Below are 144,179 nucleotides of genomic sequence, written 5' to 3'. Positions count from 1 at the left end.
CGTCAGTGTAGGGCTCATGAAAACCCTGAGGCCAAATACCAAAGAAAATAGCACTCCACAGCCTCAATCACTCTAATCTCTAAGTGAGAAAGCCTAGAGTTACACTATCCACTATGGTGGCCACGTGCTACATAGGGCTATTAAACACTTGAGATGCGGTTAGGAAGACTGAGGAACTGAACTTTTAATTTTGATTTTAGTTAATTTAATTATAAACCTAAACATTGAATCAATGTAAAATATTTTTTCCATTAAATGTAACTTCATTGTTTTGGTACAATAACATTTTTCTTCAACTGCTAAAAATTTAGCACCCAAATTGAAATGTACTGTAAGTATAAAATGCACACTGAATTTTGAAGACTTAGTAGAAAAAGAATATAAAATACCTCATTAATAAAATGTTGCATTAAACACAGGTTGAAATGATAATGTCATGGATATAATAGTTACATAAAATATATTAAACATAATTGCTCTTCTTTTTACTTTTTAAATTTACATTTAAACTTACATGTCTGGCTCTCATTCTCTTTCTGTTGGCAGCGCTAGTTGAGAGGAAAGGAAAACAAGCACTATATCCTAGCAGCCTGAGTGATGTGAATGCTCTCATCTTCATAAGCCCTTCCAGGCCATCACTTCCGGAAGAGCGCCTGCCCTACCTGCTTCCAGACACCTGCTTTGAGGTTCAGAAATAGTTCATCTCCCTGTAGATCACAAATGGTTAGGAGAGCCCAGGGAAAAAAAATACTTTGAAGATTTGGGCGTGAATCTTTCCCGGGTTAGAGACATGTCACTGGACAAAGTCAAGAACTGGGTCTAAAATGATCATCAGTAAGTTATTTTAATGAGCCTATTAGGATCTAAACTGCTCAACTTGAAACATTTCAGTTGCAGATAACTTCATTAAAAGAAAGAGCATCCTACCCTACTTGCTCCTGCCATCACGAAATATCCCCTTAAGAGAGACTTGAATCCACTTCTATATACTTGCTCATCAAAAACATGGTTTGGATAGAAGAGGATAAAGACAGGATGGGTCATGAGAAGCAGTGGGGGACGCTCTCCTAAACCATTCATAGAAAGATAGAATGTTGCAACAAAGTGAAAAAAATTTCAGATCACTGACCTGCCCCTGCCTGAATCCTTCCTTCTTGCTCTCCCACATCTAGGGGTGGTTTCCCTTTTATTAATTGAAGTGAAACACCACTGTCCTCCAATTGTCCCATCTAATATAAGGTGGAAACAGAAGTGATAGCAGCACCATAGACACTTTAACAATCTTTCTCACCTTTGTTAGTGAGTTTCCAAAAATAAAACCATTCAATTATATATGTACTCCTTCCCACAAACCCTCACCCTGACACCCTGCTTTTTAGGCTTATGAGCCAAGATTTATCTATTCTGCTCCTGCACTTAGGGCCAACCTGTGGGATTTTCTTCAACTCCTCCTTGAGACCAAGTAGATTAGATAAGCCAAAAAGTTTCCATCACTACTCTTGGGGGTCTTACCCTGAAGTCAGGCCCATTATGATTCCTTGATAGTGGATAAAATGCTCCAAGCTGCATCCACCTTCTGCAGAGTTCTTCTGCGACATCTTCTCTATAACCACAGATGTTGGCACCTACCTGGAGAGTTAGCACACATACAAGCACAGTGGCCGGTGAGAGAGGAGAAAGCATTGACTGTGTACCCACATGATAAGGGAAAAAAAGAATCTCTTATTCCCATTATTCCATGGTTAAAGAAGTGCCAGGCTTTCAGGGCAAGTCCCTAGCCAAATGGAAGAAGGAAGCCAGTGTGCATGATGGGTTGACAAATGAGAGGAAAAGTGATTGTTTTATCAAGGGCTCCTCCTCAATATTCAGTTCCCAATTTCATACTTCGCTATCCACTGATGCTCTGCTGATGGAATTTTTCTGTGATACCAATACATTTTACTCATGGTGTCTCCTTCCTAACTTCAGAGAGTCCATGGATGACAACCCAATGGTAAAGTTTTCCCATCCTATCTTCACAAGGCAGCTCATGCTACACATAAAAATTGATTTTTCCAATACCCATCACAGTGAGATATATGCTCCTTGGATTTCAGATACCCTCAAAGACTGGTGATAGAAAGAATGTCAAAAGACAAAGAGTAAAAGTCCCTTGGTTGAGAGTGAAACTCACCAGGGGGATGCCAAATAGGTTGAACTCAAGGATACTGGGGATGGACCATCGGAGATCATCCCATGTGGCTGCATTGTCCCCCAACCAATGAGCAACAAATTTGCCAGATCCAGCAAAAGTAGAACGGGATAAAATGAAGTTCCTTTCATTGGGGAAGACATTCTCCATGGCCCTGAAAAGGAATACAGTCAATTGATTGTGACTTGAGCTGTGAATGTCTAGGATTCACTATAACAAGGACAGCGATGGGCTTTCCAATCAAACTCAGAAAAAACATCAAGGTATCATGAAGCAGGGGGACAAACTAGTTTAGCATTCTTAAGAGTTTCTTTCTCATTTCTGTATCAAGTTTCAGACCTCACATGAGACACTACAAACTTCTACAGTTCAGCCCCCCAAGGAATTTCTTTAGGCCCCCATCCTCTTGATTATGTTTTCTCCATCTTGTTGGATCTGGTTGTGCTCAGGCCCTTTTAGGTCGACAAAACATTGGAATCATGCTTGGGGTTCTTGGACCCATCTTCTCCCTTAGACAAACTTTTTCCAGTATCCCTTGGTTCCTTGCCTGGCTATCTATTCATAATCCTGTTTAGCACAACACCAACTCAGGTTAGAACCCAATGTCCACTGCTCGCCTAAGAGGAGAGTTTGTACACCAGCTGGGATCCATGCACCTGGGCTCCTCTGAACCTTCAGAACCTATTATTAGCAATTCCCAATGTTAGGAAATCTTAATCTATACAAAATAATATTAATTGAAATGCATTAGCCTCAAAATGGGACATACGAAACTCTTTGTAAAGTTAAAAATAGCTAAAATATTATTTTCCCGTGTTACATATAAAGTAGTACATATCAAATAAAACTATGTAGAAACAAAAGCAAAGGAACTAAAAGCACAGAATTCAGAATGATAATTACTTCAGCATGAGGAGGCATGGGATAGGATAACATATAGTTAGACGTAGGCTATTTCTAGCTTTTACTCTGAACACTCTTTTGCATAGGCACTTCACTGAAATGCCTCTTCCTCCTTCTCCTTCCATGCTAAACAGTTCACTACTTCTTTTAGTGTTCCAAAATCAAACAATAAAACAGCTACAGCATGGTAATACCTGAGCCGCAATTGCTGCTAGCTCTTTGCAAGCAAGGTCTTCTGTCTTTCCTTCCAATACAGAGCCTGGGACAAGTGTACCACTGGGCACCAAGCAATTCCTCACACACACTATCACAACCACCAGTGCTTCCCACTTCATATTCCTAAGAATATACGGAGTCTATAAACACAGAATGACTTATAATGGCAAAAGGGAAATAGAAGACTGGTTTAAGAAAGTCAAGGGCTCCCTTATGATGATTTAATGACCAAAAAGCAGGGGTAGGCTGGAGGAGAGGACTAACTCTTCAACTCCTATCCTCATTTCTCCTTTGATAGAGACTAGTTAATACTTTACCTCTATAACCACTGGCTAGAGGCTTTATTGCATGCACCCTGCACTCATCAGTCATGAAAGAAACATGTTCAGGTTATACAGAGAGAAACTGAAAGAGCGATAAAGTTATCTGAGCTTACAGTTTATCTAGAAGCAGGCCATTTAGGTAATACAGATTAGATAACAGTCTGCTTTTTTCTGTCTTAGAGGTAACATCTTATTCAGAAATCCTTTAGTTTCTCTTTCCATTTCTCAGGTTGGTCCTATTTATGGTCAGGTCCTGATCTCTGAGAGGATCTAGTCTCCTGCTTTCAGCCTAGAGGGAGGTGAATTTCATTTTCTGAGTAGACCACTAACAACTGTCCCCAAACCATACTTCCAGCTAAGGTTGAGCCAAATATTCATAAGACCTATGACTTAAGTTTTCTTGATGCCCAGATCCCACTGAAAGAAAATCTTATCTGTTTTTTAACCAACTCTACCTCATGCCCAAAGACGAAGTTCCACTTATCTCCACTGTTCTCCGGGAACATAGGCCATTCTGCCTGACCCAGAGAAGTTAGAAAGACACCTACTACTTTCTCAGTCAAGGGAACCTTTTAACTATTAATCATAACTATTAGAATATATTAACCAACCCCATGATGATTTTATAGCACTTTTATCACATGGATACACTAGCAATAAAGCAATTTGAAATTCTCTTTCCATCTCTCTGCCCTTCCTTACACTTTCATTCTCACCCTGGCCACTTATGTACTCTCCCTCCGACCTTCCATTCTTAGACTGAAGCATCCAGGAGTCTAAATAGATCAGAACAGGAAGGAACCATAGGAAACATCAATCCACTTCTCTCATTTCAAAGATGAGGAAATTGATTCTTATTCATCTAGTTTATTTCCTAGGAAAGATACAGTGAGAAAGAAGTCAGAGAGGAGAAGATAAAATCAGAAATATAATACAGTCTTCTTCTTGAAGATTTTCTTTTATTGAAATAAAAACTTTGGTGTTCACTGGACAAGGACTCTCTCTCACCTGGAAAATCCAGAATAATGCAAAGTCAGGAGGACAAAATGGTGCTGGAGAACAAAGTAGGCACAGCCTCTGCCTCTACTCCATCAGGTCCCCTATGGGCCTGGCCCGCCTTTCTTCTGTTTCTCAGGCCAGGCACTTATTCAACAAACATGTCTTTAGTACACACGCTATTCCTCAGGCTAAGGATACAGTGGTGACTTTGCCCTCAAGGAACTTATGGTCTAGCAAGAAAAAAATATTAATATCTAAAAATTACAATACAAGATGTCTGCATATTAAGCATACTGCAATATGAACAAAGGTAGCCCAGAAAAAGAGGAAATAATCTTTTCTTAGAACTGTCAGGAAGTTTTCCAGAATTAACATCTGAGGTGAGGTTTTAAAGATAAGTGTATGTTTGCAGCATGGACAAGGCACGGAAGACCATTTAATGCAGGAAGAACAGCACAGGCAAAGATGTGAAAGAATGAGGTAGCATTTTGATTTGGGGACAATGAGCAGTCATGCATTACCAGAGCATAAAATATGAAGAGTGGAAAAGATAAAAGAAAAATACTAAGAAAGGGTTAGGTTATGAAGTACCTTATAGGTTTTGCTAAGGTGATTGGATTTTATTCTATAGAAAATACCAGGCCATAAATAATTTTACACTGGGGAGAGAAATGAGCAGACCTGTGATTCAGAAAGATCACTTTGACAACAGTATAGAGCAGTGCTCTTTGAAATTTAACATACATTCAATATCCCTGGGGATCTTGTTAAAATGCCAATTTTGAGTCCCAAGATCTGGGGTTAGGCCCAAGATGATGCATTTCTGATACATTTCTGGGTGCAGCTAATATTGCTGGTATTTGGACCACACTTTGAGTAGCAAGGGTAGAGGATAGGTTAGTGGGAGACAAAGCTAAAATCAGAGAGAATGGAATAGGACTAGAGTAATGCTGTATGTGAGCGATGATGATGACATTAATTAAGAAGTGTCAACGAGAGAAGAAAAGAGATAGTTATAGAAATATTTTAGAATCAAAAGGATTGAAGACTGATTGCGTGTGGGAGTATGACAGACAGAAAGAACTCAGGGGCCAGCCCTGTGGCCAAGTGGTTAAGTCCACACTCTGCATCGGCGGCCCAGAGTTTTGCTGGTTCAGATCCTGGGCACAGACATGGCACCACTCATCAGGCCATGCTGAGGCAGTGAGCTACATAGCACAGCCAGAAGGCCCTACAATTAGAATATACAGCTGTGTACTGGGGGGCTTTGGGGAGAAGAAGAAGAAGAAAAAAAAGAAGATTGGCAACAGATGTTAGCTCAGGTGCCAATCTTTAAAAAAAAAGAAAGAAAGAACTCAAGGAAGATAGCAAGTTTCTCACCTGGGAGTCTGGGAGATAGGGATGGTGTTGCTACCAACCAAGATGGGGAATTTAACGGTTTCCAAGATGATTAGCCAGAGTGTGGAGGCTGGGCAGAAACAGGCAACAGAGTAAGGTAAATGGAATTGGAGGTGCAATAAGACATCCAAGTCAAGAAGGTCAGATGGTAGTTTTGGATATCCGGGTCTGAAAATCAGGGAAAACCTAAGATAGAATTAAAGATTTTAAAAATCATCTGAACAAGCTACATTAAAACCATGAGAAAGGATAAATTACCTACGTGTTGACATAGAATGAAAAGAGAAGGATCCTGAAGATTGACTCCACAACTGATCACTAGTGAGAGAGTAGATGAAAAAGATCCAGATACAGAGGTTGAGAAAGGACAGCTGGACAGAGAGCAGGACAGAGGGGTATCTTGAGAACCAAGAGCCGAGTTTCAGAGGACTGGGCAATGACATCAAGTACGTTGAGAAGCCAGGTAAGAGAAGGATTGAAAAACACCCCGTAAGCACATCAAAGCCTCTCTGCCCCTGATCCCCATAACAGAGTTCTCGAAACACCAAAACAAAAGGAAATACACAGAGAAGACTAGGACATTCCTTTCTGAGCCACTGGAGGAACTCTGACAACTCTTTGAATACTTTAGTTTCCCCATCAGTTTTGCAAATCTAGAACTAAAATCTTCTTAAGCTTAGCCCCGAATTTCTTGCTCTCTTAGGGATAATGATTGTACTTTGCCACCTTCCAAGGAAGGAACTTGGCAAGGGGAGTTTGCAGGGAGCTAGTTCTTAATTTACAAAGTCATCAGCAAATTCCATGTGACAAGGTATGAAAAGGACTGAATACTTCGCAAGAGGCATCTGTGCCTTTGTCAGACTTTCACAATAAGTGGTAGTGATGGTGGTGTGTGTGTGTCTCAGGGCAAAGGGGAAAATTGAGAGGGAGACTGGAGCAGGCAGTGGGGAGGGAAGCCAAGAGGGTGTGGTGTAGCATTGCCAGGTAAATACAGGACACTCAGGTAAATTTAAATTTCATATAAACAGTGAATAATTTTTAGTAGAAATACAACCAGCTCAGATTTAACTGGGCGTCTTGTATTTTTATTTGCTAAATCAAGTAACCCTAGTGTGGTGACCCTGACATAGTCGGTAATAGGACCCAAACAAGGGCCAGCTTGGGGGTTCTAAATACCTTGGACATTATTGCCTACTAGCATCCTTGAAATAATGAAGTCCCTTGGTCACAACACAATCAAAAATAATTATGCACAGAAACCAAGGGGTTATATGAGAAGGCCTCTTAAACAGCCCATAAAGTCTGAGCTTCTATATCCCTATAAACACAAAAAATATTCGAAAAACATACTTATGGAAGACAAGAGAAACCCTCCACTTCCCACCTCCCCAATCTGGGATTGGAGGAAAACCAGGCTTACGAGTCTGTGGCTCTTGCCATGGAGTAGCCATACAAGCTGTGGACATCATAGTGAAGGCCCGAGTGAAACACCGTGTCCATGCAGAGGGTTCTTGCAAAAAGGAAGTGGTCCAGGACTCCTGTGGGGAAATATCCATCAGTGAGGCACTTCCCTGTCAACCAACTCTAACAAAATAACCACCCAATCGTTTGCTTCCTGGTTACCACACTGTCCCCACCAATCTCTACCTGATAAAATCCTTTCCAGATTTTAAATTATTTCTTAAATGCTACTTCCTACCTGGGGCCTACACTAAGCCCCTCTCTGAGATAGATCATTAAAATTAATTTGCATTCCCTTGAGCTCCCAAAGAGTGGCACTGAGTGGAAGCAAGTGAGAAATAAGCTCAGAGCAATGGAGAGTTGATCTGAGACTAAACATAAAGTACACACATTTATCTACATACATTTAATCAAGAGGAATGAGTTGTATAAGGAACAGATATGAGGGCAGTGAAAAGGGAACATTTTCACTCATCTTACAGGCATTCACACCCCAGTCACACTTTTTTTAAAAAATGAGATATGACATTTGGATGGTTTCGTGAATAAGAACTCAGATCGTGCCTCTAGACATCACCCTAGTTACTGTATTTTCCCATTCGCATGCCCAAAATACTCAATATTTTCCACTTTGTGGCCTGCAATCTTGTTCTTCTCCTTATAGACCAACAACCGGGGGGCCATACCTGCCCTCTTTCATGAAGCCTTGCTGGTACGTAGGATCTCAGTATGAGGCACAACTCCAGACAGCGGTGAAACCAGGAAACATTGAGGTTGAGTTTTTCCCACCAACCCAACAGAATCAGGGTTTGGTATCAGAAATTAAGTTGAATTATAAAACATAAAGAAAATTACATTTCTGGCACAGCTCACTTTGTGGAATGAGGTTCACAGCCACTTCAATGATAAGAAAGGACACTAATATTTTCCCAGGGTCAAAAGTAATATATCTAAATCTTTATTATGCTAACATGTACTGTCCAATCCTGAAAAAGTGAGAAGTAGACCAGCTATGAGGCACAGCGGCTGATCACAAATAAGTAAATGCAATGCTGGGAGGTAGGGAGTAGGGTGCTTGCCAGAAGCAGACCGAAGGTGATAGGATTGCTGTTTTCTGTAGAAAAAAAACCTTACATTTGGCTAAGAAGAAGATTAAGAGATTAAAAGGGAAATGTGATAATCTGATCTACAGTGAAAATAACTGAGAGAACACAGACTGAGCAGAGAAGGATGAAGAATAAGCAAGGGAAGCAAATGGTCGATTTGGCAGGAAGTTAAATTGTTTGAAGTCAAGATTCCTCCTAAAAACGTTCTCCGCTCCTTCGGTGAACAAAAGGGGCTAAGGAAACAACCAAATCTTGGTCCAAGGGTGCAAGTAAAGTAGACAAACCAGAGTAAACTGGCCAAGGCTGGCCAGATGCCCACCAAGCCTGTGTTCTCTTCCTGGGAGTATAAGATTATATTTCACACTTTTGCATGAAGTTAAACTGAGATGATGTGATTGGATTCTGGCCAAAGGAATGCGAGCAAACCGAATACACCTCATTTCCAGGCCTATCCATAAAACTCTCTCTATTCTCTCTCTCCTTCACTTAAGAAGCTGCAAACAAAAGACTCTGAGGTGGGAGAACCAGGCAATGGAAATAACTAGATCTTTGAGTTACTGTTTGGATGAGAGCCACACATGCCACACTAGAGTATTATACAAACAAAAATAAACTTTTATTGTGTTAATCCATTGAGATGTTGGGGTTCTTTTGCTTCTACAGCATAATCTATTCTATACTGTTTCACACACACACACACTCACACACACACCCACACACACATTCTTTCAAAATTAGGGATTAGAGACATGAGTTTGACTAGATATAGGACATAAAAACAGATAGGACCTAAAAGGAACCGTTGATGCTTTAAAATGTTGCTAATGAGCTAAAAAAAAAAAATAAATACAAGTTAACAAAGTTATAGATTTACTTCAATGGAAGGAAGTTTATATCTAAAGTATTCTGATATTCTCACAAAGTTTAAAATTGAACCACTTGTATGAGGGGTCTGGAGGTAGAGAACAGGATGGAAGAATGTAGAACTCTACAGAGTGGCACAGTCATGGAAGGCATACTTTTACCACCTGCTTGCCCTTAGGTCATGGCAGCAAAAACGGTAATCAGAGACCAAACAATGCAGCAAGGTCTCCAGTAGAAGAGTGGTCAGGGTGTTTTGGGGGGTCCTTTGAACTGGGAAGTGAACTTCTTCTTGGCCACGCTGAGTACTACTGAGGTTGTTTTAGACATGTCCATTGCCCACATCATTAGCAAACAGGTGAAAACTTACGAGGAGTGAAAGGAGGAAAGTTCAAGTTGTTTGATTCACACTCATGATCAGAACCTTGGAGAAAACTAGATACTTCATCCATTTCCTTCAAAGACACAAAATACACAAAATGGAAAATGTTACTGACCTACAGTTGGTTGTTGAGGAATATTTACTGAACAAGAAGCCTGATATCTGGGGTCTCTTATTAACTGATTTTGGGATCTTGAGTAATCTTCCTAAATTTTCCTGACCTCCGTTTCATCTTTTGGAATAGGTTGTATCTGAGATGCCTCCCAACTCCGAATGATATCAGGCACATTTTACCTTCTATACATTGATTTCAATCAGTTAACTAAGAAATACCATTCCAGAGGCTTATTCTTACCTTGTATAAATATTGTCATTTTTATTGTTGCTGTTATTATTTCAGTATTGTCTTAAAGAACCTAAGATAGGGTAATATTTCAATTTTATGATTTTTCCCACCTTCTATTCCACTCAGTGCAGGACAAGGAGATATAATTGAGATCAAATCCATTTATTTAAAATGCATTAAAAATATGCGATGTCTAATCCTGCTAACAAACAGAGATAATCTTTCAAATTTCAAAGAAATATTCTACCTAAAAAATAAAAAAGCTCATTAAATTATTCTCTAATGATTAACTTTAAATTTTAATGAATCAGTGCAACAAATAACAGCAATTATATCTTTTAAGAAAACAGTATTTTTAAGTTGAAAGACAGTTAATGGAGGTAAAAGCTGAGGCCATGAGAAAGTAAAGGACTTTCTCAAAAAGAAATAACCAGCTGCTGGCAGATCCAGAGTTAAAATCCAAGGTTTTAAAGGGTGTAATTTACTGCATATAAGCTCAGCATGACATAAAAGGGGTTAATACCACGATGTCAAGCAAACCATTTTATTATAGATCAGGGTCAAAGTTTATCTCAAAACTTGGAATATCTGTTTCCAAAAGAATTTTGATCCTGGAATAACAACTTACAATCCAGACTCCATCAAACTCCAGAGTTTTATGAAATTCACTGAACTCCTCTGTCCACCACTCAGTACAAATGGGATTACTATAATCGGGAAAGACTGTCCATCCGGGATATCCCTGGAGAACAAAGGAGAAGGCTGTGAGTTTGTTCGTTTGATGGGTCACTTATGCATTTATTGCTGGCTACTATTTCTTCTACTAGAAGCCCCATGCATCTATGCATCTTATCATTTTTTAATCAAAATTTGTGACTCTCCCCAAAAACTAAATTGTAAAATGGATGCAAGGAAACAAAGGATGAAAAAAGAAAAGGAAAACAACTGATCGAATAGATGAGAAGCCATCGAATATCTTTTTCCTGTTTAAACAAAGAAAGTAAAATTACATTATTTCAGGCCAATTGGGACAAGAACTATTTAAAATACTGGGAGTTCTAACCAGGAAATATTTTAGGAGAAAATGATCGAATTCATTTAATGGGCTGTTAATTAAAAGTCATCTAAAATCTGCTTTGAATAATGATGTTTATAAATAATATGTTGTTTTTGCTTATAAATAATCTTTTCTAAAGGGTTAAATGAATTTTGTGCTTATTATTCAGTGGAAAGTACTCTTGTAAAAGCTCAGCTGCCCTGAAAATAGGGCAGTCCAGTCCAATGCCTAAAACTGCTGCATTAGACTAAAGGTTGGGCTCTATCTATCAGTTTCAAGTAAACTAAATATATATTAGCTGAGGTAGGTTTAACATTAGCCTATGAGCATCTTGCTATATTATCATAGTTGAATTTATTGTCTTGGGAAAAATTAAAAAGTTCGAGGCAGTAGGACTTTAAGAAAAATGAATTTTCTTCTAATAATATATTGCTTCTCAATTATCTGTATCATTAAAGGGTGAGGGGCTAGCTTTTTAGAGACTAAATCTTAATTATTCCCACCACAAAAATAAATGATAATTATGTGATGTGATAGAGGTGCTAACTATTGCTACAATGGCAGTCGTATTACAATACATAAATGGATCAAATCAACATGTTGCACACCCTAAATTTACACAATGTTACATGTCAAATGTATTTCAATTAAGAAATAAATCCTTCAGAATTTTAATCATTCTACTATTATATCTCCTGGTTTGAAAATAATAACAAAAGAAACCTCTACAGCCATGAAAGCAGTAATGATGCCATAACTTGCCATCCACCCATCTTCATACCAGAAGTATAAACTTCCCAAAATGTAATTTACTCTAATTTTCTTGAGAAATTACCTGCCCAGTGACAAAGCCATTGTCATCCAAGATCCATACTCTCTTTTTTGTCCCATTCACATAGGGCAGGTAGTCAGAGTTATTTGAGATGCCAGGATTCTAATAAATAAATACAATAATAAATATTGCTTTTGTAAATTTCTTTTGCACTTTGAAAAGAAAAATGAGGCAAGGGAATTAAGTGTTTAAACATACCATAGCAATTACATATTTCATTCCATTGCTATGTAAGTCTTTGATAAAATTTGAGAGACCAGGGAACGCCTTTTCATCAATAGTGAAATCCTTCTTTCCATCCATGTAGTCTATGTCAGAATACTGGACATCCTGAAACAATAGCAAGGGCCAGTCAGAACCTAGGGAACATCACCGTGCTGATGGAAAGTATTACAGCTCTGCTTCTTGATCATAAAAGCTGAAGCCATATTTCTTAATGATCCCAGAACTTCAAGCACTTGGCTACCTCCTAGGAGTAAATAAGTCCTTGTTGAAAGACGCAGTGCTCTTAGGTTGCAGTTTTATATTTCTTGGTCCTGAAAGTTGAATGTTATAAGGTATCAGGAAGAACTTGAGAGTAGGGACTGTGTCTTATTCATTTCTGTAACTTGAGAGCTTGGACACTTGACGCAGAACAGGTGCTCTTTAAATATTTGTTTGAATGAGTATATTAATAATGTTATAATCGTGAACTAACTTGGACTCTAAACATCAAGCTAGAATATATCACAAGAAGAGAAAACAGCCTTCCTGCCCCCATAAAACTGCTGGAGTAATAATTGACAGAGAAAAATGACAAAGGGATAGAGCTTCAATTAACCAAACTCTCATACATACATCATTTTTGTGTTTCCATACCAACTTGTGAGGAGCAGATGTTATACTTAGTGAGAAGATTGACATGTGAAGCGGTTAAGTGACGTTTCCCAAGGTTACGTGCATGGGTGAGTGGGGATCAACTGGGGCTTTGGTGATAGGCCCTTTGACTCCAGATGCTCTTTCTTCTCTTTTTTTTTTTCTCAATCTGACACATACCTCAAAGATGTAAGAAAATCTTTTAAGTAAGTGTCCCCCATGTAGTCATGCATTAGAAGGCTCTAGCTTACAGACCTGAAGGAGAATGTGGCTTATAGCCTGTTGCCAACGAAGCATCATTTGTTCTACTACTGGGCAGTCATTTAGGACCCAGGTGTGCTCCACGGTCACATGGCAGGAAAGATCCAATCAATGGAATGAAGCTCATTTGTTTTGGAATCAGTAACACCTCAAAAAAGCCCCTCCCATCAGAGGCATGGGGATAGACTGAGACCAAAACCCCTTTTGAATCCTGGTCCAGCTATTTAGCTAGCTGCAGTGACCTTAGAAAAGTCATTAACCATGCAGTGTCTCCATTTTCTCATTGACAAAATATCAGTAAGTTAGGGTTAACCATGAATGTGAAAGCCCTTTGTAAAACAATGATATGGCAAGATTGGACCTGATTCCTCCTGGAATTGGGTATTTGCAAATGGCAGATAAGGGAGGAGTAAATGAAACACATAATCAATTTCCCCTTAACACCAAAACAACATAGTGGACATGTTTTCTCACAGGAAAAATTCATCTCCCTACCTGCCCTCATTGCTACTCCAAGAAGGGATTGAAAAATCTTGAGATCAGGCCAGAGTCATTTCCACGTGTACAATCTTCCCTCCAATGCTAACCAAATACATGCTTGCACCCCAGTTCCAAAGACCTAACCCAAAATAAGCTGTTTTTATAACTTCGTTAACTACATGCTATGCATCTCTGGAGGAACTTACCAAACATTATACACTTAATAATTATCTTTTTATTTACTAGTGGACATTGAACATCATAAATACTTTGTAACCATAGAACTTTCAAAATTAGTCTGCTAGTTCAGAAAGGAGTACAAAGGACACTGCAAGAAACTCGCTTCCTGTCAGTCATCATTAAAATCTTCAGCCCTCATTAACCATATCTCCCCATATGCTGCTTTCTCTTATAAAATAACAGCTAACTTTGGCGGTGGTCATCCTCCATGCTACATGCTTTAAATGCTTAGTATAAGGCATCCCTAACTACCAGTCAACCAAAGTAAGTCTTACATTCTCATTTTATAAAGGAGGAAGCTAAGACACAGAGATATTAATTAACTAGCCCAACATTGATAGAGCTAGGAAGAAATAAAGCTAAAATTCAAGACCGTATCCATCTGAACATAAACTGTGCTCTTTCCATAATGAAACAGGTAATTCAGCAGGCAAATTTCTGACAGTAGGTGTATCTGTCTATCTGTCTACCTATCTATCTATCTGTATTTTTTCCTAATAAACTGAATTAAACGCAAAAAATAAAAGATTAAAAATGTTGCTTGATGCATGATAAGAGAAGTTCCAGCTTACATATGGGATCCCAGCTGCACGATTTCGATCTACAACCTCTTTCAATCCGTTGATGCCACCATAATTTCTGCGACTAAGCTGGAACCCAAGACTCCAGTATGAAGGCAAGAATGGTCGACCAACAAGCTGAAAACATAAATATAGAAGTGTCTAAGAATTTAGAATCAACACTGTTTGTAACACCAGGTCTGACATGGAAAACATTGTCTCCATTTCATTTTCTATAAAGTCCCCAGATCTAAAAATGTCAGAGCCAAGAGTAATTTCTTATGATAATTTGCAAAATTCTATAACTCCCATCTTTCTTTACTAAGTACCTAAATGTATTCTCAACAACTTCAACATCAGAAAATAATGATTTGCAGAAAACGCTTGAATAATGGTGTCATTTTGGGAGGAAAGAAGTAACATTCATTCACTCAATAAATATTTTCTGAGTGTTTACATGGTGGTGAGGCCTGAGGTAGCGACTTGTGATATAGTGACATAAAGCAAACTTAAATTTTTGCTCTCACAGAGCCTAAAAGCAATAAATAAATTTCTAATTTCAGACAGCAGTATGTGCTAAGGATAAAGGAATAAGGACTGATAGGATTAAGAGCGGGATGAGTGAAGAAACACTGCATTATATTTGAAATCCAAGTCTACAAGTGCTCGAGCCAACATTGAGAAGACTTCACACACAGAGCCCTCTCTTACATTATTCCTCAGAGTGCTTGGCCTCCAATATGAGAATCCCCTCAGCACGGTGCTTTCTCTCATGCCTCTGAACTCCCAGATAGTTTATTTGCACCTCATTAATGGCATTTATTATAAAGTGTTTCCTATTACAACTATTTCAGGCTGTGTCATATTTCTCCTAATTGATTATCAATTCGCTGGTGTCTGGGACTACAGTTCACATGCCATTAAGTGTCATCCTGAACACATCACCTCATCTTTCTGTACCTGAGTTTTTTCTTCTATAAAGTAGGAAGTGTGTCTAAAGTTTTTCTTCCATAAAGTAGGAAGTGTGTCTACAGTCTAAATGGTGGCTAAAGTTCCTTCTTGTCCTACAGTTTGAATCAAAAATAAATATCACTGTTCCTTTTACGTGGTTTCTTTTCACTTAATTTTAATTTATTGAATAAATGAATAAACTGTTGATTTGTAACCTTAGATCTTTGGAATGAGTGATCGCACAAGGTTGAGCTATTAGTTCCTTGAAGATAGGCTAGTGTCTGACTTATTTTTGCATTTCTCAAGTCTTGCACAGTGCCTGTCTTCCATGCAGAAAGCACCCAATAAATGTGCATCAAAATAAACATACATGAATAAACATGAATGAAAGACCCACAATCCCAGCACTTATAATCCACAGTTTACTCATAAGTTTTAATTTCCCCTTGTTAATTTATGACGAATGTATGAGATAACAGCAATACATAATGATCACCTAAACACAAAGCCATACCTCCAGGTATTCCTGCACCACTTGTTCTGGAGTGTTTCCCAGGAACACATAAAAGTCAAGAATGCCCCCAGTGGTGCGGTAAGTGATTGCAGGGGCGGGCTGAAGGGTGACCTCTGAAAGGATTAAAAGGAGAGTTAGAATTTTGTGGCTGAAATATACTCTTCTCCAGAATATGAGTACCCGAGGTATCCAAAAGACTCTCAGTCTTATTTTGAAAGACATGAAAATCCTCCGTATTCCTGTTTTTAGATAATTGTTGAAGTTTATAAAATGTCATACGAGCAAATCACCAATGGAGAACTGACATTTTAAGAGCAAAAACAAATTCTATTTTAATCTGGCCATATAAAAATACAAACATCTGGGATTTGTGAGAGATTTAACCCAAAGGAAAAGTTTTTAAAACCTTAAGAGATGAATTTAATGACAACGAAAAATAAAAAATAAAAATAAACCCTTATTAGAGTATCATTAATCCAGAAGCTGGAGGAGGAAGATTCTAGAGTGGGGAAGGGATGGGCTATGACCAATAGCCTACAAAACACAGCCTCTTGCCTACAGACAGACAGTATGGTTTATGTACTGAAATCTAAAGGTATCTCTGAAACGTGTCTATCAATGAATCCTACTATCTACAGATATTCTGGGACACATTACATCTCAAAAGAACCCTGAAGCATTTTTCAATGAACATAGCTTTCGGCACGAACTGGATTTGTAGACAGGTTAACCTACTTTCAGGTTCCAGTTTCTACAGAAGCATTGTAGGTCCAAAATGCCTTCTGTTAAACAGTGATCTCACCACAAAAGTCATTTTTATAGAAGCAGCATCCTAAAACATATTCTTGCTGAGATAAAAAGATGCTTCCTACCCATAGCATTGCTGTTCAACAGAAAAACCCCAAAAGAGGAGCCGCTGGTGTCTTCAAGGCACAAGAAGAATGTATGAGCTCCATACAGATTATTCATGCCCTGTCAACAAAAATGAAAAAAAAATAATAGTAGTACACGTTAAAAGTGTTTTATTCACCCTAAAATAAAATCAAAAACCATGCACAATACGTACTTGGTCAACACCTGACGTAGTTTAGTATTGTATCAAAAAGGTATCGAAATGATGGCATCAACTGACAAATGGATAGACAAAACACACATGGTACATCCACATAATGGAATACTATTAGCAATAATAAGAAATGGAATGCTGATGCATGCTGCAACATGAATAAGCCTCATAAATGTTATGCCAAGTGAAAGAACCAGACACAAAGGCTATATACATATTGTATGATTCCATTTATATGTAATGTCTTTAAAGTTAAATCTCCAGAGACAGAAAGTAGATTAGTAGATTGCTTGCATCTGGGGTGGGCAGTGAGGTAGGAAGTAGGTTAAATCTCAGAGGCTGTAAGAGATCATATTGGGCTGATGAAAATATTCTAACACTGGATTATGATGGTTTTACAACTCAGTAAGTGTGCTAAAAATCATTGAACTGCACACGTAAAACAGATAATGCTTATGGTATATAAATTATATCTCAATCAAGTTATTTTTAAAAAATTAAAAAAATTTGCAATGATATATAACAAAATGTTAGCAGATCTTGATATTATGAGCAACTTTGAATTTCTTCTTTATGCTTAACTGTGCTTTCTAACTTTTCTATAATTGACATATGATACTTACGTAGTAAAAAAGTTTAAAAAGAAAAAGATATTGAAACTGTCACAGGGCATTGATGAGCACTGATACAAACAGAGATCATGTGTGTACCTGTAAGGTGCTGTAAGACTAGAAGATCTTGAGATTATAATACACAGAAAGCTACAAGGAAGCTCCCTGGGTGATGTCACAAACCTAGCCCTGGGTGTAGGACAAAGGTACTGATAATGGTAAATTCCAGGAAATGAGGAAGAAGAGATATGTTACATATCAGCATGATACATAAAATAGAGAAGACCAGGAGGGCTGTGCAAAATAAGCTAGATTTAAAATTATAGCCAGGAAGACTCTTGGCATCAACTCTTGAATAGAGTAGAATGCAGATTAAATAAAAATATTAAAAAGAAGGAAGGAGAGGTATAGGGGGAGGAAAAAAAGGAAAAGAAAAGAAAAAATTTTAGTCTAATCTGTGACTATATAACTCAAGAATTTCAGCTGTAGAAAGCCAAACTTAGTATGATGCTTAGTATTCCATATTTGTCAGGGTCCTTCACCAAGCATTTTAGAGAATGTGCTGGCCATTGTTTCTTTTTTTCTTCATTTGGTTCAAAAAATATGCTCTCTCCACTGCATTAGATATTGGTGGGTGGGCCAGTTAATATGCTACTTGATTTGTTCTTCCCCTGTGGAATTTTAATTGCAAAACTTCAGCTCCATCCCTCCTTTGCAACATACATCAGCCTGCAGCTCTTGCACAGATCTGAGAAACATCATCAGCACAGTGGAGGCTTCAAGACATGCTCTATAAAACCATGCTACATGTTGTCCATGGCCTGGGACCTCCCCAAACCCTTTGCTGTAAGTCAGCAACAAGGTAAGTATAAAAATCAAGAGAAAGAGTTTAGAAACTCTCTTATAGCAATTTACAAGAGTTTTCATGTCTGTTTAATTTAAAATTTGGGCTTGTATTTTGTATGTCTTTGAATATTTTAGTTTTATTTTCCCAGTGATATATTTTAATGTATTTGACAAAAGTACTGCCCATCCTGTACTGAAAGAGAGAGAGAAGGAATAAGGAGAGAAAGAGAGAGACAGAGAGAGAGAGAGGGAGAGGAGGAGAGAAGGAAAGGCAGATAGGGAGAGAGGGAGAGGAGGAGAGAGGGAGGAAGAAGGAGAGGGAGAGAGGGAGAGGGGGAGAGAAAGAGAGAAAGGAAGGAAAGAAAGAAGGAAGGAAGGAAGAAAGAGAGAGAGAAGGAAGGAAGGAAAGAAAGAGAGAAAGAGAGAGAGAAAAAGAAAGAAAGAGAGAGAGAGAGAGAGAGAGAGAGAGAGAGAGAGAAAGAAAGAAAGAAAGAAAGAAAGAAAGAAAGAAAGAAAGAAAGAAAGAAAGAAAGAAAGAAAAAGAAAGGAAGGAAGAAAGAGAGAGAGAGAGAAAGAAAGAAAGAGAGAAAGAAAGAAAGGGAGAAAAACTTATCTTTTACCACAGATAAGCTCTTCTCCCACTTTAACACGCAAGTGATTCATTTGTGGATCTTGTTAAAATGCAGATTCTGATTCAGTAAGCCTGGGCCATGGCCTGAAATTCTGCATTTCTAACAACCTCCCAGGTGATGCCAACTCTGCTCTCTCTGGAACACACTTTGACTAGTAGAGAACTAGAACAAGACTAAAGATGCCAAAAGAGGCATTTTTAGGGAGCCAGACCCATGGTGGTTGTTTGGCCTAGTAGTAATGTTCCCCACACTCTGCTTCAGTCACCTGGATTGGGTTCCCAGGCACAGACCTACACCACTTGTTGGCCATGCTATGGTGGTGACCCACATACAAAATAGAGGAAGATTGGCACCGATGTTAGCTCAGGACAAATCTTCAAACAAAAGAGGAAGATTGGCACAGATGTTAGCTCAGGATGAATCTTCCTCAGGGGGAAAACAAAAGAGGCATTTTTTGGTCTACAAAGTTCTACTGAGAATGGCTCCTGCTGAAGCTCTCCCCTAGATAACTACTCAATTGTAAAAGACAGACATAGTTATTTTGTATAAGTGTTTTATAATATATATTAGGCTATAGCATAGTCATTAAATTTAAATTTAAATTTCTTTTAAAAGTGAGATTTTTTAAAAATTGATATATTACTAATTGTGAGTTTATAAACCTCAAGAACAAGTACATATTCTCCAATACAAACAGATCTAAATTGGGCAAAATAATATATAGATATAACTCTGTAGGTTACTTTCTGGAAAGGAGGGACGATATTCCTTACTGTGAGCAATCAGCAGGAGGAAGGGCACCTCACCTCAGTGGGGGTGGCATCCCGGGTGAAGATGGGCCAGGTCTCCCAGGTCATGTTGTGACGGTACTGCTGGTGCACATGTTCCCCCAGCCCATACACGTTGGCGCTGGGCAGTCGGAAAGACAGCTGCAGGTACTGCTGGGCAAACAGGAGGGGCCCAATGCTCGTGTCCAACCTGGGCATGGAGTAAGAGCGAGAGTCACCCAACAGCCCTCTCTGCCAGGAAACTGCTCCTTTTCCTGTACACTTTGAGAAGAGTCATTTCAGTGTTATCATCCACTTTCACGCTGCCTTTAAAGGCCTTTCTAGGGCGTCCCTGGTTCTTTATCTCTAGAGGAGCATAGCACCAGAGATATGATACCAGAAACCCATGTTGGATGATTGAGGGAAGAGAAGAATGTGGCCTTACATTTGCTGTGCATCTGCTTCATGTCAAGTACTATTCTGGGTGCTTTATAAATATTATCTCAGTACATGTAACAACAGCGGACTTTTGATTCCCTTCCTATGGACAAGGAAACAGAGGCCAATGAGGCGAGGTACTTTGCCCAATATCACACAGCTGCCTGGTGATTTGCTGGTGCCAGAACCTGAATACAGATTTTACTGACATTAATCCTTGTATCTTCTCCAGTATAATTTATGATTAAGCTCAAGCTGTTGTTAAGCGATTGATGGTAGGTCTCTCAGGAAGTAATAACTTAGAATAATAAACAGTGAAGTTGAGTTCCAAAATAATAGAATTCCCTATTTCATAATATCCATGAACCACAAGTGTATTTATACAACTTAGCACACCCAGCACATGACATTTCACTATTCTTTGCTCTGCAGTCATGACAAATTAATGGTGTTAATGATTTACAGTAAAAGCTTTGACATTTTTCTGAATTTCAAACATTTTCCCAAGTCATACTTATCTCATTGCCCACCCACAGTAAGTCAGAATGAATGTCATGGGGATTGTATATTCAGATATACAAATGGTATTAAAAAACTCACAAGACTCTTTTGTTGCTCGTCCTCATTATTTTGATGCTGAAGGGTATATGAGTGACCTCTATGTGATAGCTCAAATTGGAGGTATCAACAGTCTCATTAAACAGCTGAATATTTTCATGGGGGACTTCATAGCGCATGTTATTGAAATCAGTGATCTGTCAGAAGGAAAACAGACAGGACAACTCTAGATAAGACACTTCCTTGTAGAGCTTACAAGAGATTTTTGCTCTCAAATACCCCCCAATGAGAATAGCTTCTAAGTCTTGACCCTGTGTTTCCTGATTGGTGAGAAGAAAGCACTCAATCATGTGTCCCCTATCGAATAAAAATCAGCCTGCCCATCCCATCAGGAGATTCCTGCAGAGAGGAACAGAAGCACCTCTGCCTCCACACCTCTATGCAGTGCACACAGAAGAATGATCTGAACCCAGTGTAGGGGCACTGTCTTCAGAGATGTATTCAATAACTACCAAACCAACCTTGAAATGAAAACGATTGGCTGTCTGATATTCAGCTGTGAAGAGGGTGTCGACGATATCATATCCAAACAGAGATGGGGATGACAACCTTTTCAACTGGGCAGTAAACCCTAGGGGTGTGTGGAAGAGAGAGAGAGAGAAGCTTATTGCCTTTATTTTGCAGTTAACTTATCCAGACCATAAAAAATTGTTCCCTGGGGCAACATTAAGCCAGTGCTCACCTGCGCTTGTATTTTTATAGTCATTGCTGACATTATAGCCCCAGTTCCTGGGGAAGAAGCATGTAGGGACATCAGCATCTGACCCAGGCTTCCAGCAGCATTTATGTTGCCATCTGCAGACAGCCTGTGGCATAGAGTTAGCATTATAGGAAACGAAGGAGGTATTGTCTACTGATCTATAAACAATTTTATTCCAAGAAGAATTTGTTAGGTCATAATTACATTCAGTCATTTATTCATTCTTCTTTTATTCATATATTTATCCAGGCATCCAATATGCATTTATGACCTACTAGACAAGGAACTAATAATACAGATAAATAAGGCGCAATTCTTGCCTTCAGCAAACTTACAGATAATTACTGTATGATGAAATGAATGCCCCAATAGTGTGCCCAGGGGCAAAGAGAAAACACACACCAGCCATTGTACCCAGCCTAGAAGACTGCAAGTGGTATGGGGTGGGCTTCTAGGTAGGTAAAAGGTAAATCCAGTCCTAATGCACCAGGATGGGTTAGACAGGTGAACAGCAGAGCAGTATTCCAAGCTGAGAAAGCAGCAAGCATGACAGACTCAGAAAAATCACCAGTTCATTGTGCCAAGAACACAGAGTAAGAGAGATGAAGCTGGAGGCACACAATATCCATGAGTGAGTGGGATGCAAGACCAAGCAGTTGTGACATGCTCGTAAAGAAGAGTCATAGAAATGGCTAACAATATGGCATGAAGAAATGCCTTTCTAAAAAGTAAGGAAAGTAAAGCAAGGGAAAACAGAGAAAATTAAAATAGAACTAGGACAGATGGTGACATAAAAAAATCCAGTGTCCACAAGGCAAAAATAAATGGCATGTGGTTTCTCAGCGTGGTTTGATTATGGATTTTTAAAATTATTATTATTTGCTGAGATGTAATTTCGAAAAGTCTTACAACTTTCAGATTAATTTATGCAAAAAAATGTTTTGTTATAATAAATAAAATAGGTGGCAAATTGAATCAAAATGTTAAAATAAACACAGACAGCCACCTTTTTACCCAACTAAATTTACATGAAGTGACAGAAGTGTCACGAAGGAAAATATTCCAAATCCACTAGAAAACAGCAGAATATAATGCAATATGGCAGACTAGAAATATTACAAAACTCCTCAAACATAGAAAATAGATTTATCAACACTAGGGAAAAATATATTCATAGCTTAAAACACAAGAGGAGAAAAAACATTTCTTCAAGCCAAGTCAGTGTGGAGAAGTGGAAGAGAACGTGGAATATAGTTTTGGATGATTAATTGGGAAGCTGTAGTATGAATGCTTAGCTGCCCAATCCAACATTCCTTATGGCTATTGGTTAGCTCTCGCTAACTGGTGGGCATCCCAAATTATTTGTTCAGAGGCTAAGGGAGTTGGGAGAGACATTGAGAGCCAGAAGGCATGCAATGCACCAGCTAATAAACTGCCCCCTCTACACCATCAGGAAAGTCCCCATATTTCTCCCACAGTCCTTTCCTTCCCTCCTAAATACTCAGTGTAAGCCAAGGTAAATAGGACAGGCATCATAGACAATTAAATCAAAGATGACAGTCAAGAGCCACCAAACATTTGAGAGAAACCAACACCATGAGAGAAAGGCATCAAACTTAACAACAGAAGAAACAAATTAGAGGAAACAGTTAACAGAAAAAACAGCACAAGTCTTCAAAATAAATGGAATTATTATCTTCAGAGACAGGTACATAACTGTTGCCTCCATTTAAAAAAAGTGTTGAAAGTTAGGGTATCGCACAACAAGATTTAAAACTCCTTAATATTTGGACTGAATAACAAAAAGGAAACAGTAAAAGAGAAAAGTGTCAAGACAAAAAAAGAATTTTTAAAAAGCAAGTTTAGGATTATCCCAGAACATAATACACAAAGATAAAGAAACGGAAAGTATGCAAGGAAGGATAAGTGAAGAGACCAATGGACCCAGACAACAACACTCAAGTAGGAGATTCCAAAGGAGTGAAAAGACAGCACAGGTGAGGGAAGGGAGGATCATGACAGAGAGAAAGTGAGGTCGTATATAGTGAAAAACTCAATATGCAACCCAAGAAACTATAAAAGAGCAAAATAAACCCACAAAATCTACATGAAAATTTAATGAGAGTAAAAGGAATAATCAATGAAAGAGGAAAGAAGCAAGCATCTGCGGTCATCAATTCAAAATATGAAATGAGCGCCTGCCCTGTTGCAATCGTTCACCTAAGTCCACATGACAGTGCTGTCAGCGAGTGAGACAAACACCATTAATTAAACAGACCTTGTTTCCACTACTGATTTGAAAGGCCATTTTTATTTTAAACTAAATTTAAGTGCACGTTTGTGAGAATAAGAATATGTGTTTGAGGGCTTCCTATTATACTCCAATGGCGTGTGTATCAATTCCTGCTATGATTTCACGTTGATGATTACTATAGTGTGAGGATATGTTTTCATATTAGTTTGGCAGATCGTGAAATCTAAAGGAGACTCTTTGAAAAGATCAAATAAATATGAATATCTTATCAAGTCCTATTTTGACAAAAAAAAGAGGGAGACAAGATTCAAAACAAAAATGGAGAATAACAGATAAATAGGATTTTTTGATACAAATAAGAATTATGAGAAAACTGTACAAATTTTTCCCAATGAATGTGAAACTGTAATTCGGATGTTTAAATAGTAAAATATCGAATAATCAAAATTAGATAAGAAGAGTTAGAAAATCTGAAATGTCTAGTAGCCACGGGGAATTGTAAGCAGTAGTCAAAGAACTTTCCCTAAAAAAATGATACCTTGCCTAGACGATTTCAGAAGTAGAATATTCTCATTTCACGTATTTTTTTTCAGAACATAAAAAACGATGCAAAGTTTCTTGATTCATTTTATTAAACTAGAATAATTCTGGCAACAAACTGGACAAAGAAAGTCAAAAAAACAAACAAAAATACATAAGCCAATTTCACTTAAACAATGTAGGCATATAAAACTTTAACAAAATGTTAGCAATTTAAATTCATTAGCATATTAAAAGAATTAATGTACAATAGCCAAGTAAGGTTTATCAGGCAAAAGGTAGAATGGTTCAAAATTAAGAAATATTTTAATGAAATTCGCAACACTGACAAAAGAAAATCTTATGATTACCTCAACAGAAGCAAAGTATTTTTAAAATATGATAATGTGGTACATTTAAATGTTCTCAATTTAAAAAGCAAGTTATAAAATAACATATAGTAAATCAAATTTGTGTTAAAACAAAAATATATAAATATATGTGAAACGTATAAATATGTTCGAAAGCATAGAAAGGTTAAGAAAAGGATACAGACAAAGCTATTGACTGTGGGAAGGGAATTTGGAGATGGAGAGGAAGCATTATGAATAAGGACTTCCCCACTTTATACTGTACATAGCTATAATGTCTGAATCTTTCTTATTAAATAAATGTACTCAGCATAGATTTTGTGATTAAAAGAAAACAGAGTATGTCACAAAACTACTCGTTTGGAAAAGGTACTATAGCATTAACAAATATTTCACATGTTAACATCTGATGTAATTGCTCTGAAAAACCACAATATGAATATAACTTAAATCAATGTTTCATGCCTATTATAAACAAAGCAATCACATTATAACCGTAAAATCTTCCTAAATGTACTCTTTAATTTTCCATATATATAATTGATAGTTCTGCCTCATCCTTTTCAGAGAACAGAAAAGACTGGAGGGGATCAGTGGAGAAAGTTTGGGGCTCGGATAACCTCTGGATAACTGTTTTACCTAAGTCTGAGGCAGACATTGAGTACCTCTGCTACCACTGAAAGTGAAATCTGTAGAGTCCAAAAGATCAGTTTCATTGCCATAAGGTGTTCCAAAGTCTATAGACCTCTATAAAAAGCAGTAAGACAAGAAATTCAGTACATCCAGATAAACACAATATTTTTGCCTGCAGTTTGTCCTAGCATCCCTATTTCAGTTTTAAGCTAGTACCAGTATCCCAGACACTGAAGGTCAAACCTTTGAGAGAGAGATATATCTTCCTTCATCTTTTCCAATTCTGCTGTCACCACAATAACATAGACCCTCATAAACTCATGTCTGGATTACAGCAGTTGACGCATAACAAGTCTACCTATCTCTATTCTTTCCTAAGGAATAAACTTTTCTAAAGAGTTTTCTCCAGCTATCTTCCAAGTAGATTTTTGTGTCATTTCCCCCTCAGAAGTTATTGACTAACAGAACTTGAGAATTGAAAACTGACTTGAAAATTATCTAATCCAACTTCCATTTGATGCAAGGATTTTTTTCAGTAAAGTCTCTGATGGATGCTTAAATTCTGTTAATGATGTGTAGCCAACTTCTTCCAAAATCAGAAATTCCACCTTTATAATTAATTTTTACTTCAAAGTTATTTCTTATGTTTAGTTAAAATCAGTCTCCAGAAAGTTCCATTTTCTGAAACCTACTGTAGTGGCATATTGTCTTTTAAATACAATATATCAAACTATATTGAAAAATTAGAAGGAAAAAGGATCCTTGGCATTACAAAACAAGGAAAAAAAGGCATATTGGAAAAAAATTTTAACGGTCATTATTAGCAGGTAACATTATTATATAAGAAAAGTCCAAAAGAGTTTATAGACAAACTAGCAGAAATAACAAGTAGATATAAGAATATGTCTTCTTACAAAATCAATATTTCAAAAATCAATTTCAAATCTATATGCCAAAAATAGCCAAATGGAAAATTAAAATTCAAAAATAATACTTAAATAAAATCAAACATCAAATAGAAAAAATTTGGAAAAAATTTTCAAGAACTCTATACCAAAAACTTCAAAAATAAAAATCTGAATGAATAGAGGGATGTATATCATGTTCTTGGATTAGAGTATTCACTCTTGTAAAGATGAAAATTCTCCCAAAATTAATCTGTAAATTTTGTGTGATCACAACCAAATTTCCGGTAAGTTTTGTGAGGAAACTGATAAGCTGATTCTAAAATTTATTCAGAAATCTAAAGGATCAGAATAGGCTAGAAATCTTGAAGAAAAATAGGAATGATTTGGAGGACTTAACCACTTATCAAGATCTATTGTAAAGCTATAGTAATTAAGGCATATGGTATTGACAAAAGAACAGATATAGTAACAACGAAAAAAACAGAGATTCCAGAAACAGATCCACACGTATAAAGATGTATAATTTACAGTAAAAGTGTCACTACAATGGAGAGGTAAAAAGATGGTTATTTCAGTTAGTGGTGATGGGTATATTAGAAATTCAAGGAAAAAAATAATTTATACTCCTATCTGATACCATACATAAAAACCAATTCTAGATTGATTAAAGATCTAAATTTGAAAGATAAAACAACAATGCTTTTAGGAGAAAATATAGGAATATAGTTTTCTAACCTTGGAGTAGGCAAGAATTTTTAAGTAGAATACAAAATGCACTATTAAAAATTGATAAAGTGAATTTTATTAAAATTAAGAAGTATTTCTCATTTAAAGTCACCATTAAGAGAGTTGTAAGTCAAACTATAGAGTAAGAAGATACTTAAAATTTATATATGTAACAAAGATTTGTATCCAGAATATATAAATAACTGCTACAAGGCTTAAAAATATAGCAGCCCAATAGAAAAAACTGGGAAAAAATAATTTTGAAAAGACACTTCACAAATATGATTGTCAATCTAGCCAATAAGTATACAAAAAGGTATTTAACTTCACTTGTCATGAGTGACATACAAATTAAAACTACAAAATAGTTATATTGAAAAAGGGGAAAACATCAAGAGTGGGTTAGGATGTAGAGCAACTGAAGTCTTATATACTGCTAGAGGGAGTGTAAATTTGTACAAATACTTTGAAAAACTATTTTGCAATATCAGCTAAAGATAGTCACTTACATATCCTTTGAATTGGAAATTCCATTCTTACGTATCATTATTTGCCTAGGATATAACTGTATACTTAATAACTCAAAGAAAACTATAAAAACCATTTTAGAAACAATAGGAAACTTAAGTTGAATAAATAATATAATATAACTTAACATAATATATAAATATAAATATAATAAATATAAAATAATCATTATTAATAAAAGAAGCATTGTAATAAAAGAAGCACTGGTTAGCAAATATAATAGATTATATCTACAATAGAAACTATGTATATGAAATAGCCAGGAAAAAAACTTCATAATACATGCATAATAAAATGTATACTAAGAGGAACATAAAACTCAATTGGGAAACGTACATATACAAAAAAAGAGCTGAGGGGCCAGCCTGGTGGCATAGAGGTTAAGTTCACGTGCTCTGCTTCAGCAGCCTGGGGTCCATGGGTTTGGATCCCTGGCACAGACCTACACAACACTCATCAAGCCGTGCTGTGGCAGCATCCCAAGAACAAAATAAAGGAAGATTGGCACAGATGTTAACTCAGGGTCAAGTTTCCTCATCGAAAAAAAAAAAAAAGTTGATGGGGAGACTTTCTATGTTTTTAAAATGGAAGATTCAAAATTACTGAGATATCAATATTGCCTAAATTCAACCTAAAATTTAATGTAGTCCTAATTAATATCCCAATAGAATATTATGAGACATAGAATACAGCGTAAAAGAATAAAACCTAAAAATACGAAACCTTTATGATAAATTCGTAAGTCACAACTAAGCAGCGTTCAAATAGTTGATATTCTTGCCAGTAACATGATTCCAGAAGGCCCTTGCTATAATGAGTCACCTGAGTTCTACAAGTGACTCAGTTATCCTTCTGTGCTTAATAGCTTCTATCCTCAAGTAATAGTCAGAATTTAACCCTTCCATGGCTATCCTCAGAATCACACTCCTGACACATTAGCAACACTGGAAACTCTCCCTCCACGCTGGACTTTGGACCCCACAGGCCAACACTTTTGTTAGTTCCTCCTCCTCTTTCCTTTACCCTCCCTTGCTTCCCTCACTTTCCTAGTGTTGCTGTTTGTTTCAATAAGGTAAGAAAGAAATAATTCCAAACAAATCAGAGGCCCATAATCCACTCCACCACCACCTTCTTCCCACTCATTTCTTTTAAATAAAACCCAACAGGCAACAGCAGGGAGCCCATTTCTCTGACCTCTGTCACCACCTGGCCAGGCGCACAGTCTATCCTTTCTGATTCAGGGATCTCTGGGCACACTGGAAGATCTGCGTAGGAATTAAAGGACAAAGTTGAACATTTGTAGCGTAATCACAGTTCCAGGAAAGAAGAAGGCAAAGTTACAGCATTTCAGCCAGTTCTCCAGTCAATGATCACTAATAGCTGGTATCTACATTTGCATACAACGTTGAACACTTCAAGTGTTAAACACATTTGCTTCTTGTTTGGTTGGCTTTCACTGAGGTATAATTCATACACCATAAAATTCACTCTTTTAAAGTGTACAATTCAATGGTTTTTCATATTTTACAAAATTGTGCAGCTAATCCCTACTATCAAATTCCAGAACATTTTCATCACCCCAAAAAGAAATCACACACCCGTTAGTGGTCAGTTCCCATTGCCCTCCGCTCCCAGTCTCTGGTGAACACTAGCTTACTTTCTGTATCTATGGATTTGCCTATTCTAAACACTTCACATAAAAGAAATCATAAAATATGTGGCCTTTGGTGTCTAAAACTTAATGCAGTCCTAATTAAGTTAGGCATAATATTTTCAAGGTTCATCCACGTTGCAGCATGTAACAGCACTTCATTCCTTTTTATGGCTGAACCGTATTCCCCTGTATAGACATAACATCTTTTTAAATCTATTCATCGGTCGATGTACTTTTAGGTTGCTTCCACTTTGTGACTATTATACAAAATTCTGCTATGAACATTCACATACAAGGTTTTGTATGAACACGTTTTAAATTCTTTTGGTTATATATGTAGAAGTGGATTTGTTAAGTAATATGGTTAACTCTATCTTTAACTTTTTGAGGAACTGTCAAATTTTTTTCCAAAGAGGCTGCACCATTTTACATTCTCACTAGCAATGAATGAGGGTTCCAGTCTCTCCAGATCCTCAGCAACACTTGTTACTATCTGTTTTTTGTTACAGACATTTTAGTGTATGTGAAGAGTATTTCATTTTGATTTTCGTCTCCCAAATCACTGATGGTGCTGAATATCTTTTCATGGCTTATTGCCCATTTGTAGATCATCTATAAAGAAATGTCTTTTCAAATCCTTTGCTCATTTTAAAAAGTGGATTATTTTTCTTCTTATTTTTGAATTATAAGATTTCTTTATATATTCTGGATACTAGACCATTATCCAGAAATGTTATTTGCAAATGTGTTCTCTCATTCAGTGGATTGTCTTTTCACTTCCTTGATAGCGTCCTTTGAAGCACAAAATTTTTCCATTTTGAAGTCCAATTTGCCTATTTTTCCTTTGGTTGCTATGTTTTGGGCATCATATACAAGAAATTGTTGTTTAATCTAAAGTCACAAATATTTATGCCTATATTTTCTTCCTAGTTTTACAGTTTGGGCTCCTACATTTTGATCTTTTATCTATTTTGAGTTAATTTTCACATATAATGTCAGGTAGGGATCCAGCATCATTCGCTTACTTGTGGATATCCAGCAGTCCCACACATTTATTTTTTGTTTGTTTACTTTTTGCTTTTTTTCCACTCACTTTCAACAAGCTATGAGGTAAGCTAGGAAGATATTATTGTCTTCATTTGAAATAAAGACTTTCACCCAGCACTGACTATTCTTACTTTACCCTTTATCCTTTGTGACATTCCCTCTCCCCCAAATAACAGCGTCAGAAGTAGGATCTGGTTCAATGGGCTCCATGAGCCACCCAAAACCCTGAATTCCATCTGAAGCTTGAGGCAGCAGTTACTGTGGGCATTATGGGTGCCCTTCAGTATCTTTGTTTCTATTCAAAAAAGAACTCAAAAATATGTCTATTATCTTTATGGCTCTACACTTACTTGTGTATAGACATAAATAAAAATTTGTTTTAAAATTGGATTAAAGACTTAAACATAAGGCTCTTGAAACTGTGAAATTTCTAGAAGAAAACATAGGGGAAATGATTCAACAGATTGGTCTTGGCAATGATTTCATGGATATGACACCAAAAGCACAGACAACAAAAGCAAAACTAGACTAGTGGGACGACAGCAAACTAGAAAGTTTCTGTACACCAAAGGAAAAAATCCACAGAATAAAAAGGCAACATAAGGAACAGGAGAAAATATTTGCAAATCACTTATCTGAAAAAGGGCTAATTTATAAAATATGTAAGGAACTCCTACAACTCAATAGCAAAATCAATCAAACAAAAAACAAATAAGCTGATTAAAAAATAAATTTGCATTTCTCCAAAGAAGGCATACCAATGGCCAAAACAGATACAAGAAAACACGCTCAATATCACTAATCATCAGGGAAATGCGAATCACAACCACAATGAGATATCACCCCACATCTGTTAGGGTGGCTGTTATAAAGAAAACAAAAGAACACAAGTGTTGGTGAGGATGTGGAAAAATTGGAACCCTTGTATACTAACGGAGGGAATGATAAAAATTGGTGCGACCACTATGGAAAGCAGTATGGAAGTTCCTCAAAAATTTAAAAATAAAACTACCATATGATCAGGCAATCCCACTTCTTGGTATTTATCCAAAAGAACTGAAATCAAGATCTCGAAGACATGCTAACATTCCCATGTCAATTTTGCATTTCATAAAAAGGAAATCATTTCAGCACTATTCACAATAGCCAAGATGTGAAAACAGCCCAAATATCCATCGACACATGAATGGATAAAGAAAATATGGTATAAACATACAATGAAATACTATTCAGCCTTTAAAAAGAAGCAAATTTGCTCATTTGCAACAACATAGATGAAGCCTGAGGACGTTATGCTAAGGGAAATAAGCCAGTCACAGAAGGACAAATAATGCATGATTCCACTTATATGAGGTATCTAAAACAGTCAAACTCATAGAAGCAGAGAATAGAATGGTGTTTGCCAGGGGCTGGGGGGAGGGGGAAATAGGGTGTTGCTAATCAACATGTATAAAATTTCAGTTATGCAAGATGAGTAAATTCTCTATATCTGATGTACAACGTTGTATCTGTAGATAACAATACTGTATGGTACACTTAAAAATCTGTTAAGATGGTAGATTCCATGCTAAATGTTCTTACTACAATAAAAATTTAAACAAAAAAAAACTCCTTTTCAAGGCATGGAAACATATCTTCAAAAAACATCTTGAGAGAAGTCCCACATGTCAAACAGTTAAAAGTGAGACTACTCTGCATTAACTAGGTTATGGTTTAGGATGAATGCAAGTGTGAAGATCCAGTTTTCTGCTAACTAAAAGAAACTACTTACTCATATACACTGGATAGTAATCTCATGAGACTTATTACCCAAAAAAAGTTTTATAGGGAAAAAATAGTAATAGGCTAAAAATAGCTTCTATCAATGGTTTTCAATCATCTTTCAAAGTCATAATTGTTCCTAGAAACTGCCTTAATGTTTACTGTGAAGGGTGATGAAAAGAGATTGAGTAGGTAGGGCTCTGATGTCAGTACGATTTCTTGTCACCACCTGCTTAATCTACAATGTATTTATAGACATAAAATGAGCTTCACCAAGCAGAATAAACCTCAAATTCATTCTAATTAAGAATATATTTTTGCACTACCATATTATTTAGAGAATAATATGTGCATGGAGGAGAAGGCATTCTGTTTGATGCTTCTGTGAGAGAGAGAACAGTTTCAAAGATATCTATGAAGACATCATAGCTATCTCAATCAGAATATGGGCTGGAGGCTAATTGTAATTGATATATTTAGGCCAAGGTCATCAGCACTCAACGTCCCTGTAACCTAATTTCCTCTTCCATAATGTAACACGATTGGGCACTATTACCTCAACTGTTCTTTCTCCTTGAAGGCTCTATCACTTTCATGACTCTGAGTCAAAGAATAGGCATCTGCTAAGCCTAATTTTTCATCTTGTTAAAATTGCATCATACGGCATTTAGAAGACTGAATATCACTAGCATTCAAGGTTTAGTTGCAGAAAAAAGAACACGTCTTTTGGAGGTGGCCTTTAACTAGTTGTGGATGTGCATTTTGAATAATGCAATGTGGTGGGATCCTGAAGAATAAAGGAATAAAATGATTTCTTTGGCATCCAGAAGGGACTTCCTTTACCAATCCTTCCAACCCAGCAGCCACAAGCATCTCCCTTACCTGAAGGATTCTCCAACACAAGAAGCAGCAGGAGGATATCTAAGGCAAGTATGATTATGATGAAGACAATCAGAAGGACTTCCAATACAGTGAGCTTCCTCGCCATCTAGATGGACACAGATAACAGGATTAAAGCAAACCACAAAGCCCCATCAATCCAAAAGAATAGATATATATCATGATTAACCTGTGAACTCATTTGCAAGATGACTTGATTATCAGCAGCATTCCTCTTCACACAATCCAGAGAATATTTGTTTCTACTCATCACAGCATCTCCAATTAACCCTAATCTGTACATCCAACATCTCTAGGGCTCTTGCCTTTTTTTGTCTGTAGAGGGGTTGATATTGTCCAAAAAAAAAAATATCAGACAGAAAGAATTGTGGGAGAGAGGGGGAGTAGAACAGAGTACAAGAGAAAGAAAGATGGGGGGTTGAGATGGCTCACAAAGCTCTTTCAGATGCCACTTTGATCTTCACATCCACCCTGGACAGTAGAGAGGAGGTTACACACATGGAGGGAAAAAGTAGCCAAACTTGACTCCAAGTCTTCTATTTCAGTTCCCATGCCATGATGCCAAGATGCTTAACCATTTAGAGGTCACTAATCCTTTTAATAATCTGGTAACAAAAGTGAACCTAATCCTGATCTCCAACATAATGCTTGCTTGTGTGTTCACAGCATACAAACCCATGTCAATCTGATGGCTCACAGTAGCCCTGAAGATCATTCATAGACCTAAGTTTTAAAATGTCTGATCTATTGTAGGGTGTACTGATCCGGGAATCCAAGAACTTCAATTCTTGTCCTGGTTTTCATAATAACAGGTGGACATTCTAGCTATACGGACGTATGCTTCTTCATCTATGAAATGAGGTCAGATTCTGGATATATACTCATTCTTCTGCTCTAATTATAGTAAATCTAGCATTCCCTCGCGATTTCACGACAGTCCGTAAATTCAGTGACTCTCATCACCACTCTAATTCCCATCAGCCCCATATGTTGGCTATACCCTGGAACTTATCACTCCCCAGAATTGTTCCACTTCTGAACTCTTAACCTCTACTTCCTATTTACTGGTCAGAAGCTCATGTCCTTTTACTCTCTCATTGCATCTTTTCCTTATTCTTTGATGACTTTGAGGCTTCGTCTCTCTTTCCTTTCATATTAATCTCTTAGCCCCTCCTGTTTTACCCCTAACTGACATGGAACTCAATGTCTATTTTTGCTCTCATCTTCCTTACTCCTTTATCTGCTAAGTGAATCCATATGATGAAACCATTTATCTAAACATCTGCCTTCTGAGTTTATGTGCTTGGCCCAATGAAGATGCCACTGGGTTCACAATCTCCCAAATCTACTGGGCCTGCAAGCTGACTGACAATTTTGCCAGCTCCTCTCATTTTTCACAGAAGAAATTTCAAACACCGATCCTTCTTTTCAAGCCCGAACCTCTGTCACCTACACTCTTACTCTTAGCCAATATTGTATCCTACATCATAGACAAAATAATATTTTGCAAAAACTATTTCATCTCCCTGTTTCTCAACCCAAGCTTTTCTCTAAAAATTATCCATATCTAGTAAATTCTTATCTTTCCCCTCTCTTTTCAATGGAAGAGTTTTCTCTCCTTTTGCCTAAGCATAATCCTGTGTCAATTCTCTAAATCTCACAGGCTTTGCATTTCTAAAATACCTTATTTCACCAATTAGCTTTCTTCTTTCTTTCATCATCAACCTCTCCCTCTGAACTTACTCTTTCTCCTCATAAATAGATCCCAAGTAACCCTGAACTCTGTTGAGGACTCTGTGTTCTTCTTTAGGTACCATTATAAATTTCTTTTCCTTTCATAGATAACTTTGCAAAAAGATAATTCCACACTGTCTGCATGACCTTCCTCCTTTATTACTGGCATGGTTTCTGTTTCTTGCATTCCACTGAAACTGCTATCACCAAGGTCACTGGTGACTTAGCTGCTGAATACAATGGGCACAGTCTTAATCACCTAGCACTATCAATTACTTCCTCCTCTGAAATTTCCCACCTTTGGTTTCCTTGATATCATTCAATATTGGTTTTTCACCTACTTTTCAGGCTCTTCTTCAATATTCTTTGTAGTTCCCTATTTCATTAAATTTTGATATTCCCTATGTTTTCACCACTCTCCTTGAACAAGCTCTACCACTCATACGATTTCAAATAACATCTGAGGACAATCCAATCTGTTTTTCTAGCTGAGAAATTTAGATTCATACATTCAGTTGCTTATTGGATGTCTCACTTGAATGTCCCATAGACTTAAGCAAATTCAACATGTTTAAACATGAAATCATTTCTACCCATACCCTAATCCCAACTTCTGCCAATTCTTCCAAATTGGCTGCTTCTCAAATAACTAATACCTTGAGGAACAGAATCACAACTTCTTTGAAAACCTAGGTACCTTCTTTGACTCCTCCCTTTCTGTTAGTTCTTGTAGTCAGTTACCAGTTCTGTCGGACTACTTTCCCAGCATCTTTCAAATCTGTTCCTTCTTCTCTGCCCCTGCTGGAAATGCTTTAGTCAGGCCATGATTTCTGGCCTGAACTGTGACCACAGCTTCCCCAATGGTTCCCTGCTTCCACTCTTTCTGCTCCCAAAATTCATTAAGAGCACTGCAGTTGTATTGATCTTCCTATAGCACAAATAGGGTCATTGCGTTGTCCTATAGTCAAGTCTTCAATAGTTCTCCAGATAAGATATAAACTCTTTAGCTTCGTAATCAATGTCTTCATGACACCTTCTATGCCCAGCCGCCCAGTCTTTTCTCTCCTCTATGGCCCAGTCCTAGCAAATCAACATTTACAAGGTGACAATCTATAAATTTATGTGGACAAAGTATTTTTTTCTCTCTCTCTTTTTTTTCACTTGTCTTTTAACTTTCCATTTCCCTACATCCCTGTTCTTCTCAACCCCAGCCCAATGTCACGAACATTTCTACAAATACTTTCATATGTATATAGCTTCACCTTTTAGCTGAGGCAGCCTTTAGGTTGATGTTTAATAAGCCAAAAAAATAAGCACCTTAAGTGTGAAGCAGGGGTGAGGAGCAAGGATCTTCAGACAACTTGCCAAGAGGGAATTTAGGATTAGAGTTTCAGTCTGAAGTTGAAGTTTACTAACTATTCTTTCCTATTAGCCTAAATCTATTAGGTGTTCCTCTGCTGGTCTAAATTATTCAAAGGTTTACTCTAATCCCCAAAAGAAATATATCATATTATTATATTCCCATAAAATTTCTACATCAAAGTTGGTCAGGCAGGCATTGTGATTGCCATTACATAAATGAATGTTAAGGACTTTTGTCTAACCATGGTTTGTGGTGGAACTGAGGCAAAAACTGAGATGCCCTGCTTCTTAAACTAGGACTTGAGTGCTCTCACTCTCTCCACAATGTCTCTTAGACTGCAGAGCTCAAAGATCTGGGAGCTAAATTTCCAGTGGTGGAATTTCAGGCAGTGAAAGAAGTGTGAGGGACCCACCCCATATGCTCTCAACACCTGACTTATTTTCTTATATGTACAGCCCATGACTCACTACCACAGCACATGCATTGTCCATCAATTAGCCTTCTTCTCCAAGTATCGTTTCTCTCCATGGGGATACTTTTCCTCCCAGCCTCTACAAACCAGAAGAAGTTACCTCATCAACAGTCCTTAATCCTCCACGGGGAGCAGATTCAGCACCTGCAGCTCAGGAAGTTCAGGAAACTCTGGGGACAACCCCAGGCATTTTCCCGCCTCTCCAGGCAGAGGGTAAGAGTGGGAATTTCTAAAGGTAGAAATTCTTCCCTACTTAGAAACTGTCCCTGACCAAAGCCACTTTTCCTCATCAAACAAAATTTTAGAATAATTAAAATCCAAGTTATTATTAAAAACCTTGATAATTGTATAGCCATTTCCCTCTCTGATCAAAGAGACACATTCGCCTTCCTCCCAATTCATGCCACTTTGGGCTAACTACCAGAAGGATCCCACCTGCTTATTTTTTCTTGATTTCTCTCAGTGAGAGAGGAACATTTCACAAAACACCCTCCCCGTCTGCCCCTCACTCACTTACATACACACACGCACGCACGCACCACGCACGCACGTCCGCGCGCACATCTCTCCTCTCCAGTCAGCCCATGACTGCATGCACTATCTCATTCCGACTTCTCGTTGTCTATGGGAAGGGAAGAAAATATCAGATCCAGAGGAAAGCTATGGGTTGTCCAGGTCACTTAGCAGAGAAGAAAGAATGGGACATTTATAAGAAGATAGGGACACCAGTAGTTCCAATCACCACCCGCATGGGAAAAGTACGCACCTCATAGCCGTATGTTTTTATTTGCTGTGTGCGTCCCTCGGTGGTACTTGAGGAACAATGAGCAAAGGTGACTGAGCTGATGTAGTCAGCTTCTGCCAGGATCGATTTATTGCCCTGTAAAGCTGACGGCAATTGAAGATGAGTGCAGACCATAAAAGGGACCTTGCTTTCCTGTGACGTGGAGAAAGCTCCATTTGTTAATAAAAGGGGAAGGCGGGTTTATTCTAATAGTTATGGCTCCTCTGTGTTCCTGTGCATATCCAATCACTTTGCTTGGCACAATAGATTATGCTTGTTTGTCTCCCCACGTAGCCTAAAGAGCTCAAGAGCTAGGGTCTTACACATCTTCTTTACTGTTGTATCTCCTGTGCTTAGTACTCTGCTTAATATCCACAGATATTTTTAAATAAAGAGCTATTTGTTGAAAAAGTAAGTGAAAAGTAAAAAGTGAAAAGTATGTGGTTCATCATATTGTTCCTTTCTCCACTTTTGTCTCCCAAAGTTCTCTTGGTATTTTGATTAATTCCAATTAGCCTTCAGACCAATTATTCTGAATAAAAGAAGCACTATTAAAATAGAAATATCGTCTTAAAGTGGGAAGACACCTCTATTGAATATTCATCATGCTCTTTGACTGCTCAACACCTTTAAAAAACTCTTCTAATACTTAATGAACTTCATACCTTGAGAATTCTGCCTCCCCAAGGAAGAGCCTAGAAATTCTCTTTCACAATCTCCCTTTCAGGCAAGGTAGAGGCAAGTGGCCTGGGCTCTGCCAGTGACATGTGCCTGTGATCCAGAAAAAAGTGGAGTGAAGAAGGAGGTGCCATGTGGAATCCAGGATGATGGACATCGTTTCAGAGGCCACAGGGACAGAGGACCCAGTGGTGTCCTATGCTCAGCATTGGTGGTCCAAGTTGCCAGACGTGCTAAGAGCGGCGGCAGTGGAATCTCCACAGGACAACTGAGCTGTTGTCCCTAGCCACATAGCCTGCAAACTTGATGCTCTAGCCCTCCCGGAGTTTCAATAAGTTACTATTATCTTTTATAATTTTCTTCTTAAGCTAGCTCAGGTGTTTTTTTAACTGAAATATAATTTGCATACCATGACATTCACCCTTTCATAGCATTCAATTCGGGGGTTTTTAGAATATTCACAAACTTGGGCAACCATCACCACTATCTAATTCTAGAACATTTTCATCATCCCAAAGAGAAGCCATGTATGCATTGAAGGTCATTCCAAATCCCCACCCCCCCAATCCCTGCAACCACTAATCTACTTTCTGTCTTTATGGATTTGCCTATTCTGAACATTTCAGGTAAATGGCATCATACAATATGACAATGGGTGCCCATTTGTGTCTGATTTTTTTCACTTCACATTATGTTTTCAAGGTTCATCCATGTTGTTGCAGGTATCAGGCATCTTCAGGTATTGGTACTTCATTCTTTATTATGGTTTTATTCTTTATTCTTTTTATGGCTGGATGATATTCATTATATTCATATATCATATTTTTCTTATCCTTTCATCAGTTGGTACACATTTGGGTTGTTTCCACTTTTTGGCTATTACGAGCAATGCTGCTATAAACTTGCATGTACAAGTTTTTCCATGGACATATATTTTCAGTTCTCTTGGGAATATACCAAGGAGTAGAATTTCTGGATCACATGGTAACTCTATCTTTAACTTTTTGAAGAACTGCAGAACTGTTTTCCAAAGGCATAGCAACATTTTACATTCCCACCATGAGGGTATATAGTATATATGGGATAATTGACACCCTATATATAGTAATTTATAAGGGCATGCCATCTTTCTATGGCATCTAAGATCCATAAGTAATATGGTACTCATAGTAGTCCACGTTTGCTTCAAATACTCAGTGTATGGCAAGTATACACACGCATGCACACACACACACAGAAATCTGGTTTCTGCCTTTATGACCTCCTGGAATGACATATCTACCTTATCTTTTGGTCTAGTACAAGAGAGCCTTTGTTAGAGGGAAAATGTACCTGGATCTCATTTCAAATTGGGACGATATCTTGGCAAAAGATCAAGAAAAGACATTTTCATTACACAAGATCTTTCTATTCATTGTGGGATACTTTACTCTTAACTCTACATATCCCATGCTCATTTGTGGCACCATTCACATTACAATGCTAACTGACAATCCCAGCCATAACCTTCCTAACTTTGCCATCCCTTCTTGCTAACTAGCAACTGGAAGATATTGGGTCACATGCTTGTGCTGACTAATGAAAAAGTAATAGAGACAAGCATGTGACCCAGTACCTTCCAGTAGTTTATTAGAAGGCATGCTGAAGTCAGCTATTGGCAGAACTCAAAAAGTAATCAAAGTAAGCAGATGGTTGCAATTCTTAAGTCATAAACCAACCATATGTATGACCCTTAACTTTCAGAGCACCATCCTCCAAGGCCAGAGGCAAAACTCTCAATGATGTTGCTGTAAGGACAAAAGGGAATGTTGGTGACACCCAGACCATATCTGCTAAGGCGAAGATGACCTTGTCTTTATAGGTACCTATGATAATAAATGTTATAAGGATGTTTGTAATAAGAAAAGGGAGATGAATTTCTTCCACTTTAAGTTAAAGGGTTTGGGATTACTATTTTTCACTGTAGGCACATCTATGAAGAAATAAAGTGGAGTTACGTGATCTGGAGAAGAGAGAATATGTCAAAAAGACCCCAGCTTTTCCTCTAATAGCAGGCCAGCAGTTATAAATGTGGGTCCACGTTGCAGGGGCTGCTCTGGGGTAGCCACAAATGAGTATGGCTCTGTGAGTCGTGGTTCTCAAGGTGTGCTGGAGACCACACTCTGGGAGGTCCTTGAGACCTTAACATGAGGTTTATGAAGTAAAACTATTTTCAGAAAAACATTAAGAAGGCATTTCCCTTTCTTTCTTTCTTTCTTTCTCTTGGGTGTAGTGGAGTTTTCCAGAGGCTACATAACGAGGTATCACAAAAAACTGAACGTAGAAGCCGTTATGGCAATTCAGGTTTTTTTCTATTAAGCTAGATTTTAAAGAGATGTGCAAAAGTGTAAATAATGTAACTCTTCTGACTTATTTTTTTTTGTTTTTGGAAAATATTAGCTATTTAAATTTTTAATATGATAACTTCTTTATTCAAATAGAATTCCAGTGCGTAAATAAGTGAAAAACTGAAGCCAGGGTGTGGTGCTCTGATCCCTGCCAATCCACCTTCTCCCCACTCCTAGAAAGAAATGAAGAGTCCTGGGGCTCTGTGCAGCTCCATAGTTTGGAAATCACAGCTCTAGTCTGTGAAATCCAGCATTTTGCAGACGAGGAAACATGATCTCAGAGAGACAATGTGACTTAACCAAGTCTCCTGACCCTAAAGATTGCTTCTGAATTTCTGTCGCTCAAACAAAAGCAGCACAAAATGCCCTGACCAGTGGATCTAAGACCTGTGATGAGATGCAACCTTATACTTAGAGATGAACAACTCTGCTCCAGAGAAAGAAACTAAGGGAGCCACAGACCCAACTCCTCCAGTGACCCTCTTTCTCAGATCTGCTAAGAATCTTTCTAATTCTAGACTAATGGTCTTCACGTCCATATGGAACTGGCTGCTTAAAAGCCAAAAATAGGAATGAATTCAAGAGACAGGTGACAGTCTGACGCTTGGGAACTCTTGCAACTGTTACAGCTGCGTAGGGTCTGAGTTGTTAAACTGAAGTCTGGGAAGCAGACATGCCTTCACCTAGGAGCTCTTGAACTAAGCTCCTCAGACATCCAAGGGGTATAACTTGGGCAATCTGTGAACATAGATAGGAAAATTACATCTTTTTTCACTAATTTATAATTGAAATTTAGCATTTCTTTGGATTATGAATGTAGACAACAGAGCACAGTTATTTTAGCAGCACATGAGTTTTGCAAAAATAGAATCAGATATTTTCATATCACACTATGAAACTGCAATAGATTTCTCAAAATATCATTTATCAATATCATCACATTGAAATTATGACATTATCAGTCCCACTGCTAGATCTTATTTAATTTTGATAGTTAAAAATCACCTCATATATTACTCTATCACATTTTTTAATATTTGGATAAGTGTACTTTGATATACAATAGAATTCCTTTTAAATAGCATGCATTGTACTTGATGCATTTAAGCAGATCATTTTTAGGAGGGGTTCCATAGGTTCACCAGATTGACTATGGGGTCCTTGACACCAGAAATGTTGCACACTCCTCATGCCTCACTCAGGGCCTTGGCAATCAGGATTCTCTAGTCACAAAAGTTCTCCTTGAGCATTTTGTGGCAGCCAGAGCCAATTTCCACCAATATGTTTTCGATGACAAAATAAAATATTTCTCGAATATGAAGTAAATAATGCTTGCCTCCTGGTAGCCTTCCTGGGTTGATTAGAGGAGAGCTGACAAGCTCCCCATCTCTTTGATCAAGGGACTCCATTGTTACTTTTCCACATTTCACTAGTTGCATAGTTAGCTCAGGCCCTCAGCCACAAGCCCCTTACTTTGATAATTAGAACATTAAGCCAATTTAACAATGTTGTTTGTCTAGCCTTACGTAGCTGACACATGAGTATGCAAGCAGACCCTGGCTTCCTGGTGTTAAAAAAAGAAAAAAAGACATAGGGAAGTAAACACATGCATTTCTAACACACTGATTTTCAAGTAATACTAAAATTAAATATCCTTGTTGAACACTAATATATAATTTCTTTAACCCAAATTTTAACCATCTAGTGTTTTATTTATTTATTTATTTATTTTGAGGAAGATTAGCTCTGAGCTAACATCTGCTGCCAATCCTCCTCTTTTTGCTGGGGAAGACTGGCCCTGAGCTAACATCCGTGCCCATCTCCCTCTACTTTATATGTGGGATGCCCACCACAGCATGGCTTGCCAAGCGGGGTGCCATGTCCGCACTTGGGATCCGAACCGGCGAACCCCGGGCTGCCAAAGTGGAACGTGCACACTTAACTGCTGTGCCACCAGGCCAGCCCCAACCATCTAGTGTTTTAAACAACAGTGTTGAAAATTCTATTTTTTCCAGAATTGATATTTTACCAAATTAAGAAACTGCTATGATGACTAAAACAACAACAATCCAAGTACACATGTCCACAAACCTAAATCTTAAGAAAAACCCATGCCAGAGGTGCAAGAAAAAGGGTGGATAGTCATAAATCTGAGCATTCTCTTGGTGGATTAGACTGCATGGACTCTGATGCCAAAAAGGACAAGACCAGCTTACAAGGGTTTGCTGAACGAGAAACAGCCTTAATCCCAAAGTGAGAGTCAAAATATCACAAGATTCAAAATCTCTGATAAATTTGCTTGTTTTATTTTTCTCTGGCATATAAATTTCATGCATTTATGGGAACTGTGGTTATATACATCAGGCAGAGTATAGAAATAAGACTGACAAATTTCAAAGCACACCACTGCAAAAAGAAGTTATTTTTTTATATTCAAACTCCTGCCTTCAGCTTTGCTTGTTTAAATCTCATCCTCCTCCCAGTCCTATAGCTAAGCATTTCCCCAAACCCTCCTCTTTCTTTCAGGTGAGTTGGCTCTTCCTTTCACCTCCCCATGAGGCTACTACTCCTGATATTTTTAAGTTATCTTCTTGCTTGTCGTGATCACTTTTATCCTCGTGGTCCATTTCCTCTCATCCTTCCTGTGTTTGCTTCTCCTTCCTCTTATGTCATGCTTTCATCATATTGCCCCTTTTTCTCTATAATCAATGAGCAGATATTCTTTCTGGATATTTTCTTGAGGGTTTAGTTAGCTCCAGAGCCTGGAACTGTCCTGGCAATCTTTTTATTGTGTATTTACCAAGAGTGGCGCCCAATCCCTGATTACGCTCACATAGACATGCACACACACGCCATCATGGGCCCAGAGCATCTTCAACAAATGTTGTATGATGAGTCATCAGTACCATACTGATCGCACAGAGACATTAAGGTACCCCATACATGTTTTACACTTCCCTACTGCCTATATTACAGGGCTAAGACACAGACAAAACATACAACAAAATTAATGAAATATTTTAACCATATTGGGCTTGAACCAATTAGCAACACACAGTAATTTTATGGGTATGATGTACAAGGAGTTTCAAAGCCTTTCATAATTAGGATCTTGCTCTAAAAATTCACAGAGTGCTGCTCCATGTCAATGAGATGAAATTATGTAGGCTGATGTCTCTGCTGGTCACATCGATGTTTAACACCTGTTGGGAACCAAAGGAAAAGTATTGGGAATTTGGTGACTGAAATTTCCTGCACTCAAACAAATCAGATACAAACCATGGTCTGCATGACACTCTGATACTTTCACAGTTCATTGCCTTGCTGTCAGACTACCCTCAGATATTCAGGTGAGGAGGGTGTTTCTTAATTCCTAGAGTAGAAAGATTGTTCAGTGACAGGGAAAAGAAACAGGGCCCTAAATAATGCAACATGCAGCCACTGCAGAGGGACAACTACACAGACAAATTGGAGAAAATGTCCTCATTTCCACTCCCAAGAGCCCTCCTTTGATTTCCTCCTTCCATTCCCTCAGAGAACCTTGATGAACGCCCAGTAAGAGTTCGATATTTCAGCTTTCTTCTAGGCAAATACTTTCCATAAAGCTTCACCACATGTGCAGTAGTTAGCTTGTGTGTCAGTCCATGGGTTGGTCAGCAACAAAACTGGGCAAAATCCTTTATGAACTCTCAGTAAACTTGGGGAAGTTGGTTGACAAGAAAACCACAAATATGAAGAAACAAAAAATACAAAACTGAGGGGAAAACTTTGTCTCAAGCCTTGTAATGAGGAAGGATTAGGAAATAAAAATTGTTCAAGAAAAAGTAAGATGTAAGCCAACAAGGAAAGATGCCATTTACCATGAGGATAAGTGTTGAACCACTACACAGAGTTAATTCCAAGACACAGATTTTTTGCATATATAGCATTCATGAAATCAGACTGTGTCTTGCAATCAACAGTCTTAGAATTACTGTGACCTGAGCAGCACTCATGACAATTGTTATTGTCTGAGCACGCATGAACTTCATTGTTATTACTGGTATTATGAATGGATGGACTGCAAACCACTTAGCGATTATTTTAGAAAAGAATATGAATCCTGGCTGATAGTGAGATTAAGAAAGTGCTAGGATTAAAACTTATTTAAAGCATATTAGTGGCTTTGGAGAAAATCCTATAGACAATAATGAAAGAATTTCTATGAACTGAAGTATCACCACCACTTCTGATAGTACAGAGGAAATACTTTGACCAATTCGTGCCATGCATTTTTCTTTTAAATAATAATAAATAAAACAATAAAATATTTAAATAGTAAAATAATTTAAAATATTTACATAAAAATTTAAATAGTAAAAAATATGGGATACAAATTGGTTAAGGTATTTCTAATATTTATTCACATTCAGAGTTTACCTCTTCTAAATTATTTTGACACAGATTTATCAATGTCCATGTATCTCCACCCAATATTCTCTCTGTACTATCATTAAAATATTAAAATGATAAAAATCTATGTGTAAAGAAATTTTACAAAGCTTCCTATATGTTTAAAATAGAAATTTTAAATGATATGATCGCATTGCATGATACTTTTTTAATCCTTTTTTCTTTCTTCGTGGCACATGAAATAACGAAGCAATTTTAACTGATGGTATCTTATATTTGATGACATATGGTAGTTCAAACTGTTTTGGAAGTAGATCTCTGAGGCAGAGGTGAAGGAGTAAAGACAAGTTCTATGTAAGTTTGCAGACAAGAAGATATACATGGAAAATAAAGATCCAGACACTCAATTCCAAATGATGATAACCCATGAACTTTCCCTTCATCCCCATGCTGTTCACTGTTGACCCACTGAACACAGAGGGCTTCCTGAAGGGCTTTGCAGGAGAGGCTATCATCTGGAAGGGAAGCAGGCAGGAATTGCACTGGGTATCTCAGGGTTGGGAAATACCATTTGGACTTTTCACTGGTCACAAACCTGTGTTGTAGGGTTGTAGGTGAAGGCGGGTGTTATAACTGTGCTGCTCAGAGAGACGCTGACACTGGAAACAGGAGCACTGCCCACTCCCCAGATCTCAATGTAGCCCAGTTTCAAAGGGTTTGTGTCAAGGATGTATTGGTTGAAAATTACATGACTCTGCATCGTATTCTGTCAATTGGAAATAAAAGAAAATAGAGGAAAAAATAGCAAAACTCAATCAGATTTTTCCCAACCTCTTCTTAGGTACAAATGTAGATCATGAAGTAGGACAACTAATTTCAGAGTCACCATCTTGTGTCCACAGAGAATAGAGACCATGATTTTACCAGTCTATCTCCTGTTGCCAACTATCATTAATTTTGCATTGGCTAAGCACCTGCCGGGTCTCTAGAATCACTCTGAACTCTAAGGAGGCAAAGAGTCTCAGCTATCAGAAATCTTAGATTCCACATGTGGAGAAGTCATAAAATGTGCAGACCATTCCAAGGCAACATAGGAACAAGGGCTAATAACAGAAACAGTCTGTCCATCTGTGTCTTGGTGAACTGCTTTAAGTTACTTATGAAACATGAATGATTTAATCACAGAAAACTTCCTGGGAGCATATTAAAGCTCTATCTGCAGTCTAGAGGAAAGGAAGGAAGCAAATTAGTAAGACGAGCAGAGAGGGAATTCTAGGTGGTACTTTATGCCTCATGATATCCATCATCCCACTAAGCCAACAGAACTGTATTCTCCCTTCATAGTATCAGTCACACTCACCTGGCTGGCAGAAAAGTTGGCCAGATAATAGAGTCCTTTTTCATAGGTATCTGCAACAAACAACAAGGTAAGCGTGATCTGGAGCTTTGCTCTGGAATTATAATTGCTTACTTGTCTTGGCTGAGAAAGTAGGGATGATTTTTGGTTTTTATTTTATTTTTCTTCTTTACAGAGTTCCATTTTGTGAGATTAGTCAGACTCTACCCCAAACTTCAATTTACACAAAATGTTTGAAATGAATGTGTATAGATGCATCTGTCTGACAGAGTCACCTCAAATAATGTGGGTTCCTAACAGTACTCTTAATCTACTTCTCTTCCTTGTGGTCTACCATTCCCAACATCTTCATAGTCACCTCAAATTTCCAGATTCCTTCTGTTAGAGGAACACATATGTGCACTTACAGGCATGTACACCCACATCACAAACACCAAGACTGATGTCTTGGTCGGTTTATCTTGAGAGCTATTAGGCAATTTTTCAAATGTGATCTCCAGAGAGCAAAGAAAACCACAGAAAAGACATCCTCGTCCTTTATCTTTAGTTTATGCCACAAGTCCCAGGAGAACATGAAGCTCAGTATATCCAGTAAAGGCAGACTAACCAGAGCCTTGTTACAGGTGTTTCCACCCTATGCCCTGCCCTTGTGACTTTCTCACTCTTCCCCACATGCCAGCTTCTTTCTAATTTGCTTCCCATTCAATCAGAGGGCATTGGCTATCCTCTAGAGCTGTGCTGTCCAGGATAGTAGCCACTAGCAAAATGTAGCTATTAAAATTTAAATTAATTACAATTAAATTTAAAAAATTCAGTTCCTCAGATGCACTTGTCACATTTCAAGTGCTTAATAGTCACATATGTCTAATGGCTACCATATTGGACAACATAGATATAGAACATTTGCATCTTGCAGAAAGTTCTTTGGACATGACTAGTCTAGAAATAGCTAATGGTACTTGACCCATCCTCCTGAGAGTGTACCAATTCAGTAATCGCCTAATGGAAAATTCCACCAAATAAATAGCATAGCTGATAGAGGCATTGCCTCTCTTACTGTGACAGTAAACCATGTAATTTTGGAATGTGCCCTTGAACATAAACCATATGGAAGTAAATTTCAGTTGGCTACAAAGAAACTTTCCCTGTGGCTCCTATACTACTGTCTTCCACAGTGGATTGGTACAGTTGGATAATGGTTAGAGATTCACAATTAAGCTTTATTTACATGAGGCATAAGGATCACGTACAATATGTATTATACATTTAAAAGGAACAAATGGCTATATTCAAAAATGCAAAATTGTCTTTATATTAAAAGGAAAAAAGCAGGCCTATACCCAGGAACCTAGTCAACAGTATCCAGGAGCCTAGTCAAGCTATTGACATGAATTCAAGGCAACCTTACTCACCAATGCTTTGCCCATCATCCCAGAAGAGACAACCTTCAGCAGTCCCATCGTCATCCAATGCAACCTTGAAACCTATGAATTTCTGACGGCTGCAGTGTGGTAAGAGAGAGGCATTAGCTAAACACAAAACCACAGCCAGAAACCAAGGATTTTCATAAAAACATAAAGGGAGTGCTTCATGGTATAAAGACTGAGTACTAGGATTCAAGAGACTTGTCATCTAGTTCTAGTTCTGTCTCCATTAACCGTATGTCTTCATTTCAGGAATGCAGGAATGACTCGATCCAGGGGCATTTTCCTTTATGGTTCTATAAGCTCTACAGGAAACCACGAGCAAACTCACTGGATTCCTTCCTTTCCCTACTGTGAGAAAAACCCTGCGGCTCTGATCCTCCTCCTTCCATGACCTAATTTCCTAAACAAATGTACAGTGAGTTCTGTTTACAGATGTCCTGAGTTCTTCAGTTTTTGACTGAATTTTTAGACTCAAGTGAGCAGGGCTCTACGAATTTTAGTTTGACATCAGACAGGCGTGGATTTTAGTCCCTGCTCAACTACTTACTAACTCTGTGACTCAAAGCCAATCACTTATCCTCTTGAAGCTTCTCTTTGCTCATCTGCAAAATGGGGATGAGAGCAGTACTTACATCATAGAGTTTGTTTTTTCCTTTTGTTAAGAAAAATAGATAATGTCTGAATAGAAATCTCCATTTTAGTACAGCTCTAGGCACAGAGCAAGAATTCACTTGATGCTAGCTAATATTAATTAGTATACATACTTAGGTCTAGAATTTTAAATCTTATTTATGAGGAATCTCACCCTCGGGCATCAGTTTCAATATGACCTACACATTTTTCCAGCAATAGTTTTCTTAGAAAAGAGTCAATTAAAGGCCAGATGGTTTTCTAAAATTAGCATGAATCATGGTGGCCCCTGTTTGACTTCCACTTCAACTGTCACTGATTAGACCCATCATCTCACCCACTTAGATCTAAAATAGTTGTTAATAATTATTCAAAGAGTGGAGGTTCTGAAAAGGTTAAAACACACAAACAAAGAAACAAACAAGAATGTGTAGTAAAATTGCTTTTGGGCCTGAGGGTGCTGCGTAAAAATCAGTGGGCTTCACCAGGATCTGGGCTAACTGGCATGTAAAGGAGAAAACTGGCCCCATCATTCACCTTAAGTGGGTGTTCTGTGCAGGCTCTTGCCAGGGCAGGATGTAGCCCCCTCGGACATGAAGATTGATGTGGTCAAGAGGGGCTGGCAAGGACTTCCACTCTCCCCTTGCTTTAATGTCCTCACCCTGTGGGCCAGAAGAAGGTAAGAGATGATGAGGGAGAGAACACACCTCCCTGAACAAGGCATTTACCAAACATCTTGTCCACTCTTCTCAGCTTTCTGCCTGTTCATGATCCTTCAGCACACACCTGTTATTACACTTTCCCACATTCACCCAGCTGCTGAGTGGAGTCTTGCTTTGCTGCTATGATTCACGTCAGGACCCCTCATCTTTGAGGGTTTTTACAGTACATACTACATGAGATCCTAGCAGGTATCTCACCCTACCCTCACTCCACATCCCATTTCAGTGTCAGAGAGCACTTCTTGAGCAATCCTTCTGTTCACTTCTTGTTGGCTCCTGATACACTCCCTGTAATGGCATTTCTAGCCCTTCTCTTTCACTTTCTCTCCACCTCCCTTGACTGCCCCCGCTCCCCACCCTATCCAACTTAACTAAGACCTTTGACTCCTACTGGCTGGAAATGATTAAAGTAAGTTGACCTACTTTACAAATTCTTATCTTTAACTCACTATATCTTCCTTTATGTTTAACATCTTTATCTTGCCCCATGTGTGACAAGAAGTGCTCTCTCACCCCGAGCCATAAACCTTAATGCCTAAGAAACAATCCTATCACATTTTCTCAACCTAGGGCAGAGCTTCTAAACTTCATCATTATGGACATTTGGGGCGAGATAATTCTTTGCTTTGGGGGCTGTCCTGTGCTTTTTGGATGCTTACTACTGTCTATCCACTAGATGCCAGTAGCATCTCCCCCACCCCCTACCACGTGGTGACAACCAAAATTGTCTCTACACATTGCCAAATATCCTCTGCTAGGCAAAATCCTCTCACTTGAGAATCACTACTTTAGAGGTAAGGAACAAAGCTACCATAACAGTCCTTCAGTTTTGGTCCTTGATCTTCATTTTATACAGAATCAACCTGTAAACAACTGCAGACGTAGGTGGTAGAAGGAAGCACAGTGACTAGTCCCACCTTCCCTGAGGGGGACTCTGCTTCACAGGCCTGCCTCAGGACTCCAAAGTCTACAGGACTTTATAAAAATTCCAGCCCCATATCTCTAGATTTCTTCGGTTTTATCAATGATATCATGAGAAAACTAGACTATATTATTTCTAATGACACTTTACTCCAATATCTTATGAATTCTGGACATTTTCCTCCACTGATTATCTTACTTTCAAGTGAAACTTGATACATTTAAAACTGTCAAAGTTATCTTCCTTTAAAATTCTTTATCTGTCTCAATATTTCCATTCTACTATACGTTATGGCTAAATATGACACGATTTTAATCTTCTCATGATTTCATTTTCAATATCATATAAGTTACAAGCTTGTTTACTTTCCTTTACATAGTTTCTGACCAGGCTAGCCTAACAGATTTCTGTTAAAATATACGTAAAGATATGATGATAAGATAAAATCTAAAAACAGCACTATTAAAATAAGAAAAGACAACCAAACCTGCCTTTGTACAGGGTAATTTCCATCAACTGCATAGGCATTGATTATGATTGAGAACCACTATTTTAAAAACCCAACATATGTTCTACACTGTAAAGAAACAAACAAAATGACCAGAAGTAGATAAAAACTTTGATTCATACACATTGTCTTCTCTTTACCTTCATAAAAATAGGTAATCAATAAGACATGTCAGAATAGTTCCATGCCTCCTCCCTCCCAAATAAAGTCTACAAACTACAGTGCCCATTACGACAGAAAGGAGAGGGGAATGGACAGAAAAATGCTTCATAGCATGCTCAATCACAAAGGCGTGACTGAGCCAGGCCCCCAAACAGCTGTAAACTGCTGATGTTGCAGCTCATTTAGAGAACCTGAGAGAAGAGAGGGAGATCAGAGCCTCAGTCCTGCAGACCCCTCCAGTTAAATGAAGGAAATCAGCCTGTCCTGCCTCAAGGCAGCTGCCACTTCCTAAAACAAGCGGAACTAAAGGCCAAGCAGTAAATACTATAAACACGCAGTCATTAAAAATGTTCACTACTGACGGAATAAACAATTCACAGATTAACAAACTGAAAACAGAAAAGAAAAGAGAAACCTTTCAGACAAATTCTAGCATAGATAAGAACAGCATATGATAACGGAAGTTTAGCAAAGCAAAATACTGGGAAAGGTGACAATTCGGGGGAAAATAGCTGTATCTTGACATTTGACTATTCACCAAATGCATTCCAGTGACTTAAAACATTAATTTCACTATATTAAAGTTAAACTCTCTATAAAATTATAAACAATTAAAAAGAAAAAGAGGAAAAGTATTTGCAACAAATATGGCAAAGTGTTATTAATTTAAACATGTAAATATCCTTTAAAAATCAGTATGAACAGTGTAAATAACTTAATAGGAAGCTGGCAAAAGAATAGAAAGTTCACAGAAGTATAAATGGCCCATCAAAGATAATTACAAATCAAATCAATGATGAACATCAGGGTCCACATTGCCTTTAAGAGTGCTACAAAGATGAACACAAAAATTTTAAAAAAAAACCTACTAATCGAAGCTGACAAAGATTTAGGGAGATGAACACTTCCATCAAGTGCTGATGGGAATGTAAATTGTTTCTGTAATTTTGCCAACTTATATTAAAGATTCTGGTTAGATATATTTATGCATCTTCTCTGGCTGGAAATTCAGATAACTACCAGAAGACAAGTGGAGTGGAACACATGCTGGATATGCTCTCTTGTATAGACAAGATGGAAATTTAGGCTAATGTAACGTTCTGTTGAATGGAAGAGACGGAAATTAGACTAACTCTAGAAACAGGAATTTTATGAATTATACATAAACTCCTGCCTCACGTAAGCATATAATAATCTGAGTAACAACAAAGAAATTCAGTTCAGAAATAGGATCTGATGGGGCTGGCCATGTGGCATAGTGGTTAAGTTCAGCATGCTCTGCTTCAGCTGCTCAGGTTCACAGGTTCGAATCCCAAGTATGGACCTACACCACTTGTCAGCCATGATGTGGTGGTGACCCATATATAAAATAGAGGAAGACTGTAACAGATGTTAGCTCAGGGCAAATCTTCCTCAGCAAAAAAAAAAGAAAAAAGGATCTGCTTGAATGCTTGAATTAAATCATCTGATCCAAGTGGAGAGCCTAAGTCTCCATTCTTGTTTACCAAGTCCAAGACTTTTCCATGCTTTTGCTACCATCTGTAAAACATCTTTCCTCTTCATCTTTCAAAATGTTAAGTGTCTTTGAGTGGCACTTCTGTAAGCTGTTGGTAGGACTGGATGCTGATAAAACCTTTTCAGAAAGCAATTTGCCAATATCTGTGAAAATTTTAAATACTTTATACTGGCAATTTCACTGCAAACTCAGGACAACGGTGAGGCTTTCTTAAAAAAAATTTGCTGTTCCCTTCAGGAAAGCCCGTTTGGGAGCGCATAGCAGAGTCTTAACCTACTGACACCCAGAGGACAGGCCTAGCCAGCAAAAAAATGGAGGCAGATTCAAGGCTCCATGGGATAAAGAAGAGGAGAAACAAAATTTTCATTGTGCTTGCACAGTTTTCACCTAATGCCACCAAAAACCCCTTGGTGGAGAGGGGCCAGAGCACGCTCTGCTTCTCGCCCACCTGCTGTAATTCTTTTGCTGTATGTCCAGTCCTCTGCTTTGTTCTCCTCAGAAAGTCAGAAGAGGAGTCCTGGTTAGAGGGAGAGGAAGCACCCCCTTTGACTCTTCCTCTAGAATCAAACTCTAACTTGTCTGTGTCCCTGCAAAGACAACACTGCCTTGAAGCTTCCTTGGAAGACCTTGTTTTCCCAGCTGAGTCTCTGGGGCTCAGACTAGCCCAGAAAAGTAATATGACAGAATGATGTGTTCATTCTACATTTCTAAACTCACTTGTGTTGCTCCGGCTCACAAGGGTTGGGCCTCATACCTCTGTGTGCATTTCACGTAATGCTTAAGACTCCACTTACCTTGGGAAATTACCTTTAGCAATTCTTTGAATGTCTATGCTGTACAAGGAGGTATTTAATAAAAAGACAGAGAGGAAAAGGCCTCTAATATTTATGAACTTATAGTCTATCAGGGAGGATATAAATAAAAACTATAGTCTACAGTGCAATTTCAAGTGTTTACTGGTATCTGTCGTTATACAGTGCCATGAATACTGGTCATATAAGAAAACATAAAAACTAACATGTAAAGAACACTCACGAGAAGCCAGGCACCAAGGGAGATGCCTTTATGTGTTATCTCACAACAATTCTGTGAGAGAAGTGGTCTCCCCCAGTTGGAGGTGAGAAAACTGAGGCTACAAGGTTAAAATGACTCGTCCAAGGTCATACATCAGGTAGGTTGCAGAGGCGAATTTGACCCGAGGTCTGTCAGATTCTAAAGCCTGTGCACGCTACTGTTTTCCCAGGTTGTATAAACAGTGAGAAAAACTTACCGTGTAGTAATCATACCAGCGGGCTCTGGGGAAATATGCAGTGACGTTTCTGGCATTCTGAAATTAAACACACACAAAGCATAGGCAGTGGGCTCCATTAGCTAGGGCAGAGTAATCAGTTTGCTTAGTAAAGGAGTCAAAACAATACTGATGGCCTTGAACCCACATGTCTCACCTCTCTCGAGGTCAGCAATATTGGGGAAGCCTTCTTCCCCTTCCTGCTTCTCAAACAGGGGAGATTTGCCTACTCAAAACTAGTGGCTTCCATAAAACCCTTTGGGATCCAGGTCTTTGGGGAAAAAAAATACCATTTGCTTATAGATTTACCAATAACCTCTCTAAAAAAACAAACTGAGGTTGGGTCTGGGGCAGAAGAAAATTTTTTGGGTTTATGGTGCCAATACTTCAGAAATTATGATTAGTGCAATAAGTTTTAGGGAGAATGCAATTAACTGATATTTTAATCAGAAGCCTCATTGTCAATAGAGGAAGTAAAGAAGTGGCTGCCTAAGGACCTCCTGTAGGAGGAAGGGAAGAGCTAGTCAGCAGCAACAAGATTTTACACAGTGTTCAATCTTTCTGAAAAGTTCTGTTTTAATGGTGATAGATGATTGTAATGATTTCTCTACAATACTTCCCCCACCTGACCCATACTCCTTATTTCCATTAATGAAGAAATGATTCCATCTTCAAATATATCTAAGATTTTTTCGTTCTTGATTGTCCAATGAATCAGCATTAATTATGCTGGTTTTAAAGATCAGGGAGCTGGGGCTGGCCTGGCGGTGTAGTGGTTAAGTTCGCACTCTCTGCTACTGCGGCCTAGGGTTCGCAGGTTCAGATCCCGGGTGCTGACCTAGCACCACTCGTCAAGCCACGCTGTGGCAGCATCCCACATAAAATAGAGAAAGTTTGTCATAGATGTTAGCTCAGAGACAAACTTCCTCACAAAAAATGTTTTAAAAGATAATGATAATAAAGATGAGAGAGCCAAAGACCAGAACATCTAAATGATGGACTTCAGCTCAGAGAGAGAAGAGGAGTCAGAGGCAGAATAAGAAACCACATCTCAGGACCCTCACCAGACCAGGCCTCTTCCTCACCCCATCCACCAACCTCACAGCTGGGATCCTCTATTCATCAGAGGCCTCCATACTCACAGGCTCCAAGACAGGGCTGACCAGGAAGGCTGGGCCCAGCAGGAACTGACTGTCTATATCCCAGGTCACCTGGTCTGACACAAACCTAGAAAGGGAAACCAGGGTACCACAATCAGGACCCCAACAGGGATCCAGGCCAAAGCCTTGAAGAAACTCTTCACGTTCAGAATCAAGTCAGAAATCTAGCTGCATTCCATGCCATCCTTTACTCTTTGCCTAGGTCTACCTTAATCAGGTACATACTCACTTTGTACAAGTCATGTTCTTCAAACTCCAGAAATGGTTGGATTTAGACATGTTCTTACCTATAAATAGTTTCATGTTTTTTACCAATGACACATTTGAAATGCAAGAATGGCCTTCATCCTTCAAATATACCCCTGGAATGGCTTCTCTTATGACCTGAGCTGCTACAAAAGATAAGTAGGTCTTCACAGGCCCATATTAGAAAGAAATTACTCTGTGCTATATTGTATCATTTTGAGAACTTTTTAAAATTCAATAGCCTTTTATCAAAGACCTAGGGTGTGACTGACACTGTGCTAAAAGGAGTAAAAATGTATGATCTGTGCCTAGAGAGCTTATGGCAAAAGCAATCAAGTCTCTAATTTAATTTGGAAGAATTAGAACTGCCACCATATAGAATGAAATTATCCCTTAGTCCTTGGGATTCCAGCTAGACACTCACTCATGGAGAAGAGGCCGCACAACAGTGCTGCCCTCCGTGTGGGCCAAGTGCATCAGGGTGTAGAGATACGGCAACAGAGTGTATCTGGTCTGCAGGACAGTTTTGGAGATATTCACAAAGGTAGCATCCCAGGACACAGGGTCTTGTCTCTAAAGGAGAAAAGAAGAGTGTTCAGAGCTCACTCTTTGGGACCTGGGGGACTTAATGAGGTCACTGACCGTTCATTCCAGATGAAGATCACACATAGCTAAACCAAAGATGATTACTGATGAGACTCACAGAAGATTTTTAATAGAATTTTTAATAGATCGAAAGGGGTCACAGAAGCTCTCCCAGGACAGCTAAGAAAATTTCCCCCAAGACAATCTTTTGGGGATATATTTGTTACAATACTGCCCAAACAAAAAGAATAATCTAAAGAACACTGAGGAATATGATTCATTGAAACATGAGAATCATTTCATGTACCTGTTGGCTATTTTTGTATCTTCTTTGAAAAAATGCCCATTCAGTTCCTCTGCCCATTTTTTAATCAGATTGTTTGGGTTTTTGCTATTGAGTTGTATGAGTGCCTTATGTGTTTTGGATATTAACCACTTATCAGATATATGGTTTATAAATGTTTTCTTCCATTCTGTAGGTTGCCTTTTCATCTTGTTGATTGTTTATTTTGCTGTGCAGAAGCTTTTTAGTTTGATACAGTCCCACCTGTTAATTTTTGCTTCTGTTTCTTGTTGCCTGTGCTTTTGGTGTCATATCCAAAAAACCATTGCCAAGAACAACAGTAAGGAGATTTTTCCCTATGTTTTCTTCTAGGAGTTTTACATTTTCAGGTTTTATATTTAAGTCATTAATCCATTTTGAGTTAATTTTTGTGGGTGGTATAAGAAAGGGGTTCAATTTAATTCTTCTGCATGTGATTATCCAGTTTTCCCAACATCATTTATTAAAGAGACTGTCTTTATTCCATTAAGTATTTTTATCTCCCTTGTCAAATATTACTTGACAGTATATACAAACGTTTATTTCTGGGCTCTCAATTCTGTTCCATGGTCTATGCATCTAATATATGCCAGTACAATACTGTTTTGATTACAATAGCTTTGTAATACAGTTTGAAATCAAGAAGTGTGATGCCTCTAGCTTTGTTCTTCTTGTTTGGCTATCCATGGTCTTTTGTGGTTCCACACAAATTTTAGGATTACTTTTTCTATTTCTGTGAAAAATTCCATTAGAATTTTGATAGGAATGCCATTGACTTTATAGATGGTTTTGAGTAGTATGGACATTTTAACAATATTAACTCTTCTGATTCATGCACATGGGACAAATTTCCATTTGTGTCTTCCTCAATTTCTTTCCTCAGTGTCTTACTGTTTTCAGTGTACAGATCTTTCACCTCCTTGGTTAAATTTATTACTAAATATTTTGTCACTTTTTGATGCTACTGTGAATAGAATTGTTTTCTTTATTTCTTTTTCAGATGTTTCATTGTTAGTATAAAGAAATGCAACTGATTTTTGTATGTTGATTTTATAATTCTGCAATGTTACTGAATTCATTGATTAATTCTAATAGTTTCTGGTGACATCTTTAGGATTTTCTATGCATAAGATCATATAAACTGTAAACAGGTAATTTGACGTGTTCCTTTCTAATTTGAATGCTTTTTATTTCTGTTTTTTGCCTCATTACTCTGGCTAGGACTTCTAGTACTATGTTGAATAGGAGTAGTGAGAGTGGGAATGCTTGTCTTGTTCCTGATCTTAGAGGAACATCTTTCAATGTTTCACCATTGAATATGATATTAGCTGTGGGTTTATCACGCATGTCCTTTATTATGTTGAGGTACATTCCTTCTGTATCCAATTTGTTGAGAGTTTTTATCATGAAATGATGCTGCATTTGTCAAATCTTTTTTTTTTCTTGGTGAGGAAGATTGGCCCTAAGAGAACATCTGTTGCCAATCTTCCTTTTTGTTTTTCTCCCTGAAGCTCCAGTACATAGTGGTACATCCTAGTTGCAAGTCATTCCAGTTCTTCTGCATGGGATGCCACCACAGCATGGCTGGATGAGTGGTGTGTAGTCTGCTACCAGGGTTTGAACAGGCAAACCCCAGGCTGCTGAAGCAGAGCATGCAAACTTAACCACTCAGCCACAGGGCCAGCCCCTGACAAATCTTTTTTCTGCATTTATTGAAATGATCATATGATTTTTATCTTTCTTTCTGTTAATGTGGTATGTTACATTTATTGATTTGCATATGTTGAACCATCTTTGCATCCCAGGGTTACCTTGCATTCACGTGCATTGATCACAGTGTGTGATTCTTTCAATGTGCTAATGAATTTAGTGTGCTTCTATTTTGTTTAGAATCTTTGGATCTATATTCATCAGAGATATTGGCCTGTAGTTTTCTTTGCTTTTAGTGTTCTTATCTGACTTTAGTATCAGGGTGATGCTGGTCTTGTGAAATGAGTTTGGGAGTGTTCTTGCCTCTTCAATTTTTTGGGAGAGTTTGAGAAGGATTGGCATTAATTCTTCTTTAAGTGTTTGATAGGCTTCACTAGGGAAACCATCTGGTCCCTGGATTTTCTTTGTTGGAAGATTTTTGATTACTGATTCAATCTCCTTACTCATTATTGGTCTGTTCAGATTTTATATTTCTTCATGATTCAGTTTTGGCAGGTTGTATGCTTCTAGGAATTTATCTCTTTTTTTCTAGGTTGTCCAATTTGTTGGTATATAATTGTTCATAGTAGCTCTTATGATCCTTTGTGTTTCTGTCATATCAGTTATAATGCCTCCTTTTTATTTATAATTTTATTTATTTGAGACTTCTCTCTTTCTGTCTTAGGAAGTCTAGCTAAAGGTTTGTCTTTTTTTTTTTTTTTTTATCTTTTCAAAGAACCAGCTCTTAATTTCACTGATCTTTTCTATTGTTTTCCCAGTCTCTATTTCATCTATTTCTGCTCTGATCTTTGTTATTTCCTTTCTTCTGCTAACTTTGGGCTTAGTTTGCTCTTCTTTTGCTAGTTCCTTGAAGTGTAAAGTTAGGGTTTTTGTTCGAAATCTTTCTTTTTTCTTAATGTATTTATCACTATAAACTTCCCTCTTAGAACTGCTTTTGTCGCATCCCATAAGCTTTGGTATGTTTTGTTTCCATTTTCCTCTGTTTCACGGTGTTTTTTTAAATTTCCTTTCTGACCCATTGGTTGTTTAATTTCCACATATTTTTGAATTTTCCAGTTTTCCTCCTGTTATTGATTTCTAGTTTCCAGAGAAGACATACAAATTGGCAACAGGTACACGAAAAGATGCTCAATATCACTAATAATCAGGGAAATACAAACCAAAACCACAGTGAAGTATCACATCACACCTGCTAGGATGGCTGTTATCAAAAATACAAGAGATAGCAAGTGTTGGTGAAAATGTACAAAAAAGGGAACACTTCTGCACTGTTGGTGGGAATGTAAATTGGTACAGCCACTATGGAAAACTACAGAGGTTCCTCAAAAAATTAAAAATAGAATACCATATGATCTAGAAATCCCACTTCTGGGTATATCCTTAAGGGAATGAAATCGATATCTTGAAGACATATCTGCACTCCCATGTTCACCGCAGCATTACTCTCAATAGCCAAGATGTGGAAAAAACTTAAATGTTCATTCATGGGTAAATGGATAAAGAAGATGTGGTGTGTAGATATATAGACATATACATACATACCTACATAAAATGGAATATTAGTCAACTACGAGAAAGCAGGAAATCCTACCATTTGTAACAACATGAAAGGACCTTGACAGCATTGTGCTAAGTGAAATAAGTCAGACAGAGAAAGACAAATATTGTATCATCTCACTTGTGTGTGGAATCAAAAAGAGTTGAACTCATAGAAACAGAAAGTAGAATGGTGCTTATCTGGCGCTGGCAGGTGGGGGAAATGAGATGTTGGTCAAAGGGTACAAACTTCCTGTTATAAATTGAATGTGTTCTGGTGATCTAATGTACTGCATGGTGACCATACTTAACAATACTATATTATATACTTAAAAGTTGCTAAGAGAATAGATATTAAGTGTTCTTACCACAAAAAAGAAATGGTGATTATATGAGGTGACAGGGATATTAACTGAGCCTACTGTGGTAAACATTTCACAATATATAAGTATATCAAATTTAAAAAAAAGAAACATGATGGTTTAATGGTTTTGAAGATGTTTCTGAGGAATACGGACTGCATTAATTGTAGTTTAAAATTGAGGGCTGTGTTCCTGGTGACACCAAACTGTGGAGCTATGAGCTAATGTCCTACCCTGGTCCCAATGGTGTTGTGGTTCCTTGAGAAGGGGTAAAAGGCCCCCAGTTGCATCCAGCGAGCACACATCTCATATTCAGCATCTTGAAAGAACCCACAAATATCTGCTCCTGTCTGAAACAAGATGGAATAAAACGAGCCTGTTGATGGTTTCTGAAAGATGTCATCATTTGCTTGATTAGAAGTGATTCAAAGGACACTTACATAGGATATGCCAAAGAGGCTAAACTCCATCATGCCTGCAATGAGAACCACAGTTGTGTCAGACAGGGCACTCGTGACCTGCCTCCTCCTCTCTCCTCCAAGAACCCTTTATGGAGGATCCTAACTGCCCTCCCCACTGGCAGAGGCCCCTAGGAATAAGCCCACACACCAATGATAGATTTCCTCAGTTGGTCCCATGCAGCCGTGTTGTCTCCCAACCAGTGTCCTGCCCAGCGGCCAGAAGAGGGGAATGTGGAACGAGTGATGACAATCCCTCGCTGTCCCGTCACCTCCTGCACAGCTCTGGTTGGAAGGGAACAAGGAGGTGACTGAGGGAAGAGCAGGGGAGGAAAGGCCACTGAGCTTCTCCTCCCAGAGCTCCTGAGCCTAGGGCATAGTAACAAAATGTTTCCTGCATTACTAGAGGGAATATGGAAATCTGAGCCATAATGATGTCCCCACTGACTGATTCCAGATGATACAGACAATAATGACAGTTGTGCCTTTAGATAGTAATTTATGTTTTACAAAAAACTTCATCATGTAATAAACTCACTGGATCCACTAAAAGTAATAAGTAATCACTAAATCTTATAATTTATTTATTCAGTACTTACTTTTATATATTTGGGGAGGAAAAATGTGAATTCCTTTATAAGGCTTTCCTTAGGACAATTCATACTATTCATTGACTGAGCACACAAAATGTAACAGTGCTGATTCAGTAGAATACCAGTTGGCTATCCAACAGAAATGACCAAAACAAATCCCAATAGAGATGAGTCATTTTTTAAATAAAGGAAAGAGATGTCCAGTCTTCTGTGTTCTCTATGCCTCTTATAACTAAAGTTACTATAGCATCAGCTGCACTGTGTAATCATTGCTGGTGTCTCCTCTACCAGGACTATTAGTTTCTCACTGGCAGGACCATGCCTTATTTAAATCTGTTCTCCTAACTATGATCACAGGGCCTGGCTCCATCCTCATGAGTGTTTATTTAATAAATAAGAACTGTTACATAATTTTAATCAACATCCCATTGGCCTTGGAAAGGGCAATGAAGGAAAAGCAAGGAAGCTTCATCAGTCACTGGCTGTCACTGCAAATGGTGCCCATTGGATATGGGAGATGGAGACTCACTCGTATGTGGGTCTGGTCTGGGACCACCCGTACAGGCTGTGCACATCATAGTGCCGCACCCGGGAGCCATCTGGCAGGATCTGCTCACTCTCCATGCAAAGGGTCTTGCTGCTCAGACCGCTGTCCCTGGACTCCAAATCTGAGGACAAAGATCTAGTGATATAACAGCCACCTCTGATTCTGTTTATCCCTAACCTCTCTTCAAGGGATTGGACTCTGGATCTTAAAACTAACTTGACCCCTAAATAGGTCCCTCTCCTCCCCAGGGACATGGAAACGTGCTTGGCTCTGAGCCGCAATGGCACCCACAGGTGTTTTCAACATCAAGTCCCCTGGAATGTTCTCCAGAAGAAAGCAGGGGCATTGGGAAGAACACACAGTTGTCAAATACTTATTACATGACAGGATCCAATCTAGACCTTTAACATGCAAATTATTTCATGGGATTCTTATCATAATTCTATGAAGAAGATATCATTATCCTCTTTTTACAGTTTTAAAAAATTGAAATTTGGAAAGATCAAGTAATCTGCTGAAGGTCATACAATTCACAGAGAGTATAATTTCTGCAGCCAAGATATGAACATGAGCATAACCCCAAAGTCCATTGACTCTGTGATAAGGGGAAATCACTACTTTCTGCCCGTTGGTGGCACAACAAATTCCTGTGGAAGAATTAACATAAGCCTGAAGATTTAAGAAACTTAGCTGTAGACTCCTTTGGAGACATTACCATTGTTAAATGTTTTCTGAACAAATTCAAGAAATTTATCCAATGGGCGAGAAACTTGCACACACCCAACTGAGTAAAGTGCTTGAAGCATACTCGTCTTTAGCACCTCAAAAACCAGAGCCCCAAGGAGGATGTGCCCTGACCAGTCAGGATAAACCCCTGACTGCTGGGCTTTTGCAGGGGTCACTCCTTGTAGCCATGGCTCTGCCAGTAGAGAAGGCCAAGGGTCCTTACATGGCATATAGGGAGGGTGGTTCAGAGTGGCATTCATGCAGCCTGGAGGAACTGCCCCATTCACAAAGCTTGCCGGTTCATTCATGTCCTAGAAATGTCAAATATAGACATATCTTACTTTTTAAAATAATTACATCCTATCAACTCAGAGACAAGTGATGAATAAATCATTCAGCATCCAGCAATCCCATAGATACCAGCCCAGGGAGACTCATCAAATCCATCTGAGAATTGATGAGAAATATCAATTAAGCCCTACAGAATGACTGGCTAGAGGGTTTTTTAAAAAAATTCTTCCTCGGGGGCCAGCCTGTGGCCAAGTGTTTGAGTTGGCGCACTCCGCTTCGGCGGCCCCGGATTTTGCCAGTTCGGATCCTGGGCGCAGACATGGCGCCACTCGTCAGGCCATGCTGAGGCAGCATCCAACGTGCTACGGCTGGAGGGACCCACAACTAAGAATATACAACTATGTACTGGGGGTTCTGGGAGAAAAAGGAAAAATAAAATCTTTTAAAAAAAATTCTTCCTCAGAGTGTGAGACAAGGCGCAGATCCAAGGAATTCCTAGTAATCACCTTGGAGTTTTACAGCAGGAACTTCAGGCAAGATACAAGATATGAGGAGTGTCCGGGATGCTCTACTCCTGACTGGAGGAATTGCAGCCTGATACGTCCAAGTCTTTTTTGGATGATTATTATCTTCCTTGATTAAGGGTCAGTGATACCAATGCTTAGACACACAAAGATAGAAACGCACCCATCCACATGTACAGACACAAACACACACACTTACAATCCACATGCCATCAAACTTCAAGCTCTTCTCTGGATTCTGTGGGTTGCTGTATAGTTCTTCAAACTCCCTCTTCCACCATTTGACAGTTGAATTACGGAAAAAGTCTGGGAAGGCTGTATAAGCTCGGTATAGCTATAAAAAGTAAGTATAATTTATTTGTCCTAAAAAAATATATTAGACCGCAAATAAGCATTTCCTGAGAGAGTAACTCATGCAAAGCTCTGCACTATATGATGATGGATAATCCAAATAGAGACTAATTAATGTTTTCAGCTTATTTAATATACAATGAGCACAAAGAAAAGAAATTAGCACAAATTAGATGCCTTTCTAGCATTTAGAAAGCATCCATGAACTGTTCCTCTTTGTATCAACATGAATGGTAGCAATCAACACCCTGAACTCACTATCTCATGTGTTAGACACCCAACACTCAACTTCTGTCCTGCAATTTCCTAAGCACTGCTCAAAGACAAAGCATGAGCCAGGGAGAGACTGCAGCTTGAAAGGGGCAGACATCAGATGCATTGTCAACAGTTTGGACAGAAACATCCAGGTAATCCTCTCCTATCTCATACCCATTGGGGAAAGAGAGTGAGAGGTAAGATTGCATTTCGTTAAATTAGACTACCTAACTAGTATGCATCTGTGTATTCCATAGTTTCAGAATCACCTGAAAACTGCTATTGTGTGTCAAGTAAATTGGGAGGATTCATGAGGAAGTTTCAACTTCCCCTTCTCTTTATCTTCCTCAAATAATAAAAGCTGTGTCTTTATTTTAACCTGGAAAGTGGATCCAATGTATAACTCCCTAACTGTAGTGTAAGCTTTATGAGACCAAGGACCTTGTTTTGTATTCTTCTGGTTGATCTTTGTATTCCTCGACAGTGCTTAGTTTAGGACCTGACATGAGATAAATGCTCAGTGCATAATTGTGAAGTCACACCACTTAGCAGCAGAAAACATTCACAAATTTCTATATAGTCCAGGTTGCTTGTTATGAAAATTTATGGTCCTTTGTATGTTTCACTGAATAGGTTCCTCTATGTTCATCAGTGCATTTTTAGAGTTAAAGAGCTAAATAATGCTCGTGGCAAGGATGGGGGGGAACAACAGAAAGAGAAATTGGTCCAGGAAACCCCCAGCTCTTATGCACAATAGAAAAAGGCAAGTAGGAACTATATGTCTAGTTAAAAGGCAAAAATAGGTCACAAAGAAGGAAACAGAAATGGATCAGAATGCAGGGCTCCCGCTCACAGAGAAGTGAGAGAGTAGTGAGCCACATCACTGAGAATCTCATGAAAAGGAGGCATACCAAGGATGCCTTTTTGCTAGAAAATAGAGGTAGAAACATGGAACCAGAAGAAGAGAACATTTCAACAGAAACAGAGTGTTCCACGTCAGGCGAGGTTAGAAACATGGGGTAGGGGAGAGGGATGGAGAATTAGAATAAACAGAGTCAATGCCAGCCATGTCTGAGTCATAACTGAATCTCATGTGGGATACAAGTGAGAAATTTGACCAATTTTGATTTATTAACCTCACTAAAAGTTGCTCTGATGACCCTTACCCATGAAGTGAAAAGTGTTCTGCCATTCTCGAAGGTGCTGGTTCACTTCACTCCTCTCTGTATTCAACTCTTGCCCTGTTGCTTCTGCCCTCACTTTCCCTTGTCCTCAACTCGTGTTGTATCCACCTGTGTGTCTGGCCCCAGGATCGCTTATCACAATGCATTGTGTGCTACCAAAATGCAATTCCTAGACATCCCCCAGACTTACTGAATTAAGTCTCTGTGCTTCAGACCCAGAAATCTGCTTTTCATAGGCTTCCCGCTGTTTGTCTGTTTTATACCACCCTCAGCCAGGCTATACCTAGATATCAGTAGTCTCATCCCCACCAGCCTCATTAAGTGGGTCTTATTAATATAAATGGTTATAATTATTCTATCTACTGAGAATCTCTTATGCGCTACCTAATAGACACCATGACCCCCTAATGAAGTGTTTCTCATCAGGGGCACAATTGGCATTTGGGGCAGGAGAATTCTCAGTGGAAATCTGCTGCAGTCAGAACTATGGGCACCCCTGGTCACTGCCCACTAAACGTCATTTGATGCCTCTCTTGTGATAACCAAAACTGCCCACTAGATTTCTAAATGCCCTCAAGGTGGCAGTGTTGCCCCTAAAGGCTGATGAATTATGGGGCTCATATAGTGGTAGCCAAACTCTTGATTGTCGAAGCAGCCCCTTTCTCCACATAATGATTTAAAAGTCATGGTACTGGCATAAAAACAGACACATAGACCAATGGAACAGAACAGAAAGCCCAGAAATAAACCCACACCTATATAGTAGTTAATCTTTGACAAAGGTGCCAAGAACACACAATGGAGAAAGGACAGTCTCTTTAACAAATGGTTTTGGGAAAACTGGATATCCTCATGCAAAAGAATGAAACTGGACCCTACCTTACACTATACACAAAAATTAATTCAAATTGATTTAAAGACTTAAATGTAAGACCTGAAACCATTAAAATCTCAGAAGAAAATATGGAGAAAAAGCTCAGTGACACTAATCTTGGTAATGACTTTTTGGATTTGACACCAAAAGCACAAGCAACAAAAGCAAAAATAAACACATGGGACTACATCACACTAAAAACCTTCTGCACAGCAAAGGAAACAATCAGCAAAATGAAAAGGCAGCCTGTGGAATGGGAGACAATATTTGCCAATGACATATCTGATAAGAGGCTATTATCCAAAATATGTAAGGCACTTACACAACTCAACAGCAAAAAAATAAATAACTGATTAAAAAATGGACAAGGGACCTGAATACACATTTTTCCAATAAGGACATACAAATGGCCAACAGGCACATGAGAAAATGCTCAACGTCACCAACCATCAGGGACACACAAATCAAAACCACAATGAAATGTCACTTACATCTGCTACAATGTCTGTTATCAAGAAGACAAGAGGTAACAAATGTTAGCAAGGAGGTGGAGAAAAGGCAAGCTGTGCACTGTTGGTAGAAATCTAAATTGGTACAGCCACTATGGAAAATAGTTTGGAGGTTCTTCAAAAAAAATTAAAATAGAACTATCATATGACCCAGGAATCCCACTTCTGGGTGTATATACAAAGGAAATGAAATTATATCTCAAAGAGATAAATGTATTCCCACATTCACTGCAGTGTTATTCACAATGGCCAAGATGTGGAAACAACCTAAGTGGCCATCAATGGATGAAGATGTGGATAAAGAAGATATGGTTTATACATGTATAATGGAATATTATTCAGCCATGAGAAAGAAGGAAATCTTGCCATTTGCAATAACATGGATGAACCTAGAAGACATTACGCTAAGTGAATAAGCCAGACAGAGATAGATAAATATGGTGTGATCTTATTTACATGTGGAATCTAAAAAGAAAAAAAGTTGAACTCATAGAAACAGACAGTAGAATAGTAATTATCAGGGGCTAGGGGATGGGGGAAATGGGGAGATGCTGGTCAAATAATGCAAGTCTTCACTTGTAAGATGAGTAAGTTCTGAAGATGTACAGCATTGTGACTATAGTTAATAATACTGCATTGTATACTCAAAAGTTCTGAGAGATCTTAAGCACCCTCACCACAGACACTCACAAACAGTAACTATGTGAGGTAATAGATATGTTAATTAACCTGATTATGATAATAATTTCATGATATATATGTATATCAAATCATCACAGTGTACACTTTAAATATATACAATTTTATTTGTCAGTTATACTCCAATTAAGCTGGGGGGGAAATACTAAAGAAAGAAAGAAAGAAAGAAAGAAAGAAAAGTCAAGGAGCCCATGACCCTTAAGTTCTCTGGTCTGGCAGATTCCTGTATGCATGTGGGCTGCCTGGACCACCAAACTTCAAGTGATCTTCTCTGAGAAGCAACAGAAAGAATAGGAAGCTAGGTCCTCTCCCTTGAATCTTTATCTGAGATCTGTTACTAGTAAAAATCTGTTCTCAGAAGAGAGAAAGTTTTAACATAAGGCTGGAAACTAGGAGCTAATACCAAAATTGAGAAATTCAAGAAAGGATGGGAGGATTTATAAGAGTGAAGACGATGAGCCTGTCCATGAAAAGGAGCTGCACAGAGAAAAAGACTCAATCACTAAAGACATGGCTGGGAGACTCTGTTTAAAAGTGATACTCAAGGCAACAACAACAAAAACAACAAATATATTAATTCAGGGAAAAGACAATACTTCTTAGAGATATCATCCAGTGGAAATTTCACAGGTCTTTGGAATCTTGGATGTGACACCACTCTGTCACCTAAAACTACAGACAAGTAAAGTAAGCTCTCTGAGTTTTAGTTATGCTGAGGATAATAACACCCACCTCCAAACTGGGAGTAAAATATTACATGTAAAGTAAATGGCAAACAGACAGAAACACAGGACACGCTCCCTAGTGTTTTCCCACACCATGCCCACACCCACAGCACAGAGATGTCCTGTATCCTGAGCATGGCCTCGCCTTCCTGCCAACCCTGACTTCACCCAATATCCACAAAGAGCTCTTTACCTCCACTTGAGTATCCCAGTCTAAAGAATCATTTACAACAACATCAGGAAAATCAGGCCAGACCTGTGGAGAGAAAAATGTTCAAACCCAATGCACTATATAGTATTATGTAGTATTTCCTAAGAAACTATAAACTATGGTCCTAGGGGTGATAATACGTTTATTTTCATGCAAGATTGATTTATAGAAAAGTGGTCCCATAAGGCACATAGATTCCTTAGAAATTCCTTGACTGTGTTAACAAATAGTGCAAAAATGAGAACTTCGGATCTCACAGCCCAAATGGAAAAGACCAAAAAACAACTTGCACAAACACACTAACAGTTCCCCATCCCCAGGGTGGAATCAGTGGATCACCACCCAGATCATACCTTTCCCCAGACAATGCCTCCACCACCTGGAGCTTTGATGAAGACGTCATCTTCCACACCCCGGGTGAATGCAGGATAGGGCTGTGTCTCATTGCCAGAAATGGCTGGATCCTGAAATCAAAGCCCAGGTCAGGTGAGAAAACCAAAGCCAGAGAATAACTCAGGATGAAAAAAGAACTCCTCAAAAGAGAAAGTATTAAGTTCCACCTGAACTTAGAGTTTCTGTGAATCCCGGGAAACACACTTTTCATATTGAACCTCAACTTCTATACTCATAGCATGGAAGGAAACACAATACAAAGCTTTCTCCACCAAAGCCCACTCACTCTCCTGAACAGACTCCACCCATTCACATAGGGACTAACCAGAATGAGGATGACCCGCATCCCGTCAGCATGCATGCGAGTAATCAGATCTGGAAATCCAGCAAACTTGGGGCTGAGGGTGAAGTCCATCTGCCGCTCCATGTAGTCGATGTCTGAGTATTGTACATCCTGGGGCAACACACAAACACTGAGTGGCTATTGGTTGTAAAAATCCAGGTTCCAGATGAGAATAACCCTCCAATAACTGATGGGGAATTTCAGATGGCATCTTTTTGATTTTTTCAAATCCCAGCTCTGTTATTTGTTAGGTATTAGGTTTGGGGAAATTCACCTAATTTTCAAATTTTCAGTCATAAAATAGAAAAGATTAAATTGGCAAAATACAGGATGATAATGTCTATCTGGCAGGACTATTGTGAGGATAAATGAAAACAGTGGATGAGAAAGTGCCTTGTAAGTGGCCAATATAAGGAGATAATGTGGTTACCTCCCCCAAGAGGCTGGCCCTGGAATCAGTGGTTCATGTTCAGAGAAAATAACATAGTGTAAATTACCCAGTACTAATGTAACATGGATGGTAAATCTATCCAAAAAAATCCCAAAGCAAAACCTATAATTGCTTTGGAATATCCAATCCTGGGGATTATCAAACACAGCATTCTTATTAAGAATAAAATATTGCATGCTATACTTTCCATCATTAGGAATAATTGTAAACAATAGAAAAATAAGTAGAATAAAATTAAGTATGTAAATGGTTCACAGGATCAATTCTCTGACTATTGGATAATTCTTGTCCTCAACTGAAGGACAGTGTTCGTTTCACACATATTTCCTCTGGAAACTGTCCCAAGATCCCTACATTCAACCAGGGATTAGCTCAAACCCGAGGGAACATTTTCTGCAGCACTAGCAAAGTGTTGGAACGGAGATTTTATCGACACACACAATGGTCTGACTGAATTTGGGTTGATTTTTTAAATTAAACAGTACTACTATTTGGGGAACCTTTTATTCTTATGGTACCAAGGACATTTTTGATTAAACATTTTGAAGCCATGTAAAAGGAATGGAAGTATGATACAGTATAAGGGGCCCTGAAGTTGGCCCTATGTCCTCTTCCTTTTGCAAATCACTGTGACTCTTTAAAATGGGGACAATGACTCCCACCTGTATTACTGGGTTGGGATGAAGTTCAGGGTGATATTCTATGAGAAAGCACTTTGTAACTTTATAGAAAAGAACCTCACATAAATCAGACAAACTAATCCAGATACAGAGACAACTGGGGTTGGCTGTGAGGTCCCAGAGCCAAGACACCACAGATTAAGAACATACATAGGGAATCTGGGCAGCCACCATGTCATCATACAAGTTGGCAATCTCAGTGTCATTCTCGTATCCATAGCGACACAGCTGAAACCCCAAGGACCAGTAAGGAACCATCACCGGCCGACCAATCAACTAGAAAATAGACAGAAAATATTAGTCCTTAAAAAGGAGAATCTGGATGGAAGTATACAAAATAATAAGAATACTTTTTCCAGTGCATGGAATTAGACAAGCAGCCTATTCAAATCCAGAGAAACTGAGAAGTCGCAGAGCCAGTGGGATACCTTGGGAAAAGCTTCCTGCTGGACTTGACCTTCTCCTCTAGGAATTTTGGAGAATCTGATTTTACTCTGATTCCCAGAGGCAGTCTAGCTTACTGCTTACGAACACAGAATCCAGAGACAAAATGCCTGGATTGCCAGACAGGCTCCAATCTCTTCTGGCTATGTGACCCTGGGAAAAAGTTAAACAACCCCTTTGTGCTTCATTTTCTTCACCTGTAAATTGGGGATAATAACAGTACCTGCTTCTTACTGTTTTTGTGAGGACTGAATGAGTTAATATATGTAAAGTGCTCTGACATGCAGGAATAGATTAGCGACAAACAGTAAGTTTTATATACGTGTTTTTTGCTGCTGCCCAAACAACTGTCATGACTACTGTGACCACCATCACAACCCAAAGCAACAACAATACCATCACATCATCATAACCACCACTAGAACCACTGCCATCACCACCTTCACCACTACCACCTCCACTACCACCACCACTGCCATCGCCATCACCACCACCACCATTGCCACTGCTGCCACCACTGCTGGCACCACTACTGCTTCTGCTACTCTTCAATGCTTTCAGAGGCTGCAAATTTAATGGTTGTTGGTATGTATTTATTGCTCCTTATTCTGCAATCTACTTGTCTCCCAGAAAGACCAGCAATATGCTGTATAAATACTTGGTAACCAACTGAATTCACTCCTACCTCAGTGTATTGCTGAGTGACAATCTCTGGAGTTGGCCCCAAGAACACGTAAAAGTCCAGAATTCCCCCTGTGGTGCGGTATGTCAAGGCAGGCAAAGGCTGGAATGTCACATCTGAAAATATAGGAAAATACTAATCAAGCTGGAAAGCTTCAAGGTGAGGAATTACCCCTGAAATCCATGCCCTCTTCCTCTGCCTATGCTTCCCTACCATAGAGCATTAGAGAAAGTATTTTTACTATACCTACACAGAACTGAAGAAGTTAAGTGGAAGTCTACAGGAACCCACCCCTAGATTTTTTTCCCTTTGGTGTGCTTTATTATCTAGCATCTTTTGTCATTCTGTTCTTTTTAAAATTATTATGATAACTTATATTTTAGAATAGTTAAGACTTACAAGAAGATGCAAAATAGTACTGAGAGTTCCTTTGTATTCTTCCCTCAGCTTCCCCAAATGATAACATTGTACATAATCATTGTACATTCTCCAAACCAGGAAGCTGACATTGATAGAATACTATTAACTCAAGTATAGGCCTTATTCAGATTTCACCAGTTTTTACATGTATGCTTTTTCCTCCTACCTCCTGATTTTCCACCCCCTTTCCAATATACGATAAAAATTTTCTTTATGCCCTCATTCTCCCAGAGTGAGTGCTCTGACCCATAGCTTTATCACTAATTCAAATTATATAGATGGCTCCCATTTGCTGACCTCCAGGATATTTGGAATTTGCTTAGTTTTACCATCCCTTCTTACATGATTTTCGCCAAACAAAATTTTGGCTGATTCTGATTACTGCATGCTACCAAACTGAAATAAAAAGCCTAAACAGAAAGAAAAAAAAAAAACTGCATGCAAGATAATAATTTTGACTTAAGGGGCAGCTAGGTCAAACACATTCTAAAGTTCCTCAAGAATGACTGGTTGAGAAAAATAAGGAGAGATGCTGGCATCACCTTACCCATGGCATTGCTGTTTAGCAGGAGCACCCCATGGGCACTGCCATCCTCCTCCAGCCCCATGTAGTAGGGGTGGACTCCATAGGAATTCTTCTTGTACTGGGAGAGTCATGGAGGAGAAGTAGTAAAACGTTAAAAGACATTGTGGCCAAGAAACAAACTCAACAAAAATTAATAGCTAAGATGTCTCTAGTCTTCTCTGTGAACTAAATTAAACACATAGAAACAAAGGTGCCTTAGAATTGACCCGCTTCTCTAAGAAGAATGTGACCATCCAAGTTGAGTCTAGGAAGATGAAGTCCCAATTTCAATTGGGAATTCTGAAAAACCTAAAGGAATGAATCTCTAATGGTGGAATTTCAAAACCCACAGCAATCTTGTGCAGAGGGAGACATTTTTCAGGGACGTCTTCCAAGGGTATCTGAAATCAGTGTGTGGGCGAAGAGAGGCAGAGACACAGATCCCAAATGCTCTGCCCTTACCCCTGGGGGTTGGTCTCGGGAAAACATCCCCCATGTGTGCCAGTTCAAGTCTCTCCGAAAGGCTGTGTGCTCATTTTCCCCAAAGCCATAGAGGTACCGGGAAGGAAGGCGAGTGGAGATGCAGATGAACATGTCATTGAAGGTGAAGCCAAGGAGCTGAGAGTCCCAACTGCAACACAAAAAGGTATATTTGGAAAAGAAAGCGGCCATTCTACTGGCTTCAAGTAGCTGGCTTTTCAAGGACAACTGAACTCTTGATTCCCTTGCCCCACCCAGAACCATGTTAATCTCCCAAACAAAGCATAAAGTCTATTTGATTAAAATAATCATAGATGCCCTTGTTGAAAGCCCAGGAGCCAGCCTTCATGGTTCCATCTTCCTCTCACTACCTCCTTTCAGTTCTCCCTCCAGAACCCCAAAACTAATCCCTTCTCGCCATCTCAACTGCTACCGCTCCATACCAGGCCTGCCTTCCACTCTTGGTCCCCTTCAGCTCCCTTTCTACATGGCATCCAGGGTGATATTTTTTAAGAGTATCTCACATCATGTCATTCCCCTGTTTACACTTCTTCAATGATTTCTCATTAAAACATCTTATGAAGTCTTCAAGGCCATACCTGATCTGAAACCCACCTAAACCTCAGCTTCATCTCCCACCATTCGCCTCCTTACTTACTACATTGCTCCCACCACATTGGACATTTTTTTCCCCTTCATATGCTGAGTTTGCTCCTGGTCCATGGCCTGTGCTCCCATCAGTCCATCTGTCTAAAATGTTCATCCCCTTCCCTCAGATCTCTACATGGGTGGCTCCTTCTCCCCATCCAGGGCCTATTTTAAATGTACCTCCTTGGAGAGACCCACTCTAACGACAGTATCAAGCAGTAACCTCCCATAACTATCAATCACTCTGCTCTTTTTCCTGCACAGCAGTTGTCACTATCCAAACATCCTTATTTATACTTTAACTTACCTTTGTTATTTACTTATTATTTTTTGTTATGAGAAGAGAGACCTCACCTTCTATAACCACAAAATATAGAAGAGGCACTCCATAAACATTTGTTGAATGAATCCCTACGTATATGCAACTGCCTCAGTAATTACTCCCAGGGGACTAAAGATTTCCCTCACAAGAACAGACTCAAAGGAAAGAACTTATTCATGAATCAGGAAATGGAGAATGTGATGCTTTGAGCCAGGAGGTCTCGAAGGACAGTGGACCTGGCAACGAATGTGCAGGTAACCATCAATTCCAAAACAGACTAGAAGACACCTACATTACAGTGCCTGTACTCTTCCGGCGAATTTCAATCCCAAATGGATTCTTCTTAATGAGGACATCATAGAGTCGACTCTCAGAGGCACTGGATGGAACCTGGGGTATGTTGAGAGGGACTGGAACTTCATACCGGTTGTTGTTGGGATCATAAATCTGGGGCCAGAGGAAACAGATTTTAGGTAAGAATAGTAGTCTTCAAACCTATACCTTTAGCAGAAGATTGATGTCTTTGACAAAGAGTATGAATGCTATATTTCTTTGTCTTCTTTAAGCTCAGGATACCATGGACTTAATTAACATATCTAAGAACAATGTCAGATTTAACCTTTGACACAAGTCTGTCATATCTCATTTTTAAGTCCTCTATTACGGTAACACATACGCTTTGGCATGGGAACTATCTTGGAAAATCAGGCCAGAATCAGTTTGGTATTTGTGAGTACTTATTTATTACTTTATGTATAGGTATATGAGTATATGTGAATACCTGAAAAATTTTCTGAGTTAAAAAAAAATCCCCGCCAAAAAAACATGAACTCTTATTTGATTAAAATAATCACAGACGCCTTGCCAAAAATGGGATCTAAATTGATTCATTGAGAACCTATTATATTCCTGCCTGATTCTGTACTAGACACCAAGGATAACTAAACTGAAAAAGACACAGTTATTGTTTTTAAGAAATTCACACGTTAATGGGAGGTGAAAATGAAGTACCCATAACACCTGATTGATCTGCGCTAATGTAAAGCTAGGGAGAAATGTTGTGAGATTAGAAAGAAGGAAATGCCTAACATTATTTCTGGGAGGTCGAGATGGTATCAAGGGGAAAATGCAGGCTGAGTCCTAAAAGCTTTGCAACTGTTAATCAAGCACAAAAAAGGAGATCAAGTCATTCCTGGTAGAGAAATAAATGTGAAGGCACAGAGCATTAAAGCAGAGTCAGAAAGAGGCACATATTTTGGAGAGAGATGCTGCACAATCAGGAGGTAGACTAGGAAAGAGTTAAAGCTGGAAACCCAAGCAAGTTCATTATTTCAAACCCATTAGGTGCCTACCACATGCCAGTGCCACAGTGAGGATAAAAATATAAAAGACCATCATCCCTGCATTAGAAGTTATGGCAGAACACAAAGTCCAGGTTGATATTACATCTTGAAGAACCTTTTAGGCAATGCCTGATGTCTTTCATTTACTCTCAATAAACGTCTCAGTTCTAACTATCTACCAGCTCTGTGTCAGATTTTAGACAAACAATGATGAAAGGACAAAATCTTGTCTTTGAAAAATTTGCAATTTGGTAGAGAAATAGACATAAAAACAGCCCATCACTAATCCTCAGATGTAATCAAATCATAGAAAAGAAAGAGATCCCTCACTTTCCTGGCTATTTCGTAGATATCTCAAATTCAGTGTACAAAACTGAACACATCATCTTATTTTGCCCAAGCCCAGATCTTTTCAACGTCCCCCTTCCGGTTAAAGTCATGACCGTTCATTTAGAGACACAAGCTAGAAACATGGTAATCATTCCTGATGCTTCCCTCTCCCTCATCGCCTACTCGTAATCGTCACCAGATCCTGTAATCCTACCTTCTCAGTCTCTCGAAACCGTCCACTGTTCTCCATATCCTTTCCTGTTCCTAGTCTAAGCTCGATCCCTCACATGGATGACCTAATTGGTAGCCTCCTAACGTGTCTCTCCCTTTTCACTCTTGTCCTCCAAACCATTTTCCTTACAGTAGACACAGTAATCTTTGCAAAATACAAATCAGAACAGGTCTTACTGTTCCATCAATGGTTTCTCACTGCTTTTAGGATAATAATCTGGCATACTATAGCATGGTTAACTTAGAAAAGAAAATTTATTTTAGGGTTCAGTAACTTTGACCAGAAAAGAGTAATGGAACTGAAAAGGGCCTAGCCAGTACTTGATACATGTATATATACTGTAAACACATACCTTAAACTGCAGCATGTCATTCTTATGGTAGGTCACATTCAGATGGAGGGAGTTCACGGGTATTGAGGGCAAAGCATAGGCATAAGGAGAGGAATTTAAAGAGATGACAGCTGTGGCCCCATGGGTGTCATACTGAACATCACTGACAGAGTATAAGTCACTGACGAAATAGCAAAAAGGGACTCCAGGAGAACTGGATTCCTGAAAAATAAAGTCAAAGTCAGCTCAGCATGTGGTCCTAGGATGATCAAATATTAAGGGGCTAGAAAAGGCAAATTACAGTGGAGATAAAGCCAGACCATCACTCATTTCCTTATATACTCTTTGGCAGTGACATAAGTTTAAATTCCTGGTCTCCATTCAAAATATTTGTAAAAAAAAAGTCCCACTCCTGTCACTACCTATCTTTCATGCTCAGATAAAGACTCAGGTTCCTTTGGAAGTCCTTTCTTTCTATGGATTTTAAGTAGTGACATAGGTACTGGTGCTATGCTCATGAAATTGCAGATTAAGTGTAGAGGATTTTAATGTACATTAACGCTGTCAGCATGGTTACCTCCCAGACACAGCCACGGGCAGTGCAATTTTCTGCAGAAACACCATTCTCATCTGGATAACAGTCTATTTTTTCTTCATCCGCTACCTTCAACTCCCACTCCACAGTGTATGCTTCTCCCAGGATAAGATCAAGTTCTGTGATAAGGGCAACCTGTAGGAATGGGGAAGAGACAAGGAAATTTATCCTTAGGACAAAGGTCTTGCAAGATCTGAAACTTCTTTTAGGAAAGGAAATAGAAATCGGACCAGACTCTCAATAATCCAAGTAACATACCACTAGAGCTCGTATGAAGAGAGCCATATAGCAGGAAGAGGAAATTATCCAGTGGCAACAGGCCAAATGTCACAACTCTATCAGAATCTTGTACATAAAATTTTAAAAAATATCAGATCAAATAAAACCTTCTGTGATCACCCCTTCTCTTTCTTTCCCTGACTCCTCTTCCTCCTCCTTATTTTGTCAAGAAGGGTCTCTTCTGCACTTCCCTTTGTAGCCTAACACACACAAGCACAAGGTGTCATCCCAAATTGAGCTTCTCTTCTTGCCCTCCAGTCCCCAAACCAGTGTCCCCCATTGGCCTGGAACACAGGAGTGTGACAAGAACACAGGAATAAGAATCATGTGTCCTGGGTTCTCATCTCCACTCTGCTGCAGAAACTTAAACAAATTATTTCAATTCTTTGGGTCTCAGTTTCATTAACTGCAAAATTGGTGGGTTGGCAAAATTGTTACATTTCCTTCCATTTCTAATATCCCAGCCTCTTCATTTCTCCAAGTCCAAATCCTCAAAACTTGAAAACTTCTTCTTTGAATTCCAGTCACTAATTCAATTATTTAATATTTTTAATGTATTTTTCTTATATTTGTCTCTTCTTTAACGAGCAATTTCCATAGTGGAAGTCCTGATATGTCTAGAGTTATAAAATCTCATTCTAAGGATTATCACCCTTCTCCAGTCTCTTCCCAGTCTAAATTCATCTTGCACTTCCCTGTACTGCAAATCCCACCCCCCAGAACAATGCTCTCACAATGGCATAGCCTTGATTCAAGGACCAATGCAAGACCCTAAGAGAATTAGATGAGATCCTTCTCACTTTGACACTTAAGACCCTCCAAAATCTGACCACAAGTATCTGTTCAATCAGATCTCCTTCCAAAAGTGAATCCCACCTTTTCTAATTAAACATTATTCACAGACTAATGCAAGGCTCTTCTCAGTCCTGAGATTGGCTTATTCTGATATCTCAACCTTGAATGCTTTATCTAGGCAAACGCCCTTTCTAGGAAAATGGTGCCCATTTGTGGAATACATTGCTACTTGCTGGCTCTTTTGTATTAAAGTTCCCTTCTTATGCATTACTTCAGTTTAGAATATTAAAGTTCCCAATTAAGAACAAAATTTTTAATCCATCTAACACAGCTGTGGCCATTAGTAGGTAACTGCAAGTCCACTGGGAGTTGCTGGCCAAGTGTTTCTTTCTTGACTTAAGGGCCTGCCCTTCACCTTTACCTTTGCCTTCTTGTTTCTTCTTCTTTTTTTTTCTGCTATAATAGAGCCATAGTGACTGGAATTAAGCAGCCACTTCTAATCACAAGAGAAGAAAAGACGTTAACCCTTACAACCTTGAGCCACTGAACCAATGCTAGCAATTGACCTCTTTCTAAACTTTTGATTGCATGAGGAAAAAATCCTAATTTGTTTAAATTACCATTTTGCTGAGTATCCTGTCACTTGCAGCTGAACAAGTCTCTACCTGATGCACGATCTTTCAAAGTCCAGCTCTAGCCCTGCCTTCCCCAAGGGACTTGCTCAGCTACTCCATCAAGCTTTGAACATCAAATTAGTCATAACATAATGTTGGTTACGCCAACCTATATCTTGGTTTGGGTCGCCTGTCCTTTTCTCAATAGTTTCATGCATATAAATTTTGTCTCACCACCCAAATCCAAACAACAAAAGGGTTCCTTTTATCTTATATAATTAATTTATTGAACAAACATTGAGTTTGTTTTCATATATGTACCCTTCCAATGGCTTGAACTTTCCTATACACACAATCAACCATATAATCCTTTATTTCTAACTCTGTAATATATGCTCCCTCAATGTATGCTGTCAGGACAAAATGTAAAATGTCATCGATATATCATTATAGTTGAAGACTAAATTTTCTCATTTTTCTCCAAATTTCGAAGGTCTCTCACAAACCATGCTGACACAGCAGCTTCCAATCCCAGATCATTTGGGATGACTGGAGTAAGGACTATTTGGCAAAAGGACTGTTCATACTGCTAAGATGTCAGAGGAACTGATTACAACCTGTTCAGGGCCATCAGGTCTAGTTACAACTCATGATAAATTATTTTACTATCATCATCTAACCAAATAAGTAGGCATTGGCTAGGCTTATCAAATTCTTTGACAAAATATTTTTTAAAAACATACGTGTTAGAGTGAGAGTCTATATATCTCAAAAGAGCTAAAAGAATGCACTTCAAAATTTTAATTATTGGTAATCCTACCTCCCACCTTTACCTTTCTAGCATCTGCCAGTGGCTTTCAGGTCCACTTTTCCTCTATTCCTGATCCCCACTTTCCTAACTTTGTTCTTCTTCTCCCCTAGCCAGAGAGAACAGAAGAGTGAAGGACAACCAAAGACATAAGGATGAAAAGACTGCTCTACCTTATCCCAGTTTCTCAGCAGCTCCCTGTTCACTCTAGCTCTGGCCCCTTCTCATTTTTTTTCCCTCCTAACCCTCCGACTTCCCCATCCAAGGCCTCAGAGTATGCTCTGGTCCTCTAGGAACCCATGCAACGTTGGCAAAAGGAACACCATAAGCTATGAAGAATTCTTGATAAACTATCTCAGCAAAATGGATTTTTACCTGTAGGTTTGAGTCATAAGTGACATTAGGAGACATTTGACTTGAGACACCGTTGTGTTTCACTGTAACATTCCAAGGTTCCTGGGTTCCAAGGATTTTAATCTCTTTAAATACTAAATTATTGGGGTCTTTGTAGGTTGATTGCAAAATCTTCACATCTAATCGGTTCTGCAAAAAAATTAAGTACAAATGTGTACCTTTAATCCACAGAGTCTCAAGTCACTCAAATATTCCATCCTGGACCAGATACCCAAAACTGCTCTTAATGCCACTTAGTGTCTCTACTAATGTGTGCTCAAGGAGTACAAACTTATTTTAATACTCCCCTGAGCAAGAGAGAAAGAGAGAGAGAAACATACACACACACAAATTTTTAAAAACTGCTTTTAAAAAGACTGACCACTTTGATTTATCCATATCATTGCTTCTTTTTACTAACATGGATGATTCAATTATTGAGAGTTAAGTCATAAATTGAAATGTACTCATCTATAGCCATAAATGAGTATGAAGATACAAATATAATTACACACATACACAAACACACGTGAGTTAAAATGGTCAGACAAAAGCCCACACCAATACTGATAAAAATATGCTACTCACCTGGGTGACAGAAAACTCACATAAGAGATAAACTTGATTTGCCACAGTGTCTGAAAATGAGAGAGAGATGAGTCAGACTCTGACCTGCCCATCACAGAAGAACAGACTTCACCCTGACTCTCCTTGAAGCTACATCCTGAGAACAAGATTATAGACAGAGTCTCCAAGGCCAAGCCATGTTTTCCCTTCTCCTTCCTACCTTAACCTTGAAAAGGTCCCCTTCTAAGTGCTTCCAAGGCATATGCATCAAGTGAATCTATTTCCTAAGCCTGAGCCATGAGAGTTGTCAGGACTCTGAAGACAGAAAAATGCACTAAGAAGCACGGCTAGATAGAGACACACTAGAAAAGTGTGTTCTCACTGCCTCACCGTGATGGGTATGTTTTTCATATCATCGACATTTGTCCCTAAGTATTTTTGGAGGGGGATATCTACACTGAGTGGCAGGAACAGTCTAGAAAACATCTCTTTCAGGTGCCCATTGACAATACAATGAGAGCCTATATATGTTGCCAGCCAGTGGTAGATTTAAGAGGTAGAAATGCGTTTTCCTTCCATCTGTGGTCCATTTACCACTACCTCTGAACAGTGCAGCCAAAACCAAAATTCTTCTCTTGAGTTATTAATGCTACTATGCCTGGTGAGATTTCTGCCACAGCTGAATGAACAGCAGAAGTAACTCAAAGATGCATGTTCAGAAATGGCAACATTGTCTCAAGAGTACTCACCTTTGGTTTCCCCATCATCCCAGAAAAGTTCGCCTTTTGCTTCTTTGTTCTCATCTAGAGCAATGATAAGACCAAGAGGGTTCCTTCGACTGAGGGAGACAAAATTTATGTAAGAGACAAAGACTTGAGACACAAAGAATTTTGCCAAATGATCTTGGAAGGATTCTATCAGATTACAAATGGGAAAGTTACTAGTGCCAGGAGGCTCTGCTTTTCTTCAGGCACAAAGGCAAAATAAAAAGGCTCATCTTTCTTTAGATTAATCAGTAATGTCACAAAAGATAGAAATACCCCAAACATTAGCAATAAACATCTATGTAGGAGGCAAGAAGTTAAGCACCCCCCAAATCACTGCAAGAGCTACAATAAAAACTGCTGATGAAACTGTTATTTGGAATACAGACTATTAGAAGAGAAAGAAATCCTAAACAAAAATTGGTTCAGCCTCATCATTTTAGAGATGATGTATGCAGGTGAAGTATTAACTGCCATTGGGGGGATATATTTTTTCCCTGCCTAGGAAACATTTTGACTCAGAAAGCAACAAAATACAGTAAGGTCCATGGTCCATCTATATAATGACAACTTTCTTAATTTTGTTATTTATTATTAATTTAGAGAGAAAAATAAAGCATTCTAACTATCTGCTTTACAATTTAGAATAGGAAACACAAAACGCTACTCAAAAAGATGGTGAAATAGATGGACATAGAGCAAGAGGGTGAAGAAAGAGCAATTTCATTTGGAGTCTCTCCCTGCTTCACCATTCCTCCATACTACCTCCCAATTCTCTGCTCCTGCTGCCTCCCTCACTGATCTCACACTCCTATTCTATTCTTTCACAGTTCACCCTTCCACTATGCCCTATGCAAGTTAGGTTCCATTATCAACAAAATCACCCACTTTCATTTAACACACATATATTGAAGAACTTCCATTTGTTAGGAAGTCTAAGACATATAAAGCAGAACAGATCCCAACTGCATTGATGACATTAAATATTACAAGAAAAATTAAACAAATTCACCAAATAATCAAAGCAGAAAGTAAGAGTGACAAAAAAATTTAAAGTACTTAGAGGAGTCCAGAATGACACTTCTGGCAGTAGGGTACATTAGGTATTCGAGAGGACTCTAGACACTCTGAAGCACCCACCCACCAAAATACTACTTTCTCCTAGATAAATTGCAACACGTGATCCTTGAAGGGAGCTAATGTGACACCAAGTTGACAGAATTCCCTGCTTGCAACTGAAGAGAAGGCAAATCATCTCTGGAGGAATGAGACACACATTTGAATTCTTAAGATCATCGCATTTGAAAAACAAAAAATTACTAAACACACAAGGTAATAAACCAGCGTGAAAGGAAGTTGGCAAAATGACTACCAATTGATTTATATTCCCCTAAGGACTTTAGATAGTAGAATTTTCAGATACAAAGTATAAAATAACGGATTGAAATACTTAATAATAAGGAGGAAAAAAAAATCAACTAAACAACAAAAAAGTAACCAGAAAGTTGGAAGCGGCAGCACTCCCTCTGCCGGAAGAGTTGAGTAAGATTTCTTGCAGCTGAAATCTGAGTTTAATTTGAAGGATCGTTAACAACACACCAAGCAAAGGATGTTGGAGAGGGTAATAAGAGCTGAAGCCCAAAAGAAGTAAAACAGATGGGTATTTTGGGGAATGGCTAGTCTAGAAGTGTGTATTAAAGTGTGTCAGGATACACAATTGTTAAGTTAACTTGGAACAAGATTGTGATTGGCCTGGAACAACCTAGTAATGAAAGAGTTTGGACTTCAAGAAGCGGCAACAAGTTGAGATCTTCATTTTGAAAAGACAACTTTGGTATCAATATGCAGAACAGCATGAAGGTGAACAATTAAAGAAAAAGAAACCAGCCGATACTGGACATAGAAGTATTTTCCATCAGTATCATAAAAAGTCTAAATTTGAAAAATTAAAATAGTAAGAGAGGTTCCAAAGAGAAGACAGGTTTATAATCTCCAAAGAATTCCCAGTCTATTAAAAACAAATGTGCTGATACTTTTAGAGACACAGATATGAATGTGTGCCTTTCTAGCACAGATAGAGTCTATAATTTCAGGATCAAAGAATCAGAAAGGAGAAAGCCGTGGTATGAGGGAGATCTGACGTGCACAAGAAATAATTTTGGAGCCTTGTTCTGCATCACAAGAAAGAAATGGATCAGTAGGAAGAAGGGAATGGGAAATTGAGATTATAGGCGAATAGAAACTGCACTCCCACTCCCTAGAAATGAGGATGAGTGAGTCAAGAGCATAGCGCAATGGACGCATTGTCTGACCAAGTCAGGTAGGGTGATCAATAGACCCAATTTGCCTGGAATTGAGAGGTTTCCCAAGACAGGAGACTTTCAGTGCTAAAATTAAAACAGTCCTGGGAAAATCAGGAAGGTTGACCACCCTAGCAGTCAGTGTGTTTTGAGGAGAAATTCAGCGGGTTTAAGGAAGGACAGGGATTAAGTCTTTCAAAATCCATCTGGATGCAGCTCTAAACCACAGCTTCTTCAGAAGAGGCCTAGGGAAATCTGGGGGACAGAGTTTGATGGCCACGCAAACACACCAATGCCCTTCCTCCCCACGCTCCATGTAATGCTTCCGTATCTTCTGGATGAACATAAGATGGGACCAGAAATGACCAGATTTGCCAATCTCCCCCTTAAAGGGAACTCCAATACACGCTGTACCTGGCTACAGTGGTTGTGGCTGGCTGTTGTGTAGGGAAGATATAGCCTCCTCGAAGATGAAGCCCAATTTTGTCCCCAGGAAGATCCATCTCCACTTGTTGCTTCCTCCATCTCACTCGGCCCCCCTGATGCATGCAGACAAATTAAACACATTGCCATGACAGCACCTCCACCTATACCTCTTACCCACGTGCTGAGTTACCTACAGCTCTCTCCTTTTTCCACTTAGCTGAATTACTATTTAGTCAGACAATCAAACAAGAAAAGGGAAAAAAATTAAGAACAATAAATTTCATCACCAGTTGGGGGCGTGGGGGAACATTTATGCCATGATGAGGCTATTTGACATATATTCTATGGACTGATAGTTCTAAACAAGTAATCTGACTCATGACCAAGCTCAAATTGCCCATTGGCCCTTCCAATATTTTCCCATGAGACAATCTACTTGAGTCTTTATCTTATCGCTGAATAAATTATATGGAAGTATTTTCTGCAGATTTCATCATGACTGATGTTGTGACCTAGTCTTACTTTATCAACTCTGTTATGAAATTACAGAAAACACTATAGAAACACTCCTCAGTGCATGGATAGGTGTCTCTCTCTAGGGGTATCTCATCTACGCAGCTGCAGCTGTAGTCTTGAAGAGCTTAAGAAAAGTCAAAGCTACTTACAGTCTCATAATCATACCAGACAGCATCAGGCATATATGCCATCACTTTCTCTGCACCCTGAAATTAAAACAAAATATTATTCTTCATGACCCAGTCTCTGAATAAGATAAAATGGACTTCTTAGCATTCCTAGGGAACTTCTTAACTGTATACTGAGAATGCATAAATGGCCTCTTTTTTCTGTGTTATCAAATCGTGCCTTTCTTCTAATAGGAATAATAGAAGCAATAACTTGCCAACTCAGAGAAAAATCCCAAATGGAACCATGTTAGGAATAATAATAACATTGAAAGGTGTCATAAAAATTCCAGCTTTACAGTGATTACCTCATTTACCCTTCTCAACAGTCCCCAGTAATAGCTACTATGATTACCTCACCTTTACAGCTGAGGAACCAGCATGATAACTTGCCCCAAACCACACTGGTACTAAGTAGCAGAGGCAACAATCACACCCTGATTGGCCTGACCTTAGAATGAGTGCTGGGGCACTGCTCCATTCCGCCTGTACCTCATGTAGCAAGTAATGATCTGCTATGAGAATCGGACGACAAATAGGACCATTCTTAAACCCAAATCACCAGTAGATGCTTCTACACTGATTGCAAACTTGGTCAAGACAAAAGACTTCTAGAGAGAAAAATGTGTAAGTATCAGATATACAACTTACCAAAACCCCAGCACACTCTCTTCAATGCTGACTCAGCCACATGTATTGGAAATGGGTTTGGAATAAAGAGAAGATAAATGGTTCCAAGAAGAGAGAAGAGTTTGGAAGGTAGCAGGAGCAGAGGCAGAGACCACCAGTGTGTCTCTGTGGGAACACTTGCCTCCTCTAGAACTGGAGTGATGAGGAGGCCGGGCCCCCATAAAAACTGTTGGTGCACATCCCAAGTGCTGCTGTCACCATAGAACCTGGAGATCAGAGAGACATTCACTGAGATTTGGGCCAATGCTTCCTGGCAGCTCTGCCCCCAGGCTGTCCAAAACATGCAGGTCCCCTGCCTGGTGCAAACCCCGCAAATTGTTCTGTGACACCTATTCAACCCCCACCTACCCGCTCCTGTAGATGGATCCATTTTCCCCAGCCCAGATACCCTCCTACTCTTCCCCCAAGTTGGACAGAAGTTCCTATTCCAGTATCTATGCTAGGCAGGCTTCAAGCTGCAATTCTATTTGACACGTTCCCCTTTAAAAAACAAATAAAATGAGAAATATATTTTAAAACTTTAGCTGACTATCAACTGAACTCAACTGAATCAAGAAAGAACTGGATCTGATCATGAAAAATAGCAGATAATTTAAAATTTTACTCTTTTCTCTTTTAGGATGTCTGCCTTTTAACAGGGAATTCCAGGAGATGAAAAACTTATCCACAATAATGAATATATAATAGTGCAGATGTATGCCTGAGGGGCTAAAATGTCAGACACATGAGAGAGTTAAGTGTATTTTGTCAAGGAAAGCCTCAAGCGTCCTTTTTTAGAGTCAACTTAGAGATGCTCATTGGCTCACCATAAAAATTCTAGAAATCCTCTACAATATTCTTATTTGTACATAAACAACAGGCTCATTCCTAGAGCCTGAATATATACTGCATTACAGAAGACACCATAACGTTCAAGCTACCAAATGCTTTAAATTAAGACTAAAGAAACCAAGCATGAAAGAACTCAAGTGATTTGTCTAAGATATAGAGTTAGTTGGTGGCAGAAGAAAGAGAAGACCCTGAGTCTCATGACTTTAGTCTAGTTCTCTCCCCAAAAGGGAACAGGTATAACACTTAAATACACCCCAAGAATAGTATCTAGGCAGCAATAGCCTTGCAAATACCAACTGGGTATTCCGGTTATAAAATATGTATCTGAATAACTGTTTGAATTGTTTCAATTTTCATTCTTATATTTGATGATACAGTCAATATCACCCAGTTGTGTTAACAAAATTTCTTTGGATTAGGGGAACTTACTCATGCAGAAGGGGCCTGGCCACCGTGTCCCCCCGGCTGTGAGCTCGGTAGAAGAGGGTGTAGAGGTATGGCAATAGAGTATAGCGGATGGTAAGGTAGTGCCTGGAGGAATTCACCAGCAGAGAGTCAGCTCCAAAGAAGGCAGGATCCTGGGCCTGGGAGGAAACAAGAGGTTATAATTGTGATCTGGCTGTGAATAACAAAGCATCTGAAGAACTCCAGACCCCATTCATCGCAACCAAGAGTTTCCTTCCTGAAAGACCTGGGGCCTGGGTTGCAAACTTTACTCTGAACTGTGCAGTTGGCAAAGGGAGATCATTTCACCAAGTAAGTGGCCGTTCTTCACCTTGCAACTCCGTCACCCTCATTCACTCCTTAGGAGTGCTCTCTTGGGAGGCCGCCATTTAAATAATTTTGAAATATTTCCTCATTTGATGCTCATTACAAAATGAGCAATGAAGATAAACTATACAGAGGTTTGATTTTAAAAAACCTTCACAGACTCGCCATTTCCTTGCTGGCAGCAGTAGGACTAGCAGAGGCTGTGGCAGCAGAGCATGTTAATGGTGCATCAGAGGTCCTGGTTAATTGCAAAGAGTGGTGCAAATTAGCCTAAGTGAAGCACCAGGTAGGAGGCTGGCTCCACAGATCTCTTAGTGAGGATGCAGATAGATCCAGTCCTAATGTATGCCAAATTTATTTTGATCATATCCCCTGGGAGACTTACCTTGTAGCCTTGGCCATTGTGATTCCTGGAAAATGGATAAAATGCTCCCAGCTGCATCCACCGCCTGCAGAGCTCTTCAGAGGAATCCAAGAAAAAGCCACATATGTCAGGACCCACCTGGAAGGACACACAGACAGTGTGTATACCTTACTTTCATCCGCATCCCCCCTTTGCTTTCTATCATGGACCTCTCAACTGAACTTTGCTAACATCTTACAGAGATGGTGAACATAGTGTGATCGAATTGGGTTATATCCTGTATCTACTCTTTACTGCCAGGTGACTGAGTAAGTTACTTCACCTTTCTGTACCTCAGTTTCCTAATTTTGTTAAAGGGGGCACTAATTAGCTACCCGGGGTTTTAGCAAATGAGATAATGTAAGTAAAACACTTGACATGCCACACCACTATCAGAATTAATTTTCCAAAGCCTAAATCTGATCATGTCATTCACCTATTCAAAAATCCCCAAGGTCTCCTTGCTACTTATCCTATTAGCTCCTCAAAACTTGGTTCCAACTCATCTTTCCAGCATCATTTCCCATTCTAGTCCTAGACACCAAATCTTACAGACACATCAAATTCTCTTCCTTACTGTTTTTGCTCATGTTCATTTCTCAATCTTAAAATGAACTCTCCAAATTAGTCTGAGGAAATATACCCACTTTTCAAGGTTAAACTCAAGTACCATCTTTTCCATGAAGTTTCTCGACTCCCTCTTCTGACTCCCTCTGTTCTTCATAAGCACATCAGAGTTAATAAGTCCCTTTCTCAGGATCTCCCGTAACATTTAATTTCTTTGTCCCTGTTGGGACTTTTACCCTAGCTTATCATTATTATTTGCTTACATATGTGTCTCCTCTTACTAAATTTTAAACTTTTGGAGCAAAGACAATGTGTTTCTGTTATTATATTTCTGCTTCTCTCCACCTTCACCATGCATACCTAGCTCAGTGTCTTGTACATAGTAGGAGCTCAGGAAATACATATGTTGAATTTAATTAAAAGATGCCAAGGCCACCTCTAGGGTTCTGGCAATGTTACATTTCCTCATCTTGGTGCTGGATACACAGATGTGTTCAGTTTGTAAAATTCTTCAACTGTATACTTAAGGATACGTACACTTTTTTGTATGTATGTTAGACTTTAATAGAAAGAAATATTGCAATGATGTCATTTCAAGGTTGCACTTCTATCTTTAGAAGTAAGTACAGGAAAGAATTCATGGTATTAAAGCCATACTGATGTAGATGAAATACATGTTCTCAAGACATTAAATCCCTGGGCTATAGAGGGTAGAAGAGAAGAGCTTTATGGTTTGAAAACTTTCTAGAATGAGGCTTTCTGGGGATTGAGGTTCATAAGAGAGCTTGGAATGTGGACTCACCATAGGGATACCAAAAAGGTTGAACTCAAGGATGCCAGGGATGGACCATCGAAGGTCATTCCAGGTGGCTGTGTTGTCTCCTAACCAATGGGCTGCAAACTTGCCAGATCCCGCAAAGGTAGAACGGGTTAGAATAAAGCTTCTCTTACTAGGGAACACAGTATTGACCGCTCTAAAAAGGAGAGAGACTTAGGGAGTCAACGTGTGACCTTAGTGTCTCAGCCCAGGGGATACACCAACAATACCAAAGATCTAAAAAGTTAATACCCCATTCTTCTGTTCCGGTTCTCTCCCAGTAAGATTAGAGTTGCTTTCGGGAGCAGTCTACACATTAAGCATGTTTGTGGTTTGTTTTGTATTAAGGTGTTTTACATACATCATTAACTCCGTAACTTCCAAGAATTTCAAAAACAGCCTTGAAGAGGCTAGTAACGAGAGGTATACAATTTTATGGAACAGACTAGAGGTATACAATTTTATGGAAGATATGTAACTTTACATATATATGTAAACATTGGTCTCTCATATTGTGTGATTTCGGACATATTCAAAAATGCACTGATGAATGGCCTTTTGGAACTTAAATTCTTTTTAAGTAGAAATACTTCGGTGATAATTTTGTAATAAGAAAAGACCTTTTAAAATTATCTATGTATGTGTGTACTTTTATAATTAAATATAAATATATATCGTTATATTTTTAAAATTAGAAGTCTATACATATACTTAAAAACTTTTACTCTATAATTTTTTCAACAACTTTCAAAAAAGCTAAAGTTATACGCATGACGTTGCTAATGAATGGAAGTGGTTTTGCTGTGGCTTCTTGCTGTCAGAGTCACAGTTAAGCAGAATAAACTCTCAATACCTTTTCCTCACTACAGAATTTGAATCCACACTCAAGGGTAGACAGAGCACAGTAGAAGGATTCTGAGCCAGTATTTAAAACCCCAAAGCACATGCACGTCTACAGGTTACTTAACCCTCCATACTCCAGTCTATGCAGTGCGGCAGAGAAGAAAATACATGGTTTCGGGTTCATGAAGAAATGCGCTTTAATTTTGCTTTTACAATTTATTAGCTGTTTGACCTTGGTCAGTTACTCCTCTTTCTTTCTTCCTACCTTCAATTAATTCTTTCATGTTACACATTTCATAAATATTTACTAGATTCCTTCTTCCCTATGTGCTAGGTAGCTTCTTCATTCAATCAATAATGATAAACACACTTATCTTGCTGAGTTTTAAAAAGTAATACACATGAGTCACCTGGCCTGCTATCAAGATCAATAATTTGATCAGGTACTAAGTCCATAGCAATAGTGGTCTTACTCTGCTGTGGCAATCGCCATCGAGTAGCCGTACACATTGTGGACATCATATTGCTTGCCCCAGTACTGCACTGCATCCATGCAGAGAGTCTTGGAGAACAGGTACCCATCAAGGACTCCTGGGACAAAAGAAGGGTCAGTCAACGAGAGCTCAAGATGCACACTGCCTGCTCTTTGACTATCACAGAACTTGAAATTGTGGCTCCCTGGGTAGGCATTTATTGTGGCCATTCTGTAAATGATCATACAGATTCCTCACGATCAGAGGGCTATACATTTGGAGTAGTTTCCCTGACATATAAATAAATTGTGTTGACCTATACATATCCTCCCACCTGGGCACTCATGTGATTAGAGGCAGGCCTTTGGAAGCAAGAGGATACAGGTAGACTTGAGGCCCAATCTGAATTCTTCAAACTGAGCTAAATTACTTGGCCCAAGAATAAAAATATTGGATGGAAGTATAAATTAATTTCTCACCCCTTCTCTCCCTTGGCCATATATTACAAAGGATGATTTCCCAATGCCTCTTTCATTCATCTATTCTTCTCTGTTCCCATTGCACCACTCTGCTTCGGATCCAAATTACCCGTGGATCTTAACTATTGCAAGAGTTTTGAATGGTTTTTCTACTTCTTATATATATTCTAATTCATACTGCACATTAATGCCAGACTAATACTTCCAAAACCATTTTACCATCATATTTCCCTCTTACCAAAACATAAATAGCTTCTATCATCAAAAGAATGAAGTATAAACAGTTTAGCCTCCCATCCAAGTCCCTCAACGTTTAATTCTGACCCATCTGCCCCAATTACCTATTTTTCCACCAGAATGGAAGTCTTTGTAAGATGCTATAATTCTAGCAGCTTCCTTTCTTTCTTAATCAAGATACAATTTATGAGCCTCTAGCTTTCTTCCAACTACAACAACACTGTGAATCTAGGGCCACACCCTGATAAAGAGTGTTGTTCAACCCAATCAACTCTCACTAGCACCATATTCACTGACTCTGACTTTGACCTCCCAAGCCCTGGGCTCTGGCTTCCTTTCATCCTATGGTTCACGTCTGTTCTTCACACTCCTGTCATCACCAGACTTGACCCTCATGTGAAGGCCAAACCTGGTCTCTCTTTGGTAAGCCCCGACCTGGCGTGGGGTACACATTTAAGAGCAAGATAAACTAGCACTAGCCTCTGGCTTCTGCACCTTATCTTCTCTGGACCCTCCCTTAGAAAAAGCTCAGACTGTAGGTAGAAGGACTAGATTGCCCCTTTTGAATTTATGCCTCATTTAGGAAAGCATGGAGTGTTTTGATTTTCTTTCCTAGTTTTCTTTATGTATTACCCACATTTTCCCTTACCTATGCACATTTATGTATAAACTCCTTTGCCAGGTTGTTCATACCTATCCTTATGCATTTAAAATGTCAAATACACATTGCCACTTTAACCAGACTAACCACCAAGGCTTACTGGGAGTGAATGGGGGATAATTTAGATCGCTTGTGGAACATCCTGAAACGGAACCATCAATGAAATTGGAGACTTCATTCATATCCTACAAGACAAAAAGCAGAAACTATTAAGACAAAGTAACATGTTCACTTATGTTGGACTGATGGCATCTTTTTTTTTTTTTGAGGAGTCAGAGAAATTATTCCAGACGTTTCCTTTTTAAATAGGTTCTTATGTACACGGAGAGAAATAGATGTTCTTGTCTTCTCTACCCATTGAAAGTCTCATGGAAATGTTTTTTAAAATCCCTTCATAATGATTTTTGTCTATACTCACTGAAAAGGAAAAATTTCCAAACATATTAGGTGAAAAAGTATTTCAACTTATATGACTCTCTCTATATAGATATATATCAACCTATGTATTCTCTATATATCCAAATATAGCTATGAATACGCACACATAAATATATATACATATATAAACACACACATATGCAGAGAGAGTGAGAAAGTGTGCCAACAGCTGTGCAAGCAAGGGGTCTGGAAAGATGCATACAAAAATATTGATGGTGGATGTCTTTGGTTGATATCATTTTAGAGGATTTTTGTTTTCATCTTTTTAGCTCTGTGTTGTTTGAATTTTATACAGTTCTCTTATAAATAGAAAAATGTTCAACTCTAAAGCTCCCTAAATTTTTCTGAACATCAGCTGCTTTGTGTTTTTTTCATTTGATAGTATGTGAGACATTTGCTTTGACTGCAGCCACAGTTTTGTCATCCGCCTGGGTACTTTGGCTCTGATCAGTTTGTCAAACATGTCCCAATGAAAGAGCCCTGACCTGACAATTGAACAGTTCGAGTACTTTGCGACACAGTAAGGAGTGTATAATTCTATTTTTACTTCAGTTCATTCATTTGTAAAAGAAGAGCTGGACTTGGAAAAACTAAATTTCTAAGTTTACTTCCAGCTCTGACAATCTGATTTTGATTCTAAGCTACATGCTTTGGTAAGATTATTTCAATAGTAAGATGTAATACTTAGAATTATTGCCATACTTGCTTTCCTCTCCTCCTCTTCTCCCTGTGCTTCATTACCCAAAGATATAGACATACGCAATCTGAACATTTAGTCATTTACTATTCAAAGTATTAAGAACTCACAATCCAGATTCCATCAAAGTCCACTTGGTTGTGGAAAAGCTCAAATTCCCTTGCCCACCAAACAGCACACTGAGGGTTGGTATAATCAGGAAACACAGTTTTTCCAGGCCAGACCTGCAGGAGGAAAAAGAAAAAGCATTGATTAGAGTAAATTAAATGAATATAGATTTAAAAAGAGTACTTAGAAAAGAAATTCCTGATATTTTCATAGTAACAGAGGGGACCAGGCACACGTCCTTTTCAGTTAAGAATGTGAAGCACTCCAAATACTCAGAAGAAATGTCAGGAGGAGTCAAATAGTCACTTGAGGAGAAACTTATTTTTAAAAAAATGTTTAAATCCTTGTTAATCTTCAACTCTGCTTCACTGTTCTTTCTCAATTTCTCTACTCTCAATTTTGGGGATAGTAAATGAGGGAGAGTACTATATAAATTTCAACTGATCCATTACACATTGAGGGTTCCGAGCATCAGTTACTTATCTCTGCTCCTTTCTTATCCACTTCCTCTCTGACACTATGCACTCAGGTCAATCAGAGGTATTAGAAGTGAGCTAGCAGATAACATCTTCACGGAAAATGAGGAAAAATAAAGATTTGAGAAAGAAGTGATCAAACTTGTCAAGTACTATAGAGAAACAGAGGAATGAAACAGTTCTGTTAGATTTGCCAGTTAGGAGGTGACTGGTGCCATTTGGCAGAGCAATATCAGTGAAGCGATGGGGGAAGAAAGTAGACTGCAGTCAGCTGAAGAGCAAATAAGAGGTGAGGAAGTGGATATTCAGTATGTTAGGCTATTGTTTAAAAGGATTTGGCTGTGAAGGGAATGTAAGAGCTCAGATGGCTGGTAGGTATTTGGGGATGAAAGGAAAAGGGATAGTTTATCTCCAGCATATATAAGACATCTGAAAATGCAAAACAAAACAATTACACACACACTGCCACAGCCCCTTCACCAGCCCCCAACTTCCCCATTAATTTACCTCCCCAATGAGTGGAGTCACTCCATTTGAAGCATTCACCCATATCTTCATATCTGAACCCCTGTCATAGGGGCCATAGGGTTGAGTTGGGGAAGAGTTGTTGGAGATGGCTGGATCCTAAAGAAAATACAATGAAGGACCTAACTTTAAGCTAAAGACATTTAAAGGAGATTGGGAATTGGTGGACAAAGGAGCACAAGGTATGTGTAGTGATAAGGAGGATCAAGTATCTGATTTGGGGGAAAAGAGGGTGGACATACCACAATGATGATGAGTTTCTGTCCATTATTGTGTAACTCCTTAGCAAACTCTGGGAAGTCTTTAAAATCTACTGGATTATAAGTGAAATCCTTCCTCTCATCCATATAATCAATATCAGCATGCTGAACGTCCTGAAAGGATGCACAAAGTCCACAATTTAGCATCTAGAAATTTCCCTATTAAAATGAGTCAGTCAAATTATCATTGCTATTATTCACAATGAACACTGACTCTGCTGGACTCTACACAGAGTTCTTAATCGGCCCCTGGCATCTCAGAGCTTCTTTTCAAAGGGTAATTTCAAAACCAAAGAATCCATTGGTTCCCTAAGGTCTAAGATGCTGCAATCAGGTTAACTGCAGCATCTTACCTGTTGACTAGAGCATCAAACTAACCAAACACAACAATTACAACAAATCACAAGGGCTATCAAAAACATGCGTTACCTAAATTTTACTCTACCCACAAGATAAAGAGGGGAAGGGATTGTCTCCCCACTTCTCCCTCATTTTCCAACCCCATATTCTCTTCTCTTACTTCTTTTCTGCTTCAAGCCTTCTTTGGCAATTACTCTTTCCTAGTTTGACCTGCATAAAAATAGTGCAGCCCAGAGGGAAACTGACTCTTGCTCTAGAACTTACCTGTCTGCCTCAAAGGGAATGGGGTGGGAGAGAAGAGGATTAGTCCAGAGATTTTGGGGCTTTTCTCTTTGCATCTCTTCTAAACCTTCATTTCCCATTACAGCCTCCAACATAATCAACACATTCAAATTTAGCCATTCAAAACAGAAATATTGTGTTACATGCATGTACTGTATCCTTTTGCTCACTTAAACAAGGGAAAGAAATGCCTTGAGAACCCAAATAAAAATACATTATGCAAAATGTAGTCAATACAGGTAAGCATTAGAAAATTTAACAAACAAAATATGTGATAAGAAAAATAGAAACAGGAACAGATTTCCTCCTAACCTCACAGTTGTGGTCTCAAAGTACTATTTCCTACAAAGGAGAACTAGTTCTTTGAAGTAATGGCTGACCCACTAAAAAAGTCTAACATTCTGAATATATAAAACTTTTTATTGCATATTTTTTTGAAGTCAGGGAGAGAAGGTATAAACAGTTGTTCTAGTTCCCCAAAGGAATTTTTGGAGGATTTTCTAAAGCCTTACTTACGTAAGGAAGTTGTGCTGCACGATTTCTCTCCACGACTTCTTTCATGTTGTCCAGGCTCCCATAATCATAACGACTGAGATGAAATCCAAGTGCCCAGTATGAAGGTAGGGCTGGTCGTCCAATGAGCTGAAGGAAATATGTGAAATGAAAGCGAGCAAATACTCTATTTTTAATAAAACATTTTCTAAGCATTGACTTGGGGGCACAAAACATACTCCATTTTCCAACACACTATTTCGTTAATGTTAGAATGTTAGCGTATTTTCCCAGCGCTTTCATAAATCATTGACGGTAGAGTCAATTTGTAATAGCAGATTTATAATTACTTATAATAGCAGATTTTTATGAGTCACATTTGCCTATTAAATTTACTTTTCTTTGTGCTATTTAGGATTTTCTCAGTCATAATCATGATACGATAAGTTTACCTCCAGATACTCTTGAACGACTTGCTCTGGCGTGTTTCCCAAGAACACATAGAAGTCAAGAATACCCCCGATGGTGCGGTAAGTGATCGCCGGGGCAGGCTGGAGAGAAACCTCTAGAAAGATTAAAAATGAGCAAAATAAAAATTAGAATTTATTCTAGAGTGATGATCACAAAGTTTTAGGCCAGAGGATCACCAACCATCTGAACATTAATAAAGTGGTCCCAATGCCTCAGGTTGTATACAGAGGAACCAACTCTGATGATCAAAGTTTACCCTCACAGTGCATGAGAGCCAAAGCATGTTGTGCTTGTGTGTGTGATGGATTTCTATAACTGGTGACTTGAGCATCTTAAACCCTTTGTCAGGACTGAATCTCTCATGAAAAAGCAACCAGGTTCGTGACGGGGTCCAGAATAAGGCACTGTGGAATAAAAATTATTTTAAGCTGAAAACATTCAAACTTCTGAAATCCTTTATCTAACCAAAAGTAGAGCCTCCCAAAAGAACTCATTGTCTGTTACTTCAGTGAATGGAAGTGATCCCCATTCTATAATGCACATAGTGAAGTCGTAATAAAGACATTTCTAAGAATGCTGCTTGCAAGCTGTGTTGAGAACTGTGTGATTTCAGTCAATGGAAGTGATACCCATTCTGTAATGCATGTAGTGAAATGTTAGAATAGATGTAATAAAGATGTTTCCAAGAAGAGAAAAAGAATTCAATTGTCATAAATCACCTCTCCTGGAGCAACTCTAATCTTCTCTGAGATAATAAATTGGCACCTAACCAAATATACATTGTCACGAGACCGTCGTATCTCTCATTCCTTCTCCTAAGGGCTCATTTATCTTTCCAAAAAGAGTCTTTTGTTTTCCCATAAGTGCGCTTTATCCCTTCCACCTCCTCTAAGAAGTCATTTGTTTTATCATAAGTGCTTTCTCCCCTCCCATTTATCTATTAAGATGGTATACAAGCCCCAAATTCTAACCACCCCTTTAAGTTACTCTTCACTGAGCACTTTGTGTGTGTATATATGTTGTACATGTGAATAAACCCTGTCTTTTCTCCTGCTAATCTGTCTTTTATCAGTTTAATTCACAGACCCCCAAGAAAAACAACTAAGAGGGTAGAGCAAAAATTTTTCCTCTCTGATATTCACAACTAAAGAACATGTTCCCACCCCACACTCCATGGTTATGGCAGGAATATAACCCAACTAGACACACTGAGGTACTAGCCTCAGTGAATCTCATATCAAGCAAGAGCCAAACTAAAAAATTGTCAGGATTATATTATAAATTCAAAATCCATCTAAGCCCCAATCACCATTCTCAGAAGTGAAGTCTCCCTATAGCCCTCATTTACATTTAGGGAGATTTACTGAAACGTACACTTTGGTCAGAGGAACAACTCACTCAGAGTATCTAGGATCCTGTGACCTTCCTTTTAAGCCTGACTTGACTTGTTTTCTTGTTCCTTTCAACTACCTAAAACTGTATGACCCTTGTATTATCTCAGTCTATATTTAGACTATTAGGTATCTTAGGATCTTCTTAGATCACCAAGAGTGATCCTCAAACAATCTGCTATGAAGGATCAGTTCTTTACTCTTTTATTTTCCCATTCATTGTAAACTGATACCTTCATAAAATAAAATGAAAATAAATTACTAGAAAAAGATTGATGCATGCACTTGGATGCTATAGCAATGCTGTGTCTCAATTTCTACACTTATCTTATCATAGACCTGAAACAGTTTGTGAACCATCTGTAGGCCACTCTTGAGTAGCACTGATCAAATCCAGTGATTTGCAGTTGAAAAGAGAGTGGGGATCAACATCCTATGCACACTGTCAACCCTGGGAGATTCTGATACATCTCCTCTTCCCCTGTGGTGATTGATTCATTGCTACTGGGATCTGTTGTTATTGGTACAAGCAGGAAAAAGGTGAGAATCATTGACCTAGTCTAAAACCTTCAAAGATGGAGAAGTTAGCTACTTTATTGGAATCCTAATATATTATGCTGCTTGGTCTTAAACAATTTGATCTTACTCTACATGACCCTTGTCACTTCACTTTAACTTGCTACCTTTGGAGTGTCTGAATGTGACAATGCTCAGTTGTAGCTCCCTGGTTAGGCCCAGCTACTGTCATCATTAGGCCCAGAGAATTTGGCTGTTTCCTACCAGAGATTATATCAACCCCTCTAGTGGATGAAAGTCTAAGGAAGGAGAAGAACAAATTGGTAGAAATAGCCTCTGAGCAGATTATATAGGAAAGGGTTAGCTGTCCTAACTCTACAATAGAAAATACTCCAACAGAGGCAACCAGATTTGGCAAAATCATAAGCTAGGAGAGAAACCCCTAGTCATGGCTACCATGGATCAACAGGTAACAAAATAGGGATGGAACAATCAGAGAACACACAAGGTGCTAAGCTATGGCTCAGCCATTCTTAAAGGGCTCCGTTCTTCTTATCATAGTGCCATAAGAAAGAGATTTAAAATTGCTCTTATGGATTTTTTGTATGAATATTCCTTTAGTCCTTTACCCATGGCATTGCTGTTCAACAGAAACACTCCAAATGACAATCCACTAGCATCTTCAAGACACAGGAAGAATGTCTGTGCACCATACAAGTTAGTTCCATCCTGTAGAAAGATAATTAAATTTACCATGTAATAATCTAAACCCAACATGGCTAGAAATGAATTAGGAAATCAGTGTTAATGATGTGAGTAATTAGCAGGGAACTCATGGTCAGAATGGCACAAATAAATTTTAAAAATACAAGATCTGTATTTGGTCAATGTTACTCAAGTGAATTAGTGTTCTCTTATTGAATGAGCCAGTTATGACCATTTATCTAGTAGGAACGTGAGAGCTTATGATATCTGTCAGGAGGTGGGAGAACAAGAATTTTGAAACTGTAGTTCAAAAAAAGCTCTTCTCTCAAAGAGGCTTGTCTTAACTTTGTCTCCAAGAGGCTTGACTTAACCCCATCTGCAAAAGCTCCATCAAACCTAATATCAATCAGGCATCTTTCTAATGGGCAACTAGACAGAGCTCCACTTGAGATAGCTAGTCTTTAGAAATTGAGTTGGCCTTCTAAGACATTAGAACAGTAGTTCTCAACCTGGGCTGCATCCCAGCCCAATTAAAACAGAATCCCTGGGGATGGAAGCAGACAGTGATATTTTGCTAAATTTTCCAAGGTGATTCCAACGTATTTTCATGTTTGAGAATCACTGCTCTAGAACAACACTTCTCAAAATTTGGTATGCATATGAATTACATAGGAACTTTGATTAAAAGTGGATTCTAATTCAGTCAATGCAAGAGGGAGCTGAGAGCCCACATTTCTCACACAGTTGTGCCCATTCAAGTAGCAAGGATCTGAGGTTCCTTATAAACAACCATCACCAGCCATTCCCAGAGGAGCAGCTCAGACTCAACCCTTTTTCTGTTTTCCTGATAAGCATATAGTATAGTAAGGAGCATGGGCTTTACATTAGACAGGCCAGGGATTAGATCTTATCTCTGTTACTTACAAACTTTTTTTTACATTGGGCTATTTATTTGGCTTTTCTGAGTCTCAATTTCTCATCTGTTAAATGGAATAAATTATATTTATTTTTTCAGAGGTTTTTTTGTAAAGATAATGTATAAAAATAGTCACTTATAAATTATTTCCTTGATCTCCTTTCATCCAGCCGCTAGTTCTGCTTAATCAGGAAAGTGGCTGAACAAGACCTATATGTAGCATTGCTGAGCCTAGAAAATAACTCTGCTTTGGGTTTTAGCAATCAAAACAAAACAAAATAAAACAGAACAATAATAACAAAATTCTATTTCTTCTATTCTTTAACTGTCTCAAACATTCTTCACGTAAAGAATAATTAATACAGTATTTTAGTTGATATTTTATTCTATTTTGCTGACAAATCTGGTAAGTCGGTGATTGATAAAGGTCAACCAAAAATATGAAGATAATAACCAACATATTGAGCAGAGTCGATATTAATAATGTTTTCTCCACAACTAGTTAGTTCAAAATTAAAATAAAATGAAAAATAGTTGACATTTATTAAAATGAAAAATAGTTGACATTTATTGAGCACTTTCTACATGCCAGACGCTCTTCTAGAGACTCTATGTGTATTAATTCGATTAATTCCCATCACAACCCGATGAGGTAAGTACATTACCCCCATTTTACAGATGAGGAACTGAAGACAGAGAGAGGTGACTTGCCCAGAAGCACATACCTAGTGAGTAGTAGTGCCGGAATTCAGACTCAGACAGCCTCATCCTAGAATCTGACTCTTACCCATTATACTGTCCTGCTGGGAGTGATCTTCAAGAATGAAGCTACGGTATTCAACGGAGAAGGGCCCACCCTGAAAGCTTACCCCATTGGGGGTTGTGTCCCTATTAAATATGGGCCAGGTCTTCCAATTCATATCATGACGGTACTGCTGGTGCACATGTTCTCCCAGCCCATACACATTAGCGCTCGGCAGACGGATGGAGAGCTGCAGGAACTGATCAGCAAACAAGAGGGGCCCAATGCTTGAGTCAAACCTAGATACAGATGGGAAACACAGGGACAAGTGGGCAAGTAGGATGGAGAGAACACAACTGCTTAGCAAAGTATTCTTTATATTTCACTCAATACCCCCTATTTAATTGGCCCAATTTGTCCTCCTCTGACATTTTTCCCTGGACACTAAGAGATCAGGACTTTTTGAGGACAGGTATCACGTGACACATTTCTTAGATTTGTCCCCTAGACACCATACCAACATGACCAGAATACTATTCTTATATTATAGTAGATGTCCCATAAATAGTTATGGATGGATAGGTGGTCAAATTGATGGAGGAAAGAAAGGGAAAGATAAAGAGGAAAAAATGATCAAACAGAGAAAAAAACAGAAAAAGGACATGATCCAGTGCCTGGCCTATAACAAATACTTAGTAATAAAGCACACACAAAAAAAGGAAGAAAGGAAGAAAAAGTATACATTTGTAGGTGGAGAGTCTGGTCACCAACAGTGGGCTCCCAACCTTCAGGAATGCTGTTGAAATGCACTCTTCCTCAGGCGTGCAACCTCCCTTCCCCATAACCTTCCTAGTCTGAACCTTGGACAGATTTTCAAAACTTACAGAACACGATTGTTGCTTCTTCTGGTCACTTTGATGCTAAATGGCTGTTTTGAGACCATAACTTCATAGGTCAAGGCAGAAGCAGCATTTCCATTGAAGGATTGCACGTGTTCATGGGGCACTTCGTACCTGTCCTGGTTTTGGTCAGTTAACTGTCCAGAGAGAGAACAGAAAGCCAAAATGAGAATTTCTCTGTTTTTCCAAAACAGAAGCATCCTTAACAACACAAGTGCTTCCCAATATCTGTGCTCATGGTACTGGAACTCAGGCACTGATCCAAATGGCATTATGTCTGAGGTAGACCTCACATTATATTACCAAATTCAAATGCTTAACTCTTAGGCATAAATTAATCTTTAGGTAGAAATACACACTGCAAGTCTGCATAGAGGGGCTATCCCTAGAATTTTCAAAGCTGTGATAATTCTTTTTCTTTTCCCTCCTTACTACATCTCACAGGGTATCAAGGGCGAATAAGTGATGGCCAAAGCTCACCAGTCAACTCATAATACATGTTTTGGAAGTTATCTCATTGAAGGAAGGCTATAGATGCCTTCAACACATAGGTGCTAAGTAACAATAATGACAGTAGAGAAAAACACCTCCATTAGCAAAATTTTCTATTTTGTAGTAACAGCAGACATCAGGGAGAGAAGAAGAACCTCTCAAAAAGATTTTGGAAGAATAAATTAACTACCTTAAAGTGGAAACGATTAGATGTCTGACATTCCGCTGTGAGAAGGACATTGTTGACATCATTTCCAAACAGAGATGGAGAAGGCAACCTTTTCAACTGGGCTGTGAATCCTAGTATGTAGAGGGGAAGAGATTTACATAGCTGGCTGTGTACATTTGCAAACAATAGATACGAAAAATCAGGCTTTATGTTTTAAAGGGGCTGGTGAAAAGACTTTAATTCCCCAAAGAAGGGAAGAGATAGATACCCCATCATACACATATGCTACCTGGGACCAGATTCTGAAGCTGGACATTGATTGTCATTACCTTATCCAAAATCCATGCCTCTCTTCTACAAAAAATGATTGAAAATCTCCCCTAAAAGGCCTAACTCTCATCCCACTGGCCCATCAGGCATTCTTTGTTAATCACACACACTTTACACTCTCAGCCCTCAATGTGTGTATACATTATTCCTTCTCAGTTATTTTCATCTTACATCAAGGTGACCATGTACATTGATGCCATCTCCCTAGTTACATGATAAGCCAGGTGAGAGTTGAGACCTTATTAGAAAAACCCTTTAATCCAAGGGTCTCTGGAGGGGACGCATGACTCTTCCTTTATACTAAGAGCCTCCCCAAGATAGTCACCTCCTGTTATCCCCCAGAATGTTTATTATTATGCCCTTCATTTTAAGGTGGGAGAAAGAAGAGGAGATATTTAGTCCATGAACGCTGACATTGACTAACTTTCATAAAATGTTTATAAAATTGGAATTGTTTCCATATCATTAAACTCACATTATATTAGAGTTATAAGTAACCTCAGAGGTTACTGAGGTCAAATCACTCCCCTTAACAGTTAGAAACTTGGGAACCAAAGGGGTCACGATGTTTTACAAGGTTACAAAGGTACATAAATGTAGAGTCAGAAATAGAGCACGTTTCTCAACTCCCAAGGTAGTGATATTTTCCTTGATGCTAAAATAGATTCTAGTCCTTGATTAAGAGTAGGGCCCACCTTCTGTCACATGCAGTGATATGGCCATGCCCAGCAATACTCTTCATGTCACCACAGCTCTCCTCTGGAGCAAACAGAGCCAGCCTCCAGAGGGTCTGGAGCCCCCGTCATGGTCTGGCTTACCTGCATTTGTGTTTACAAGGTTGTCCTCCATTTGATAACCATGACTCTGAGAATAGTAGCACCAGGGCACACTTATGGGTCCCTGAGGATTCCAACAGCAGCCACGCTGGTCACATGTGGCCTGAAATAAGAGATTCGTCAAAGGAAATCTGTTTGTTTGCAGAACACTATCGTTTTAAACATAATTTGAGCTTGTAGTATCATCAATCTCATTTTAAAAATAAGGGAACTGATATTTAGAGAAATTGTGCAGAGCTTGTACTCAAAACTAATTTTTCTGGCCAATGTCCTTCCTTGTTTTGTTATTATATAACAATATAGATACTGCAACATAGTCCATATCTGTCATCACAATAAAATTGATAAATTTAGTTAAATATTCTAAACTACAATATAGTTATATCACCAGCAACTCAAAATTACAAATGGAGTTTCATTTATATTGGTTTCGGATTAAAAAATAAAAGACTTTGCAATCAACTTTATTCAGAAGCTTTGAAATCAAATCGATTTTGCTTTGACTTTTAAACGTGTATGTTACATATATGTGTGTTATGTATATGTGGCATATATATACGCACTTGTATATACATATAAGTATATATACTCTCTCAACTTCTCCCAAGGCGAAAAATAATTGTTCCTTGAAATCCAAATAGATTCTAGTTCTTATTTACTAAAGGTGCCTGCCTTATACCACAATTGATGACTGAATCAGGTGGAGACTAAAATGAATATAATCCCTTTCTCATGTCAACTAATTTGCGAGAAGCTACCAGATTAAATACAAAAAGTACAAAGACATCTCTCCTCTTGAGTGCGGGCTAGTCCTAGTGACTTATAACTAAAAGAATATGGCAAAGATAATGGGATATGGTTTCTGAGATTAGATTACAGAAAGATTTCTGTCTCCTGTCTTGCTTGCTCTCTTTCACTTGCTCTGTTGGAACCTCACTGTGGGAGAAGTGAGATGTTGTATTGTGGAGAGATCCACATGGCAAGGAACTGAGGGAGGTCTCTGGCCAATAACCAGCAAGGAACTGAGGCCCTCAGTCCAACAATCCTTGAGGAGCCAAATTCTGCCAACAATCACATGAATGAGCTTGAAAAGCATCATCCCACCATCCCAGCAGACACCTTGGTTGCAGTCTTCTGAAAAACTTTGAGCCAAAAGCACCCAGCTGTACCAAGGCCAGATTTCTGACCATAAAAACTGTGAGAAAATACTGTTTGTGGTGTTAAGCCATTAAGTTTGGGGATAATTTGTTAAACAACAGTAGATAACTAATACCTCCTGCTACATTATTTACAGATGAAGAACCTGAGGCCCAGAGAAGTAAGGTTCACAGAAGTGAGGTGACCTGCCACAGGTTACTTAATAGCTATTGAGAAGGCAAGGACCAAAACTTAGTTCTCTTGCTATCCATTTCATTTTTTCTATACTCTGGGATGAGTATCTGCTAAGCACATTTTTAGGAGGATATGGCAATGCTTTGGAGATGATAAGACAAAAATAAATTGTTTAGATATGCGAACAATTAGATTTAATCAAATGCCAGTTTTTATGCTAATAGAAAATATTAGAGATGGAAAAACTCTGTCCATCTGTGGTTTATATTGCTATGGGATCAGGTTTCACCGTGTGCTCAACTTCAATCAGCAGTTTTGTTTTTTCCTTTCAAAACCCATTCAGCTGAAACTTCAGTATGACACGAAAAGAGAAAGGTTCTGAAAAGAGTGTTGCACAGAATGGTTTTGTGTGCTCCCCAAAGCTTAATAATTTCTTCCTTGAACTGGAAAGGGCAGAGATCAAAGAGTGACCAAAGTAGCAAGAAAAGTAAACACTCTCTGTTGGCCAACATGAAAATACCGGTTCCATAGTGGAGCTAAGCAATTATGAGGAGAAGGGGAAAGAGAAGCAGAGCACGGGCAGTGCTTATCAACAAGAGAGTAAAAAGTATGTGAGACCCAGGAAAACAGGTGTAGAGAGAAACTATAAAAAATGACGACATGAATAGGATTGAAGGCACACAAAAAACAATCAGACCCAAGGCATAAAATTCCCCTTTAAGTTGGACATGAGAATGAAAATTTAAGAGAAACTGCCAAAATAGTAATATACTGTATGACTGCCAATATAAGACCGAGGGGAAAACTAAGGGGAAAAATCCTAAATGTAAAAAATAAGGAAAGAAGACATGTATATGGCTGCGGGGAGGGGGGAGTAAGGAGCAGTATATAAAGAACAGAACAAATGGAAAACACAAAATGAGACAGAAGAAAAATTGTCATCACAATAACTGTATAATTTAAATTCATCAGTTATTCATGATAAAATTCTTCACAAACTGGGAATAAAAAGTAACTTCCTTAGTTGGGTAATGGGAATCTACCAAAAAACCTACAATAAGCATCTTACTAAATGCCAAAATGTTAGAAATATTTCCTGTAAAATCAAAGACTAGGTGACCCATGTTTATGACTTCTTATAATTAAAAATATATTGGAGGTCCTAACAATACAATAGGACAAGAAAAGAAAGAAAATTTATAAGATTTAAAAGTATGAAGCTAAATTATCATTATTTCCAGACATAATATTGTCTAGGTAGAAAACCAAGATAATTTATAGAATGAAATCCAAAATAAGTATTATTATATTAAACCTTTTATTTTTGTTTTAAAGTTGTGACTTTTTCCAAATGCAAGGGGCAAAAGGTTAGAGTTGCCACTAGGAGGTGGGGGAGGCTATATGAAGAGCAGGTTTCGGGATGTAAATGTGGGAGACAGAGTGTTCAGTTTTGACATGCTGGTTTTGATTTATCTATTAAACATCTAAGTGGAGATGCTGAATTGGCAGTTGCATAGATAAATCTGGGAATTCAGGAAAGTGATTTAGGCTGGAGGCATTAACTGTGATTTGCAAGCACATAGGAGTTGCCATTTATAAACATCATACCGGATGAAACCATCAAGAGATTGAGTGTAGATAGAGAAGAGATTTACAACATTTAGAGGTCGTATAGAAGCAGAGGAATAATGAAAGAGGTCAAAAGGTACAAATTTCCGGTTATAAAATAAATAGGTCACGAGGATGTAATGTACAACATGGTGATCATAGTTAATAACACTGTATCGTATATTTGAAAGTTGCTAAGAGAGTAGATCTTAAAAGTTCTTATCACAAGACAACAAATTTTTAACTATGTATGGAGACAGATGTTAACTAGACTTATTGCAGTGACCATTTTGCAATGTATACAAATATTGAATCACTACCTGAAGCTAATATAATGTTGTATGTCAATTACACCTCAATTTAAAAAGATAAATAAAAAGAAGAAGAAGAGAAGGAATCAGTGAAGGAAACTGGGAATAGAGGTGGCTGTTGGTTTAGCCACAAATGAAGAGGATGCGGTGTCCTGTGAAGCACTGGCCCTTAGACATGATTTAGGCACTGTCAGCAGCTACAATTCCAACGACAATGTGAGCTGAGAGTTTCTTCTCCTGTCCAGATTTAAGCCACCCACACTTTAGCTCTTTTTGGATCATCCATCTTGCCTCAAGATATGGTGTTCATAAATTCTCAGCTTCTGTGGAGAGTAGGATATCTGAGCTTATTAAACAGGCAGTTAGGAACAGGTGGGGAATTGCCTTATTAGGTGAGGAAAAATTTGGAGGGAGAGAGGAAAAACAATGTTCAAAGTTGAAAGTTGGGGGCTAGGAATCATATGAATTTGATTATTAAAGTCCATTTTATGCCCCATGCTGGTGAAAACTTATTAGAACTAAACTTCGACATTCTAGTAAAATATTTGATGTAAAATAATATTCCTTTAGAGCATTCAAAATGCCCTCAGTGCCCCCTTGTCTCCTTGCTGATAGGCTAGTAATAATAATTTTTTTAAATGTTGTAACTTTTTTCCTTTTCACCATTAGGCCTTTAATCTTCCTGGAATTGTTTATGAGATACGATGTAACATAGGAGTATATAAGTTTGACTACGCTATTAAAATTTAAAACTTCTGTTCATCAAGGCAGCATAAAATAGGTGGACATGGCCTCATAACAGTAGAAAATATTTGCAACGTATATGATAAAAACAAGAATTAGAATCCAGAATAACACAAACAAGAAACTTGTACAAATCAAAAAAGCTGAAGATAAGCATTTCAATATAAAATTGGGCAGAAGATAGAAAGAGGAAATTCACAGAAAAAAAACAACTGAAAGATGTTCACTCACACTGATATTTAGGAAAATTAGCACTAAACCACAACGGGATACTATTTTATAACATTCAAAATGGCAAAATTCCAAAAGGCTGTCAATCCCAGTTGTTACTGAGGATTCAGAGAATGATGGTGAGGTGGTAAATTTGCACAACCATTTTGGACATCAGTTTGGCAATATGCAGCAAACTTGAAGATGTGAATCCAAATCCTTACACATACAAGTAAAAACATGTACAAGAATAGTGAGAATAGCATTGTTGAAGTTGCAAGATACTGGAAAAAAACTAAATTTCTATTAACTGGAGAAAGAAAGATTTTGATATACCATTTTATAGTGAGAGTAAATGAACTGGAAATTCATATCAATATAGATAAATCTCACAATGTTAAGTGGAAATAACCGCAAAAAAATGTATTTCATTTATAGGTTATATATGTGTATATATATATATATATATAATTTATAAGTACATATGTAGGTAGTAAATGTACAAAGAAATGCATGATAAATACTACCGACTTCAGAATTGTGCTTATTTCTAAAGAGGACAGAGATACAGCAGAGGTATATGGGGGAATTCATCTCTACTAATAATGTTTTATTTCTTAAGCTGGATAGTGGTAATATACTCTTGTACATCTCTAATATTTATTAATAATTCTTTTAAAGAAGTTAAGTGCTATGTAGAAAGAAAATCAAAACCAAAGTGAGAATAACAAAGAACTACCCATTTTCTCAATTTCCCCTCCTTTTTTTGAGTTCCAAATTCATCATTATTTCCAGAATTTCCACATATAGGATTATCAAGAATACTATAATAACCACACGTAATAAATATGAAAAGACAGTCTGAAAACATTCCATACTTTCATCAAAATCCCTTCTAACACAGTAACCTAAAGAATGGCTGAAAAATGTACCAACTTCACCCTTTGTGTCAGCTCTATCTTATGCCAGAACTCTCAAACTGTGGTCCCTATCAGAATCACCTGGAAAACTTGGCACATGTGCACAAGCCCAGCCCTGTCCTATTGCACTGAAGCTAGAACTCGGGCAGTCTTTGTCAGCCCCCCAAGTGATTCTGAATCAGACCAGAGTTTCAGAACTGCTGCTCTAGAACAATGATTGTCAGTCTTGGCTGAACATTTAAATCACCTGGCAAACATTTAAAAAATAACCATGCCTGGGCTCCACTCCAGAAGAATTAAATCAGAAACTCTAGGGTGGATCCTGGGCATGAGCATCTTTTAAAATCTTTCCACGTGATTCTAATGTGTACCCAACGCTCAGAACCACTTCTCTAGAAAATCATAGTTGGGAGACATGTAATTCACGCTCCTCGAAGGATGGCAGAAAAGAGAAGAAAACAGGAAGTAGTAAGACAAAAATGGATAATCCATGACTCAGTACTGTTACAGAAGAAAAAAACAGGAAGACCCCAAGACTTCGTTGTGCTGATCAGAGTGATGGGTAGAAACGAGGAACGGAAAAAGTCTAAAGGGATCTGTCACAGACCCTCTCTCCTAACACAACGTTTAGCATGTAGGTCTTTTGGTTTTAAAAAGACTTTCTCAAATATTTTAATATAAAAAAGAGAAATTGCTGCCCTTTATACCGAAAAGCATATGTCAAAAGAGAAATCAGATATCAACCAGAAACTTCCTCAGAAGTAACTCCACATGTCTTTCCACAATGTGAGTTGAAAATAATTTACTGGTAAGATTACACGTGACTTGGAATGTGTGCATCATTAGATCATTAGAAAGCAGCAGATCTAAGATTTTTTTAAAAATCAGGACCTCAGCAACTGTAGCATTTAAAAAAGAAAGAAGGCAACATTGCAAGAGCAAATGCAAGCAGGTGAGAACAAGTGAGAGTGGGCCTGAGTGAGTCAGCAGCATTAGCCATCGCCTGCCACTGGGGGGACTGGGGATGGGACGGGCTCCCTTCCAATCTGCACCGGCCTCGCTCATTCAGCCCTGCCAACCACCCTAACACCTATCGCTTGTGCTGGCTCCTCTAACACTGTGCAGTCCCATCCACCTCCGTTCTGTATTGTCCAGTGGCTCTATACAGCCTTTACGCTTACTAATGCCTATTTCAGGCAAAAAAAGCATTTGTGTGTGGCTGTTTACAATGGCTGCAAGTTCTCTGACACACTTCCCATCAGAAGGTGAGGTCTTTGCCCTTCCCGTTGAATCAGGCCTGACCTCTGACTGATTTGACCAACAGAGTGCAACAAAAGTGGTGCAATGCAGGTTCTGGCCTCGCCTTTAGAGGACTGGCAGACTTCCCCTCTGTCTCTGGCAGCCCAAAGCTACCATATAAGAAGTCCAAGTACCCCGCTGGAGACACCACATGAGAGGGAGAGGGGACAGGTGAGGTCAGCCTTATTTCCATCTTCATTGAGGTGCCAGGCAGGTGAGGGAAGACATGTTGAACCCTCCAGACCAGATCAGCCACCAACTGTATACCACCAAGTAATCCCAGTAACGCCACGTGGAACAGGACAGTCACCCAGCCCAATCCTGCCCAAATCTCTGACCCATAAAATCAGGAGATATAATAAAATGATCGTTGTTTTAAGCCATTAAGTTTGGGGCAGCTCATTTTGCAGAAGCAGATAAACGGAGTGGCTGTGCTCTAAGAAAACAGGGCACTTGAGCAATTTTAGCGAGGCTGGTGTTTCAGTCCAACATGGAGGGAACGTGGAATAGGTAAGAAGCAACAGGGCTCACCGCTGCCAAGCTCTTCTCAGAATAGCTTTATCATTGACCTGCAGGGACTCCTAAAAACATGGGAAATAGAAATCCATTTTTAAAGTATCCAGTTTCTATATTTCTTCTGCCCTCTGTTGACATAGATAACAAAGACTTTATTTTCTACAATACCATGAGAACCTGATATTGTAAACAAAGAGTAGAACCAGAAAAGTCTTGATACAAGTGCAATGAGGAAAATATCCCATTTTCAAACAGTGGCAGGAATTTTCGAAGCTGAAAGACACTTGATGATCAAGGACTTCCAAATCACCTTCTAGTCATTAAAACATTTCCTAGCAATTTTTAATGTTCAGCAAGTTTGAACAAACGAGTGAATGAATAAAATTAATCTCAACTCAGTGAAATGCCTTAACTATAGGCTATTTTATGATATATGCATTCTGAGTCAGGTTTTAAAAGTTAACTTGACCACTTCCTTCCATCCCAAAGTGAAGTCTGACGGCAAAGACTTTCAAGCGAGTATGCCACCTTTGCAATTCCCGTGATCCAGACCTTCTAGTTCCCAAGATCATACTGCAGTGAATGTGCAGAGTACATGTGCCAGGACCTTTGACGTCACTATTTTAAAATCTAGTTAACCACAGAGTTTAGTAGCGTGCCTGGCACACGTTCAGTAGTCATTTGTTTTATGAATACCTTTATCTGAGCACACTGCCTCATTTCACTGATAAGGATTTGACAGTCTGCAAGAAAATGTGACTTAGTGATCAAGTTACAGAGTTTTTCAGACACAAAACCAAGACTAGAGCCTAGTACCCCAGGTCCCCTAACATGCTGCTGCCCAATGGCTACTCTATCAATTCAAGGCATAAAACATAAACTTAAGGCTCTATCAGAGATTTTGCAGCTCACTGCTCTTTGCAGTACCATGGAATGGCTCTTAACTAATGCTGTGTGAACACAGAGTAACTTTGAAGGTGGACACTTTTAACAGTCTTGGCAAAATGCAATGTACTTGCTGATATATCATAAAATTTGATCCACTAAACCCTTATTGATAAGAAACTAGAATTTGGAAAAAGACATCATAAGCCAATAAATAAATTACCAAGTATATGTTTTATCAAATGACAAAGTTTCCTAATAAGAAATACGGTAACGTTTCAAATGTAATAAAGATGACCGTTAGTATTATTGGTTTTCATAGGAAACACATAATTGTAAACTGTTCTTGGCCTGACCATTCTGCAATGGTTACTTAAGGCATGCAGGTTTGTTTTGAGCAGGTAAACTTGTTCTCCTGTGTTTATACCGTACATTCTAATCCTGAAAATCAAAGAGATTAAAACTATTATCTACCATCTCTTTCCCTAGCTGGATATCTGGAATTTACACTAAAAATTTCTGCTCCCTGCCATCAATGAGATCATTCAACTCTGAATTCTGGAATTGTGGATAAAAGGCTTTATCAAGAAAGTGGGAAGTGATATACTCTTTCAGAATGGACAGGTTCAGGATAAACGTAGAGAGCTGTGTCTAAAATCTGCATGGGAGGAGGATCTAAGCGTGGCCCTAGACGCACAAAGAAGGTTAAATATTTGGTGTTAGATGACAGAATGAAATGTTTGGGCTTTACCCAATGTACAGTAATGAATGCCGTCAACACTCGAGTTAGGTAGAAATATAGTGAAAGTAGGATATTCACCAGAGCAGGTTCAGTCATGCATGTAATGGAATAGATAGGGGAGAAATGGAATTCCGAAGAGATGCTAGAAGGCTACTGCAGTAATCCAGTCATGAGGTAGTGATGGTCTAACATGATGGCAGTGAGAATGGAGATGAAATGCTTATTCTGGGAAATATGTGAAGTAAAATGTTTTAAAGTACATGAAATACTGACAAAAAGGGTTGAAAGGAAGAGCCAAGCAAAAGTTCTGCTGCTTCCACCTCAGAGACTAGAAGTGTAATGGAACTATAACAGAAATCTGAGAGCTGAGGAGGGAAAAGAGAGCTGGTGAGGAGGTAAATGGGTTCAGCGGATATGACAGTGAGCTATCCAAGGGAAGCTGCCCTGCAACCAGCTAAAGCCCAGAACTAACGATCAAGACTAGAGATTTAGATGCCTGACAACATTTTTTTTTTTTCTGAGACCCATGAAAGTGACGCCTGGAGCTCATTCTCTCCAAAAAACTCTCCCAAGAATACTCAAAGTGGTTTGACAGATTACTTTATCCTGTCCTGGACACAGGATTCTCTCCCATTACTGTAAGAAACAATGGGATTCACAACAAAGAACCATCTGAAGGGAAATTTATACTCTTAGATCTTTATAAGTAATCCTGGGAGAAAGATGATAGAAGTGTTAACTGGCATATCGATACCCTCAACACTAGAACATTATGCCTGGTCTGGCGTCATGTTCATAATTTCTTCCCATTCTCCTCCTCCACATAACCACATACTTTCCTTTAACAAGTACATTATATAAATACATCATTATCCATAGATTCAGCCTCTCAACAACTGTCTGGATCAGCATATAGCATCCAGGGTACTTAAAATGTGCAACAAAATACCTAAGATATACCTTCTATGAAAAAAACAGATTGTTGAAAGGGCTTAGATAAAGAAAAGCAGATCCACGTATGAATTCCAAGGTCATAGATTAATTCAGTTGGTTATAACACGTAGAAAAAAGGCAAAGGTCGTTTATTGAACCACAATCTTGATATCACAGCATTTATTAAAAGGTCTTATAATAAAACACCAAAGAAACATTTCTGAGGCAATAATGACATCTGAAGGTCACCAATAGCCAGTAACAAGATGGAGTGTCGTAGGAGAGTGAACAGACTTCAGGATGCATTAGTCTTCTCGGTGAGCTTCTGAGCAGCTCGTTTCCTGGCACACTATGACACGGGCAAGTAGATGGTTGTGAATCAACTTTCTGCAAACACTTGTGCCAAACATTCTGCTTAAATGCAACACATCTAGACCACAATTTCCCATTTCTATTGACAAAGCAGCACACTGATGGTCCTCCGTCATCAAGCTCCAATCTACCTTTCAGTCTTAAACATTGTGTTCTCTCTGGCACTCACCTTCTATCGGGGCCATATGGGACCATTCCATATGTTATGCATGCGCCCCACAATTTCCTCTTCTGTAACTTTATTTACATTATCTCTTCTATCTTGAATTCACTTCCCATTCCTCCCATTTCTGTCAAAACCCTACTTATCTTTAATTCCAGACTGTCACGTTCTCCTTGATAGTAATCTCTGCTATTTTGTGATCCCCACAGTATTTCCTTTAGATCTTATGAAATTTTTATTTATATTCCAGTTATTTATTTACTTATCTCCTCTACTAGAATCTATGACAAGAAAAATATTTAGTTTAATTGTACATATCACCCAAAATGCTAAACTTTGTGACATTTGGCCCCATACTGAAGTGCTTTTTTATTCTTTCACCCTGTCTTCTTTTTCCATTATTTCTAAGTCTTTTATTCTCTCTTTGTTTCCCATTACATGATTCCATTCAGCCTTAAATGCCACTCCTGGCTGTTGTGTATCACATAAAAAAAAAAAACAACCTCCTCTACCTGACTTCCAAGTTCTTCCAAAATCTGAATTCACCTTTTCCGTTCGGCCTCATTTCTTCCTACTCCAAGCAGGCAAGTCTCTTCACAAATCCAGGAGAAGGTTATGTTCATTTCAGTTAGGGTAAGAAGCCAGATAAAAGGGACCAAATACTACAACAGGCTTGGTAAGGTAAATTGGTCTAACTGGGATTCCTTCCTACCTTAGCAGGCTTGCCTTCGGGGCTGCTGCCCTTCTATGCCCTAACAGCTGGTCAAGCCACTGCTTTGTCCTTTCCTGGGGATTTCCTCATCCTTAACTACTTACCATATTGGACATCTCTCTTGCCTTCAACACAGTCTCTGGGCTTCCTGACTAGTTTTGTTCCAATACTTTGCTCCATATTGCCATTCCTGGGCGTTTACTCTCCTCTAAGCTATTTATCTGGCTCTGGTTCCTTTCTCTGCCTTAACTTCCAGCTTCCCCACCAGCCAAATCCGTCACATCCATGGTTGAGCTCTCATCTGTCCTCCCTTTGCTGCCTTAGTTCTCTCTGAATCAGCATCTATGCCATTTCAGTCAGTCCCAAAGGCTCAAGTTGTAACAATTCCAACTTTCCACAGTTCCCATCTCTGTAGCTTTGTCCATGCTATGGGCTGGATTGTGTCTCCCAAAAAGATATGTTGAAGTCCTAGTCCTCAGTACCTCAGAGTGTGATCTTATTTGGGAATAGGATTGTTGCAGATATAATTAGTTAAGATGAGATCATACTGGAGTAGAGTGGGCCCTTAATCCAATATGACCAGTGCCCTTATAAAAATGGGAAACTTGAATATACACACACACAGGGAGAATGCCATGTGATGATGGAGGCAGAGACTGGAGTGACGAAGCTATAAGTCAAGGAACGCCAAGGATCGATGGTAGTCACCAAAAGCTAGGAAAGAGGCATGGAACAGATTCTTCCTCAGAGCCCTCAAAAGGAACAAACCCTGTCAACAACTTGATTTTGGACTTCTAGCCTCCAGAAGTATGAGGAAAAAAAACCAGAAAAGAAAAAAATGTCTTTTGGTATTAGGACCTTTAGACAAACCAAAACAGTAACTCTCAAGAACATCACAGATTATTCCAGCCTATTAATAATAGGATGGCTACAGAGATAAATGTGGAAGTGCCCCATGCCAAGCATCACATGCCACAAGCATCCTTTCTATATCTGATACAGATCTGCTATTTCATGTCATGGACTTCACTCAGAAGGCTGCATTTTGTTTCCATTCATTCTCAATGTGAAAAAGGACGGATATGGTGTGTGCAATGCATTTTATAATCATAATATTCAGCTAATGATCAAGAAACACAGCCCTAAAGTAAATACTCAGATGGTTGCACAATCTTTAATCTGGTATTTATAACCTTCTTTCTTCCCAAACATGGCTCTAGAGACTTTGTCCTTATTTTAAATACTGTTTTACGCACATGGATGACTTTTTATTGTAGATCCTAGATAACCTTTTGGAATTGTGAGAAGAGAAAGACAGACAGAGGGCAAGAAACAGAGGCAGTAACAGAGTCAGAGAGGACTAGTAACTAAGTAGCATTGCCAGATAAAAGACAAATACACTGTCAGTATAAGTAAGTTCCAAGTGTTGTACGGGATATACTTATACTAAAAACTTCTTCATTGTTTATCTGAAATTGAAAGTTAAATGGGCAGCCTGTACTTCTATTTGCTGAATCTGTCAACCCAACGGAATTTTCCAGCTCTTCCTCTCCCAAAGCTACACTGTCATACAAGCATGGATACAGGATTAATTTTCCTGAGCCACCAATAGGTGCAATGCAAACAATTCTCTGGGAATTACAAATAGAAAAAAAGAAAACTATCCCATGGCATAAACTTTTAAATGAAAACAAGATCCACAACTCAAACCTTTGTTGGTGGCTGGTCAGGGATGCAGTTTATCCGTTCCAATTCATTCACCACTGGGCACTCTGCAGAAGCAGGGACGGTAGTTGTTGTCTCATGATCTGGGATAGCTGTCGAACTAGGATTGAGGGTAACTGTCGTCCCAGGATCTGGGGTCACTGTCGTCCCAGGATCTGGGGTCACTGTCGTCCCAGGATCTGGAATTATCCCAAAAGCAAAAATAAAGGGACCACCAGACAGATTTAACATCACAGCTATTCAATATCTCCATAGTTCTCAACATTCCAGTTACACGGACTCCACTACTGATTGGGTTCACTCTGATGTCCTTGAAATGTAAGCATCCACTTTATAAAGCCTCATTTTGTTCTTGCTGACTATGCTTATCTTTGTGTATACCTGCATCATCCCCTTCTACCACCAAGGCCCTCCTCTATCAGATAGTGCACACAAGGGCAAGGTGTTTGACTCCACCATTAGATTGGAAACTCACCCAGGTGGGAACCAAATCTACCTTCTCTAGTCCAGGGGTCAGAAAACTTTGGCCTGTGGGTCAAATCAGGTCACAGTATGGTTTTTAAATAAAGCATTGCTGGAACACAGCCACTTCCAGTTTTTTAATGTATTTTCTAGAGCTGCTTTTGAGCTATAAAGGCAGAATTAAGTAGTTAGGACAGAGACTGTACGGCCCACAAAATCTAAAGTATTAAGTATCTGGCCCTTTCCAGAAAATCTGCAGACTCTTCTTTGGTCCCTTACTTCCACCTCCAGTAGCTGGTTCACAATACGTTTACACATAGAACACATGCAGTATATGCTGTTGTCATGAATGTTGACACCCTAATCATAATAACCTCAGTTCTACTTGTTCAGCCAACAGGCAATCCCTCAACAAGGAACGCTTATGACTGATGGCATTCTTATGTAAATGTAAAGCTTCATATGACAAAATAAAGGGAGGCCACCAACCTAGAAACTGGCAGCTAGAATCTACCCCAGGACTTTGAGATTTAAAAATCAGTAAAATAAAAAAGGCATGTTTATGGCATTCTAAAATGAGGAAGTGAGATTTCTTGAAGGCACTCTACAATAACTTAATAGCAACATTAAGACAAAACAATGAGGCTTTTAATAAGTTTTCTTTTCTTTAGTGTTCCCAATCCAAAAGTGATAGATTAAAAGAACTCCATATTTGTGTCAGTTTCTACATAAGGGTTTTAGTTCCATCTTCAGAATCATAGAATTTTATGAGTTGAACAATCTTTGAGATTATTTAATGTAACTTGCCACAAAAGTAGAAAGCGCATGCCTGGAAATGAGGTAGGAGGGGCAGTTTTTCCTCTCGCCACAAGCTGCCCTTCACTGCCTGCTTCCCCTAGGGAGCTTCTCCTAGGTGATGCCCAGATAGGAAATCACAGATAACCCAGCATAATGCAGCCCTAGTTTAGAATAAAACAGTTCAATAAACTTTTAATAAATAACTCTGGTAGTTGTTACCCTTTTAAAGAACCAAACTTTGGCTTAAAATACTTTAATTGATTATATACTTATTTGACTGCCTTTCAAATAAGGGTACTGTTAATTGTTATTGTTAACAAAATTAGAATTATTCAATGAAATTGGGCAAATATATTTCCAGTGTCGATTGTGGAATCCTACACTGTGTTAATTGGGAAATAAAAGTGTCAGAATTTGGGCCTGTAACGAATATCCATGCAGCTGCCACAGTTTTAGTTAGGCATTCCCCAACACACACACAACCACCACACACACGCACACACACACATTCACAGGGATGAACATGAAAGCATCACCTCCCTGCCACTTCTGAAGTTTTTGCTCTGATAAGACAACATAGGGAAGGAGAGCACTAGAGTTCCTTGTTACCTTCTGATCCCAAAGAATCTCTAGCTGACAGAACAAATATAGGAATAGTGATGATAAATAACACAAGCAGAAGTGCGCTGAGCATAAGCTCCAAAGTAGTGAAATTTTTCCACTTCTTTCTTGCCATCTACAAAAAAAGAGACAACAATTTTAGAGTTGAGTTTAATAAATAGCCAGTAAGTTTTTTAATGGAAAATCTCAAATGTATACATGAGTGGAATGAATAATATAACAAACCCCCCGTATAACCATCATCAGAAGACATATAAAATCTAGGAGATTCTCTCTTTTTTGTGTGTTAACAGCCATTGGTGAGTATTTCTTAGATCCATTATTCCATTAGGAGTCGTGATATACTGATACCATAATTCTATCATTCTTATTCATTTATTGGATGAAACATTCCTATAGAGAGGCACTTCCCTTCATCTATTATTTGGTTCATAAAGGCACAGTTCATATAGGAAAGATAAGAGAAATGACAGCTATTAAAGCAGACACCACTGGGACTGTCAGTGTTACCCAGGACTCTGTGCAGGCTTCCTTAGTCTTCTACCAGGAAGGCACAGACCACATTTAAAGTCTTTTCCAGACACTGAGTTAACCACCATGCACAAGCTCAAATGAGGATTACGCCTCACATGCAGTCCTTTCTGGAAATCTTCCTCAGCACTTCCACTTTAGGACTCTGTCTTTTGCTAGGGACAATTCTGATGCTAGACTGAGGTGAGGCACTATCCTCCATCAGTAGCAAGTAACAAATTCCCCACCACTCACTCATGTCCTTTCCACAGTTGCCCCAGATACCACTGCGTTTAGCACCCCCCTCCTCTGACTCCACTACTGTCATTCTTCAGAAAGCTTGTCCTTTGCATTCAGCATTCTGTATTCTCTCTCAAACATTAAATAAAATATATCCATTGGTCACTTGTACTAAATTCCCATAGCATTTTTTTTAGATAGTGTTTGCTGTCTCTGGAAGGGAAAACTTGACATTTCGTGCCATCGGCTTAGCTAAGTTGTGAGAACCCCAGGGATACCCTGTCTATTAACATAGAATAGCATCATCCTATGCTGATTGCATTCTATATTCACATCATTGAGATATGGGGATGGCCAGGCCAATTTTTCCATTGTACAGATGAAAGGACTGAGGTACTGTGTGCTTTAATGACACTCACCCAGAGCTGAGGATAAGTCAATGGGAAATTAAGGGTCCTGATTTCCACTTTAGGGATTCTCCTCCTGACCGCACTGCCTGTTAGGTAAGTGCACACTCTGCCTTTCACCTTTTGTGCGAGACATATATCTATAAAACTCAATAGGGAGTGAAGCCTACAGCAAGCTATAATCAATACAAAATGCAGGAATAGAGGGAGAAATTTCTCAAAGAGCTATATAAAATTTTATATAGAAGAAGTAAAACAAATCCATTGTCAAGTTGGGTGGTGTGTTGGAATGATTTCTAAAATGGGTTTCATGATCTAATTAGCTTCTTGTATCCCCTTAAGTTATAGGTGAGTTATCGCTGTCAGTCTAAGAGCCTGCAATAGAGATTCCCTCCACTCTGTGGGCAGCTGGGTGGGGCCAGGCAGAGTCCAGGGCCAGTCTTCTGCTGAGTTGCCTCCTCTGGAAAACCAGATCTCTTTCAACTAGCTTAGTGATGCTAACATGGCTTTCTTTGTGCTCTATGAAGTGAAAAATGTTGGGAAGAGCTCCACAATGCCTCACTGGAAGCAACCTGGCGGGCGCTCTTAATGAGTATTTGTTGATTTGGGAGCAAGACTGAGCGGAAACGCCAGCACAAGATTCCTTTGTGTCATATGTGCACTGCAGTGTCCTCATTCCTCTTTCCCAAGAGGTAAGGGGAGGACGAAATGTAAAACAGCGTGCCTTCATCCCAGGAACCTCTCCAGTAACCACAGGAGTACAAGTGAAAAAGAAAGAAAAAAGAAAATTTAGATTTAAAAAATAATATAAATCAGAGGGCAGATTTTTGTTTTATTTATTTTACAAAAGGATCCATGTCAAGATTTCTTTAAATTAATCATTTTTGAAGTATGAAGGAGAGGTACATCACTTTCTCCAGGGACTTTTTTTTCAGAATATATAGCCACCTCCCTCTCCATATGACCTTGGCAACCATTGTTCAAAGAGTAATAGCCTTCACATGAGTTGTAACACTCAAAGAAAGAGTTGAAAACCATCTTTTTGTAAATAGAATATACAGTAGTAAATGCACTTTCTAGAAAACAATAGTTTTCACAGCCCCTTTATAAGCCCAACCACAGCTGAACACTGGCCCACACCCCTCTCCTCCTCTCTCTAATCTCACACTCCTAGCTCAGGGCTTGGTGGTCTCTCTGGACAGAACTGCCCCCAAAATTCCACCACAGACCTCCTTCCACAGGCTGATTATGAGCTGAGATCATCGCTGCTATGATATACCCAGCACAATGGGCCTGTCTGCTTTTCTTCTTCCATATTGTTACAGACTGTTTCATTTGGTCCATCTTTATTAGAATGTCAATGGAAGTTTGGAAAGGAAAAAAGGTAAAATCCTGTGATAAGTCTGCCATCTTGAACCCTTCAATGTAGGTTTTAAAAGTTTCCCAAATGACTTTGATATTCAATTTCCCTCCACTGCTGTTTGAGAACCACTTTGGGAATTTTGAGTTCATCAGTGGATGTAATAATACTGTACAACATTATCCTATGGAGGGGTAGGTATAAATTGAGGACAGTGAAATAAGGAAGTAAGAGACATGTGTGGGCCCTTGTGAAAGTTTTCAACCCATCGAAGCGTCCCTCTCAACACCTCTAGTATATCAATGCACCCTCTCTAATCCCAGCTCATTTTTAACCAAGGATAAGTTTTCCTAAGGCTTTTTCCCCAAAGGTGTGTCTACTTCCTTAGGTTTATAACACCCCTTTTCTCCCTCAAATTGTGAGCTCCCAGGGTATGAGAATTATGTCTGCTTCTTCCTCTTTATTGCCTTTCTAAGTACCTGTTGGCAGAATCTGCATAATCAACACATATTGACCAATAACATTTTACACCCTGGTTGAATATTTGAAAAATACCCAAATATTTCCTAATTATAGTATATCATAAATGTGTTTTAGAGGATAAAACAATGGTACCTTCCTTAAGTGAACATAAAGCCCAATCCTGTTATTTCCTTCCACACAATCAAAGCAATGTATGGTAGAAAGAGTATTCTTTCTTGTGAAGCAGAAGACCTGAATTTTATTCCCCATTCTGAAAACAACTAGCCAGATGACCTTGGGAAGTTTACTTAAGCTTTCCAATTCTCAGTTTCCTCACTTACAAATTAAAGAGATCAAACTAGAAGATCTATAAAATTCATGCCAGCTTTTAATATGTCATTTTGGAGTGAGTCACACAAATTTCTTGCTTCTTTACTCCTCCCTTTCACAAAAGATGCCTGTGCTAAACATTTTATTAGTATTTATGTGCTTCATCATATCTCTGAGTTCTTCTGCTCGGAACAAGAGCACGCTAAATTGAGCTGGGTTCCCAGCCCCGCCATTTTTTGCTGTGGTAGCCAAATGAATTTACTTCACATTCTTGAGCCTCAGTTTTCTTATCTAAAATGAAACTAATGATATCTATTAATAATAATAATTATCATCTTCTTCCTGTGAGAATCAAATAAAAGTACTTTCAATATTAAAGGATAAAATGGTGCTGGGTAAACTGGACAGCCACATGTAAAAGAATGAAAATTGACGATTCTTTTTCACCATTCACAAAAATTAACTCAAAATGGATCAAAGACCTAAAGATTAGACCTGAAACAATAAGTCTTCTAGAAGAGAATATAGGCAGTACACTCTTTGACATCAGTTTCAAAAGAATCTTCTCGGACACCATAACTCCTCAGATGAGGGAAACAATAGAAAGAATAAACAAATGGAACTTTATCAGACTAAAGAGCTTCTTCAAGTCAAGGGAAAACAGGATTGAAACAAAAAAAACAATCCACCAGTTGGGAAAAAATATTTACAAGTTATTTATCCGGCAAAGGGTTAATCTCCATAATACATAAAGAACTCACACAGCTCGACAACAAAAAATCAAACAATCCGATCAAAAAATGGGCAGGAGACATGAACAGACATTTCTCCAAAGAAGATATACGGATGGCCAATAGACATATGAAAAGATGCTCATCATCACTAATCATCAGGGAAATGCAAATCAAAACTACACTAAGATATCACCTTATACCTGTTAGAGTGGCAAAAATATCCAAAACAAAAAGTGACAAATGTTGGAGAGGTTGTGGAGAAAAAGGAACCCTCATACACTGCTGGTGGGAATGCAAACTGGTGCAGCCATTATGGAAAACAGTACGGAGATTTCTCAAAAAATTAAAAATAGAAATGCCCTATGACCCAGCCATCCGACTACTGGGTATATATCCAAAGAACTTGAAATCCCCAATTCCAAAAGTCCTATGCACCCCTATGTTCATTGCAGCATTATTTACAATAGCCAAGACATGGAAGCAACCTAAGTGCCCATCAACTGATGACTGGATAAAGAAGATATGGTATATATATAATGGAATACTACTCAGCCATAGAAAAAGACAAAATCGTCCCATTCACAACAACATGGATGGACCTTGAAGGTATTATGCTAAGTGAAATAAGCCAGATAGAGAAAGACGAACTCTGTATGACTCCACTCACAGGTGGAAGTTAAACACAGAGACAAAGTGAACTGATTGGTTGTCACCAGGGGAAAGGGGGGTTGGGGGGAGGGCTCAAAGGGTGAAGTGGTGCACCTACAACATGACTAATAATGTACAACTGAAATTTCACAAGGTTGTAAACTACCATAATATTAATAAAAAGTTAAAAAAATACAGGACAAATGCCAACTTTTGCAGACTGCAAAAAAAAAAATATTAAAGGATAACATATCATGATATTATTATTTACCATAGAGAGGATAGTTCATGGATCCTGGGTAAGAAACAGCACATCCCTAAGAAATCTATCAATCTCACTGTCCATGAGCTTGGCACTGCACTTCACTCAGTGTTGTGAAGTGGCAATTGCACACGCCTGCCCACTGCCCTTGTGAACTTGTTCTGATACAACTTCTTATCCGCTAAGGGCTCTATGGCCCCATGTGTCAGGTGACTCACTCGTTATCTGAGACAAAAGTGCAGAAAACTGGGAAGAAACAGGAGGAGCCATGAGCTGCAGTCTTCCCCATACAAGGGCCACTTTCTCCACCAACCCACCCGCTGCTCCTCTCCCGGGCTGCCTTGTAAATCACACTATCTTTACTCAAAAAGCACATCCCTCACTTCTTCCCTTAGGCCTTCATTCAAACCTCCTCAGCCTGGGAACCTTAAATCCTGAGCTCATCCTTAATGTTTGCTATTTCTCTGCAGCCTCATTCTCCACCCAATCAATGTGTCCTCACACAGCCTCCACATTCTCCTCAGACAAAAGCAGCCTTCCTCAGTCCTTTGCCCAAACATTAAATGCCAAGAGTATTTTCTTCTCATACACTGATGAGAAATTGCTGTTTGTCAATGTAATGTCCTCTTACTATGCAAAAGGAAATGGGGCTGTACCTTTCTCTGCAAGAATTTCCTTGTTTTTTCTAAAACAAATTACCCAACTCTAATCTTTCTTACCTGTCCTGTCCCCAGTACATCACATTCCCAAAGGCTTTATGAGATATCCCATAATATTAATCTTGCATGTAAAATCCCATATAATTAATAACTTTTCATTCCTGGTATAAGTAAATTAACTAATGACGTAAAGAGTGGACTCACGTTCACTGGCAAGCAGAGGAGTTATCAGAATGCCTATTGAAGTGACCATGCCTCCTTTCCCTTGGTGGTTGCTAATAGCTGTGAGATGGGAGATTGTTCTTTATACTAATATTTATAATTTTTCCAAATGTTTATTAGCACACTGTGTTAGACAGTAGTAAGAAATAGGCACCCACACATTGCTAGTCAAACTGTAAACACCATACGCTCAATTAAGATTTGACAAAAACTATTAAAGTTACTTACACCCATAATCTGGAATTCCATTTACAGAAATTTAGCCCATAAATATACTTGCACGTGTGGGAAGCAAATATATGTACAGATAAAGGTTTTTCATTGTAGCACGACATACAACAGAAAAAGACTGAGACTAATGTGGATATCCATAGAGAGAGAACTGAGTAAAATGTGAAATAAAATAAAATTCAATATTATCCAAAATCATATGGTAGTTTTGAAAAACAGAAAAAAGCCCACAAATTCTTTGATACTTCTCCTTTCAAGAGGTGGAGCCAAGCCCCCATCCCTCACCCCTTGAGAGTGAGCTGGTTTAGTGACTCACTTCGAACAAATGGAATACAGCAGAGGCGATGGTGTGTGACTCCCAAGACCAGGTGAGGAAGGCATTACAGCTTCTTCCTTCCATGGTCTATTGGATCACTTCCTTATTCTTTTTCTTGGATCATGTCTTGGAGAAGCCAGCTGCTATGTCGTAATGACACTCAAGCAGGCCTATGGAAATGTCCAATAGCCAGGAAGGAACTGAGGTCTTTTGCCAACAGCCATGTGAGTGAGGCATCTCAGAAGCAGATCCTCCAGCCCAAGGCAAGCCTTCACTCGACTGCAGTTCCAGGCAACATCTTGGCTGAAATCTCCTGAGAGAGAGACCTTGAACCAGAACCACCCAGCTAAGCTGCTCTCACATTCCTTACCCATAGAAACTGTGAGACCATAAATGTGTATTGTTTCAAGCTGTTAAATTTGGGGGTAAATTGTTACACAGCAATAGGTAATTAATACACATTGGTAAATATGACTCTTAAATAAAATATCATTTGCATTTTCAAAAAATCTGTTTGCCTCTTATCAGAAGTCCTTTCACATCATACATTAAAATATGGTTACCTGGTCTGTGGAATAATAATAATTACTTTCTAGCTATAGAAGAGAAACATTTCCTTAAACCTTAAGAAAAAAAAAACCCTAATCAGCATCATCTGATTGACCTTACTTACTGAATTACGAAGATCTTGATAGTGAAAGCTACACTCTCAATCAGGAATGCAATTTAGGAAAACTCAAGATCAAGAAAAATGGCAGAAGGCAAATAGAATAGGAAATAATTTAAATAGCTTTAACTGCATTTAAAAGAAAAAATGTTTTAAGAAACTGCTACTTGGCAGTTGTCATCAATCCTTGAATATTCTATTTCATATGACAAACAAAAACTGTGCAATTTTAATGATAATGATAATAATAGCTAATAATGATTGAGCAAATGTGCTAAAAGGTTTACATAATTTGTCACATGCAATCTTCATAATGACCCCAAGATAGTTACTGCTACTAGCCCCACTTTCAGACGAGGAAATCAAGCTTCAGCAAGGTCAAATAACCTGCCTGATCTCACACAGCTGATAAGGAGCAAAGCAACAATTTGAACACCTGCCCTTTGGACTCCACAGCCAGAACTTTTACTCACTACTCTATATTCTACGCTATAATGCCCCATATTGTACACTACTTTACGCTTTTTGTGAGATTAAGGTTTTATCAAATAGTATCTAGGTCATTAACCAAGTACTTAGAATGTGCATGGCACTAGGAGAAGTGCTTACATGCCTTATTTCATTTCGTCCTCACAACCACCCTACAAGCAGGGACTGCTATTATTCCCATTTTACAAATAACCTAACGGAGCCTGACAGAGGCTGGGTTGCCCAAGGTCCAGACCTCAGAGCCAGGCTTCAAGCCAGGCAATCTGAATCCAAAGCCACCTTCCACAAAGTGACGCAAAGGCATGAATAATCAAGGTTTCTAAACTAAGAGGAGGTAGAATATGTGGGAGATGCCTGTGTCCTTCCAAAGACAACCATGGGGTTAGAAGGCTTATGGGAATAAAAGGAAACAACCCAGCAACATTTCAGTCTCCATGGCACCTGGAGGATTTTAGAGTGGTTTCTAAGCACCTGTAGTAGTTAATTGACTTCCAGTTTGTGGTCCACGGCACTGTTTTAAAGTCTTCATGAGACCAAGCAGAAGGAGCTGTGGATGCACTTTCTTCTCAGGTTTATTCATCATCTATTTATCAATGCTGTGTCTCTGGAGGAACAGGACTGCAGATCTGATTTTTCACTCATTAATTATTTATGAAACTCCTACGATATGCCAAGCATTCTTTCAGGAGCTGGTTACACAACAAACAAAACAGATAAAAACTCCTGTCCTCATGGGACTTACATTCCCGTGTGTAGGAAAAAGAGACAATAAACCAACTAAACAAATATACAGCAGGTTAGACTGTGATAAGAGCTATGGAGAAAGGAGACGACGAATGTGGAGGTAAGGGGTTGCAATTTCAATTAGCCTGGTTAGGAAAAATATTATTATCATACATAAATTGTACAGACTCCAACAGTAATTTTTTCCTCTTAAATTAAAATGATTATATGAATAACTTCCAATGCTCATTTTCCTGATACTGTTATAATTATTTAGGGAAGTAGATAGACAAACCATGTGGGTGCCCAAATTATTGAAATGGCTATCTAAACTAATTTGGAAAAACTGGATAATCAAACTTTCATCTTTTCCGAATTATAGCCAGCATCTGATTTGCATATGGCAAACTAACCCTTTCTTTTAAAAATCCTTTGATAACACAGGCAAGAAATTGAGTGGAAAAGAGAGAGTTAGTTTTACAGAGACTGAGACTAACTTGCAAAGAGGACCCCAGCGAGCCGTCGATGTTCCTCAAAAGTCCTGGGCAAATTTACCAGGTTGGTCCGTTGTCTCCCAGCTACTTAGAGAATGGGAAGGAAAAGAATGGCTAATGGCCTTTTTTTCCCAAGTCTGGTCCCATCCAAAGTACAGAGATCTAAAAGCCAGCTCTTACCCTACTCAGCTGTGTGACCTTGGAAAACCTGCTTAACCGCTCTGAGCTTGTTTCCCCCCCGAACCACACGGAGATCATCTCTGGAAGACACCTATGACCTACTGTGACCCTAGCACCAGAGCATGAAAGGCTTATCTTCCTCATCACATTCCACAGTTATCACCTGAACCAATTTTAAGCGGGAAATTTCTTCTTCTAAGTCCATCTACTCCCTAGCATTCCATGCTTACAGGGCAGTTTGTAAAGTAACTTGATTAGCTCCTTGAAACTCACTTGTAAGGGAATGCTTGATAATAAAAAATCATCGGCATCTTGCATAAGCATGAATGAAATAGTGATGAGCTATCTTAAAACCGGGGTAGACTGTCCTTGAACTTCATTGGGTTCCTGATAGCACTTGCTTGCGCCGTACCCAGCACAATAAACCGACGCCCTGCTCCCTCACTATCCCACCCGCCCACCACACAAACTTTCACTGTTTCACACAGCGACACTGGGGCCATAGACAGTTTTGAGAGCAGGAGGTCCCTTTAGCACACGAAAGCCACTGTCCAGACATATATCAGGAACCCACTGGCAACCTTTTCTAGAGAGACCCAAGAGATGGATCCTGGCCTCCCTCTCTTTCCCGTTGTAGCTCTTCTTTCCCACCTCAGAGGCCAGTCAGAAAAGAAACGCCCACACGTGTCTAGCTGGACCCTGGCAATCGTGAGGACCCACCCCTTTTTGATTTTAGGTTTTACTAGAAAGGAGCCAGCAACAATCCTTTTCCTTCCCCCTTCCCCTCGGCACTTCCATTCTGTCCACACATGACTGCCAGTCCAGATACTGGGTCTTTCCCTCCATAAACCCCTTCCAGACTCCACGTAAGTCTCTCACACTCCCCACTGCACACTGACACCTGCACACATGCCAATGCTTCACACACCCTTAGACTCTTCCCTATAATAATTCATAGATTTCTCAGTTTCCTGACTGCGATGGGTTCTCTAATTAGCACTTCGCAGTCCCAACTCCACACCCTTTTAGAAGGAATGTCTCAAAATGCTCTAGTTTAACTTGAAATTCTAACTCCTTTCCTTCATCTCCCCCACCCCATCTCCCAAGGCAGAATTTCTACTGGCCACCTCACCCAGAATACTAAGTCATTCATCACACCACACTGAGAAACGCAAACACACAGGTTTACCCACAGTAGGGCTTGTAGATTCAGGCTCCGTCCAGAAGAACGCGCGCACACACACAGACACATACACCAAGAAGAAAGATAAATGAATTGAATTTTGTTTTACGTGTGTGTATGTGTATAATTTCATGGTTTGCTGTGGATGTTGACTTTTGTCTGTATTTAACAAAATAACAAGGGTATTTTGACTAAAGAGGATGAGCACAAGTCCATGCACACTTGCATGCACACATGTACGTATAGCTGTAAGTGAGCGCACAGTTTACAAACGTACCTCCCTTCCTCAGTGGCGGCGGCTGCTCCCGCTCTCTCTGAAGGATGGCCTGGCAATAAAAGCAGGGGAGCACAGTCCACAGAAAGCAGTCACAGCCCTAGTAACTGGTTACTGTGTCAGTGTTAATGGATTGCAAATGCAAATCACTGCCCAGTTTTCATTCTCAGGATCAGATTTGCTGGTTAATTAGTAATCATTGTCTTCCTTTGAGGAGAACATCCCCGAGACCCTGGAGCAAGAAGCGACCACCCTGACCCCTTGTAAAGTCTCCAGGGCTGAAGGTTTATTCAGCAATGAGGACACTCAAAGGGCCTGTGAAAAAACAGAGACTGACTCAATGTGTACACAATAAAGTGCAGAAAATAAACAACCCCTTATCCCAGAAGAGACCTCTCTCTGCCAGCAACCTCTAATCACTTAGGAACCCGTTGACATTTAGTAGCGCAATCTGCTGATTTGAGTTTGAAGGAAATAGTTTTGAAAATGTTTTCAAAATAGTTTTCTTCTTTTCTTCCCTCCAGAAGAGGTGTCCTTAAGCTTTTTTGTGCTATGAAGGCCCTTTGGCAGTTTGATGCCTGCTGTGGACCTCTTTTAGAATTACATTTTAAATGCATGAGATAAAATATTTAAGGATACAAAGGAAACCAATACCACTGAATTATAGTTACCAGAATATTTGTTTAATTGAGATATAGTAATGCATGTGCTTCTTTAATAATATGTTAACTAAGAAAACCAGTGGCAAGTCTAATAGCCATTGCAATTTCAAAATACTGTGAACAGTATTTTGAGATTATCTTCAAAATATGAGATAAAAGTAACTGTAACATCTCTTGGAACCAAAGTCTTTGGACCTGCTAACACTACTGCGGTTTGTGGCCTAACTTGATAATGAAAAGACATGTTAAATTTCAGTCAGATTTTAGCAAGGAAAAAAATACCTAAATATTTCCCCCTTCCAAGTTCACCTGCTCTCTGAGTTACATCCACAGGTCCCAGTGCAGACCTCTGCTCATGGCTAGGCAGACTCTCTCTGAGGCTGGGCGCTGTCCTCACCTGTGACCCCTCCAGATGACCCCAGTGATCTGTGAACTGCTGTTGCCCAAGGAAATAAGAACCGAAATTGAGGACAAGCGTTTAGAAGATTTTATTGCAACTAGACAGTAATTTTATGTCCATTAACTCTCATAATTAACAAACAGAGCTTGTATTTTTATATATCTAGCTCTTAATTTTATTTTTCTAGTAATTTATTTTCATTTTAAACTTACAAAAGCCTCTGTGACATATTAGAAATTAAAAAAACAAAAACAACGTCTGCTCTTTAGCACAGAGTTTAAAAAGCCCTGCTCAACACTGTTACTGCCAGACATTTGCTTTTATGAGCCAGTGAAAATTCAGGAAAAATGTAGGCCCAGGGACCACTGCATATGTCCCCTGGAAAAACCAAACAATAGCCACCATCTATTATCACTGTCATTCCATAGTGGATGTAGACTCTCAAAAGAGAATCAATTTATCTTTTTGAAAAGTTCACTTCCTTGTCCTTATTTTTCTCGTTTTACCACCGGTGACCACCAGTGAAATGTCTCAGGAGCCATCAGAGTCTGCAGACCAGATATTGGGAACCAGTGATCTACTGCATTTCTTTGGCATCATGAAGTCAAAGAATTCAGAGCTAAAAGAGGAAGGAAAGGAAAACTGGCGTGCATGGAGGCCTGTGGGCACCAAGGCCTTCCGCTTACATGACCTCCCTCAGAGCCACAGCGGCCCAGCAGCAGCAGAGGTTTGAACGGCAGTCTGAATGCTCACCCACTGAGCGTCAGGGCAGGTGAACTGTTTGCTATTGCCCCTAAAGAGCTTTAAGGATCACCAAATATGGCCCACTCATTTTACAGATGCGGAAGCTCGGCCCAGGGATTTTGTGAGGTTCGCGTAGGGTAGTGACTAAAAGCCCAGGTCTGATTACCAGCTGGGGAAGCACAGCCAAGCAGGCCTCTGTTTCCTTAACTCAAACAAAGATAAAACTGTTACCTATCCAATCAAATTATAAAGGTTGAACAATATAATACAAGTAAAAGACTTGGTGTCACACAATAACTGCTTGATAAATGCCAGTTACAATTATTGTGATTATCATGCACCTGCCACATCTGTGACTGAAGTCCAGACTCCAGACTCCCGACCAAGGCGCCTTTAACTGTGCCAATATCTCCTTCTCTCCTAAATTAGGGTCCTCATTAACGTTTAGAAAAGAAAAACGATTGACCACCTACTTTGACCAGGCCCCATACTACATATTGACATCTATGACGTAGCCTGACTGTGGCAATTGAAAAATTTAGCCCCTGGATTAAAAAAGGAGATGATTCAGGTGAGACCGAGGTGCAAGGACGGTGAGGCCCAGAATGGTTTGCTGTTCGGTGCCTTACCTGGGCCTGATGTCAGGAAAACATCTGTTTGGGAGCCGTGGAGACCACACAAATATGAGAAGAAGTAACATGATGACAAGACCTCCTCCCCATTCCCCAGACACCGCCCTTCCCCAGACCTGCACAACCCATGGCCGGATCAGGCATCAGGTCCCGGGCTGCCTCTCTTCTTCCAACTCCCAAAACCACAACAATAACCACTTGCTAACGCCAAGTCAATTCAACCTCTAGTTACTATACGTGCACTATAAACAAGGTGCTATCAGAATAGAAATAACAGCAACATTTCTGCAATGCTTACTATCGCCTATGCGTTATGTTAAATGATTCACAGGCATAATTTCATTTCCTCCACATAACTACACTATGAGGGAAATATTTATCCCAGTGTTACAGATGAGAAGTCTGAGGCGCAAAGAGCAACTTGCCCAAGGTTATGTAATTAATAAGAGGTGAAACCAGAATGCGAAGCCAGGGAGTCTGATCTAGCCTTTACTCAAACACAAATATGAGTGACACTCCAAAATCTCACAGCCAGGAGAATGTATGAAGTTAAATGGTTATGATACAAAAGAGAAAGCACTAACAAATGTTACTGGAAACAGAACACACACAAGTGGGTGTAACAGGAAAGAAACCAAAGGCGTAGATAGATGGGAGTGGAAGGAAAGGAGAGAAGGAGAGACATTTGGGGGCAGGGATCAGCATCAGCAAGGCACAGAGGTAAGAAAGAACAGGACCTGATCTGGAAACTGCAGCAAAAAGATACAGACAGGGAAGACACTTGTGGGAAATTCAGGAATACTGTGGGAAAAGCACGCTGGAGCCACATCGTGTATCGTGTTAGCAAGAAGACTTCCACCGGAAACAGGGACCCATCACAGGTAAGGCACTGCCCAGAGCTGTCATAAGCATGAAATAGATAGCTCTCTGCCTAGCACTGAAAATGCTGGATTATCTGTCACTTTAGTCTTCATTCCGAACATTACTTCTCATACCTCCAAACAGAACAAGTACATATCCTTAGGGAACTCTGGAATCTGTGCAAACTGCCTATCCGTCAGTAACATAAAAGTATGGAAGTCTTCCACCCTGAGACCCTCCATGGGCATCCCCTAAAGACCAACAGTGAATCACATTGTCTAATGAGTGAGGATACTCTCCCTGTGCCAACCTTCCCTAAACAACACTGATTCAACCTTCTGTTCTAAAGCCTAAAATAGTCATGGTCTATTCTTCAGGATAAATTTCAAACTCTCTTTCTTTCTTTATGGCCCTCTTTATCATTCTTGACTCTACTATTCCAATGTTTTTTCACTGTTCACCAGTCAACTTGGCTCATTGCTGCTTCTGCATATTTGCTTAAGGGCAGCCCTCCACCAGAAGTGTCTATGTTCTCTGTTTCCCTATGTGAACTCCTTTCCTATTGCAAAGCCAAATTCACTTTGTCGTGAAGTTTCTCCAAACGCTCAATTCATGTTGATGTTTCCTCTTTCCTGAACTACTGGAGTAATAGTACATTCAAGAATACGTTGTTCTATTTCACAGGTGTACATAGCCCAAAGTGCTCAGAGGAATGCGGGCCCTTCATCAAGTCCCTGCTGACTAGTTCCTTCACAGTCTCCATCAAAGCCAGACCCACCGGAGAAGCTTATTCTGACCACCGAGCTTAGAAGGGACAGCTGAGCACCAGTGTGTGTTCTCCATGCTACTAGCATTGAACATGTGTTAAGAGATTCTCCCTTCCTGAAATAAAATCTTTATACAAATAAGATACTCATCTGTCTAGATTTTACCAGCAGTACACTATGGATAGATCAGATGACTAAAAGTATCCCTAACAGTCTATTCATCTGAAACAGTTGAATAGAACATTGAAATCAAGATAAATCATAAATCATTGCTTGGAGTTAAATCTTCAGATGGTGGTTTAATGGTGAAGGGAGTTTAATGGCGAATGGGAGGGACCCACAGGGTTTCAGAGAAAGGGCATGGGATTTGGAATCAAACCAGCCTGGGCTTGAATATCAGATTCTCTACTTACTTGCTACAGACCTTGGGCAGTCATTTAAATTTTTTGAAACTCAGTTGCCTTCTCTGTAAATGAGGAGTGATAATACGCATGACATCATATTATTTTGAGCCTAAGCTGAAATAATAAGTACCTGACATCCAATGTCAGCTTCCTAGTCCATCCTTAACTCATGTTTCCTGAAAATAAAGTCAAATAAAATACAGCAAGCAGTATCATTAGCTTAAATTCTGTTAAGAATTCCTCCTCCATTTCATCAACCCCAAGGAACAGCCTCACTAGATTGGGCTGGAGGAGGTGGTCTCTTCCACACACGAACCACTGATCGACAAGCAGAGAGCATCCGGGCCCCCCACACTGAACCGATTCCACAGGCCATTGGAGGAAAGCCAGGCCTAGCTCATTAGTTTGTTCTACACTCTCTCTTCCTCTCTCTTCCTCTGTCCCTCTCCACCCTCTTTCTCTCCCTCTCTCTTTCTCACACACACACACACTACATCACAGCACACTACTCATACTCACAAGCACATGCCGTCTACACCCCTTCCTGTCACAAATCATCTCTCAGAGTCTCCATAGCTTGTAAAGTTTAAATTGTACCTCTTTGCTTTTCTTGCAGCCGAGTTGATTTTCCTTCCTTTGCCCCAAATGTAAGCTCTTCACATCAGAGGCTACCTGGAAAGGGAGAAATGGTGTTCTTTGGGGTAAGAATAATTTCTCTGCCCAGAAATGCTCAGAGGAAGGTGAGAGTAGAAGCGACTTATACTGAGCATTACAGCATTTCCTTTCCTTGTGAAATATCTATTATTCTGCGTTTTACACTGCTTTCCACCCATTCCTATCTCTTACTCCCACAGTCAGGTACGTGTGCACACAGGTGTGAGTCCAAGGACAGAGTTACTAGGAATAATACATACCTAGTATTCATGTTAGTTATAAAACTTTGCATTTGTATAACACCTTGCAGTTTTCAGAGCACTACAATTTATATTATCTCTTTAATCACAACAACCCTATGAGATAGGGCACATTTTTTTTTATTTAATTTGTCTGTTTTTTGTGTTGGGAAGATTGGCCCTGAGCTAACATCTGTTGCCAATCTTCCTCTTTTTGCTTGAGGAAGATTGTAGCTGAGCTAACATTTTGTGCCAATCTTCCTCTATTTTATGTGGGATGCCGCCACAGTGTGGCTTGAGGAGCAGTGCCTGGTCCACGCCCAGGATCCACACCTGGGAACCCTGGGCTGCCGAAGTGGAGCATGCGAACTTAAATACTACGTGACCAGGCCAGCCCCTGGGGCAGATATTTTTAATCTCCATGTATAAATGAGGAAGCAGAAACTAAAGAAAACGACTTGTTAAAGGCCACTCAAATAACGGCAGGGTTGAACTTGCACTAACTTAATTGCAATCTAGTAATCCAATGTTCATAAAGTCTGAAGCCAGAAAATTGCTTTTGCAGACTAGATACTTGTTCATTCATTAAAAATTTTCAAAGTTCACTCTCCACCATGTCTCCCAAAGTGGGAATCCTCAGATCCTATCAGTTACCAAATTCTACCATCCTTACCTCACAGATGGCTACTTCTCTTTAAGCCCAAATCACAAACTAGAGATTCCTATCATCTCTTCCTTGGCTCCCCTCCCTTCACCCAGAGAGCACCTGCCCACCCCTAACCCACTGGTCACTGCGGATTGGACCAGCACTGGACAGTTGACCCAATCTGGTCCAGTTGGATCCTCCCTCCCAGAAATTACGATTTGAGACACAGAGTCTAAATCATATTGCATTGGGCCTGTGAGATCATGTCATGTTATTGAGAGGCAGAAATTACAGAGTTTTACTGAAAATACTTGTTTACTCAAAAGAGAATGGAATAGACATGTAGAAAGTAGCAGAAATAAGAGATCATTCAAACCCAAAGAAGGAAAATCAGAGAGCCTGGCTACCAGTATTTTTCCTTTTTCTGTGAAGGCCAACATACAAGTGAATTTCATGTGATTCTCCCGCTTCTTCAACAAAATACTACCTCTACTATTACTACCGTCACCACTTCTACTGCTAACCACCACCGCGACCACCACCATCATCATCATCATCATCATCTTCATCACCCTTTCTTCCAGCCAGTTTCTGTGAGTCTCTCTGCCTGGCAACCAAATAGTTCCTGCCTGCCCCACTCTGACAGGTTCTCATTATCTCCCTTTGTCCAGTGTAAATATATTCACCAAAAATCTCTAACCACCCCAGTGGAAGCTACAGGCAACACATATTATCCTCCTATTGTCTGTGCTTTGCTGGCTTTTACAACCACTGGCAATGGTAGGACCTTCAAATCCCCACGAAGTCTCTCTGAATCACTTGGCATCCCCATATAATTGTATTTTTTTAGATCAGGACACACATAACCTAGGGGTATGTGGTGACATACCAAGAGGCGCATAACACATGCTCTTGGAAGTTCGACTTTAATCAAAGACCACTGGAGAAGAATAAGTAACTCGAATTAATGTTTTGAATTATGAGAAGTGTGGCAGTATAATATGCAAATTTACATGATTTATTTCATATTTTTCAACATAAAACAGAATTTTACAGAAATTTTCCCTTGTGATGAGCCCCTGGTAAGTACGCTTCCCCCTAGACCCACGCCCCAGGGGAAAAAAATATAAAACGAATGCCATAGAAAATGTCTTAAAGGCACCAGCAATGTCTTATAGCCATGCACAGGCTCTATCTATCATTGCCCTCTGCTCTGGCTCAGCCTCTCTCCCCTACATACTCCCCTCTCTGTTCTGCTCTCTGGGAACCACCATGCTTGCACTATCTCCCCAGTCTCTGCCAGACAGAGGATCCTCAAAGTGTCAGTGTTGCACAGTGTTCTCTGACTGTTCTATGTTAGAGAGAAACAGAACAGGGCTGACTATCATCCAATGTCTTACAGCTTTATCAGCTTTTACTTAAAACCTTGTCTTCTTTAATTCATATTAGTGAGCAAAATGAAGCCTAAAAATGGGTCCAAAGCTCCCTCTAACAGAATTCCTACTCACAGGTCCCTGCTGAGGGAAATGATCTTATATATGTCCCTAATCACAAGATTCCATGTTGATATCAAAGCTGACTGGACAAGGGATGGTCATCTCACCCAAAGACAGGCAATCTTTCAATTGGCTGGCATCTTAAGAAGTAGCTTGCTGTGTGATCACTAGACAACTTGGATTCTCTTTCTGAATGTAAAACACAGAAAGAACTAGTAGCAAGATCAATTAGTAACAGGAGCAAAATTTAAAAATAGAGAAACAGAAGTAAAAGCTGTGTAAGACCATCTTCAACCTCATCTCCCATACCAGTACCACTCTGCCCACATCCTTCTGACAATCATGAGTAGACAAAATACGCTTTAAAATGCAGGAAGCAGAGACATCCTTCCTGTTGTTTCATCTATTGCACTTCCTGTTTTCTGCCTCTTCATGACAAGTAAACCTAGACAGAGTGCAGGCTGACCTTCTCTCCATTCCACTTCCATGCCTTAATGGGCAAATAGATTTAGGGCCCTTCTTACAGGCAAGTTATCAGTTAGTAATAGCACTCAGTTTCCAGTAATAGTGGCCCAAGACATGCAGAGATTACCTTCCCCACATAATGAGAAGCCTGGAGCAGACTAGTTGTTGGTGTGGTTTCAAGTACTCAAAACTTTCAGGATGAGAGCTTTGAGATTCTCTTAGCTTTTCCCTCATAGTTGGAGCTCCAGCCATAACATCCAAGCTCAGGCATAGAAAGAAGAAAAGGCAACAAGAACTTTCTAGGAAATCCCACCCAGTAACTTCTTCTTGTGTCTCATTGGCCACTCCTATCTGAAAGAAAAACGGGTAATGCAGTTTATTTTTAATTAGGAATATTGACATACCCAATAACACAGGGGTTCTGTTGGTAATGAAAAGGAGAGAATTAATATTGTATAGACAATTAGCAATATCTACCATGAACAGAATGGCAAGTAGAATGTGTGGACTCTGCCTAGGTCTACATTCTCCAACCTAACTTGTACCAGAGCTCTGCCTTGGGAGCCTTTGGGCATTAGTCTAGCTTCTAATAATGTAATACAAACCCTACACCCCATTTCACTGTTGTTCTTCCCATATAATAGGAGTGATTAGCAGGGCTGGATTTGGTAATTTCTGGGACTCCTGGCTATATGTCACCTAAAAGCATCAATATCCTTCTTCAGTTTCTAACAGTCTGAGTCTTGTTTATGGTGGAGCATTCAAGTGAATGACAATTAACTCCTGCTGCTAAGAAGACAACATGGATTCTGAATAGAGTTCCAGTACTCAAGCAATGTTCCAGACTCTGTGAGGCGTGGTTATTGCTAGGATCCTGGGAAATCGCTTGCTCCCTTATATCCCAGGGCTTCTCAATTGGTGGAGTGCATCGAAATCACTTGAATGGCTTGTTGAAACCGATTGTTAGGCTCCACCTTCAGAGATTTTGATTCGACAGTTCCAAATGGGGCCCAAGAATTTGCATTTCTAGCAAGTTTTCTGCTGATGCTCATCTCCCTGGTCTGGCGTAGCTTATAATAAACTCTCATTACTGGAGATCACTTGAATGAATCTTTACTCCTTGCAGCCAAAAAAGCCTACTCACACCTTTCGGATTCAGACAGAAGTCCATAGGAGTAGATAAAGGACAAGGCCTCATGACAAACACCTCGTCCCTCAGAACTTTGCCTACACCTTGGTGCCTTCAGTTTTGTTATTGGGTGAGGCTTCACCACCTAATTCTTTCTTCCCTTAGGATGAGTGCTTCCCTGAATGGCTACACAGTGAGTAGTAAGACACTTTCAGCCTTTAATCCTCAGTGCAGATGTTTGAATTCCAGGAGCTAATTCAGCTAGATTTAAGCAGAGCCTGCACACCACATTCATAAGAAAGCAAAGTTGATCACATCATTATCTTGGGTTTAAAGCAAATGGCCAAATAAATGAACAAGAATCTAGTTATGTCATATACCATAAGGAGCAGAGACTGAATAATACATAATCCTTGCTTTTGAATAACTCAGTAATTGAGGATACGCACATGTAAACAATGACATATTTTAATAGATATTGAAAGTGCTACAATGGTGACATGAACAAAGTGTGATGGAAGCAAAGGAGACGTAGGAAGCCTATAGGATGGGAGTCAAGGAAGGCCTCATCCCAGACCTGCCTGAAGAATTTCTGAAGAATTTCTTTTCATATTTATATTCATATATTTCTAATAGCAGTGTTAATCTGCTGGGTGGATAGACATGTCCTTTCATTGATCTTAAATGAGCCTGTAGAGATTTTCCCCACCCCTTCTCCTGGAAAGAATAGTGGTTTTCTGAGATAGAAACCCACCCAGACTCAACGTTTCTATCTTTTCTGGGAATGGGATGAACTATCACCCCACCACCACCACCACCACCACCACCACCACCACCACCCTGAGGTAGGTGTGCATAAGGGCTCAAGTGCTCCCCCACCAAAATAAACCTGTTCAAACAGGTCTGAGGTTAGAAAGAATGTTACCAGGCATCTCACCAAAGCAGGGTACCCCCTCCACCCCTCACTCCAGATTGGTAGCTAGGCTTAGAGGAAAGAGCACCAAAGGTGAAAGCAGAATATCTGGGGTTAGAATCCCAACTCTTCACTTAGTAATTTAGTTAACTAAACAGAGATATTTAACTATTTAACCTTCCTGAAACTCCACTTTGTCATCAGTAAAATGAAAGTATTACATTCTTCAAAGGACAACCGTGAGAATAAAAGATATTAAGCCTACCATAGCGTGGTAAATGGAGTCTACAATCTCAATTCTATAAAATACGGAACCACATTACTGCAAGAATAAATAAGTGGCTGGGATGAGCCTGCAGCATGCAGGCCCAGAATTGCAGGGCTCACGGTGGTCTGGCGCCACCTGGTGGGAGCTGTTAAATAATGACAGGAGGATTCTGGATCCCAGGCTGGCTGGAACTTCCGGGAAAATGGCAGTGATTAAAATCCTCTTGCGGTGCTTTGGGGTGCATTTTTTGACCGATTATAAGGAGATGTTGGAGACACGAGACTCAGCCTCAGCCTCCACGCTTCCTGAGGGCAGGTTGCCTGTTCTTTCCCATTGGTCTTGGACGACCCTCCATATCGTTCTTTCCACAGGAAAAGAACTGAAGGCAGTCCCTGTTTACCAACGGAGGCAGGCGGAGGAAGAGAGGAAGCCAGTCACAGATCACTTTACATTGCAATTCGCACGGAAGTGAAATAAACCATTTTGGTCATGAGTGCAGGCTGGGCTGGCCCCTCCAATCTCATGTCCTGCTGCAAGCCAGCCACACTGGCCTCCTCTCACCCATCAAAGCACAGAGCTTCTCCCCTCCCCCATCACCTACCTGGGTGCCATTTCCTCTGTTTGAAACGCTCTGCATCATCTCTACCGCCGGACTTGAGAATGACGCCGCCCCAATCGTCTGTTTCCTATCCCTTGTCTGCCCCATTAACATTAAATTGTTTTTTTCAGTTAGCTCTGCTATCTGAAGTCGCTTAGTTGGGTTTTCCCCTCTAAATTAAAATAGTCTCTTTCGTAAGGAATATGTTCTTTCACACATAAACTGTCGTTTCCTCACAGTCCCTGTTGGCATGTCTTCTTTTCTGGAGGCCTCACTGGGACTTCCCTACCCTCTCTCAACCTCCACCCCTTTGCTTTGCATCCAGATAGCTGGGTAGGTGAGGGGAGTAGGAGGTGCAGCTTGGGGGTAGGCATTGAGGAATCTCATCAGTGATGTTCAAACCTGAAGCTCACTTTGTTCTCAAAAATGTACATACTTTCTTGACCTTGAACCCAATTTATCTATAGCAAATTCAACCCATTGCCAGTTTTAAAATTAAAACCAATTCCGTGCTTTATGTAACCCAATCAAGTAATTAAAGTTTCTGCCACATCTGTTGTCCGCAGCCGCAAAGGGCAAGGAATGACAGGTACTGCCAAGGCTACTTGGTTGTTTAAGCAATCAAAGTTTATTGATAAAGGGAAACAGAACAAGGAGCAGGGATAAAGGGGAGCAACAAATCGGTACTTACAACATTCACACCACAATCAGCCGGGAAAGTCCCAATAGTTTATACGATGGGTGGGAGTGCCTATTGACCAGGTCTGAGGCAAAGCATCCTTTCCTCACTGAGACTCCCAGTTGTTCTATGCTTGTGACTCCCTTTTATCCTAAGCTTTCTCTAGGTTGTGACTCACAGTTTCAGACATTTGGATACTTTGAGTTATTTCTTCTTGTTCCCACAGATGGGGTGCTTCTTATCTTTTTTGTTCCCACAGATGGGATGTTTTTAAAGTCCTGTCAGGTGCCCATTGAAGTGACCAGCCCAGACAAGGAACATGACGCAGGACATATTCTTTGTAACTGGTGCCTTAGACTCAGGGCCGAAGTGGCCATCTTTGGCCCTGAGCCCAGACACATTCCTTTGTGTAGGGCCCAGGCCCAGTGTCCTTGGAAGGTGGGGAGGTCAATGAACTCTGTACACCATCCTGTTTACAATCTTAATTTCAGAGCTTTCTTTCCCAAGGGCCTGCCCCTCCCAGTTCTCAGGATCTGGTTTCTTCTTCTTCCACCTCACACTGGAAGGGAAGAGGAGAGAGAATTTAATATAAATGGACGTTGCCTGATTGTCCATCCGTGAGCACTTCTCTGCTAGCTCTGATGCTGGCATCATCATTGGGTGCTGGTGGCATTGGCCACTGCCACAGCAATCCTGTGAGGGCGAAGAATGTGTCTTTCATCTCTATATGCTTTAGGCTAATACTGGTGGTCTTGGCTGATAAAGCGATTTCATGGGAATTGGTGCTAAGGTTTTTCTTAGATAATGCCCTATCATACCCTAACCACCTCATCTCAAAGGACTGGCAGCTCTTCCTGTGGTCGCTGAATCTTCTTTCAGCCTCAACCAACAGTGCACATTCCACCTCATTTTCCAGCTTCACAGAGCAGCCACCAAACCAGCCCAACACCACTGCTGACCTCCGGCATCATCTCACTGTCTCAAAACAGTGAGTATACTTCATTCCCTAACTCTGAGGGGACTCAGATACCAGTGTCCCTGTCCTCTCCTTCTAGTCTCTCTACAGTATGGGTACTTTTGCTCCTACAAGCTGGCGCAAGGCACTTCAGCAGGCCTCCTGCCTTCAGAAGCTCCACCTCTGTTCTGACATACTTTCAGGCATCTCCCCATTTCCTCCAAAGGAAGCTATAGAGGGATAGCAAGGCTCTGCTCTCTTAACTCTTAGGCTAACTGAATCCTCTCAACAAAAACAAAACAAAACAAAAAACTCTTTTCTCCCAATGACTCCTTAATTTGTCTGTGTTTGCAATTTTCTGAGAATAAAGACAGTTGTTTGCCAAACCTTGTAGTGGATTGAGAGGTCTCCTTTGTGTCTCTGCCTTTCAGAATTTTGTAACCTTTTCTATATCAGTGCCTCATCACTAATGTGATCCTTACAGCTAAGATGGTGTAATGAGGTGGTGAAGGGACTGAGGTGTAGGAAAAGATACCAGCCATGTTTCATATCTATCTATCATGATGATACATACAGTTATTTATCTCTAATCTTTTTGTAGATTGTGAACGCAAAGGACTATTTATACCAAGTTTAACATTTTAAACAAACTACAACTTATTTATGAAAATTCCAGTCTTCTGTCAGTCGTGCTCCCTATCTGTAGAATGGGTTGCAACTAACCTTATTTATTGCATCCTGATATTTGTTAATTTCTGTTAGATTATTGTTCATTTTGTCTTTAAATTTTAGGTTAACTATCACTTCCTACCAAGATGACTCCATCTATTGTGTAACGCAGTTTCTTACTCATCCTTGAGGTCTCGACCTTAACATTATTTCTTCTAAGAAGGCCTCTCTGGACAACTCCATGGTTTTTTTTAGTTTTATTAAGATATAATTGACAAATAGTATTGTAAGATATTTAAGGTGTACATTGTGATGATTTGATATACATTGTGAAAAGGTTCCTCCCTTTTAACTAATTAGCATATCCATCACTACATATATATATATATATATATATATGTATGTATATATAGCTAAGAGATAGAACTTAAACATTTAAGTTCTACTCTCTTAGCAAATTTCAATTATGCAGTACAACATTATCAACTGAGGTCACCGTGCTGTACATTAGACTATCAGACCTTATTCATCTTATAGCTGAAAGTTTACACCCTTCTACCAACCTCTCCCTATTCCCCCCGCCTCCTAGCCCCTGGAAACCACTTTTTTACTCTCTATTTCTATGAATTTGACTTTTTTTCGGATTTCACATATATGTGATATCATACAGTATTTGTCTTTCTCTGTCTGGCATATTTCACTTAGCATAATGCCATCAGGGTCCATCCGTGTTTTTGCAAATGGCAGAATTTCCATCTTTTTCATGGCTGTGTAATGTTCCATTCATCCATTGACAAACACTTAGGTTTTTTCCATATCGTGGCTATTGTGAGTAATGCTGCGATGAACATGGGAGTGAAGATATCTCTTCAATATCTTGTTTTCATTTCCTTTGTATATATATATCCTGAAGTGGAATTGCTGGATCATAACGTAGTTCTGTTTTTAATTTTTTGAGGAACCTCCGTACTGTTTCTTATAATGGTTTCACCAATTTACATTCCCACCAACAGTACACAAGGGTTCCCTTTTCTTCACATCCTTGCCAACACTGGTTACCTCTTGTCTTTTTAATAATAGCCATTCTAACAGGTGTGAGGCGAAATCCCTGGACAGCTCTGCTTCTATCCCTCACCCTGAGCTATGTACTACACCTCTGTGCTCTTTCAGCTCCTCCTATACCTTTTTGTTTACCAGTGTGTCTTCAGTGCCATCACAACTTCTGAAATATGTTTTGATCTTAATAAATGTCGCTTAAATTATCCATCTTTCCAGTCATTAGAAACATTTAAGCAAGGCATCCTAAGGAACGAGGTTTGGTGTTACTAGCAATAGTATTTTTGTGTCAAGATAACCAATAACAATTAAAAAAAAAAATCAGTCCAAATAATTCAGTCCCTATATACAAAAATAAATGGCAGCCAGATTCAAACAATTTTTAACAACTGTTTATTTGCAAAATTCAAGTGACTGCAAATTTTACTACATCTGACAAGGTAAAGTTTTTGTTCCTGCCACTGCTCTTATTTGCAATTAATTTAACTGTTGTTAGCTTCCTAAGTGAACCAGTTTTCAAATAACAGCCAGTTACGAAAGACTAAATACACAGGAGATTGTTTGTATAATCCCAAACATTATGTGTACATAAGTTAAATGGAGTTTAACTCCATGACAGCTTGTGCTATTTGCCTCTGAAAGAGCTCTTGATTATTGAAAGATTATGGTGGGATTTGATACTCTGAAAAAATCAAAATAGATCAATAACTTTACTGATTCTTGACGTTAAAGGTTATAATCTTGATATAAGCAATCATAACTCTGTGGTTATATATCTACTTGTGCAATGGAGTGAGCAGTTTCCATCTGGACTGTTAAGGAAAGTAAACGCCTTTCCCAAACACCTTTGGTCCAATACCGCCATCTGGTGTGATGAAGAGACGGGGACAATTAGCTTCCATTCAAGGTACAGAGCTCTGCCTCAGTGTCTGGCCTTCTGAAAGAATGAATGATCCAAATGAGCTGGTCACAATGAATTAAATACAACATCAATGTTATGTGATTATGTACAATGCAGGACTATCTGAATATCTGCACATGGACAGTTCAGAAAAAAACAGGAGCAAACATTTTTAGTAATCACTGATTTATGTCACATTACTTATAAACAAAAGCAAGGAGCTTTAGTCAAAAGAAATCATGAAAAAGACAGAGTCTACAGAAACAAATGGACAGCACAGAAAACTCTCAGATTAAGGAAAAATTTAAAGGAATATGAAAGAGAGAGGACAAGGTGAAGGACGTCAAGGACAAACACATTATAACAACGGTAATAATGACTAACATTTATTCTTTTTTCATCAATGAACATAATACATTTATTTATTTAGGTCTTCTTTGATATCTATTAATAAAATTGTATCATTTTCTCAATAATTTCCTGTACACTTTCTGTTAGATTTATTCCTCAATGTAATCTATTTTTTGTTGTATTATAGATTATAACTTTTGGTTTTTTTGTTTTTCTTAATAAAAATTGCATATATTTAACATGTACAACATGATGCTTTGATTTACGTATACATAGTGAAATGATTACAGCAATCAAGCTAATTAATGTATCCATCTCCTCACTGTTACTTTGGCATGTGTGTGTGTATGTGTGTGATGAAAGCCCCCAAGATCTACTCTTTTAGCAAATTTCCGGTATTCGATACAGTATTGTTATTGAAAGTCATCATGCTGTACATTGGATCTCTAGAACTTATTCATCCTACATACCTATAATTTTGTACTTTTTGACCAGCATCTCCCCATTTCCCTCACCTCCCTGGTAAACACCATTCTACTCTCTCCTATGAATTCAACTTTTTTTATATTCCACATATAAGTAGATAATGCAGTATTATTCTTGCTGTGTCTGGCATATTTCACCTAACATAATGTCCTCTAATTTTATCCATGCTGTTGCAAATGGCAAGATTTCCTTTTTTTAAGGTTGACTAATGTTCTGTTGTATGTATATTCCACAATTTCTTTATACATTCATCCATCGATGGACATTTAGGTTTTTTCCATATCTCAGCTATTGGGAATAATGTTTCAGTAAACATGGGAGCACAGATATCTCTTCAAGGTACTGACTTCATTTCCTTTGGATATAAACCCAGAAGAATGACTGCTGGATCATACGGTAATTCTGTAACTAAAATTTATTGATTGGATGTCATGTGCCAAACACAATTCCATGCATGTTACTTGCATCAATTCAGGTAATCAGAACTCTCTGAGGTAGGTATTATTTTAACCACCACTACATTTCATCTGAGATGAATAAACAGGGCCAGTCATTTGCCAAGATCACACAGAGAAGAAGTGGCAGAGCCAGGCCTTAACCCAAGGGAGCCTGGTTGCAGATCCCACACTCTCAACACAGAGCACCCTTCCTCTAGGGTGCTTTATGGAATTGTGAACATACTCAGAGGGAGTAGACTGCCTAAAGTGAGAAGGTGAAGAGTTAGCACAAGGGCCAATGAAGCATGAGGCTGAGCAAGCAGAACAGAGGTGGGAAAGCTCCACCCCTTAGAGGAAAGGTCACCATACACAGACAGCAAGTCAACCATCTAACTTCTTCTTTCCTTCCATCTTTATTCATTTCACAAAATAAATAAGTGAGTGAGTGAAGCAGGAAAGACAATAATAAAAGAATTGGAAAAGTTAAAGCATTTTCAGAGTGAAAAGCAGCACAAGATTAGGGGGAAATATAATACAACATTCAGTATCTAAATTATCAATTCTCCAATCTGTCTTGATCAACTAGCTGAATTTTTACAGAGCTTGCTGGAGTGAAAATGAAATCAGTCGATATTCCTTTAGAGATCAAGGAGAATAGAAATGCAGGAAAGCCAGAGCTAACCAGACATTTGGAAATGTGTAAAAGGGTAGAAAGGTAAACTTCAGAAATTACAGCCAAGTATGTTAGAATATAGGAATGTTGAAAATGTCCTAGATACAATCCACGGAGAAGTTATAAACTACTAAATGCTTCATTTGTGAAAATTCCATTCATTCAAAAAATATTTACTGAGTACATGCTATGTGCCTTCATGAAGCTTCATGGGGGAGTGGATATAGGATATAAATACTTGGTATATGCAGGAACATGCAACAGAGTAAGTATGATAGTGAATGTCCAAGATGTAGATAAGGGATGCTATTCATAGGATGATCAGGGAAGGTCTCTGTGATAAGGCGACTTTTGAGAAGAAATTTTGAGACATTGGTGAATGTAGGGAGACAGCACTCAGGCAATGGTCCTGAGGTGGGAGGGGCCTTGGTGAATTCACAGACCAGGAAAGAGGTCCATGTGGCTGGAGTGGAGTGAGAGAGGAAGCAGGTATAGCAGATGACATCTAGAAGGGACAGAAGTCCTGATTATGTAGGCAGGACCACAGGCCATTGTAAAGACTTAGCTTTTATGGTGAGGGAGACAGGAGGCCCTGAAAGATTTGAAAAGCAATGACATGATCTTAGTTATATTTTAACAGGATTACTATTGTTGGTTTGTAGAAAATGAGGTAAGGGAGTGGGGGTGAGTTAGCAGTTAACAGGCAATAATCCAGGCCAGATATCTCCCCATCCTCTCCCTTCATGGCAAGTTGCTGATCTTGTTCATGTTAATGCTCCTCTTTCCAAGCACAGTGCCTGGCAAAATAATGATGGTTGAATGAAATCTTCAGCCGTGGCAGTCATACCCTTCATACGCTGATGCCAAAATAGGAACCAAGCACTTATCCATATTAAAAACAGTCTGTGATAAGAGTCATGCCTCAGAGATGATAGAAAGCATGCAAATAGAAAGAGGCACCATTTCAAACCTTAGTTCATCAAGAACGTATGCTTTGCCTGCTGCCAGTTTCCTTGAAACCCGTAAGCAAATTCTATTCTCTTCTCCACCCATGCAGGTCCAGATGGGCATGCAAAACTGGGATTGGAAAATTGAGACTCTGTCTTGTTTGCATCCTTGATGCTGCACTGTGGCCCTCTGAGGAGGCTATCGCACAGAAATACCTGGGTTTATTAAAAGCTTCTGCATCACCCAAGAGATAGAATCATCATCCTTCTACTCTTACAATGAGCCCTTGTGTGTATCCAAGAGTTATCCTAAAGCAACAACATCACTCTAAGTCTGCTGACAAACTTTTTACATATTCACTTTGGAATAGATCTGGAGCAAGAGCTGATGCCTTGTGAAGGGAAGGCCCTGGCTCAGAATGTATCCTTACCCTTCTCTTCTGGGTGGTATGTGAGTCTTAGACTAGCCAAGTAAGAAGAGACATCATGTTGACTCTGCCTTCCATCATAATT

General features: G+C 39.1%; 3 protein-coding genes across 5 annotated transcripts in view; 1 reads left to right on the top strand and 2 right to left on the bottom strand.

Annotated features, from left to right (window-relative positions):
• The window catches only part of LOC124243353 (probable maltase-glucoamylase 2), an 86,409-nt gene extending 53,406 nt beyond the window's left edge, over nt 1-33,003 (bottom strand). The window contains exons 1-17 of the mRNA XM_046668961.1: nt 32,898-33,003; nt 29,211-29,219; nt 28,748-28,818; nt 21,597-21,720; nt 21,376-21,485; nt 20,897-21,051; nt 19,898-20,069; nt 16,809-16,908; nt 15,937-16,049; nt 14,484-14,609; nt 12,274-12,405; nt 12,079-12,177; nt 10,815-10,928; nt 9,829-9,913; nt 7,451-7,568; nt 2,174-2,345; nt 1,513-1,629 (exon numbers count right to left, since the gene is read on the bottom strand). Coding sequence (XP_046524917.1) covers nt 1,513-1,629; nt 2,174-2,345; nt 7,451-7,568; nt 9,829-9,913; nt 10,815-10,928; nt 12,079-12,177; nt 12,274-12,405; nt 14,484-14,609; nt 15,937-16,049; nt 16,809-16,908; nt 19,898-20,069; nt 20,897-21,051; nt 21,376-21,485; nt 21,597-21,720; nt 28,748-28,818; nt 29,211-29,219; nt 32,898-33,003 — 1,923 coding nt within the window. The remainder of the gene's footprint in view (nt 1-1,512; nt 1,630-2,173; nt 2,346-7,450; nt 7,569-9,828; nt 9,914-10,814; nt 10,929-12,078; nt 12,178-12,273; nt 12,406-14,483; nt 14,610-15,936; nt 16,050-16,808; nt 16,909-19,897; nt 20,070-20,896; nt 21,052-21,375; nt 21,486-21,596; nt 21,721-28,747; nt 28,819-29,210; nt 29,220-32,897) is intronic.
• Nucleotides 33,004-43,377: 10,374 nt separating this feature from the next.
• Nucleotides 43,378-130,794, bottom strand: MGAM (maltase-glucoamylase). Of its 3 annotated transcripts, none has more exons than XM_046668863.1 (48): nt 130,702-130,792; nt 115,232-115,358; nt 113,348-113,541; nt 100,873-100,993; nt 99,746-99,855; nt 99,049-99,200; nt 98,292-98,463; nt 96,431-96,530; nt 93,876-93,988; nt 93,448-93,573; nt 92,272-92,403; nt 92,012-92,128; nt 91,031-91,144; nt 89,886-89,970; nt 88,409-88,526; nt 87,078-87,249; nt 85,691-85,807; nt 84,964-85,118; nt 83,825-83,909; nt 82,996-83,052; nt 82,319-82,443; nt 79,590-79,678; nt 78,862-78,911; nt 78,256-78,423; nt 75,367-75,519; nt 74,811-75,011; nt 72,846-73,000; nt 71,566-71,734; nt 71,086-71,182; nt 70,122-70,234; nt 69,143-69,268; nt 67,844-67,972; nt 67,479-67,589; nt 67,108-67,170; nt 62,517-62,651; nt 61,726-61,813; nt 60,759-60,897; nt 59,788-59,921; nt 59,619-59,653; nt 59,412-59,528; nt 55,088-55,236; nt 54,400-54,484; nt 53,240-53,296; nt 48,677-48,801; nt 47,495-47,583; nt 46,086-46,135; nt 45,321-45,491; nt 43,378-43,536 (listed from the first exon to the last, which is right to left on the bottom strand). In XM_046668863.1, exons 2-48 carry the CDS (start codon nt 115,356-115,358, stop codon nt 43,459-43,461), a joined length of 5,568 nt encoding a protein of 1,855 aa, XP_046524819.1. In that variant the 5' UTR covers nt 130,702-130,792; the 3' UTR covers nt 43,378-43,458. The 3 variants fall into 3 exon arrangements, with proteins under 3 accessions (XP_046524819.1, XP_046524817.1, XP_046524820.1); XM_046668861.1 differs by lacking the exon at nt 130,702-130,792 and adding an exon at nt 125,638-125,903; XM_046668864.1 differs by lacking the exons at nt 43,378-43,536; nt 45,321-45,491; nt 46,086-46,135; ... (6 more) ...; nt 59,619-59,653; nt 59,788-59,921 and adding exons at nt 125,638-125,949; nt 126,606-126,732 and having other exon boundaries at nt 60,755-60,897; nt 130,702-130,794.
• Nucleotides 130,795-144,152: 13,358 nt separating this feature from the next.
• The window catches only part of TAS2R38 (taste 2 receptor member 38), a 1,002-nt gene continuing 975 nt past the window's right edge, over nt 144,153-144,179 (top strand). Inside the window, 1 exon segment of the mRNA XM_046670504.1 lies at nt 144,153-144,179. This exon segment is cut by the window's right edge and continues 97 nt beyond it. Within this exon segment, the coding sequence (XP_046526460.1) occupies nt 144,153-144,179 (27 nt within the window).

This window comes from Equus quagga, chromosome 8, assembly GCF_021613505.1.
Source record: "Equus quagga isolate Etosha38 chromosome 8, UCLA_HA_Equagga_1.0, whole genome shotgun sequence".
Lineage (NCBI taxonomy): Eukaryota > Metazoa > Chordata > Mammalia > Perissodactyla > Equidae > Equus > Equus quagga.
This window is presented reverse-complemented; position numbering and strand designations above follow the sequence as displayed.

Excerpts from the sequence above, each read along its gene's own strand:
- MGAM (XM_046668863.1), bottom strand. The coding sequence starts at position 115,358 with ATGGCAAGAAAGAAGTGGAAAAATTTCACTACTTTGGAGCTTATGCTC. Across the intron at positions 89,971-91,030 it reads ACTTTGATGGAATCTGGATT|GATATGAATGAAGTCTCCAA; the intron begins GTGAGTTCTTAA and ends TTTGTCTTGTAG. Across the intron at positions 61,814-62,516 it reads AGTTTGATGGCATGTGGATT|GACATGAATGAACCGGCAAG; the intron begins GTAAGTGTGTGT and ends TGACATTTCTAG.